This window comes from Castanea sativa, chromosome 11, assembly GCF_040712315.1.
Source record: "Castanea sativa cultivar Marrone di Chiusa Pesio chromosome 11, ASM4071231v1".
In the NCBI taxonomy this organism is placed as follows: Eukaryota; Viridiplantae; Streptophyta; class Magnoliopsida; order Fagales; family Fagaceae; genus Castanea; species Castanea sativa.
In genome coordinates, this window is record NC_134023.1 from 7,366,841 (window position 1) to 7,511,019 (window position 144,179).

General features: G+C 34.4%; 4 protein-coding genes across 4 annotated transcripts; 2 read left to right on the plus strand and 2 right to left on the minus strand.

Moving 5' to 3' along the window:
* Positions 1-10,961: 10,961 nt before the first annotated feature.
* On the minus strand, positions 10,962-16,604 carry LOC142617852 (protein SUPPRESSOR OF K(+) TRANSPORT GROWTH DEFECT 1-like). The gene is made up of 6 exons (XM_075790833.1): positions 16,012-16,604; positions 15,409-15,514; positions 14,465-14,663; positions 11,945-12,013; positions 11,537-11,861; positions 10,962-11,150 (listed from the first exon to the last, which is right to left on the minus strand). The coding sequence occupies exons 1-5, from the start codon at positions 16,304-16,306 to the stop codon at positions 11,748-11,750; spliced, it is 783 nt and encodes a 260-aa protein (XP_075646948.1). The 5' UTR covers positions 16,307-16,604; the 3' UTR covers positions 10,962-11,150; positions 11,537-11,747.
* Positions 16,605-36,942: 20,338 nt separating this feature from the next.
* Positions 36,943-48,275, plus strand: LOC142615974 (protein SUPPRESSOR OF K(+) TRANSPORT GROWTH DEFECT 1-like; the record flags this gene model as incomplete). Its single annotated transcript, XM_075788870.1, has 9 exons — positions 36,943-37,024; positions 37,902-38,267; positions 38,394-38,499; positions 40,852-41,050; positions 43,925-43,993; positions 44,094-44,168; positions 44,279-44,377; positions 44,451-44,606; positions 47,988-48,275. Coding segments are annotated over 9 exons (1,284 nt in total), but the record flags the coding sequence as incomplete, so codon positions are not given.
* An 11,229-nt stretch (positions 48,276-59,504) lies between these two features.
* On the plus strand, positions 59,505-60,000 carry LOC142615975 (uncharacterized). The gene is made up of 2 exons (XM_075788871.1): positions 59,505-59,823; positions 59,990-60,000. The coding sequence occupies exons 1-2, from the start codon at positions 59,505-59,507 to the stop codon at positions 59,998-60,000; spliced, it is 330 nt and encodes a 109-aa protein (XP_075644986.1).
* An 8,737-nt stretch (positions 60,001-68,737) lies between these two features.
* Positions 68,738-99,358, minus strand: LOC142617358 (guanine nucleotide exchange factor SPIKE 1-like). The gene is given in 31 exon segments (XM_075790184.1): positions 68,738-69,133; positions 69,322-69,875; positions 69,878-70,295; positions 70,495-70,680; positions 71,730-72,062; positions 72,135-72,482; positions 72,620-72,793; positions 73,016-73,159; positions 73,824-74,006; positions 75,618-75,728; positions 75,933-76,008; positions 77,147-77,277; positions 78,245-78,438; positions 79,474-79,600; positions 82,383-82,527; positions 84,117-84,154; positions 84,340-84,404; positions 84,407-84,446; positions 86,433-86,594; positions 87,129-87,198; positions 88,419-88,462; positions 88,613-88,804; positions 88,955-89,122; positions 93,146-93,457; positions 96,959-97,096; positions 97,224-97,321; positions 97,451-97,506; positions 97,732-97,835; positions 98,014-98,129; positions 98,671-98,833; positions 98,942-99,358. Coding segments are annotated over 31 exon segments (5,205 nt in total). The 5' UTR covers positions 99,002-99,358; the 3' UTR covers positions 68,738-68,878.
* Between the last annotated feature and the right edge of the window lie 44,821 nt (positions 99,359-144,179).

Below are 144,179 nucleotides of genomic sequence, written 5' to 3' on the forward strand. Positions count from 1 at the left end.
ACGCTACAAAACTTTTACTTTTTATAGTGTAAACAAACTACAACAGCAATGGGAGGGAAAAGGAAAGAACTGAAAAGAAGAAGAAGAAGAAGAAGGTAAACGTCAAGTTGCCAACAAAGACAGAGAGAGCAAGCGAGAGATACAATTGTATGAGGAAAAATGTTTCTGCAACTATGTGGGGGACTTGGTGGTGTGGCAGATTAATAAAACTTCTGACTTTTCAATTTTTCTACTGTTGTGGTACAAGTAAGCCTTAGATGTATTAGGATGAAAATTAGAATTTTTTTCCCTTTTATTTGTTAAGGTAATTGTTAAAATACCTATGTGTTCATTTTAAAGATGCTGAAGATTTAATTATTGTAATTTGTTGACATATGTATTGATGGCTTGTATTTTATTTTAATGAAAATTATGTTTATTTTTAGACTTTCTTTAAATATGTATATTATCAGGTATAAGGGGCCAAAATGATTAGGTTATTTAAAATATTCAAATTATTTAAAATATTTCCAAAATTTTCTTTTCTATTTTTTTTTCAAAAATTTTGTGAGGGCTAAAGGCCCCTTTGGTCATCTAATGGCTCTACACTGTCATGGATTCGAAATTGTGTGTGGTTATGTGAGCAAGTACTACAAGAGATAGCTTTAGATTTAAGGAAAAATCTATTGTAAAGTTGCCGTTCTAATTAGTGAATTTGTTGCCTTGAGGATATTTTAGGTTAAATCCTCCCATTTTTTCCCTTTAAACTGGATTATTTCATTGGTTTTCTTAGGTTATCATATTACTTGTCTTCTTTACTTTTCCGCCTTAAGTGATATGATTGTTAGTAATTACTTGGTTAATTAATTAGGTTAAACAATTTGAGTGTACAGGGATTCAAACAAACTTAACTTAACAGGTTTCTCATTGTGTGTGTACACACACACACACACACACACATATATATGATTTAGTATTTTAATTGGTTTTAAACTCCCTTATTTAGCTTGCTATGAGATAGAGTTGTTTTCCAAAAAAAATAAGCAATAATTTTTATGTTGACTAATGCTAGTTTTCCTTTGACTTTTTTTTTTACACTACCAAATACTGAAAAATATGGAAAACTATCTTTACATAAGGTTTTCCAAGAAAACAAGTAGTGTGTAATTGGATTTGGACTCTTTGATTTTTAGACCCAATAATTCACTTGGCAGTTGGCACAAAATTAAAAATTAAATAGGACACGTGACACAAAATAGATAATCCAATTAAAATCTAATTAGATTTTTTTTAAGCTTTGGCTATTTATATGTACTAATTGCTAACCCATGCGATGCATAGGAATAACTACTAAATGAGTTTGAAATGAGTTTTAGGAAAAAAAAATTGGAGTAGTAAGAAAAAATGCATAAAATTAAAAGAAAATGATATTGAAAGAAATAGGCCAAAATAGCAAATTAGCCATAAGTTCCAAACAATATAATTAACAGTTATTGATTACAAACTATATTTTTTACTAGCATCTCGAGTCTAAGAGACTCGATTTTGGGTCTATAAATCGAGTCTTTGAGGGTCGATTTTTATGGTCTGATGTGGCAGTCTACCTGGAAATCGAGTCTCTAACACTCGATTTACCAGCCTAAAAAAATCGAATCTAAGTCACCATCCGTTCCCTAAAATACACAACCACCAAAACCCACGTGTCCCACATCAAAATCCATCCACCAGAAGATCAAAATCCATCCACTAGGAAGATCACGACTGAGCATAACCCATCAAAAAAAAGAACCAACGCCTCCAAATCCACGATTGCCCAGATCCGCGGCTTGGGTCGCCCAAACCTGGGTCGCACGACCTGGGCGCGGCGACGATGGGTCTATGGCAGCTTGGCTTGTGCAGATCAGCGTGGAGGAGGAAGAAAGAAGCAATAGAGAGGTAGTGAGGAAGAAAGAAGCAGATGGAGAGCCAAACGTGAAACGCTGAAAAATAAGGAGAAAAGGAGAATAGATATAAGATATAAATCGAGTCTCTAAGACTCGATTTCCAACTAGACGCCACATGTGAAAAATATGCCACATCAAATGAAATTAGACCCAAAAATCGACTCTCAAATACTCGATTTATAGACCCAAAATCGAGTCTCTTAGACTTGAGATGCTAGTAAAAAATATAGTTTGTAATCAGTAACTGCTAATTATATTGTTTGGAACTTATGGCCAATTTGCTATTTTGGCCAAAGAAATAACACAAAGTTTCTATTGGCCGAAAATGTGCATACTGAATGAAAATGTGTCTATTGACTAAAAATGTATCTATTGAATAAAAAAGTGTCTATTGAATGAAATTGTACCTATTGATTGGAAATGTACTTTTTCAATGAAAATGTACCTATTGACCTAAAATGTGCCCATTAAAAAAAATAAAAAGTTACAACTATTCGATGTTTATAAGCAGTTATAAATATTATTAATTTTATTTTATAAGAAAGTATTTACATTCATAAATAGGATTGCAATCGGATTAGTGGCTATCAAAAAAATAATAGTAATAAACTGTGGAAGAAAAGAAGAAGAAAAAAATTCTAATTTTTGCTTTATCCTCGTTGGAAAACCTCTCTAACTTACTTTGGAGTTTACGGTGGGAAAGTCTTCTTATCCTCAATAAATTACACCACCGCTTTGCAGATGAATCTCCAACAAATTTGCATCTTGGCAAATAGGCAACATGCTGGCGCCAACCACATCACATTCTCATTCTCATAGATGAGTTTTTGACTCTCTTTCTCTCTCTCCTCTCTCAATTCTTTGGTCTGGTTTGCTATTTTATTTTTTTTCCTACTTTACTCTTTATCCCACCGTTCCAATATGCAAGATTTGAAGTCCACTATCCAAGTCCCAAAGCAAGATGTTTTTTTTACAGTTTTGAGATTACAATTTGCTTCAAGTGCCACACGTATGGTTTACACTTCAAGTTATCTTCAAAAGCAAAATCAAATTCTCTCAAGTTTGATCCTTTACTTGTTTTTTCTTATTTGTCATTAAATTAATAAATATATTATTAGTGTATACAATATAATACTATGATTATTGAAACTGATATTATTTTTAATGTATAATATAAATAAACTAATATAATATTTACTTTTTAGTCTATTAGGAATTTGGTTGTACCGTAGTCATTAACTCATTATATAGAAGAGTTAAAATTTAATTTTAAAATCTAGGTTTATAAGTAAGTTTAAAATTGTTGATTCATTCTTCAAAATAAAGAAAGATAGCACTGTTACTAATTTAACTATGGTACATAGTATAGATATATTACATATAAATTTTAATCATCTTATTATTTTTTGGCCCCAAAGTCAATTTTTGACTCCATCACTACAAGAAGGTGCCTATTGAATGTAACATTGTCTATTTATTGAAAAATGAAAAGGCACAACTTTTCAAGTTTTTTAAATGTATGGCAATTATTTATGTAACCACCTGGTACAATGAAGAGTGGTCAACAAAAAATCAAATATTTCACTTTTAAATTATATATAGATATAGATATAGATATAAATTAATTTATGTAGCCATGTGGTGCAATAAGAAGCGGTTAATAACAAGTCAGAAGGTATCTATTGATCAAAAAGGTGTCTATAGGCAGAAAAGGTGTATATTGAATGAAAATGTGCCATTAACCGAAATGGTACCTATTGAAAAATGAAAAATCACAACGGTTCGTGTTTTTAAATGTATACATGGCAATATTTTATGTAATCACGTGGTGCAATGAGGCGCAGTCAACAAAAAGTCAAATATTTCAGCTATTAGTTATTACTAGCGTTTAACCCGCGCAATGAGCGGGATCATTTTATGAATTAGAAAACAATCGACTTAATATATTATACTTATGTGATGGTAAAATATGGAAGGGGGTGGATGGTTAGTTGTTCAAATAATGATGCTATGTGCAGGTGTTCTTCTAAAAAACAGACATAACCTGGCATCAACACATGATCTAGAAAAAATGTTAATTGAAATCTCATAAGTTATAACTAATTGGTTCAAGGTTTTTTTAAGGGTTGTGGGTTCGAGAAAATGTAGTTATTGAAGTATGAAATAAGTAGAAAAGAAATTTGGCTATTAAAATCAATCTGTAAAGAAAAAAATTTGTTGCAAGTGTATAAGATAGTTAGTTATTAGTCCGTTTGTTTATTATTTTAAAATGCAATAATTAACCCAAAAAAATTCCATTATTCCATTTACAAAAAAATTGTTATTACTATACATTCTAAAGTATGCATGTTGAAATCTGGTTACGAACTAGATTTGCAAGATCAAGAAAGATTTTCCTTTTATATTAACAGTTGTCCCAACAACATTTATTTGAAACTTAAATATGAACAAAATAACATACTTCTTTGTAATAAGCTCTAGGGGAGGGAGGGAGAGAGAGACAGAGAGATCAACACTTTTTCTCTCTTGCTATTTTGCTTGAGAAAGGACCAAGAACATATAGAAAACATAGTGAAGGTAGTTGTCACAATTATGATTACAGTAGTTTTTGGTGAGTTTGACCAATGCCAAATTCTAGTTGGTTCATTAGTCCAATTGTGGGTCACATTTTTTTAGAGCTTCACATCAAGATTCCTAGAATTTCCTAATCAGTTGTAGATTTTTCATTAGTCACACTTCTGCATTTGTGAATAATAATACCTTCAAAAATAATTGAGCTAACTTTTACTTTGCTACAGTTTTTTCCCCAATTTAGTACCCAAAAAAATTCTCAACTAAATTAGAATACAACATGCAAAATCTATAAAAATCCAATACGACATCTAATATAGCCACTTGTAATAAGCACTCTGAAGAGCAAATATACAACAAAAGACCATTAAATTACATAACTCATCCTCATTAGGAATATACCTACTTCTCTTTATACACAAATGCAAATGCAAGTTCTGTAATAAATTGAAACAAACAAAAAAGATCAATGGCTAAAATATAAATTGACCTTCTTAAATTAGAAGGAAACTCCCACTCCTTTATTGTGATAACATACAAAGCCTAAGAGGCTTGAAAGAGCTGATATTGATTGACTTCATGTTTCAAATTGCAAAAATATTTGTAGATTTAGGGAGAGCTACCTCGGGAGAGCTTTAGGGAGGTGACCATTTTGGAAAGATAAGTTTCAGGGAAGGTAGCAGAGCTAAGCCAACAACAAAAGAAGAAATATCTAAGAAGAAGGCTGTCACCACCAAATTAAATGCACTGCACCAAATGAACTTGCCACATTTATGGAGAAATGACACCTGAACAGTGCCATCCCAACTCCCAGCTACTCACAAAGCTTCCAGGAGGTCCTGATGGGACAAGCATCCATATGATTTCCTACAAAATCAACAGATGGAAGGTTGAGATGTAGGAGTGAAGGACTATATAAGGAAATGACCACCATAAAAAATGGGGCATGTAATCTAGGAAGGAAGAAAAAAAGGAGAACACACTATATTCAAATAAGTTTGATTAAATATAAGAGCATCTCATCCTTGGACTTGACCGAGGAGCGTTATTTCTATCAATTTGTATTCTTCAGTCTTACTAGCATGAATCCTATTAATTATGGTCCATACTTAATTTGCTAGGAAGTTTTCTTGTAAACCCATTTTATAACAAATATATTGTTTTGGGTTTGTTGGGCTATCATCCACTATTCTTGGTGGGCTGAAGTTCAAATCACAGTCCTTATAGATGGCATAAATAATTGAATAGAATCTCATCTTAAGATTAACATATAAAACAAAAATGTTGTAGATTGTAGTTTTTTTTTTTTTTTTTTTGAGGAACAAAAGGGGTGGCTCACATGTGATAACATAGCCAACCACACCCCACAGGTATGTCGCCTGTGAGTACCACCAGCACATAATGGTGCAAAAGTAAATTAACCAATACACCAAAGTTTAGATTAGAATCAAATATTACATATTGATGATGTTACCTTCTTTTATTAGACATATAAAGACCAAACCAGGTAATTGTGCAAAATAATACAAATCGTTGAAGTAATCAGGTTGTGAGGAGTGGCATTTACACAATGGAGCCCTCTAGGATCTGCCTCTTTTCTTTGTACAGCTCACCAGTAGGTTTGAGTCTCACTTTAACAATGCTTGCTTTCAATTGTCAAAATCTTAACATGTAATAAGAATTCAATTAGAGCCATGCTCTTCATTCTACCGATAAAGCTCTTCTCACTTGCTTTTGTTTAAGCTGGATCTGATGAGCGTCATCACCCTCCAAAAATATTCATATCTTAGTGGTCTTACCTGATTTTTTTTTTTGTCAATTAAAAAATCATCCTGATAATCTTTCAAATAACAATAGATGAAGCTTTTAGCGAAATGAAAAAATAAAGAGATAACACTAGCTTAATCTAAGTGTATATGTGTGTGAAGCTCCCTCCTGTAGACTTAAACTCCAGCCCTTGCCTCCTACACCCCACAAGCATTTATTTTTGTGAAGTAACCACCGCACCAAGGGTGCGCAATGGTAGATAACAATCTTTTAATATACTACTATTCTAGTTGTTTGCGGTGTCGTATCTTTCTTCACATTACAATCTTGTTGATAGCATAAGTCATAGTTGGTCACACCATTGCCTTCATTGCATACTTGATTGGGTCTACTCTACTTAGTTTCTTCCAATATCTCAATTCACTCCAAACTTTATCTCTATTATCTATCATATTTATATATTTAATTTGGTATTTATAATTCAATTATTATAAACATGGTTTTGAAACCCGGTCCGGACCGTACGGTCCGACCTGGTTAACCGAGAACCGTCCCTTGAGATGATTCTTTTAACTCCAAAACCCATTATACACAACAAATATAGTAAACCGTTCGAACCACGGTTGAACCGCCTAGGTTGGAGAACCGTGGCCGGGGTCTCACGGGTCTCATAGGTCATTTTCTCTATTGAACTTTGTCTTATTTATCTCTCATCCTCACCACAAATCCGAGAATGCAGTCCAAAAACACACTAAGTCCACAAAATAAAAAGGAAATGAAAATCACAAACCTTATCTTTACCCCTTTTTCTACGTTTTCCAATTTTTTCTTCTTCTTCGTTCTTCACTTCTTCTACGTTTGTTCTTCTTTTGCTTCTTTGGCGTTTCCTTTCTTCTTCCGTCACTGGTGCCCAAAACCAAAAGCAATCAAGTCTAAGATTTTTTCTTTTCCAATAAAGCTGTCTGGAAGACACAACCCCTTCCCCATGAAAAAGTTGGACACGTGGCCACGCTTCAACCAATAATTTGCTTTTAAATTAATTTTTTTTTCATTTAATTGCACTTTTTATAGGACATTTAATTATTTTTTTTGAAGAGCGAAACACCCTCAAAATTCATTAGATAGAATTTGAATCAAAGTGCAATGCCTCCACAGCTGAGGGGAGGAGAATCTTCAATCCATACAACTTCATCTATGATATCTTTGGCATATCTAGCTAGAGCATGGGCCACAGTATTGGTGCTCCTTTTTACAAATGACACCTGCGACCAACGAAGTCTATTTATCATGCAAACCACGTCCTACAGAATGTGGCCCAACTGAGATGAAATTGCATTATTTATTGGTACTACAAACCCACATATTCGTGTATTAAATTCATGTACTGTTCTTCTCAAGAATCATTCATGTACTGTTATTGTAAATTAGGATTTATATTATAGATTAAATTTGTATAATATTACATAAATTTATAAAAAAGTGTAAAATACTATACATATTTGCATAAAATATATAATGTTGTAGACAATCATTTTGTTTATAATATAAATTTATTTTATCTTGATAGTATAATGTAAACTAATAATTTTTTTTTTAACAATTAATAATAATATTCCATTGATTTTTGAAACATCATAATGAAAGTTATGATATAAAAAAATACATTTGAATGATGGTCTTTATATTTATTTGAATTATTTTAGTTAGTTTTTCTATTTATACTAATTTATTATATCTATATTTTAAATAACTATTAAATTAATTATGACATCATCACGGTTCGACCTCGAAAACCTTGAACCTCTTCCTTCTCTGGTTCTTTGAACGGTCCGAATTTCAAAACCATAATTATAAATAATGGGTGAAGGGAGATTTGAACCCCAATTCTATTCATCAAGGACACTAATCAAGGAACAATGAGATGTTTTCTATTGTAAGGAGAAATGTAAGCATTCTCTCATCCCATTAGAAGTTGGGGGCCTTTTTACATCTTAAGTCCTAATGCCTTAAAGTTCATGTGCTTAATAATGAAAGGTAGCCAATTTTCTTGATTTAAACTTTTAGTATAATATTTTACTTTTAGGGTATTGTTCCCTTGTACCTGAGTTACTCCTCTTCTTTTTGACTGAAATTATTCCTTGCTTATCAGAGAAAGAGTATATAATCAGATTCCTTTCACTGTTTGATTTGCAGGGCATAATGTACTAGCATATTCATGCTTGGAATGAATCTTAGCCTATTTTTTTGGTTTCTAGCAATTGCCTTAAATAGTTTGAACCAAAATCATGGTCATTTCTCCTGTTCTCCTGTACTTTGTGGAATTTATTGTATTTTTTTTCCTCTAATTTATCCACTTATTTGTTCTTTTGTTGGGAGCTTACAAACTCGGACTTTCAGCTACAATGAGGGTGTGCTTCTTCTCACAATAAAAGTTTGAATGTTTGAAGCACAAAGTTTGTAGGGAATGACCACAAACTTTTACTAGATAGTTAATATGATTACATATTTTGAAAATTTGACCGTTGGATTGCATGTTCTTTATACTTTTAATATGCATGTCAAATTTCATTCAAATCAAATGTTATTTACTATTCAATTTATAAACTTATTTTTTATATATAGTTTAAGACTTCAAAAACATGAAAATTAAATATTTGATTACTGATAGGACAAAATTTAGCTATAAAATTGGTTATTGCCTTCAATAAAATAAATATTATTATATATTTTGAAAAGAATAAAGTTTCTCTTCAAATTAGTTTAGAGAGAAACTCTTCAACCTTATCATATTTCTCTTTTTTAGGTGTGAAATTTGAAAATCTAACAACTGAATTTCATGTTCCTTATGTTCTTAACATGTATATCAAATTTTGTTCAAATTGAATTTTATTTACTATTTGATTAATGAACTTATTTTTAATACACAATTTTAGATTACAAAAACTTAAAATTTTAACATTTGTTTGATGACATAGTAATTGATCTTTGATCTTCTTGAAATTTTGCAAACATGAAGGATATAATAAGAACATGCAATCCAACAGTTAGATTTTCAAATTTCACACTTAACATAAAAATATGTGATAAGTTTGAAGGGATTATCTCCAAACTTGTTTGGATAGAAATTTTATTCTTTTGAAAATCTAACTGTTAAATTGTATATTCTTTACACTTTTAATACATATATAAAATTTTGAGTCAATTGGATATTATTTACTATATGATTTATAAGTTTATATATTATGTATAAATTTAAACTACAAAAACTTGCAATTTAAACAGTTTATTGATGACATAATTATTGATCTTCAATTTTCTATAAATTTTGCAAACGTGGAGTATATAAGAAGATGTAATCTAATGATGGATTTGTCAAAATTCATCTCCAATAAAAGATATTGGGTAGGGTTGTAACCTAAGGGTACAACTAATTTTATAATTAAACTTTGTTCTTAATGATATAGCTATTGCACTTTAACATTTTTAAAATTTTGCTAGCATGAATGATATTATAAGAAAATGCAGTTTTAATAGTGGATTTATAAAAAATTCACATCCTATAAAAAGGAGATATAAAGGGAGTTTGTAGGCAAACTTTGTTCATGTTTGAAAATCTAATAAATGATTAGTATCTGTTTATGTAAAAGACATGTATACTCCTATCTCAATCATAACTTTCATCTGTCAGGATGGCATAGTGTTCAAAAATTGTAATTTTACACTGTAGCTACGCTAAAACTCTTAAGAATTTTTGTTGCTGAATTGATTAGTGTTACAGGTGGCAGGTGGTTCCTTAGGTCAACTAATTGGAAGCTGACTTGTAAGCCAGAATGGGAGCTACTTCAAAATTTTTTGTATCTTTTTATCATCTTCTTTATTCTCTTTTTAAATTTTGCCTCATCAAACCTGAAGGATGCCTCATCCTCCTCTTTTATGCTTACTTTTCGTTCCTAAATTTTATGATTCTTTCTTTCTTTCAATTTTGTTATCTTTTAAATTTCACCTCTTTGCTATTCTATGTGTCCCAAATTGTTAGACTCTATTATATTTAAAAATGTCCCAAAAGGAATTTTTTTTAAAAAAAATATTCAATAAATAAATGTCCAAACATACACTTCACCTTATTTAAAAAAAAAACTATTGATCTCTCACTAAAGTGTTTGTTTGGCATTAGTTTATAAGCTTAAGTTTTAGCTTTTATATACAACTTTTTAAAACATTATTTTTTTTCTACTTTTTCAAGGTATTAACATACTTTCAGCAAAATGCTAAATAAACTATTCACAAACAGACACTTAAGCTTTAAAAAATGTGTCCATCCTAAATTCCTAACTACTTTTTCATTTCTGTATTTATAGACTACCTATAATCCAATGACTCATTTCTATAACATTTTCTGGAACAATCCCATGGCATCACATGACATGGCAGATCATATTCACAACACGTAACTATGCCATCCCATATATAGTTTCTTATTTGTCAAAAGTCAGTAAAAGTTCAAATACATAAAAAGTTAAACACTTTTTTTGAAAAAAGAAAAAGAAAAAAAGAAGAAGCTAGTTTATTGCTTTTTTTTGGAGCTAGAAAGCTTCCAACCATACTGACAAATGCCTAACCCAGATCAATTCACAAAACACTAGCATATGGTTAACAAATACTTTTACACCCCCCCCCCCCCCCCAACAAAAAAAAAACCATAATTAGAAACACAATAGGAAGAAACTTCAGCAATAATGATATCTGCCTCTAAATTTTTCGCCCTAAACCGTCATTCCCAAACTGCTCTTTGAATTGCTTACACTCTTCAATACAAGCTTTACTTACAGTTGGCTTTTGCTTCTTAAGCACATTATCAAAATCTGCTTTTGTGGTGGGAGGTGGCTGGATCTGCAAGTCATCAATTCCCAGACACACGAATATGAAAATTCAAAGTGAACATAGGGGTCTACAAAAATACTACCACAAATACCGAACTTGAAAAAAAAAAAAAAAGAATCCGCCTATATTAATGGAAGAGAAAATCAACACCAAACATGAATCAATGCAATTGAATGAGACATGCTCTTTTTTATTTTTCTTTCCAGTACACTAATCCCCTCCCCTCTTTTGCGTTTTTCTTCAATCCTATTTTCCATAAATTAACTAACTACTAAAGTCAGGACAATCTACATATGTTCAAGAAATTTATTTATTAGTTACTAATACTCAACCATAAACATGATTTATTGGAATGATTTCATGGGTTGAACATCAGTTTCCTAGCTAATCCATACCTTTGAAGCTCCCAAATTTTCTTCAAGTGTCTTGATGGTAATCGTCTCAGCATTTTCGTCAGTAGGTTCGCAAGGGACCCACATGCCTTCAGGGATTTGTCTGAAGAATTTAGCCTTAAGAGTTGCACGAATAGGCTGATGTAGTGCATCTTTAACCTACAAGTATCTATCAGTTTTCAGCCATATAATCACTTTGAGGAATTGCTGACACCTAATGTAAAATTGATACGCAAATGGATATATCTGAACCAGAGAAACCATGTGTTTTGCTTGCTAAATCCTCAAAATCCTTTCGACTAAGGTCATGAGTTTTCCCAATATGCCACTGCTCAAATAATACAACAAGAGGATATTAAAATATTTTCAATACATGGCCGTAGGTTAGAAGGGTGGTATTTTTTTTCTCACCTCATCCAAATGATTAGGAGTATTTGTGGCTGCAAGAACCAGAACATTTTTCACATCGTTGGATACAGCCTGAAATGTAAGAAAATTTCTATTTCAATATTACATGTAGATAAGTGGAAGGAAACAATGCAAGATAATGCTATGGATTAACTATCTAATAAAACATAAAGTTATTATGAAATGCATTGCAAACTAGCCAGCTATTTTAAGGCCAACAAGGCTACAAGGAAATGGTTTGTCATTTTCTCCTCTATTAATTGTATGTTAATGATTCCTCTTTTTTTAATTAATTAATAGATATAATTAAAATCACAAATAATAGAACATAGTGCATGGGATGTATACAAGAATAAAAACAACAAAAAAAGCAATTATTTTGGGGTTGATTATGGATCTTCAACAAATAAACTAGAGTCGGATACATACATTCCTTTCTTCCATTATATTCTATTCGAAGTAATAATTTCTATCACTTCCTTAATTGATGTCATTTTTAACTACTTCTACTAATGTTATTTTTGGTCTTCCTCTACTATTTTTCTTACTAGTGAATTAACTCTCCTCTGAATATGATCAAACCATTTCAAGTGACTCTCTCTCATATTTTCATCGTTAGAAGCAAACTCAATCTTTAAGTGGATTTTTTTCATTTAAAATCCTATCCTTCTGTCTATTTTCACTTATCAATCTTAGCTATTGCATTTCAGTTAAACTCATTTTATAATTGTGTTTCTTCCCAACAACCCAACATTTAGTACCATAAAGGATAGTTGGTCTTATAGCAGTTTTATAAAAAATTTCCTTTTAATGTAATAAGCACTCTACGATCACAAAATACTTTTTATGCGCTTCTCCACTTCATCCATCCTACTATACATCGTCTTCAATCTCTCCACCTTTTATGAATTATTGATCCAAGATATTGGGAGCTCTTGTTCTTAACCATCTTTTGACTATCAAGTCTTACAACCCCTTCATCTAGCTCTATTTACACTTTTACTAAACTTGTATTCCTTGTACTCTGTTTTAGATTTACTTAATAAAAAAATTTCAGATTTTAGAGCATCTCCCCAAATTTCTATCTTGACATTAACTCCACTTCTAGTTTCATCTACTAAAACTATATTATTTGCAAAAAGCATACACTAAGGGACTTTCTCTGGATGCAGGATCTTTTAGAATTCAGCACTATACTAGATTTCTTGATGAGTTCTTGAAGGGTTCTTCATGTTTAAGGGTTTCAAGTTAGAAAAGAATGGATCTTTGATGGTTGTTTAGGGCTAAAAGCCTAAAACAGAGTTTTAAACAAAAAATAAAATAGATAAAACACTAGGCAATCACATCTACGTTTTCCTAAATAATCAAACTTATGTAAGAGGAGGCAATCACACCCTCAAGGCTTAAAATAAGCCGCACGAATTTTGTTAATCAATCACTATATGAATATTATTGAATACAATATAGCCTTATAAATAAACTATTCCTAGGATGACAAGTAATATTAATAACAAACCAAAAAGGATTTAATAACTTCTAAACCAAATAGGAAAGGACTCAAAACATAAAAGAAGACTCACGGGCCTCCAGGACAGCCAATTTCAAAAAAATTGGAAATTACTAAACTACTCTTATTTTATTAAAACTAAACCAGTAAGTTTTTAACCATAAAAACATAATACTAAGACTCAATAATAACTAAAACAACCTATGAAATTTGTGAAGAAAGTATGACATCGTAACTAGACCACAAATCTTGATTTTTTTGATATTTAATCTTGTATTCCATTAAACTCTTTCTTGTCCGCATCAGCCTTGCTTTTCCAAAACCTACCACATAACTTTTCCAGGGACCATATCATGTGCTTTCTCAAGAACAATAAAGACCATATGAAGATATTTACAAGCCTCTATATTTTTTCATTAGATGTCTAAGTAAGAAAATAACTTTCATCGTAGATTGTCCGGACATAATACCAAATTGATTCTCTAATGTTGTTGTTTCTTGTCATAACTTACATTCAATTATTCTCTTCCAAATGCTATAGTGTGACTCATAAGTTTAATTCCGTAGTAATTTATACAATTTTAAATATCTCCCTTGTTCTTGTAGATAGGTACCAAAGTACTTCTCCTCCACTTTTTCGGCATGCACAAGAGTAAAAATCAAAAAGAAAAACTAAAACCTAAAGTTCAAAAGAAACCACATCCTTCTTTGGACCACGTACATGATTTCAAGTTGCTTAAGCTTAAATACCTTAAAGTTAGGTTACCAATAACAAACATTTCAGTTTAAATTTTCCATCAAATCCCTCAATTCCATTTTAAGTATAAAAATGTTCAATAAGATGCCTTGCAACTCATATCATGAAATGTAAAAAATTCATACCCAACAGAATAGTAATAAACTGCAATAAGTTATTGACAAACTATTTGCTCCAATTAATCTAAGCATGTCAATTATATTATATAAAAATTTTTGGAAAAAATCACTCTAATCTATTTCCAGGGAAAACATATTACCTGCATGCGTACAAGAAATTCTGTTTTGATTCGTCGAGAGGCTTCATGCTCATTGTCATTACCTCGCGGGCCACATAAGGAATCAATTTCATCAATAAAAATAATGGCTGGAGCTTCATCACGAGCAGTTCGGAAAAGCTTTGAGACTTCCTTTTCACCTTCTCCCATCCATTTGGACACAATGTTTGATGCCGAAACACTGTGTATAGACAGTACACATGTAATTGTGTTGGCAACATTCCGTCTATATTGAATGATTACAGAGCAAACGCATCTACATCTATTGGAATTTTGTACACGAGTTGTAATAATGCACCCCAAAATAACTAATTGGAAGAAGTAGACAACAAAACAATCGCAGATGTGAATCAATTGAAGGATGAATTAAGAAATTCAACACATTCCAATAATGTGATAACTGCAATGAAAAAAGCATATGAAAGGACTCAAAGATCCAACCATATGAAGTAAGAAATTAAGCTGCGTCAACAATATAAAATATTAAGAACTCAAGGCTCCATTAAAAAAACAAAAAACAGAAAATCCTCGTGTCCACATTTGCTGAAACTCAAATATCTTACATTTCAACAAGAATACTTTTTGTCCATCATTTCAATTATTGGACATTGTATTTCGACTCTAGGCCTTTGATAGCAAGTAAGATCTATAGAAAATAGGTGAGAATAAGAATAGAATGTGATTGTGAATTGCTGCCTAAGTCACGAGTTAATTTGCATAGAAATTATGCAGGAAAACTGAAACATGGAGAAGAAAAGCCACATAGACTTCAAAATATACGAATCACAATTAAGTGCAATTAGCAATATGTACTACCTTTTAGAAGATGAAGATTAGTTCTTTCTTATCTTGCCATGCATAATTATCAGTTATTGTAATCCAGTTGCTTGCAATGTATTGGTACTGGTCAAAATATAAATATTTACCTAAAGAAAGTTGAGCGTGAGTCTGTTGCAATCGCATTAGCGACGTGGGTCTTCCCTGTCCCAGGTGGACCATATAGTAGTATAGCCCTCCATGGCTTTCGATTCCCTAAACAAAAGCTCATATGATCCTTTTTTCCAAGATGAAAAAAAATATAATACCCACATTACACCAAGGTGTTAGCACTTGTAAATTTTTGGGTAGTGTACACCATATAGTAATGCATTTGTAAACAAAAATCTCATCTCAAATTACCCTACCAAACCCTCCTAAATTTTTTAGAACTTTTAATGTGAATGTTCGTGGTCACCGTAATCCAGCCGTTCTTATTAGCATTGAAACTAAGAATGGTTGTACTTGTACACGTAATCTATTCCACATAGTTTTACACATGCCCTTTTTTTTTTTTTTTTGATGGGAGCACATGCCCATTTTTGAACAGAAATTTTGATCATGACTTCAAAGTTACGGTTTTAATTTAAAAATGAGGCGTGTGTAAAACTATAGATAACAGTTTGCGTGCAACAATTATTAACAACTAAGAATATCAAGATAAACTAACAAAAAGCAGAGATTAACAAAACCACAATGATGGAGGAGCTTACCAGTAAAAAAATGAGGAAACTTAATAGGCACTATGGCAGCTTCTTTCAATAATTCTTTGCAATCATCAAGTCCGCAAACATCACTCAACTTCACATCACTCAACTTCAAGGACGACTCTACAAGGCCTAGACCGACTTGTGCTTTATGAGATAAATAGGATTCTTTAACGTATTGACTTTCTCTTATCCATGTTGCCCTTTTATAATGGTTCACAAATTTCTGACAATACTTCTTCTTAATGTCCGGGTCCTTCTCATAGGAGAGATAAACGCCCGCGTCCTCTAACGCCTCCATATAACTTATTGCTGAAAATTGAAAATTAAAAACTGAAAACTGAAAACACTATAGCAAAATAATTTTAAAATGTGTGAATAGTACCGCAGGACCCATTTTTAATAAAAAAATTACTGAAAAGTGAAATTTGTGGGTTTGTGAACCGTGCATTCGTGCACTGTTCACAGAAGATTTAGTCAACACTTGCGGCTGAAGAAAAAAAAAAAAAAAAAAAAACTTAAAACGCAGACGCAGGAATAAGTTTATCCAAACGCCCTCTAAAGCTTATAAGCCTTTTCTTTTTTATTTGACTTATCCTGCTCCTTTGCCTTTTTCAGCTTCTCTTCAGCACGCTGTCTGCGCTGGATATTACTAGCCTCCATATCAAGCTCACTAGCCTTTTCTTTATTATTTAACCTATCCTGCTCCGTTGCTTTGTTCAGCTTCTTTACAGCATCCTGTTTGGGAACACTAGTCATCTACAACAGATATATATATATATACATGCATGAGCAATAAATCTAATCAGATTTCCCATTCATCTCTCTCATTTACATCTGCAGTCGGAGAACTCCAACGGCCGCGTGTTGTGGCCAGCAAGGGTGGTTTGGGTTTTTTGGTGATGGGACCAATTTTCAATTGTGATATAAGATGGTTTTTTTTTTTTTCAACTTTCCCAGCCAAAAAAAACGCGTTTTTAATCTGCAATAGATATCTGCATGAGCAATAAATCTAACCAGCGTGTCTGATTTCCCCTGACCTCTCTTTATTCCTCTAACGGGTGAGAGGGGATCGGAGGCCTGGGCCAACGAACCAATCATCACAATTTATATGGGTAGTAAATTATTTAAGACTCGTGATAAAATCGTATTTTGAATATACAATTTTACTTAAAATCATGTTTTACAAACATAATGTTAATGTAAAATGTTGAAGTGAAAGTTATTAAGTGCAATTATACCATTTAAATCAATTAAATCTTAAAATTTCAGTTTTTACTAAAATTGTGTTTTGAAAACAATAGTTCAAGCCAACCATGATTTTTACAATGAAGCTACTCTCCTAAATTATTCTCCCAAAGTGCTATTTTTAATAACAAAAAATAAAGTAATATTATTTTTGCAAAAAAGAGGTTTTGGGGGGAGAATTTTTTTTTTTAAAATCCTACTTCATTTTTTTTAAAAAAATCTTTTATAATATTTTTAAAGATATAGTCTATTACGAAAATAAGGGTCACGTTGGTAATGGTCACGTTTGGTTTGTTTATGATCTTGGAATTAAAATATGGAACTAATGATCTAGGAGGAGATAAATTAGATGATAAAAAAATTATGATCAGGATCACGCCTCAATCAAGCACTCAAACCCCGCAAAAGACCATCAACATAGCTCCAAAATATTAATCAGACCCAGTAACAGCTTTTTCCAAAGTCCATATTAATTATAATAATAATAATTTAAAAAATAAAAATAAAAAAGCTGATGATACCTGCAGAACGCTGTTTGTTTTTACTTCCAAAAGATCGCCGAGCTAAATCAAAGGTTCTGACAAAGATATTCTTTGTAGTTGTGGTATGAGGGTGAGATTGTTATAGTAATTTGGGTCGGTGGAATGTATTAGATGATTTCCAGCCCGGTCAACAATTTTTAGGCTTTAGGCGAAAATTTTAAAACGGGATATTTTTTACCGTTAAATATTAATTAAATAATATGTATTAAATTTTTTTTTTTTAATTTTTTTTTTTTGTGATGCAAAATTACTAATTAAGTTTTTGTATTTAAGTTCCTCTAATATTTTTCTTTAATTGATAATATAATTAATCCATTTAATCTTTCTTGTGACATAATAGACCTTAAATAAGATTTTATTAATTTTAATTTTTAGAAGTTTTTCATATCAAAATAAATATTTTCTAGTAGACAATTATAATGAGAAAATATTTATCGATAAATAAAACACAATTTATAATTAAAAATAATAATTTAATTAAAAATAAAATTTAAAGTATAGAACAATAGAACTTGGTTATTGTAATTTTTCTAAAACCGTGAGCACTTTAAAATTTAAATCTATAAAAATAAAAATTAATTTAATACATAATTTAATAAATTAGTGTCATTATAATATAAATGAATTAATATAATATACATCAAATTATTAATTGGTATAATAATTTATAATAATAAATTAAAAAATTAATTAAAAAAAAATGTGAGAAACCGTGTAAGACTATGGGCTGTACAGCCTGTACTCCTATAAACATAAAAAAGTGAAAACCCTCCACGACTCGTATCATCCATCCTATGGCTAAGTTTTAAAGAAAACACGTCTTATTAATTATCTTGGCAGAAAAGTGTCAGAGGGGCAAAAAAGCTATCATAGCAAAAGTCAAAAAACGTGTCCCATCCCATCAAATAATTGTGCAGTGAGAGTGTGAAACACATGTTTGTTTGGATCGTGTCCACGTTTTGGACGTTTGCGTTTCAGGCGTGAATTTTTTTTTTTAAACTAGCGCTTAATGGACTCTCAGTATATAAATAGTAGTTAATAGTAACTGCAAATTATTTTTTTATTATTTTTAATTTTCGACAAAATAAGTGATATATAAACGCACTTTATATTTAAGTTAAATAAATAGAAAGCTCAGAGTCTTCAGTTTCGGAACTGAAGAAAAATACCTCTGATGATTGGTACGTTAGAATCAACAAAGAAAAATTTCAAGCTAAACTAACTAAGTTTATGGAAAAAGATCCAAAATTAAGATGAAAATGAAGAAAAGAAAAGTAAGACGGTAAGAAAATAGACGGAGAGGCGGAGAATTATAATCTCTCGGTCTATTTTATAATCTCTAATTTAGCATATTTCAAGACAATTACGTTGTATGATTAATGAATTTGTTTGATATTAATTTTGATTTTAGCATATTTCAAGAATGAGTTAATAAATTTGTCTTCTAAAATTTAATTTTGTTAGCTAAAATTTGACTATTTTTATTTTTCCCTTTTTAATATTTTGCATTTTAGGATACTATAAGGCCTTTTTAATGCATTTTTTTAACCAATAAAAGTGCTTAAAATTTTTTTTAATTAAAATATGTAGATAAATATTATATATATATATAATTTTTTTTTTTTTACAAGTGGGGGCCTTCTTTTATTTGGAGGCCTAGGGGATTGCATCACCTATTGAGCCGACCCTGTCCAAAAGTAAGGGTATGTTCGGATACCGCTTATTGCTAAAAACTGAAAACTGAAATTACTGTAACAAAATATTTTTTAAATGTGTAAATAGTGCAGTGGGATTCATTTTTAATGAAAATTTTGCTAAAAAAAAAGTTTGTGAGTTTCGCAAACAGTGTACGCTATCCAAATCCTACCTAAAAGTTCATTTTGCATACTCTTTCAAAATTAGTTTCCACCTAAGTTTATGTTTGGTAACTGTTTTTTCTCCTTATTTTTTGTTTCCAAAAATAATTTTCTATTTTAGAGACTAAAAAATTTATTTGGCAGCCCAAAATGGGCTGAAAACAAAAACTGTTCTCAACACTCAAATTGCAAAGAAAATTGAAAACATGCAATAGGTTGCTTTCACTTTCAAATTTTCAAAAGCCAATGGAAACACGCATTTAATTTAATAAATCTGTCTCATTTAATGAGTTAGCATTAGGTTTCAAATCTTAGTAACAACATATTTTAGTATTTTCTATTTATTTCTTCAAAAAACTATCTTTTTAATTTCCAGTAACCAAACATGTTTTTCATCTAAAAAAATACAAGAAAATTTGTTTTTTCTTTATATTCCCAAAAACCAGGTTCTGAAAATAGAAAACAAAAAAAGGTTACCAAACATAACTTAACTCTCTGACTATATTTTTTTTCTCCATGTTATTTAAATATTAAAAAAGTTAATCAATGTCATAAGGGTATTAATTTGTAGAATATTTTTAAAAATATTTTATGAGAAAATAAGAAAACAATTTTTTTTTATAACTTCTTATATTTCCTTAAGAAAATCATATCAAAGATTTCTCAAATTAGTCTATTAATAAATGTCCTAAAAGCACCCACTAACAAGAGTCTTTAAATAATTATTTCTTCATTATTTATTTACGCTCCATTTGTTACAATGGAAAACCTAGTGTAAAGATAGTTTTCCTTGTTTTTCAGTGTTTGTTAGCATAAGAAAACATGAGTCAAAGGAAAACTATCTTTGGTCAATATAAAAAGTATGGCTTATTTTTAGAGATTGTTTTCCATTAAATTTTTTTGGAAAACAACTCTATCTCACAACAAGCTAAATAAGAGAAGTTAGGAGGTTGTTTTTCAACTTATTTAAAATTGCTACCAAACATTGGAAAATAAGATAGTTTCATAGAAAATGTTTTTACGAAAATAACTCATTTTCTAGAAAACATCATTGTTGAAACAAACAGAGCATTATTCTTACTTTAATCTTCCTACATTCAATTTTTTAATCTTTCTAACTTATATTTTATTTTGACTTCACCAATTTTTTATCTTTTCTTTTGCTAATAAATAGTAACTCTTCAAACTAAGAAACTGACTACTCATGGTCATTTTCATTTTTGCATTTTAGAGAGACCGTTGAAGTTGTATTAAGGATTTACTCTTTAAAATAAAGATAATTTTGGTTTTAGTTAAGCTATTGGATAGCGGGAGCTCTAGGAAATTTTTTGAGGATATTTATTAAATAACTTAAATTATAAAAAATATTACCACATACCTTTTTACAATGGTCATTCTACAAGTATAAATACTATTGGGATGTGGGGGGTAAGGGTTAGAGTTTAAGTCGCTAGGAGAGAGTTTCACATATATACTTAAATTAGGCTAAAGTAGAATTTCTTTCTTATATCAAAAAAGAGCTTTGATATATCAACATAAATAACATGAAAATATATAAGATTTTACAATTTCCTTATACTAACAAAATTAAAAAGCAAAAAGAATCTAATAGTAGATAAAGTAAGAACCGAGAATACTAATATGAGAATAATAAAATAAGAGAGATATGAAATGATGAGAGTGAGAGAGAGCAACGGATGATAACTACTATGAGTGCGAGTTACAATTATGAATGATTAGGAGTGTGTGTGTGTGTGTGTTTTTATTTTTATTTTTAAAAAAAGCTTGAAACAATGTGTAAAAAAATTCAACCTAAAAAAATGATGCATTAAACAATGAATTTTAGTTCAACAAATAAAATAAACCAAAAAAGAAGTCTGAAAACACAACAAAAAGTCACGATATTTTTACAATACCTTTATTTTTAGCTATGGCGGGTCCTAGTCTGATATTTTATTTTTTTATTTTAGAGTAATGTTACGTCCACAATATTTTCATAATAAATCTTAGGTGGTAAATTGCTACTGGTTTTAAATTGAGCTAACCACTTTTAACCGTGCATTTAAAAATAAAATAAAAAGCCAACTGAAGAAAATTGTACTTAAAACAATAAGTTTTGGCTTACTAAATTTGACTAAACAAAAAAAGAAACCTAGGAACACAACAAAATGTCACACAAAAAAAAAAAGTTTAGGAATATAACAAAATGTCACAACACTTTTATAATATTTTTTAATTTCCGACCATGGTAGGTCCCAATTTGATATTTTATTATTTAATTTTTACGTAAATTGTATTTTCACAACAAATCTTAGGTAAAAAATGATTACTGGTTTTAAAATTATGCATTAAAAAAAAACAAAAAGACAATACAAGAAAATTGTGCGTGAAACGTATAGTGAATTTTGGCTCACCCAATTAGACTATATATACTAAAAAAGAAGTCTAAGAATACAACAAAATATTAAAACATTTTCACAATACTTTTATTTTTAGGATTTGAATAGATATATTTTTATTTTATTTGAGAGAAATGCTATATCCATAACATTTTTAGAACAAATTATAAATGAAAAGTTGTTATTGGTTTTAAATTGAACCCACTACTGATATCACTTTTTTATCCTTCAAAAATACATTTCCACATAAAATTTGTTACAAAATTATTGTGAAAATGTTGTGAAAATAGTTTTTTTTTTTTAATCTATAAGGAACTGAAATCTTGTGATTGTTAAAATATTGTGATAAGAAGAAGATGTTATAACATTTTCATAATACATTTATTTTTAGTTGTGATTGGTTTTAGTCTCTTACTTTATTATTTTATTTTGACGTTTAAAAAATTGACACCTCAATAATGATAAAATTATTGTAAAAATTTGTTGCATTAGTGTAAGTGTGTATGCACATATAATATTTAAAAGCACAAGTAAAACCAGCATATTGTGAAAAAAAAAAAAAAAAAAAAAAGCCAATGAATAGTGCAAATTGTCAGTAATTGTAAAAATATTGTAACAATTTGTTAAGTCAATGTAACTAAATATACATACATACATATATATATATATATATATATATATATATATATATATATTTAAAAGAAAAGACCAAAACAGCACAACCAAAACTGGGCGTACTGTGGTTTGTGGGAAAAAAAAAAAAAAAAAAGCCTAATGAACAATGTTGTGAAAGTGTTGCGAAAAATGTTGCAGATGTAACACTTCTTTTTTCATAATACCTTTAGTTTTAGTTGTGGATGATTCTAGTATGATATTTTATTTTAACTTATAAGAAATTAACATATCAACAATTGCAAAAATATAGTGACAATTTATATGGTTAACTAACAATTTTATATATAAAATAAAAATAAAAAGAGTGGACAGGACAATATTATGCCGAAAAAAAAAAGAGCAGAGAAAAAAAAAAGAAAAAAAAAAAGAAAGCAGCAAAAAAAAAAAGAAAAGAAAAGAAAGCAGCAACAGTGCAGAGGTTGAAACCAAAGCACTGTAGCTACAGTCGCCCATTGAACAAACCAAATCGATACTGTAGGAGCATTGGTGAGCACTGTAACAACTATTCAAAATTTGAAATAAATAAATAAATACATAAAGAGACTCAATAAACCAAATGCATACTGTAGGAGCATTGGTGTTTTTTATATAACTAATAGATAATAAATACATTAGTAGTTAAACCCATACAATGTGCAGGTAAAGTTATCCGAATCATTATATTTGAGTTGGATTTTTTTTTTTGTTTGAGAAGGATATTTTAGTTGGAGTTGGTAACATTGTTTAGCTTACTTTTTGTGTTATATAATAAATATATTATAGTAAAAGTAATCTTTTCATTTTGTTTAGCTTACTTTTTCAAAAGTAGTTTTCAATTAACTTTTTGTTCCTTTTATCTCCATACGACCTTTCCTTATACGCTCTAATAAGGGGTCACGGACTCTTTTACTTTAGGATCACCTTTCTACATGCAATTATTTATCGAGACACGTTATGCATTTATTGTTGGTCTGACTGCTGGTCTAGCGATCCCTCTTAGCCGCCCCTAGAGTGTATCATATACATATATATATATATAAGGGGTCACGGACTCTTTTACTTTAGGATCACCTTTCTACATGCAATTATTTATCGAGACACGTTATGCATTTATTGTTGGTCCGACTGCTGGTCTAGCGATCCCTCTTAGCCGCCCCTAGAGTGTATCATATATATATATATATATATATATATATCATACCTGTTGAAATTACCTTTAATATAACTTTAAAAATTTACACATTTTTAAATTATTAAATTAAAATAGATCTAACAATTAAAAAAAATTCTCATTACTGTAAATATTTTTATTAAAATCTCATTAATTAGCTTCATATATTTCATTCTAAACTTGTCTCTCTCTCCATTTCTCTCTCTGTGATCCAACGGTATGAATCACAGATGCTTATCATGTGGGCGTGACTATGAGTCTATGAAGACAATAGGCTGCCCACATACACTTTAAGGTCACTTCTAGGAAACTTCACCACAATTTCCTTCTCCTCTCAGTGCAGTCAACCAAAGCTTGGGGTATGAATCACAGATGCTTATCATGTGGGCATGACTATGAGTCTATGAAGAAATTAGGCCGCCCACAAACACTTTAAGGTCACTTCCAAGAAACTTCACTACAATTTCCTTCTCCCTTCAGTGCAGTCAACCAAAGCTTGGGAAAACAAGCAGATTCCTTGCAATTCCTATAAAGTAATAAATAAACAAAGACAAAGAAAAGCAGGCCAGCCTGATCCACATTTTTTTTTCCTTGCGGCAACCCGTGAAGGTGGAGCAATGGTGGAGGAGACCGAGAGAGTATTGGATGTCAAACGTTTTTAGATTTAAAAATAAGTTTAAAATGTAATAAATAAGGACAATTAATAACATGTTAATAAAAAATATTTGTAATAATGTGGACTGTAATCGTGGCATGGGATGTAACAAAGACAATAATGTGGGTTATACTAGGTTCTGCGGATAATAGGCTGCCCATCTGTGTGTGTATATATATATATATATATATATATATATATGAGAAGCTGACCGATGCCTGCAGAACCTAGTACCAGCTTTTTCCACAGTCGGTCCAAATTAATTATAATAATAATAATAATTAATTAATTGAAAACACCGAGCTAAATCAAAGGTTCTGACAAAGATATTGTTTGTAATTGTGGTATGGGGTGGGATTTTTACAAGATTTTACTAATGAATGTGTCCTAAAGAGCCTACAATAGTATGATATTTTTGAAAAAATTGTTATTAAAAAATTTAAAAAAATTTGACACTTTTTTAATTCACGTTAAAAAATTTTCAAAAACGAATTTGTTAACCGAATTCATTTTTAAGAGTAAAAGTTCATTTCGCTTTTATATATATAGGGTCCGTTTGGATAGAGCTTATTGCTGAAAATTGAAAACTAAAAACTGAAAACACTGTAGCAAAATAATTTTTAAATGTGTGAATAGTACCGTGAGACCCATTTTTAATAAAAAAAATCTGTAAAGTGAAGTTTGTGAGTCCCATGAACATAGGCTGAGTTTGGATACGGATGAAAAAAGGGGCGTCTGCAACTTCAGCGTTTTTTTTTTTTTTTTTTTTTTTATCCTTCTGCTGCACGCGTTTCATAGGGGACAAGGCTACTGTTCATGTTACTGTGCATGAACAGTAGCCGATTTTGTTGACTTTCAGCACATTTGTGGGTCCCGTGTACTGTTCATGGGACCCACAAACTTCACTTTACAGATTTTTTTTATTAAAAATGGGTCCCACGGTACTATTCACACATTTAAAAATTATTTTGCTATAGTGTTTTTAGTTTTCAGTTTTCAGTTTTCAGCAATAAGCTCTATTCAAACGGACCCATAGAATGTGTTTGGATTCAACTGAAAAGGGGGCTGCGTTTTGCGTTTCAAGCCTTTTTTTTTTTTTTTCCAGCCGCAGATGTTGACCAAGTCTTTCGTGAACAGTGCATCCGTGCACTGTTCACGGAGCCACAAATTTCACTTTTCAGCCACTTTTTCATTAAAAATGGGTCTCGCGGTACTATTCACACATTTTAAAATTATTTTGCTACAGTATTTTCAGTTTTCAGTTTTCAATTTTCAGCAATAAATTCTATCCAAATAGACCCATATATAACTGAAATCTCTTAAACTTTCATAATTTTCTACATCAGTGTAATATATAAATAAAATTATTATTTTATTTAAATAAAATTATTTTTATTTAGTCTAAACTTAATAAGGAGTAAAACTCTATCTTTCTAACAATTCCAATTTAAACTTAAATTCATCATTTTTTTTATTATTTTTTAAGTAAAATTATTTTTGTTTAGCTCAAACTTAATAAAGAGTGAAACTTTATCTCTCTAACAAATCCAACTCAAACTCAAATTCATCATTTTTTAAATAAAATAATTTTTGGTTACTCCAAATTAAACAAGGAATGAAACTCTATCTCTTTAACAATTTTTCACGTCAACACAATATTTAAATAAAATCATTTTTGTTTAGTCCAAATTTAACAAAGAGTAAAACTTTATCTTTCTAATAAGTCCAACTTAAACTCAAATTCATCATTTTTTTTAATCATTTTTTAAATAAAATATTTTTTAGTTAGTCCAAATTTATCTATATGTGTATATATATATATATAACCGAAATCTCAGAAACTCCCACAATTTTTTACGTTAGCACAATATTTAAATAAAATTATTTTTGTCTAGTCCAAACTTATCAAGAAGTGAAACTCTATTTTTCTAACAAGTCCAACTTAAACTCAAATTCAGCATTTTTTTTATCAGTTTTTAAATAAAATATTTTTAAAAAGTAAGACTGTGGGCTGTACAGCCTGTACTCCTATAAACATAAAAAAGTAAAAACCCTCCGCTACTCGTATCATCCATCCTATGGCTAAGTTTTAAAGAAAACACACGTCTTATTAATTACCTTGGCAGAAAAGGGTCAGAGGGGCAAAAAAGCTATCATAGCAAAAGTAAAAAAACGTGTCCCATCCCATCAAATAATTGTGCAGTGAGAGTGTGAAACACATGTTTGTTTGGATCGTGTCCACATTTTGGACGTTTGCGTTTCAGGGGTGAATTTTTTTTTTTAAACTAGCGCTTAATGGACTCTCAGAGGGCGTTTGGATGCGGCTACAGTTTCTTCCTCTCTCTGCGTTCCAATTTCAAACTCACTAATCACTTTATTAAAGTTAAGTTTGATTTACTATTCTTTTTCCCCTTTTCTTTACTCATTAGCCGATTATAAAGCAGACAACTGGTCTGCATTGCTCCAATTTCCAAGAGAACGTGCACAACATTATAATATATATACATATATATTATTAAACTATTATAATATATATATATATAAATATTATAATATATATATTATTAAACTATTATACATCATATATCATGATTTTTAAACTATTATACATCATAATATAAAAAGAAAAATAGAAATATATCATGATTTTTTGGGCTAAGCAAAACAATTGATCATTATTTTTTTATAGTAATTGATTATTTGATTAGATTTTTCATATATTGAGATTTGTCTACTTTCTAGCAAATCTTTAATTTATTATTATTTTTTTATGAATGAATAATTTGTTATCCCCTTCTTTGTCACCCTTCTTTGATGAAAAAAATATATATATTATGGTTTTTTATGTGTTTTTTAATTAGTAATTTTCATACATAAACTATCAAACCCTACATCTGTTACTGTATATAATTTCGTTTAAAGTTTAGACCTGTTAAAATTTAAAACTTATTACTTTATGAGTTTGTGTACTTTTTTTTCCATATATTTCTCTTTTAAATAGTCATATATTTTTTAAATTGTTTCAATAACTTATTCTTTAATTATATATATTTTTTGGCATTTTGAAATTTTTAACATCTGAATTTGTGCTAGTTTTTGCAATATTTGAACATATTTAACAGATTTTAATGACTGTACCATGTATTATTCTTTTGAAGGTAATCAATTTTTCTTTTATATTTCTCTATTGTGTAATCATATAAATTTTTTTTTGTTTCAAAAATTTATAGGAATTATTCTTTAATATTTTTTGGCCTTTCAAAAGTTTTAACATTTGAATTATTCTTTTGATAGTAACACATCTTTCTCTTATATTTCTCTGTTGTGTAGTAACACATGCGCGTGCACACACATATATTATCTATAATTTGTAGGCGCTAAATCTTTTGATTCCTTTCAATAATTATAGCTATGGATTATTATTTTGAATGTAACTCATCTTTCTCTTAATTATATTTTTCTATTGTTTAGTCATATATATTTTGTTTTGTTTCAATAATTTCTAAGCCATGAATTATTTGATTTTTTAATATTTTTTGGTTTTTCAAAATTTTTAATATCTAAAATTTCATTATTGAAAATAACAAAATTTATGCAAACATTAAAATAAAAGTTAATGTTATATAAATATTAAAAATTTATAAATTAGAATAGTATTCTTGAATAGTAAAATATAAGAATTTTTTTTTCTCTTAATGTTTAAATGTGCATTTTTATACGGGAGTAGTTAATGTAAATTCGTGCAATATATTAAAATCTCTATGTTATTTTACAAAAATTTTTGTATGCCATTATACATTCAAACAATGAATTTTTTATCAAATTGTAACACAAATTAAAATCATACAATAGCGAATTGTGTAATGGTGTCTTTTTTTAATCAATTTAGGATTGTATAAAATTATTTTAGACTACCTCACAAATAGGTAGGTTTTTGTGAATAGCACTGATTAGTGACTAGTATTATAATATTTTTGTACTAACAAATTCCATCCTTTATAATAGTATTTCTTATTGAAATTTTTGTCTTGTCTCTTGGTTGTTTTTTCTTTCTTTTTTTGATGGATAAACCAAAGCCTATTGGGTTTTGGTTTAAGTATAAACTCACCTATAAAGATTCATAACATATTATATTGGTTTTTCTCAAACAGTTAAATTTATACAATATAAACATGTAAATAATATGTTTCTAAAAAAAATATAATAAAATATAATATTAAATATATTATATTAACGATAATCCTGAAAAGATACTGGTATCGAAATATTTTATTTTGTAACCTAAATTGAAACAATCTTCATTACGGTATTGGATCGTATATTGGTGAAGTTTTGGAATATTCTCTTACCGTAGCTGGGACCACCTATCACACAACGTTAAAAAGCATGGCTTTGTGGCTATTTCAGAGCAGATGACCTTCCCTTCACCTCCATCTCCAGAATCCAAATATTTCACCATGTTTGCCGCCACCACTACCAGCAGCGCATCACCACCACCACCCGGCCCACCATTTCCACCCCCCACTCTACCTCCACCCTTCCCCCCATTTTCTCCCCTTACTCCACCACCGCCAGCGCCAGCATTTGAGTTTCCTCCACTCTCACCTTTTCCGCCATTGCCCGATTTGCCGCCTTTCAGTGCATCACCACCACCACCACCCAAACCTCTGTCACCACCAGACAACACATGGCCACCACCAAGTCAACCACAACCACTATTCACGCCGGTCCTTCTGGTGTGTATCTTGGCTCTAACAATAATAACCACCATCGTCACAGTGAGAATTAACAATTCTCTACCAAACCGGCCAGTGGATACGCCGTTGCCTGTAAGTCCACAACTTAATCGGCCAACAGAGCTAGAGATGACGGCGTATAAGGGTCCTGGACTCGATCACATATCGACCAACATATATAGTGACCGGTGAAGATAATTTTTTTACAATCTGCTTGGATTTTTTATTTTTATTTTTCCCAGTTTTTACCATTTGGTCCAATCTGAATATCAGAGTATTTGGGCGTTAGAGGTTCTGTAATGTTTTTTTTTTTTTTTTTTTGGGGTGCTTGTATTTGACTATTTGGGTGAAATATTTCTTTACATGAGTGTTTGACAAGGTGCGGAGAAGTTGGACGGTCTTGTGTCGTAGGGTGGGTTCATAGACTTTCCCAGGAATTACTCTCGTATATGCAGTTTGGTTCGTTTAAGCGCTTACCTCAATTTAAAATTCTTTCATTAAACGGATGGAGATTGGAGAAGCCCTTGGCAAGCTGGAAGAAACAGTCTTTGTGTTTGTGGTAGGCTTACTTTTATTAAGAGTACATACTTATAAGTGTTCCGTTGGTAACAGAATCTTAATAACTTAATAAAACTGATGATGGGTTGTAATCATATAGTGGCCTAGTCAAAAATTCAATTCATCAAAACTTTTATAATATATATATATATATATATATATATATATATATAATATTAAAAAATTAACTTTAAAAATATTAATTGACATTCATAAAAAAAAAAATTGTAAAAAAAAAATTCCTACAAAATTTAATATAAACATAAGTTGTGATATTTTTTTTTAATACCTAATTTAATTTACTCAACAATCTTTGGTCCACATGATTTATTCATTAATTCCCAATTGTTTGAACTCATTATTATCAATCTCAATTAACTATAAGAATATGTTTTATATTATTAAATAAAGAAACAAAAACAACCAATTCATAATTATTAACAATCAAAATAAGAGATTAATCCAAATATTGAATGGATGTGTTTTAATTTTCTTAATATTAAATTTAATGCTACATCGTAGTTCCGTATTGAGACTAACATCTATTAACAGAATGACCAATTAGCAAACTTGAGAAACCAATAATATAATTTTACATTTTATTTTCCCTATGTCAGCATATGTTTCTTTAAAGTTGGAACTAGGGAAGTGCCTTTAACTCTTGTTTTTTTCTATGTCAACGAGGGAAGAGTAGGTTCACATAATCACAATACAAGTATCCATAAAAATCTCCACAATCCTTGCGCTCAAACATGTGACTTGCTTTTGGTGGGAGGTGCTTGCTAGTGTACCAAAAACACATAAGCTGTTTCAAGGACTTAAAACAATTCAAATATTCAACATAATTCATACTCTTAACAATCTTTACGACTATGGTCATAGGGATATATAGGTGTTACATTCAGATGAAACTAAGTTCTGTGCTAATGTATATCCTCCATTAGCTGGGTCTATAAACACGATAAGCTCGGAATGTCTCAGATAGAACTAATTTCAGTACTAATGAATAACTCCCATTGACTGGGTATTAGAGTCAAAGCATAATCAGATTATCTAAAATCATATATATCAAATCATAGTTCAAATAAAAATATATTTCATTCAAATACATACATAAAATCAAATATTTAGTAAATCAAATATATTTGAGATAATTCTTTTTTCTTTACTTTAAATCAATGCAACTAAAACAATTAAATAAAATTACAACAATTATAAACAATGTTCAATAGTTAAAATACGCAAAATAAAACCAATTAGGATGAGGTTACTTACCTCAGCTAGTTCACCACAAAAGAACTTCTCCCTAACACTTTCTCTAAAATCCTTAGATATCACCTAAACAATTTTAAAGCACCATTTACTCAATAACCAAATAATTTAAGAAAAACTTATAACGGTACCCGACTAGAAGAGACACTACTAAAAATATCCAAAAACTATCCATTGTTATCTCAAACCAAAATTTCACTCAATTATAATATTTTTCTTTTATATATACATATTTTTTTTTCAGCCACAACTAAAGCCCTAAAGATAAGACCATAGCTCCTGCTACTATGTAGGCACGTGGGCCATCTTCAAGTCCGTGTGCCCCTTTGTTTGTTTGTTTTGTCTTGTTTTTTTGTTTTTTTTGCCACCTGCCACCATTAATATCTTTTGAAATGATGACAACTCCTAGTACAAGCTAAGCACATGGCCATATCTATTATTATCTTTTGACATGATGACAACTCCTAGTACATGCTAAGCACATGGCCATACGGAAAAACAACAATTAGTCCTTTTGTTTTTTTTTTTTACACTATTATTTATGACTTGTCAAACTTCATTGACTTCCTATTCACCCCTACCAAAACTAATAAACAAAATATAATAATAAAAAGAAGATGAAGGCTACTTTGTTTCTTGTTTTTTTTGCCCTAGTCTATACTAACACACTCACATCATCAATAAGATGCTGCTGCTGCAATTTGCATCGACTTTCCTATTCACCAAAAGTACAAAATTTTAAGGCAAAAACTGTGTAGAACCGGACCTAATGACCATGCCTAACCTTGTACAAATTCATCTATACTTACAAACCGGACCCACCATGACCATGCCTAATTTTTTTGCAGATCAATCTACACTTAACGCAATAGTGGCATAGGAAAAGAATAATTATTATCTAAACATTACAGATACTAAAAATATAATTTAATCCCTTCTTAGCTCACATCATAAAATTCATTCAGTATTAAAATAGTTTCATTTTTGGCCAAAATACTCAAATAAAATATACTCTAGATCCAAATAAAGCTTAGACTTGACAAGAAAGAGATTCTCAGGCTCTTACTTCAATTTTGCAGTCAAACTTTCTCTACTTGAATTTTTTGGATAGTCTCCTCTCTCAAAATATCTGTCATTATACGTTGACTAAAATTAGACTGGCTTTTCTTTTTCTTTTTTTGCATGAAAATATTATTTAAAAAGGTTACCAATTATTGACCTACAATGATTGCGTGTCTTACTTCTCCCATGACCGCGCGTCACATTGAGTAATAAAAATATTACAAACTGTGATTTGATCTATGCCGTTATTGAGGAAAGACATTAAACAAAGAAAATGGAAAAACAAAGGTAATAAAAAGGGTGAACTTTTAAAATAATTGTTAATAAACTATAAATCATGTTAATGAGTAATAAATTATTTTAGCATTTTTCACTTAGTAATTAATTTTGAGCTATAAGACAGTAATACGTGTTGTGATCCTTACAGACAATGTTGATATCCTATAATAGTTTGTGCAACTATTAAATCTTTCTGTCTGAATGATTTTTGGGGTCCATTTTTAAATGTTAGCAATAGGACTCCACATAGAGCTTCTGACAATCAGCTTGTGGTTTTAATTGAGACCTCAAACAAGAAGTTCTCTGTGTCTTTTTTCACCTTGCAATCATAACTAACACCATATATATATATAGAGAGAGAGGTTAATCTAACACCATTTCTATAAGCCTTAAAGTGATTATTATACTAATGAATGTGTGTCCTAAAGAGCCTACAATAGTATAATATTTTTGAAAAAAAATTGATAGTTTTTCAATTCACGATAAATTTTTTTCAAAAACGGATTTGTTAATGTATGTGTTCCTAGGTTTTTTTTTTTGTTTAGTCAAATTTAGTAAGCCAAAACTCATTGTTTTAGGCACAATTTTCTTCAGTTGGCTTTTTATTTTATTTTTAAATGCACGGTTAAAAGTGATTAACTCAATTTAAAACTAGTAGCAATTTACCACCTAAGATTTATTATGAAAATATTATGGACGTAACATTACTCTAAAATAAAATAATAAAATATCAGACTAGGACCCACCATAGCTAAAAATAAAGATATTGTAAAAATATCGTGACTTTTTGTTGTGTTTTCAGACTTCTTTTTGGTTTATTTTATTTGTTGAACTAAAATTCATTGTTTAATGCATAACTTTTTTAGGTTGAATTTTTTTACACATTTTTTCAAAAATAAAAATAAAAACACACACACACACACACACTCCTAATCATTCATAATTGTAACTTGCACTCATAGTAGTTATCATCCGTTGCTCTCTCTCTCTCTCTCATCATTTCATATCGCTCTTATTTATTATTCTCGTATTAGTATTCTCAGTTCTTACTTTATCTACTATTAGATTCTTTTTGCTTTTTAATTTTGTTAGTATAAGGAAATTGTAAAATCTTACGTATTTTCATGTTATCTATTTATTTATGTTGATATATCAAAGTTCTTTTTTGATATAAGAGAGAAATTCTACTCTAGCCTAATTTAAGTGTATATGTGAAGCTCTCTCCTTGCGACTTAAACTCTGACCCTTACCCACCTCACATCTCACAAGTACTTATACTTGTAGAATGACTATTGTACAAAAGGTATGTAATAATATTTTGTTTAATTTAAGTTTTTTAATAAATATCCTAGAAAAATTTCCTAGAGCTCCCGCTATCCAATAGCTTAGCTAAAACCAAAATTATCTTTATTTTAAAGAGTAAATCCTTAATACAACTTCAACGGTCTCTCTAAAATGCAAAAATGAAAATGACCATGAGTAGTCGGTTTCTTAGTTTGAAGAGTTACTATTTATTAGCAAAAGAAAAGATAAAAAATTGGTGAAGTCAAAATAAAATATAGGTTAGAAAGATTAAAAAATTGAACGTAGGAAGATTAAAGTCAAAATAAATAAATAATGAAGAAATAATTATTTAAAGACGCTTGTTAGTGGATGCTTTTAGGACATTTATTAATAGACTAATTTAAGAAATTTTTGATATCATTTTCTTAAGGAAATATAAGAAGTTATAAAAAAAAAGTTGTTTTCTTCTTTTCTCATAAAATATTTTTAAAAATATTCTGCAAATTAATACTCTTAAGACATTGATTAACTTTTTTAATATTTAAATAACATGGAAAAAAAAAATATGGTCAGAGAGTTAAGTTATGTTTGGTAACCTTTTTTTGTTTTCTATTTTCAAAAACTGGTTTTTGAGAATATAAAGAAAAAACAAATTTTCTTGTCTTTTTTTTTTTAATGAAAAACATGTTTGGTTACTTGAAATTAAAAAAATAGTTTTTTGAATAAATAAATAGAAAATACTAAAATATGTTGTTACTAAGATTTGAAATTTAATGTTAACTCATTAAATGGGATAAATTCATTAAATTAAATGCATGTTTTCATTGGCTTTTGAAAATTAGAAAGTCAAAACAACCTATTGCATGTTTTCAATTTTCTTTGCAATTTGAGTGTTGAGAACAGTTTTTGTTTTCTATCCATTTTGGGTTGTCAAACAAATTTTTTAGTCTCTAAAATAGAAAATTGTTTTTTGAAACAAAAAATAAGGAGAAAAAACAGTTACCAAACATAAACTTAGGTGGAAACTAATTTTGAAAGAGTAAGCAAAATGAACTTTTAGGTAGAGTTTGGATAGCGTACACTGTTCGCAGAACCCACAAACCTTTTTTTGCAGCAAAATTTTCATTAAAAATGGATCCCACTGCACTATTTACATATTTAAAAATTATTTTGTTACAGTATTTTTAGTTTTCAGTTTTTAGTAATAAGCGGTATCCAAACAGACCCTTACTTTTGGACAGGGTCAGCTCAATAAGTGATGCAAATGATGCAATCGCTTAAGGCCCCCAAATAAAAGAAGGCCCCCATTTGTAAAAAAAAAAATTATATATATATATAATATTTATCTACTTATTTTAATTAAAAAATTTTTTAAGCACTTTTATTGGTTAAAAAAATGCATTAAAAAGACCCTATTGTATCCTAAAATGCAAAATATTAAAAAGGGAAAAACAAAAATAGTCAAATTTCAGCTAACAAAATTAAATTTTAGGAGACAAATTTATTAACTCATTCTTGAAATATGCTAAAATCAAAATTAATATCAAACAAATTCATTAATTATACAACATAATTATCTGGAAATATGCTAAAATAGAGATTATAAATTTCAAAAACAAAAGAAAAACCTCTCATCTCTCTATCTCTGTGCCTCTCCGTCTATTTTCTTACCGTCTTACTTTTCTTTTCTTCATTTTCATCTTGATTCTTGATCTTTTTTTATAAACTCAGTCAGTCAGTCTAGCTTGAAATTTTTCTTTGTTATTTCCACCGTACCAGTCACCAGAGGTATTCTTCTTCAGTTTTTCCCTCTTTGTCTTTGTCTTTCCGAAACTGAAGACTCTGAATCTTCTATTTATTTAACTTAAATATAAAGTGCGTTTAAATACCACTTATTTTGTTGAAAACTAAAAATAATAAAAAAATAATTTGTAATTACAATTAACTACTGTTTATATAATGAGAGTGCATTAAGCGCTAGTTTAAAAAAAAAAATCACGCCTGAAACGCAAACGTCTAAAACGTGGAACAAACATGTGTTTCACACTTTCACTGCACAATTGGTTGATGGGATGGGACACGTTTTTTGAATTTTGCTATGATAGCTTTTTTGCCCCTCTGACCCTTTTCTGCCAAGATAATTAATAAGACACGTGTTTTCTTTAAAACTTAGCCATAGGATAGATGATAGGAGTAGTAGAGGGTTTTTACTTTTTTATGTTTATAGGAGTACAGGCTGTACAGCCCACAGTCTTACATGGTTTCTCACTTTTTTTTTTTATTATTTATTTATTATTATAAATTATTATATTAATTAATAATTTGATGTCTATCATATCAATTCATTTATATTAAAATGACACTAATTTATTAAATTATGTATTAAATTAATTTTTATTTGTACAGGTTTAAAGTTTAAAGTGGTCACGGCTTTAGAAAAATTTCAATAACTAAGTTTTATTGTTCTATACTTTAAATTTTATTTTTAGTTAAATTATCATTTTTAATTATAAACTGTGTTTTATTTATTGATAAATATTTTCGCATTATAAATGTCTACTAGAAAATATTTATTCTGATATGAAAAACCTCTAAAAATTAAAATTAATAAAATCTTATTTAAGGTCTACTATGTCACAAAAAAGAGTAAATTGATTAGTTATATTATCAATTGAAAAAAAAAATTTGAAGAACTTAAATACAAAAACTTAATTAGTAATTTTGCATCTCAAAAAACCAAAAAAAGATTTTAAATAAAAAAAATTCAATATATATATATATATTATTTGATTAATATTTAATTGTAAAAAAGTCTCATTTAAAATTTTCGCCTAAAGCCTAAAAATTGTTAAGTGGGCTGCAAATCATCTAATACATTTCACCGACACAAATTACAATGAGTATCGGATATGTTTGGATAGAACTTATTGTTGAAAACTAAAAACTGAAAACACTGTAATAAAATAATTTTTAAATATATAAATAGTATTGTGATACTTATTTTTAATATTTTTTCCTGAAAAAGTGCTGGTAGATCTTATGAACAGTACTTGAAGAGTACCTCTGGTCTTCTGTACGGTAATTCCGTGTGTATGAACAGTATCAATTACTGTTCACGCGCTGGAAAAAAAAAAAAAAACCTGAAAACGCGTGGATCCAAACACATTCCACCGACACAATTTCTATAAGTATCATCTTTGTAACAATCTCACCCTCATACCACAATTACAAAGAATATCTTTGTCAGAACCTTTGATTTAGCTCGGCGATTTTTTGGAAGTAAAAGCAAACAGCATTCTGAAGGTATCATCAGCTTTTTTATTTTTTATTTTTTATTTTTAAATTATTATTATTATAATTAATTTGGACTTTGGAAATAGCTGTTACTGGGTCTGATTAATATTTTGGAGCTATGTTCATGGTCTTTAGCGGGCTTTGAGTGCTTGATTTAGGCGTGATCCTGATCATAATTTTTTTATTATCTAATTTATCTCCTCCAAGATCATTAGTTCCATATTTTTATTCCAAGATCATAAACAAACCAAACGTGACCATTAACAACGTGACCCTTATTTTCGTAATAGACTATATCTTTAAAAAATATTATAAAAGATTTTTTTAAAAAAATTAAGTAGGATTTAAAAAAAAAATTCTCCCCCCCAAAACCTCTTTTTTGCAAAAATAATATTACTTTATTTTTTGTTATTAAAAATAGCACTTTGGGTGAATAATTTAGGGGAATAGCTTCATTGTAAAAATCATGGTTGGCTTGGACTATTGTTTTCAAAACACAATTTTAGTAAAAACTGAAATTTTAAGATTTAATTGATTTAAATGGTATAATTGCACTTAATAACTTACACTTCAACATTTTGCATTGAAATTATGTTTGTAAAACATGATTTTAAGTAAAATTGTATATTCAAAATACGATTTTATCACGAGTCCTAAATAATTTACTAACCATATAAATTGTGATGATTGGTTCGTTGGCCCAGGCCTCCGATCCCCTCTCACCCGTTAGAGGAATAAAGGAAGGTCAGGGGAAATCAGACACGCTGGTTAGATTTATTGCTCATGCATATATCTATTGCAGATTAACTGTATAAGTGAACTAGTTGACATACATATCTCTGTGTGTTATAGATGGCTAACAATCTGCCCCGGCTCTTGGATGAAGCTAATAGGACTCTGCAACAGGCAGTTAATGAACATAACAAGGGCAAAAACAAGGGCAAAGATAAGAAGGCATTTGATTTTTATAAGGAGGCATTTGTGCAGTTAGATAATTATAGAAAGGAATTTGACGAGACATATCAGCCCCATTATAAAAACGCAGAAGAATTAGCAACAAAACTACCTTCTGGATCCTCTATAACTGCCACAGCACAATTATGGCGTTTCCCTACGGACTCGTCCCGGACGTCGAGTAATTTTGTGAAGTCGAGTAATGTAAAGTTTGATGATGTGGCTGGACTTCAGGATTGCAAACAGGTATTGATAGAAGCTGCCACGTGGCCTAAAAAGTTTCCTCAATTTTTTACTGGTAAGTTCCTTCTCCATCATTGTATTTAACTTTTGGGTTTTATGATCTCTGCTTTTAGTTAGTTTATCTTGATATTCTTAAGTTTCAATTCTAATAAGAATGGCTGGGTTTTGATCCTCTGTTTAGGGAATCGAAAACCATGGAGGTCTGTATTACTATTTGGTCCACCTGGATCAGGGAAGACCCTTCTAGCAAAGGCAATTGCAGGAGAAGCAGGCTTTCATTTCTCTAGGTAATATTTATATGGAACTTTATATGTTTACATTGAACTTACAATATAAACTTAACTTATGTTATGGACACATAAAAAGTGGAAATTGTTGTACATATTTATAAAAAGCGAAATATATTATACAATTTTTGCAAATGTATTACAACTTTTTGTGTGTTTACAATGTAAATTTACATTACAAGTTCAATGTAAACATATAACTTTTCTATTTATATTTTTAGCAAACCCAATGCCAGTACGTAGCAAACAAATGAATCACAACAACTGATGATGAAAGAATTATACATGGAAAGAGATAAAAGAGCTCATTTTCATCTTCTAGCAAGTGTTACACTTTGTCTAAAATTTCATAAAGGAATGGAAATGAATATAGTGGAAGGAAATGTTTTTAAATAAAAGGAAATGAATGGAAAATAATAGAATATAATGGAATTAAGTAATCTTGTTTGGATGTTTTAAAATAAATAAATATAAAGGAATGGAAGGTAACTAGGTAAGTAACTATATTTGGGAGTAATATAGAGAGTAATGAATGAAATCATTTTATGATGATATTACTATTAGACCCCTATTTTAAAATAAATGACTGAATATATAGGAGTATTTTGGATGTTTCACTTAAAATTTCATTAAACTTAATTTCATCCCCTTTGATTACTCCCAATTTTGGGGGAAACAAACATTGAGCTCTTGAGGGACTAGAGATGAATGAATGTTCTATCCATTTTATTATTTCCCACTTAAACTTCTAAATAAGAAAATGAATTTTCTATTCCTTTGAATAAAACTTCCGAACAAGGGAATGGAATGAATATTTTTTTTAAAATTCTTTTTATTCCATTCTCTCCTTCCAAATGAGGTGTAAATGGAAATACATGTTGTTGATTACACTTACCGATTCATTACTCACTCTTCCCAAAATATAACCAAACTATATCAAACTCCCCTTCATCTTTTCATCAATAGAAGCTACTCCTAATTTTAAATAGATTTCCTATTTCAAATTCTTTCTTTTTCTGTATTCCCGCTTATCCATCTTAATATTTTCATTTCTGCTATACTCATTTTATGGATATGTTGCTTCCTAATCGTCCAACATTCAGTACCATAAAGCATAGCTTGTTATATACTAGTCTTATAAAATTTTCCCTTTATCTTAATAGGTATTCTCCAATCACATAATACTCATGATGCACCTCTCCACTTCATCCATCCTACTCTTATCCTATAATTGACATCCTCTCAATCTCTCTATTTTTATGAATTATTAATCCAAGGTATCGAAAGTTCTCTCTCTTCAGTATCCGTTGAACATGAAGTCTTGTCGTCCCTTTGTTTATGTTTCTATTTTTATTGAACTTATATTCCATGTACTCCATTTTAGTTCTATTAAATGAAGGCCTTTAGATTTAGAGCACCTTGCAAAATTTCTAACTTTGCATTAACTCCACTTCTAGTTTCATCCTCTATACCTACATCATTTGCATAATCCATACACCAAGCGACTTCCTCTTGAATTGATTTAGTGAGCTCACCCCTCACTAGTGCAAAGATATATGGGTTTAATGTTGACCCTTAATGCAAACCTATAGTGATCACTTGTGAGTCCTTAACTTGTTTTACACACTAATTACAGCTTCGTCATACATATCCTTAAGTAACTTAATATAGTTTAGAGGAACTCTTTTCTTTGCCAATACCCACCTCATAACCTCTTTAGGAACCCTATTATATGTTTTCTCAAGATCAATGAAAACCATATGAAGATCTTCCTAGGTCTCTCTATTTTTTTTTATTAGACATCTATGTAAGTGAATAGCTTCCAAGGTAGATCATCCTAGCATAAACCAAATTGATTTTCTGATACTAATGCTTCATTCTTAACCTATGTTCAATCACTCTTTCCTAAAGTTTCACTCAAGTTTAATTTCATGGTACTTAATTTGTACAGTTTTGGATAAACCCTTGTTCTCATAAATAGTAATTAAAGCCTCCACTCTTTAGGCATTTTATTAACATAAACTCATAGGCTTAAGCCTTTTGGATCAAGTAGTGTCCCTATTATTATATTAACTACTCAATTAGAAACTCCCTAATGTGTTATCTCCCCAACAAGTGGAATTAGGGTCCAATGTGGGGTGTGACGAAGGTGGCTAGGTGTTCAGAGTCTTGATTCTTTGAACAACCGAACAATTTCTATCCTCCATTGGGTTATCTAGATTGCTTTACATTAAAAAGTTTATCAACAATTCATGTACAGATTTCCCATAGATGTAGATGTGTTTGCTTTACAATCATTTTATATAGATGGAATGTTGCCAACACATTTACATGTGTACTGTTTATACACAGTATTTCTCCATCAGCCATTGTGTCTAAATGGATGGGAGAGAGTGAACAGCATGTCAAAGATCTTTTTCAAGAGGCTCGTAAAAAACAACCCTCCATTATTTTTATTGACGAAATTGATTCCTTATGTGGCCCACGAGGTGAAAACAATGAGCATGAAGCATCTCGACGAATCAAATCAGAACTTCTTGTACATATGCAGGTATTTTGTTTTCCCTGGAAGTAAATTTGGAGTGATTTGCTCCAAGCTTCATTTATATATATATATATATATATATATATATATATATATATATATATTATAATTCACATGCTTAGATTAAGATTGGGGACAAGTAGTTTGTCAATAACTTATTTTAGTTTATTACTATTCTGTTCAGTAAGAATTTTTTACATTTCATGATATTAGTTGAAAGGCATCTTATTGAACATTTTTATACTTATAAAATGGAATTTGAGGGATATGATGAAAAGTTGAACCGAAATGTTTAGTATGGGTGGCCTAACTAAAGGTATTTAAGCTTAAGTAACTTCAAATCAATGTGGCCCAAAGAAAGGCTATTTTTTCTTTTGAATTTTAGGTTTTAATTTTTTTTTTGTTTTGCATTCTTGTATATATGTCTAATGAGTTGAGGAGAAGTACTTTAATAGCTATCTACAAGAACAATGAGGATGTTCAAAACTGAACAAATTACCGTAAAATTAAACTTATGAATCATGCTTTGAAACTTAAAAAAAAAAAAAATAGATTGAATATAGGTTAAGACATAAAATAACAATATTAGAAAATTAATTTGGTTTTGTGCTAGGACAATCTACCATGGAAGTTACTTTCTTACACAGACATCTAATGGAAAACTATAGAAGCTTGTAAAGATCTTCATACGGGTCTTTATTGACCTAGAGAAAACATATGATATGGTCTCTAGAGAGTTTATGCAGTGGGCTTTGGAGAAGAAAGGCGTTCCTCCAAGTATATTAAGTTGATTAAGTGTTTGATGGAGCTGTATAAGTGAAAGAATCACAAGTAAGATACTGTGACCTATCATTATATATTTGGAGAGACACTCTAGAATCTAAATGCTTTCGATTAAGTTGAACTAAAACATAATATATGCAATATAAGTTTAGTAAAATTATAAATATAGATGAAGGAGATATAAAATTCAATGATCAAGAGATACTAAAGATTAAGAGCTCTTGATATCTTGGATAAATAATTCACAAAGATATATTGAGAGATTGAAGATGATGTGAATTATAGGATAAGAGCATTGTGGATGAAGTGGAGAAACAAAAAAAAAAAAGATTATTTTGTGATAGTAGAATACTTTTAAAATTAAAGGAAAAGTTTTATAAGATTGTTATAAAACTAGATATGCTCTGTGGTACTAAATGATGGGTTGTTACGAAGCAATGTATTTGTAAAATAAGTATATCTGAAATGAGATGGTTAAAATGGATAAGTGGAAATAGAGGATTCGAAATGAAGAAATCCACAAAAAGATAAGGATGACCTTTATTGTTGAAAATGATGAGAGAGTCACTTGAGATGATTTGGTCATAGTAAGAGGAGAGCAACTAATGCACTCGTAGGAAAGGGTGAGGTCAATTCAAGTTGAAGGAAAGAAAAATAATAGAGGAAGACCAAAAATAACGTTAGTAGAAATAGTAAAAAATGACATCAATTAAGGAAGTGACAGAGAGTATGAGTTTGAATAAAATAAAATGGAGGAAAAAAATACATATAGCCGACCTTGATTAATCTGTTGAAGATCGATAGTTGGCCCCAAAACAATTAGGACTAAGGCCTTTTTATTGTTGTTGTTATTGTTATTGTATGCATCCTGTTAATTACCAATTATCCCAAAAGTTTAAACTATTAGAAAAATATAAATTTAATCATTTAACCATAATTCTAACACTTTCTGTAATTTATGGGTCAAAACTTCCCCTTAATAAGTGAGGACCCAATAAGTAGAAATTTAACATTTTAAATGAGAGGTAGAATGAAGATAGAGTTTGAATTCATGATCTCTTGCTCTGATATTATGTTAATTACTGATTGTCCAAAAAGTTTAAACTATTAGAAAATGATGAATTTAATCACTTAATCATAATTCTAACACGTATCTTGTACTAGAGTTTACATTATTTATGATTAAATTTATTAATTAATTTTTTTAAAAAAAGAATTATTAACATACAATAGATGAAAATATGACCAACCATTTCCTTGTTGGCCTTGATTCTTAAACAAAAAAAAAAAAAAAAAATTGTTGGCCTTAAAATTAATGGCAATGTAGTTTGCAATGCAGTTCATAATAACTTTATGTTTTATTAAATAGTTAGAGTTTGAATTAGGTAAGGATATGGTGTAAAATCAATGTTTTGCACTATCCAATAAGAGATTGCCACATAAGATTTTTACTTAAAATTTAATTCATCCAATCACTCCCTATTAACCTTTTAATAAACTCTCAATTTAGTTGGATTTTCAAATGGGTATTAGAAATTTTTTGAGTAAATAGTAATACTTATTAAAACATATAAAAATAGTAATAATAGTGTTTTAAACCGAGTTTATAATGCATTACATAACCAGAGTACAACTACAAAAAAACTTAACATTTGTAGTTGTATATTGAGTTTATAATCAGTGGACACTAGACGCACATAACTAATGTAGGAGAAACATTTTTATTTTTTTTAGCAAACAGTAATACTTATTAGAACACACATAAAAATAGTAATAATAGTGTTTTAAATCGGATTTATAATACATTACGTAACTAGAGTACAACTATAAGAGGGTCTAACCTTTGTAGTTGTATATTGAGGTTATAAACTACGGACACTAGACAAATATATGGTTTATAATGATTGTACTTATTCTCTAATATTTAATAAGATACTATGTCATATTGGGATTAATATTGAAGAGTGTAAAATATATTTTTACACTATATCCTTATAAAATTTAATCTCAAATATTTAATACATGACATTATCATGCGTTGTTTCCTTCTACTCTACATGTAATCTTGAAATGGAAATTTTCTTCAATACATTTCAGGGTGTATGCGATGGTGCGGAACGTGTTCTGATTCTAGCAGCCACAAATACTCCTTATGCTTTGGATAAGGTAAGTAAAAAATAAAATACTTCTAACCTACGGCCATAGATAGAAAAGATTTTATGATCTACGTTGCTTTAGGGTTGAGGCTAATGCAAAGTTAACGTAGGCCATACTGAGGCGTTTTGATTTGCGAATCTATATCCCTCTCCCAAATTTCGAGGCAAGGAAACGCATATTTAAGGTACTTCAGTTCTCGTAATGCAATGAATTTGGAGAATCAAAGCAACTCACTGTACTTAATGCTTTTGTAGTTTGTCTTGTTTAATATCCTCCAGTTTTTTATTTGAGCAGGTTCAGATTGGGGAAACTCCTAGTGAGATTGATAAAAATGGATTGCAGCGTTTAGCTAATTGGACAGCTGGGTTCTCTGGTTCAGATATATCCTCTTACGTAAGTGTCAATTTGACATTAGATGTCAGTATGTCTACAAAGTGATTATACGACTAAAAACTGTTACTTTCAGGTCAAAGATGCACTATATCGGCCTATTCGTACTCTTAGGAAAAAATCCTTCGTTAAAAGAAACAATGTGTGGGTCCCTTGCCATGGTGCTGATGATTCAGAAAAGAAACGAATCAAATCATTCGTTGCTATTGAGGAACTCAACGAAACTAAACAGGTACTAGCTAGGAAACTGATGTTCAAGACAAGAAATCATTCCAAAAAATCATGTTTTTGGCTGAATATTAATTAGTAACTTAATTATGGATAGAATTCTTGAAGATACGTAGACTGCCTTTACTTTAGTAGTTAGTAAATTTATGGGAAAAAGAGAATTCTTAGTTTACATTTATAGATACACAAAATGTGTGCATATAAGTCAATATAAGTTCGGAATTTTTTTTTTTTTTTTTTGTTGAGATAAGAGATAGAATATTATTTATTAAAAAGTATAAGAGGTACGGGCTACATACCAGCACCAGGGAAAGAAAGCTGTTAGAAATACTGAATTCAATAGTATTGTATTTCACCCTGAAAGAATATACATGAGTGCCTTTATATAGTAGGCATATGAGTGCAGTACAAGTAAATATGAGTGCTATACAAATAAACTAGTTTGGGCCTAAAGCCCACAACACTATACATGTTAACAGCTCCCCTCAAACTCAAGGTGGATGTGAGACCAACTTGAGGTTGTCAACCAAAGTACGAAGGCGTCTCTTAGGATGTGACTTGGTGAAGATATCTGCAAGTTGATCTGTAGAGGAGACTGAGATTAGCTTGAGAGCACCATGGACAAGATGATAACGGATAAAATGACAATCGATCTCGATGTGTTTAGTCCGTTCATGGAAAACATCATTGTGAGCAATATGAATGGCACTCTTGTTGTCACAATAAAGAGGAGTAGCAGAGGATGTAGACACACCTAAGTCTTTGAGAAGCCATCGTAGCCAAAGAAGCTCAGATGTGGTATCAGCAAGGGCACGATACTCTGCTTCAATACTAGAATAGGCCACATGAGTTTGTTTCTTACTTCGCCAAGAAATCAGAGAAAAACCAAGAAGAAAGCAATAACCAGTGGTGGACCTTCTGCCCAATCGGCATCAGAAAATACACGGAGAACAAGAGGAGACCGAGCAGAGTAGAAAAGACCATGGAAGAAAGTGCCCTTTTGGTACCGAAGAATGCGTAGAACAGCAGCATAGTAAGTCGATCGTGGAGCAGACAGATACTGGCTCACCTGGTGAACAGCATAGGAAATGTTTGGACGACTAACAGTAAGATAAACTAGGCTGCCAACTAAGCGTCTCCACGCGCCAGCCTGATCCTGCTAACGTCAGCCCTAGCCACATCAGCTGCCACGTCATTTGCCACGTCAGCCGGCCACGTCATCGCTGACGTCACCTTCCAGTGTGCTGCTGACGTCACCAACCACGTAATCCTTTTATGTTATTGTGTTCTATACTTTATGCTTTCGCTTCCGCATCCATAATAGCATATTTAATATGGTGTATCAATGCTAATATTTAACATGGTATCAGAGCTACCTTCCTATGGTCATGGTTTTCTGTCCTTACAGTGTATTAAGAGCAATCTTTGTCTTCCTTGGTATTTCTTCGCTGCGTTCATCCTCTTTGGTTTTCCACTACTGCTGTCAAAATTCTCCGGTATAGTCATGTCACCGTTAGAAGTCGCATCAATACTGCAAGACCATTGCCTTTCTCAAGCCACCGTTACAGAGCCAAACTTCATTCAAGGGATCTTTTCAACCTAATCAAATCTCAAGATTTCATCAAGTTTCCATCTTGAGTTTGAGAGGGGGTGTTAAAGATATATTAGCCCATTAGCATAAGCCCAAACCTAATTCTACTTTGTGTGCAAGCCAAGTTTCCTACTTGTACTAGAAGTCTATTAGTTTAGGGTTTAGTCTATTATATATACACATGTTATGGTTCATTGTAACACAAGATTTGTTCTACACTCTAATATATTATTAATGTAACCCTTTAGGGTTTCCTCCGTGGATGTAGGCCGTTAGGCTGAACCACGTAATCCTTTTGTGTTATTGTGTTATATACTTTATGCTTTTGCTTCCGCATTCATAATAGCATATTTAACATGGTGTATCAATGCTAACGTGGCTAGAGCTGACGTCAGCAGGATCAGGCTGGCGCGTGGAGGCGCGTGAGCAGGAGGTTCGGCGCGTGACCTTTAGTGCAGATACTTTGGGCGGCGCGTGAGGACACGTGGAGACTCCGATTACTGTGGGGTTTTCACGAACAGGTAGATTGGAGCAAGACGATCTTCGTGGTACCCTCGGAAAATTTTTCGGAGCAATATTCACGGCGATGCCGGAAAAGGCAATGGTCTTTGTAATGTTCGAACTCCTCAACGGCGACTGCTACAGGTTCAGAACCTGAGGACGATGTCTGGAAGACTCGAAGGTTCAACGGCGAAAGGCTGTGGCAGTTGTTGTGACAGCGGAAGCAGTATTAAGAATGGAGTTACACTAATAAAAACAAGACTGCGAAGAAAAGGTCAGAGCAGTGGCTCTGATACCATGTTAGAAATACTGAATTCAATAGTATTGTATTTCACCCTGAAAGAATATACATGAGTGCCTTTATATAGTAGGCATATGAGTGCAGTACAAGTAAATATGAGTGCTATACAAGTAAACTAGCTTGGGCCTAAAGCCCCCAACACTATACATGTTAACAAAAGCCATATGTAGAAAAGACAAACTACCCAGATATCACAGCGCCACAGGCTTACAATATGGAAAAAACCACGCTAGGGCACTGATAGAGAAAAAACTAAGACAAAAGACAAACGAAGCCGAAGTCCCACACACCACAATACAGAGCTTTCAAACCACAACACTACAATACAGAGTTTGCAAAAAACAACACCACAATACTCTGATACTCTGCCAGGAAACCGAGTGCCCCTTCCAGGATTACTTTAGGGTGTTGCTGAACATGTTCAAAGTAATATTTATTTCTAGCATTCCATAGCGCTGAGGATATTGTCACCCATCTATCCAACTCCATCTCTGGTTCTGGGAGCCGATCAACAAGCATCCAGAACAGAGCAAAGAATTCCCTAGCATCATTGGGACATTTCTGAATTTTACCTCTACGAATCGCCCATGCATTTCTTGCTAAAGGACACTCTCACACCGTGGGTCCGCCATAACTTTCCTCCGATGCAAGTTTTCTCTTGCTGGCAAAATATTGGAGCAAGCACGCTACACAAACATACGAACCTTGGGTGGAACTTTTAATGTCCAAAAGTCCTCATGTAAAATAGGACTGAAGAAAAACTCAAAAGAGGGCAGGGTGTTAGTATACTGGAAAGAAAAAGAAAAAAGACCGTGTGTCACTCAATTGCATTGATTCATGTTTGGTGTTGATTTTCTCTTCTATTAACATAGGCTGATTCTTTTTTTTCTTTTTCTTTTTTGTCAAGTTTGTTTGTAGTAGTATTTTAAGACCCCTATGTCCACTTTGAATTTTCATATTCATTCGTGTCTCTGGAAATTGATGACTTGCAGATCCAGGTACCAAAGATCACATTAGAGGATTTTGAAATAGTGCTTAAAAGACATAAGGCAACTGTAAAAGATGCTGAACTTGAACAGCTTGAGAAGTTCAACAAGGAGTTTGGGTTTTCCAGTGAAATGTAGAGACACGTTGGTGGTTGTTGTTTGTTGTTTGTTTTGTTTGTTTGTTTTTTTTTTTCTGAGTAACTGTTGTCCATATGCTTGTGTAATCTGAACTTATCTCGGTGAGTTACGTGTGTCAGTTTTGTTAATTAGAAGCTTTCCTACCCGTTTGCTTTTTGTCCTACTTTTTATATTACAAAAATGCAATAGAACTAGCTTTTCTTTAATAAATCTATTAACAATATAAAAACAGCCAATAGACTTAGAAATAGTTTTAGAAATAGTGATTTGGTTTGGTCATGTTTTTAGATTCATTCTAATGCTACTAAAAAACCTCAATTTCGTACTTATTCAAGGTATTTGGTCAATCTGGTGAGATGAATTTTTTTTTTCTTCTCAAGTACATCGATTTGTTTTTGTTTTATATTATATTATCTATATATAAAAAGAGCAAATGCCTTAAAGCTATAGTAGCTTCGCAACAATATTTTTGGTTTGTTCAATTTGTATTGTTTCACTAGCCCCTTTTTATTTTTTGAATGTGAAAACTACAATAGTTTTGCTACATTATTTTTGGTTTGTTTAATTTGCAATATTTCACAAAATAATAAAAAATATTAACATAACAAATTAGCACAATATTTTCACAATTGTTGAGGTGTTAATTTCTTATAGGTCAAAATAAAATATTATATTGGAACTAACCACAACCTAAAAATAAAGGTATTGTGAAAAAAAAAGTGTTATATTTACGACATTTTTCACAACGTAACAAATCATAGGTGGTAAATTGTTATTGGTTCTAATTTAAACTTGCTAATGAAATTACTTTTTTGCCCATTAATAACAACCTGTAACAATCTACTATTTATAATTTGTTATGAAAATATCGTGGACATAACATTTTTTTATGTGAAAATGTTAAGACATCTTGTTGTCGTCACAATATTTTCAAAATTACTGAGCTGTCAATTCTTTACAAGTCAAAATAAAATATAACAAAATTATAAAGGTATTTTGAAAATGTTGTGCCATTTTTGTGTTTCTAGAAATTTTTTGTTTGTTTAGTCAACTTTGTTGAGCCAAAATTCACTGTTTCACATACAATTTTTTTGGGTAGACTTTTTGTATTTTGTTTTTCTTTACGCACCATTTTATGTAAAAATACATAGTTTTACAACAAAAAAAAAAACTTAGGATAAAAACACTTTTCATCCTTTATGTTTGAGGTAGTTTACAATTCCTCCTTAAACTTTAGACTTAAGCAATTTTTCCTTTAATATTTTGAAAAAGAGCAAATATGTCATATTGTGATTCTCTCAATTAAACCCTAATGAAAACTTATGATTCTTAAAATATTTTATTGTATAATGTCTAAAATACTCCTACTAAATTTTAACATTGAAAAAATTTTCTTCACGTATTTTTAGTTTTAGATGATAGTAATGATTGGAAAGTTAGAATGATGATATAAGGTGTTTTATTTGTTATCTAAAGAACATTGATTTTCTAGGTTTAAACTTTCAAAACATATAATTATCTAATGGAAAATTCAATTACGCATGCCTTTTGTTATCTTTTTATTTATTTATTTTTTCTTTTCTTAGCAAAACTGAGTTGCTGATTGTTAAAAGATGATGATATTCGTTATCATTCTTAGAAGTTTTTATTGAGTGGATATATTGCCTTTAGCAAATAGGTACTTAAAAACTATTATCGTATAATAGATATTTATATGTTAAATAGAAAAACATATAATTATCAAATGGAAAATTCGATGACACATGCCTTTTGTTATCTTTTTGTTTATTTATTTTTTCTTTTCTTAGCAAAACTCAGTTGCTTATTGTTGAAAGATGATGATATTCGTTATCATTCTTAGAAGTTTTTATTGAGTGGATATATGTTAAATAGCTACCTTAACTTTGTGTGTGATCAAAATTCTTATGCTAAAATTATCAAAAGAAAATCTTATACAAATGATATTAACTTTTTATGACATAATTATCAAAATTCTTAAAATTAATGTCTCTTTTGATTAATGTAAATCTCTATGTACTTTAAAAATTAAATGATTTATATATTTGTTTTGTGATATAAATAAAATTTAGAATTGATCTTACTTATCACTCTTATTCCACGGCAAGCATGTGCCTTACATGTGCTACCCTAACTAGTATAAATAAATAAATAAACTAACTTTTACGTTTTTTACTCACCATGGGATTAACTACCATGTCATCTGATGTCATGTGATTGTTCCAGAAAAGGTTAGAGAAACAACTATTTTATATATATACTCGAAAGTGACCACCACATATCCTTGGCGCAATGACCACTCTATAAGTATAAGTACTTGTGAAGTGCAGGCCAAAGGTCAGGGTTTAAGTCTCCAAGAGGGAGTTTTATACACATATATACTTAGATTAGATTAGAATAAAATTTATATCTTGTAAAAAAAAGAAAAAAGAAAAAAGAAAAGAAGCAAAATCTTGTGACTACCAACTATAGAGTTTGCACAAGTGGCAAATTAATGTCAAGTAAGGCCACCCCAAAAAGTCAATTAAAAAAAGGTTTAATTTAACCAATCTAATGCCTTAAGGTTTACATCACACAAATAAATCCTATTTCAGAATAAGAAAAATGAACAAAGAAAGAGAATATTAGAAAAGAAAAGGAGGAAAAAGACAATCAATTCTTAAAATTGAATATATACCCAAACAACAAGCCGATTTTTCCCCTATTTAATAACTCAAGTGACATATTAGATTTCACAAGAAATCTGGAGAAATCAAATAACAGGTCTCAAGACCATTGGTTACAAATATCTAAAGCCCAAACTTTTCCATGTACATTAGGAGCTTCCAAATAACCCTGTTAGGTTCTAAGACTTTAGAAATTAGAACTTCAATATGTATTATGTTGGTAAACCATGATTAAAACATAGAGTCTAGGTTTAGGCTTGCTTAAAGCGTGGTTTTATGTAAAATTGGAATCGAGTGATTGCAAGATTTAGTGGTCAAAATATGCAAGGCTCGATCGATCGAAAATTAGACTCGATCTATCAAAACTAGTACAGATTTAATTTTCTTCAGAAACTCCAAATCAGCCCAAGCTCAAACGACGTGTAGGGTTAAGTGTTTTACTTCAAGTATAAAAGGAAAAACCCTAGCTATGTTTTAGAAGTCTGTGAAGAGTTGTGTGTTGAATCTTCTGTGAGATCTAGAGGTGTTTACCTCTATACACACACATAAAGTTGTCAAGATCAAGATTCACGTCAAGAACTTGACGATCTCTCCGGTTGCTGTATAAACAACTTTAAAAAAAGATCTGAAACCTTTGAGTGGAGTCTCAAAGTCACAAGTAGGAGAACTTATGGTTGGTGCAAATCAAAGAAAGAAGTACTTTGTGGACTTGGAGTTGTTACGTGGTCGGGATAGTAAGTTTTCTATACGAGGTAGCAATAGGATGTTAGTGGTCTAAGTTCTATTGTAAAAGCTTCAATTCTTTCATAGTGGATCTATTTTTACCTTGAGAATAGTTAGGTTAAATCCTCCCCAAGTTTTTTACCGGTTAGGTTTTCTTGAGTTATCATATCGTGGTGCTCTTTATATTTCCGCATTATTTGCATGCTATGATATTATTGTGTTAACCTAGATTTGAATAATTTATCTAAATAATCACTTGAATAAATAACTATGCTAATCTACTTGTGTTAAGGGGTCTAAAAACATACAAGTGGTATCAGAGTGGGTTAGCTCTTGTGTTTAGATCTTTTGATCTAAGAGTTGATCATTAACCCTTGTTGTCATGGAACATAGTCACTCTCTTATGATCCCTCCTCACTTTGATGAGAACAACTACTGAAAAGTAAGGATGAAAGCCTTCTTGAAATCTATTGATGAGAGAGTGTGGAATTCCATTGAATACGGATGGGAGCAACCAACTATTCCTTTTAGTGAGTGGTCAACATCTCAAAAAGAGGCAACTGATTTTAATAGCAAAGCCATGAATGCTATTTTTAATGCTGTTTCTATGGAGGAATTCAAGAGAATCTCAAATGTTGAGATTGCTCATATTGCATGGAATATTCTCCAAATTTTGCATGAAGGCGCAAATGCAGTTAATATTAATAAGTTGCAGTAATTAACAACTAGATTTGAAAGCATTAGAATGCCTGATGATGAGTGTTTTGATAAGTTCTTTGCTAAGCTTAATGATATTGTTAATTCTGCTGATAATTTGGGCGAAATTTATTATCAACCTAAGATTGTTAGGAAGATTTTTAGATCCTTAACTGAGGACTTTAGACCCAAAGTGACTGTCATTACTAAAAGCAAGGATGTAGACCCCATCCCTATTGATGAGCTTGTAGGATCTTTCCAGTCCTATGAGCTAGACCTACCCAAAATAAACAAATCCAAGGCTTTTAAGTCAGTTGATGATATTGATGGGAATGGATTTGATGATGAACTCTCTTCTACAGAGATTCCTTATCTTACCAAGAATTTTAGAAACTTTCTTAGGAACAACAACAGAAGGGCAAGAGGTAAAAACAATGAACCTACTAAAGTTAATAATGTTGATAAATCAAAAGAAGAAATTGGTCAAACCTCTAGTAATTCTCTAGGTCAACATTGTTTTGATTGTCAAAGTTATGGTCATGTGAAATCTGAATGTCCTACATTCTTGAGGTCAAAGGATAAAGTTATGGTTGTAACCCTTAGTGATGATGAAGTTTCTGATCAAGAGTCTGGTGGTGATGAAGATGGAAATTTCTTTGCTTTCACAGCAACTGCTGCAATTGATGAGAGTATTGTGGTTGAAGAGAACCCTTTTGATGGGGAACTCTCTGAGTGTGCTGATTTGCAAGAAACTTTTAATAAGCTATGCAAGGTTGCTGCAAAGTATGAAATGAGTGTAGACTTAGGTCTAAAGAAGATTTCCACTCTTGAACTTGAAAAGAAAATTTTTTTTGCTGGATTTGCTTGATGCTAATGAATTGGTTAACAAGGTGAAGACTGAAAACATGATATTGCTTGATAAAATTAAGAACCTAGAACTAGAATTATCTGTAGCTAGAGAATAAACAAATAGATCTGTTAGTTCTAAACTTGATCAAATTCTGAGTGTTCAGAAGTCTCCCTTAGACAAAATAGGTTTAGGTTTTGTTGATAGCATCTCTGTTCCTGAAACTCATTCCACAAATTTTGTTCCTTTGTCTGAGCCACTTGAGATTGAGGTTGTCAAACCAATAGAAGTTACTCCTGCTCTTAGGAAGATTAGGGTTGATCTTAAAGAGTCTACGCCTAAGAATCCTAACCTCCCTAAGGACAAGAAGCATGATAAACCTTTGTGGGTTTGCCATTTTTGTGGAAAGGCTGGGCACACTCACCCAAACTGCTTTAAGTTGCAAGCTGGAAAGCAAGCAAATAAACCAAAAGTATCTATACTTCAAGCACAAGATCTTATGGTACTTATTGGTGAATTGGTAAAGGCTTTAAACTTTATACCAATTCTAGAGTTGCTCATCATTCTAATATGAATAATAACTCCAAAACTAGAGCTGCATATAAGAAGTTTTGGATGCAAAAGGCTCAATCTAATTGAGTTTTTCTGACATGGTCCTTGTGCTTCATCTCAAAATCTTTTGTGACCATTCTTTTCTTGGAGTTTTTCTTTCTTTTTGCTTTTAGGATTTGCATTGCATTACATTCATGCATTTTATATTTGGTTGTTTTTGTTTGTTTCTTTTAAATAAATAAAAAAAGGGAAAATACAAAAAAAAAAAAATGGAAAGAGGGATGTGGAAGGATGTGTTTTGTATTACATATCTTGGATTTATAGTTAAGATTGGTCATATTATTTTTTATATAACATGCCTGTGTACCTTGTTTAGCTTGAATGAGCTTATTTTTCTGCACTTTGCTAGTTTTAGCTATGTAGTGCATGTTGTGTGGGAGTTGTTTATATCTTTTGATCACATGATCTTGATTTTGAAGTCACATGTTTTTTATTGTAAGGACTAAAAAATCCTAAGAGAAAGGCATAAATAACTATCTCACCATTGTTTACTAGCCAATCATGAACACCTTAGTGCATATCGTAAGATTTTGTGCTTAAGAAAATGTAGCACATGCACAAAAAGAAAATAAGGTGTAGCATTGGAATAAAAAAAAATATATAATAAAATAATAAAAATAGTGTGTACAGTATAAGGCTTAAAAAAAATTAATTACATGATTGCAAGCTTGTTTTCTAGGAAATGTGAGAGTTATATGATGTAACTTTTTAGGTGATATTCACTTTCAAACTTATGTGATGAATAATGTAAAAATGGTGATTGATTACTATTTACATATCACCTCACATGTATTTCATGTTGTTACTAGTTGCACACACTACACAAGTTATTCTTTGCTAAACTTAGTACATGAAATTGTGTGTGAATTTGGTTTGGCTATCCAAGATTATATGTTCTTTGATTTTAATACAAAATATGTTCATTGATTGAATTTTGGGGACAAAATTTGTCATAATCTTGTTTTTGGAAGATCTGGGTTGAAATCAAGTGTTTTTGAAAAACTTTTAAACTCATACTCATACATTTCATTCAAGAAATAAGTTGGTTTGAGTGTTTTTTGCATTAAACTTTTGTTGTTTTTCAAAAATTCAAATTTTTCAGATTTTCGATTGATCGAGTGTGTTCTTCGACAGATCGAAAATGCCTTAGTTTTTAAAGCTTGGATCTGCCTGGTTTGATTAATGCTTGATTGGTGCTTGATCAATTGAATCTGTGTTTCGATTGATCGAATCCAATTCTCAATCGATCGAAAATTTTAAAATTTCTGAGTAATAGCTTCTGCATGGCTCAATTGGTACCCGTTCAGTACTCAACCGAACAAATTTTGAAAGAAATCTTTTTAAAAAAAGCTTTTCACTCATGTGTTCTTCACTTTTCAAAAGCTTTTCTTATTCTTTTCCTTCTTTCTCTTCCTTGACCGATCCAATATAAGGCTCTTTTTCGTTTTCTTCCTCAAATTTGTCCGAGGTTTTTGTCTTCAAGCATTGGTAAGATCTTTATACCCTTTCCTTTTCAATTTAATTACATGTTTCATGCATTTTTCTTTGAAATTTTTGAAAAAAAGAAACTTGGGATTTTTTATTTTTCAGTTGTTTTTAACCATATTTGTTCTTTGGGTTTTTGTTCTTGGATGTTATAAACATGATTCCCATGCATTAATTTGATTAATTTGGTGGTTTGAGAACAATTTGAAATTCTAGGGTTTGGAATTTTGAGAAAATTAGGGATTTTGTTCAATTGGACTTAAATTGATGAAATTGGCTTGTGAAATTGATAAATTATATCATTATATGATGTTTCCTAACTAGTGTGATGACTAATTGATCAATTTGATTTGGTTTTGAAATTGGGTTTTTCAAAATTTGGGGTTTTTGGGTTAAAACTCTTTGTTCAAGTCAATTGTTGGTAAATGTTTAGAAATTGAACAAATTTTTATGCATTAGAGCATGCATAAAATGTGCATTCATTACATGCATCATATAGATTGTTATTTGTTGATGAATTTTGTGCTCTAACCCTCTCTAATACAATTTGCCCTTGGTTTTTGTTTTGTTTTTGTTTTCCTTTTCTTCTGTACTCTTAGAATCATGGTTAGGAAGACTAGAGCAAAGAAAACCTCTACCCCATCCTCTTCTGATTTCCAGAGCGATAGGTTTAGGTTTAGGAAAAACCAAGAAGATTATGAGAAGCTTAATGTGTTTAGACCGGTGTGGGCTGAGCGTAGGGTTATCCTAGATGAGGTAGATTTCGAGATTCATAGGAATTTTAAGTGTAGAGGTTAGTTACCTCTCTTAGATGTTGAGCATCCCCTTCCGACTGCTTTGATTAGAGTGTTCTATTTGAACATCTCTATCCACTTCGACGTTTCTAACATTCAGTTTGTGAAGAGTTAGAGGGATAATTCATCTCGGCCGCCTTTGGGAACGATTAATGTCATCCTCGCAGCTCCAGGCAGGACCAGTTCCTGTCCTACTAGGGTGATGTCCGTATCACACCTTCTCGCAGAGGAATCTGGCTCCAAGCCAAAGAGAATTAAAGGTGCTTCCCTACCTATCTTGGGCTTCTCGGACGAAGATAAAGTTGGGACCATCCACCGCATGATGATGCCCTGGTGGTTACTCTGAGGATAGGGAACTACAATGTAAAGAGGGTGATGGTCGATCAGGGCAGTGGTGCGGATATTATGTACCCTAATTTGTTTAAGGGGCTTAACCTGACGCTTGAAGATCTTACGGCTTACGATTCGCCATTAATAAGCTTCAAAAGGAAGGCAGTTGTTCCAAAGGGACAAATTCGCTTGCCGGTGCAGTCAGGTCCGGAAACAGTTGATGTAGATTTCATAGTGGGTGATGCTTATTCCCTATATACGGCCATCGTTGCAAGGCCTTGGCTGCATGCGTTGGGTGCTGTTTCCTTAACCTTGCATGTCAAAGTGAAGTTCCCGTCGGGAGGACGGATCAAAGAGATTCTCAGTAGCCAATCAATAGCAAGGCAGTGCATTTCGGCTGCGGTGCTACTCTAGACTGAACTGAAGTCCTCGACCTCAGCTGCGAGAGGCTTATAGCAATTAACGACTCTGGATGCGCCCGACGTGGTGACAACAGAGGAGGCAACGTGTGAAGAATTAGAGAGATTTGTTATTGATGATGACCCCGAAAGGTTTTTTCAGGTTGGGGTTCGGCTACCACATCAGGAGAAGGTGGAGTTGGTAAAGTTTCTGAAAAACAATATCAACGTGTTTGCATGGGATCCTTATGAGGCTCCGAGAGTTTATCCAAGTTTCATTTGTCATCATTTGAACGTTAATCCTGCCGTTACTCCCAAGAGACAACCACCTCGGCGTTCCTCTAAAGAGCATGCCGAGGCTGTCAAGGAAGAGGTGCTCAAGCTCAAAAGGGCTGGGGCTATTAAAGAAGTTTTCTACCCAGAATGGTTGGCACATACTGTTGTAGTAAAAAAGAAGAACGAGAACTGGAGAGTATGTGTGGACTTCACAGACCTGAACAAGGCTTGTCCCAAAGACTCATTTCCAATGCCTTGCATAGATCAGCTGGTGGATGCCACAGTTGGACATCCTCGGATGAGTTTTTTAGATGCCTTCCAAGGCTATCACCAAATACCTTTGGCGCTGGATGATCAGGAGAAAACCGCCTTCATTACTCCTACAGGAAATTATCACTATAAAGTGATGCCATTTGGTTTGAAAAATGCAGGGGCTACCTACCAAAGAATGATGACCAGAATGTTTGAGTCGCAGCTTGGAAAGACTATTGAGGTATATGTGGAAGATATGGTGGTAAAGAGCAAGACGGTACCTATGCATGTGAAAGATTTGGATGACACCTTTCAAACACTTAGAAAGCACAAGTTGCACCTTAATGCCTCTAATTGTTCTTTTGACGTGGGTTCTGGTAAGTTCCTAGGCTATATGGTGACTCACAGAGGGATAGAGGTGAATCTAGCGTAGGTCAGGGCCATCCTTGGCTTGCAACCACCTCGGAATCCGAAGGAAGTCTAGAAATTGACTGGGATGACTACTGCTCTCAGTAGGTTTATCTCTTGGTCCGCTGATAGGTGTAGACCCTTTTTCCAATTGCTGAATAAATGGAAAGGATTCCAATGGACCGAGAAGTGTGCTTTGACTTTTCAACAACTTAAAGACTGTCTTTCTCGGCCACCTATCATGTCTCGGCTAAAAGTTGATGAAGTCCTATTTGCATACATAGCTATAGCTATCCATGTTATCAGTTTGGTTCTAATACAAGACGACAGTGGGGTACAAAGACCGGTGTACTACATTAGCAAATCTCTGGGTGAAGCTGAGGTGCGTTATCTACCTCTGGAGAAGGCGATCCTGGCCGTAGTGCATGCTACGCGAAAGCTTCCATATTATTTCCAATCCCACACCATTGTGGTTCTAACTCAACTTCCTCTCAAGTCGGTGTTGGGAAGTGCTGATTACTCAGGGAGGATAGCCAAATGGGGAACTATTCTAGGATCCTTCAATATCAAGTATATGCCTTGCACCTTCGTGAAGGGCCAGGTCCTACCTGACTTGGTGGCAGAATTTGCCGAACCCTCGTTGGAAGAAACAGTAAAGGAGTTGCACATGGATGAAAAATCAGTTAGCATGATTATGTGCAAGGGGCTTCCGATGTGGAAAATATATGTTGACGGTGCAGTGAACCAGAAAGGATCGGGAATCGGGCTTGTTTTGGTCTCTCCTGAAGGAATTACCTTTGAAAAATTGCTGAGATTGGCGTTCTCGGCCACCAATAATGAGGCTAAGTATGAAGCTATATTGGTAGGTATGGACATGGTCTAGAAAATGGGGGAAAGGTCGATTCATATGTTCTCGGATTCTCAATTAGTCGTGGGCCAGGTTATGGAGACCATAGAGGCTAAGGATCCTAGAATCCAAGAATACCTAACCAAGGTTAAATGTTTACAATCCAAGTTTGATTCTTTCGTCCTAACATATGTTTCTAAAAGTGGAAACACCCATGTAAACTCATTGGCCACGTTGGCAACATCCTCGGCCAAAGGTTTGCCAAGGCTTATCCTCGTCGAAGATTTGCTGAGACCTACTTCAACAGCTGCAAGTGTCATACGTATTCATTAGGTAAGACTCGGACCTGCTGTGTGTACACCTTGAAGCGACAGAGGCACTTTTGGAAGAATTGCATGAGGGGATTTGTGGAAGTCATACTAGAGGAAGATCCTTAGCCCATAAAGCTTTGACCCAGGGGTATTGGTGGCCTAATATGTAGAGAGAGGCTCAGGACTACGCGAGAAAATGTGACCAATGCCAGAGATTTGCTCCCAACATCCATCAGCCTAGCAGTGTCCTTAATCCTTTGTCTAGTCCCTAGCCGTTTGCTCAATATGGGTTGGATATAGTTGGGCCTTTCCCAAGGGCTGTGGAAAATAAAAGGTGGCTACTTGTGGGAACTGATTATTTCACCAGGTGGGTTGAAACTGAGCCTCTGTCAAATATTAGGGATGTAGACGCCAAGAAGTTTGTTTGGAAGAACATTATCACTAGATTTGGAATACCTCACGCGTTTATTTCAAATAATGGTGTGCAGTTCGATAGTAAAGCTTTCAGAAAATATTGCGGTGACTTGGGCATCACAAATAGATACTTTTCTCCAGCTTATCCTCAGAGAAATGGGCAAGCCGAGACCATTAATAAAGTTATAGTCAGTGGACTCAAGAAGAGATTGGATGACGCAAAGGGTAGATGGGTAGAAGAGTTACCACACGTTTTGTGGACGTATCAAACTACACCGTGAAGATCTACAAGAGAAACACCCTTCTCCATGACTTATGGGGCTGAGGCAGTGATACTTGTGGAATTTGGGTTTCCGACAGCAAGGACAAGCTCTTTCGACCTAGACAATAACGATGGTTTGCTGGAGAAAAGCCTGGATCTGGTTGAGGAACGGCGAAAGGCCGCCATGATTCAACTGGCTTATTATCAGCAGAAGCTCAAGCGAGGATACGATACTCATGTGAAACTAAGGCCGCTTGCACCTAGGGATTTAGTTTTGGGGAAAGTCATGGGTACTTACAAGAATCCAGCGTGGGGAAAGTTAGCACCTACCTGGGAGGGACCGTATCGAATCACTTCTGTTGCAGGTATAGGGTCATATCGTTTAGCTGATCTAGATGAAAAAAATTGTACAACGCCCTTGGAATGTAAATAACCTACGAAGGTATTAGTATTAATGAAAGATACTTTTGTCATGATTGTTCAAATACCATTATGTTGTATTGCGATCTATTTGTTACGAATATCAAACAGAAACTTGGTAATGTATGGTCCTCGGACCGCATACCTTGTGGAAATTGATATCTTATTTAAATGTTAAACAGAACCTTAGTTACGTCGAGTCCTCAGACCTTCTACTTTGGGGAAATTAACATTGCGATCTATTTGTTACAAATATCAAACAGAAACTTGGTAATGTATGGTCCTCGGACCACGTACCATGTGGAAATTGATATCTTATCTAAATGTTAAACAGAACTTTAGTTACGTTGAGTTCTTGGACCTTCTATTTTAGGGAAATTAACATTGCGATCTATTTGTTACAAATATCAAACAGAAACTTGGTAATGTATGGTCCTTGGACCATGTACCTTGTGGAAATTGATATCTTATTTAAATGTTAAACAGAACCTTAATTACGTCGGGTCCTCGGACCTTCTACTTTGGAGAAATTAACATTGTGATCTATTTGTTACGAATATCAAATAGAAACTTGTTAATGTATGGTCCTCGGACCACGTACCTTGTGAAAATTGATATCTTATCTAAATGTTAAACAAAACCTTAGTTACGTCGGGTCCTCGGACCTTCTACTTTGGGGAAATTAACATTGCAATCTATCTGTTACAAATATCAAACAGAAACTTGGTAATGTATGGTCCTCGGATCACATACCTTGTGGAAATTGACATCTTATTTAAATGTTAAACAGAACCTTAGTTACGCCGGGTCCTCGGACCTTCTACTTTAGAAAAATTAACATTGCGATCTATTTGTTACAAATATCAAATAGAAACTGGGTAATGTATGGTCCTCGGACCACGTCTCTAAGCATCAAACAGAAACCACGTCTTGTGGTTACATGTTTCATAGAAGTTTCTGTCCGGTGGTTACATGTTTCATGGAAATTGACTTATTGATAAACTGTGATAAGATTGATGGTTTGCTTTTATATCCTGAACTAAATATAAAGTTAAATCTTAGACTGTATGTTGTTGTACTTTATTTATTACAATCCATGCATATACTTGACATTAAGGTAAAGCGAATTAGTATTTTACTATTGGAGATTGAAAATCAGTTAAGGAACGACCCTTCAAGTTTCTCATTAATCTTTGTCAAGAAATACATTGGAAATGAAACTTTGAAGTAAAAAGCCCTAATACCAAAAAATTTAATACATGAAGAAAGTGGGGTCCTATCTGGCCTATGCTTTAAGTCTTGGTGGGGGGATCCTACTTGGACTTGCTGGCAGCTTCTTTGGTCTTGTCCTCCTCCTCTGTTTGTTTAAGCTCTGACTCGAATGAGGTCTGGACTTGTTTCCCTTTTTCCTTTGCCACTGGTGGAGGAACGTTTGGTTCGGCATCCTTGCTTGGACGCTTCTCGGCTTCGCCACCTCGGTCCTTCTCTTTCTTAGAACCAGCAAGTTCTTTAGGATGTGGAATGAGCTCTGGAATGACGGATGGCTGTGTTGGAGGCACTATCTCGGGGGTCGGCATGGCAGGAGGAAGCTCTTTGAATACTTGGATGTCCCGAGGAATCCAATTGTTCTCGGATTTCCTCAATTCTGAGGTCGAGGGAACTCCCGCCACGTTCAGAGCTTCTGCCCATACTTGTTGGCAGTATTCCTTACATAGCTCTGCCAGCTCTTCTGTCAAGCGATCTTCTATTGTTTCAACCCCTTCATTGAAAGCAGCCTTCTTGGCAGCCTCCATGTTTTCCTTAAGGGTACAAGCCTCTTCCCTCACTCAAGCAAGCTATTTATTCAAGCCAAAGATTTCTTCCTGAGCTTTAGACAAGTCCTCGTCTCTCTAGCGTAGGAGTTTTCGCTGCCCCTCCACCTGTGTTTTGATCGTTTTGAGGCTAACATCAGCACCGTTTCTCTCCCTTTTTTCGTCTACCAACTTCTTGGTTAGATCCTCATTCTCCACTAGGGCTTAGCCTAAGGCCTTCTCGGTCTCAAGTCTGACCTGCAGTTCGGCTGTAGCCCTTTTTCGAGAATCTTCCACCCATCTTTCTGCAGCAAAGACTTCTTGAACGGTCTGCATTGAAATATTAAACAAATGCATTCTTAGTGAAGCAAATTCAAGGTTCATACACGCGAACGTACGATAAAAGGTAATGAAAGCAGTAAGATGGAAGTAACTAAAGGACACTTACCAAAGCCAAGTCCCTTTTCAAGGAGAGAAAGAGATATGGCTGAGTCATCTTATCTAGAGCCTCCATATCCTTCGGCAAGAGGAGAGGCTACTCTAGTGCGTATACCAGGTGGTGAGCATGTCCTTGCTAGAACACCCTAATGCTGGACTAGCAGGAAATAGGGGCCCCATCTAGTTTTAGCTCAGGAGACCAATTAGCATGTGCTCGGTGTACCTCGGTCAGGTCACGGTTGTCCCCACTTTCTACCGAGGAGGCACGCAGTTTACTTTTGCCTGCTTTCTGTTGTTGTTTAAGTTTCTTCTGTCTCTCCACCTCTGCATCCTCAACTTCGTTCTTCCTCTTCCTCTTAGGATCCGAGGTGTGAATCTTAGGATCAATGGGAGGAGGAGGTGGTGGCGCAATGGGAGGGGGCTGTGATCCAACCGCGTCCTTTCTGGAAGCCTGTGTGCCCCTCCTAGACATAAGCTTTCTAAGGGTAGCCATGTCGTCTTCCTCTGAACTAGAGTCAGGCTGTGCTATTATCAAACCCTTTATGCCAAAGGTTTTTGCAGGCACGTTTTCTTAGTCTGAGAGGATGATGAGGTGATCCTCTTGAGGTCTCTCAGCTTCTTCAAGCCGAAACTAATCAATTTCCTCGTCGAGCGATCATTGCAAAGATGTTGGTTCTTCTCGGATGGCTGTTGTCTGAGAATATGCTGAGAGAGGAATTGCTGCGATGGGGCGAGAATATAAGATAATGGAAGGGTCGTCTGGAAGTTCGTGGGCAGAGAGGAAGCCTGGTCTTGAAATATCTATCCTTTTACGTCTTTGGTCACCCGCCGTGATCGCGTTGCCAATTTCTTGGAAGTCATCTGATAGAGGGTCGTATCCTAATATAAGATGGGCCGCCCTCACTTGCAAATCTTTGCTTACAAACATCTCGGATCGTAGAACACGATTGAGGTCTGCAACGCTGCAAAGACTTAGACGCGGCCGTACGTGTTGTTTATCTACAAAAACATCCGAGGAGACGAGCATGGTTAGATCAACAATAAAGATTAAAGAAAGGTGTAATAATATACAATGTAACCAAAATGGTGAAGTTAATTGGACTAACTCCTATAGAGTCACACCTGGGTCTCCCCATTGGACTGGGCAATGAGGACCGTCAGACCAGTTTCCCGAGGCGATAAGATAGTCGTCTTTCATGCCTTTGTTGGATTTAAGAAGACAGGATATGAGCCTAACAATGCTAGATCTGGATTTAAGGTAATATCCTACGCCTTTAAGTTTATGGCACTCGTACATGTAAACGACGTCGTGCCATGTGAGGTTCAGACCCATTTGTTCGTTTAAAGCGTCGACACAACCTAAGACTCTAAAAACATTTGGTGTGCATTGATCTGGGCATAACCTATGGTTACGTAGGTATTCACTAGTTACATTTTTCATGGGAAGGGTCATCCCACCTTCTAAGAACGCGATGATGGGGATGATAACTTCTTCCTCTATTCTAGCGTTACCTATGGCTTCTACAGGGCAATATATTAAGCCTACGTCTTGGGGAATATGATATTTGGCCCGAAAACCCTCCATACCGGCATCGACGTCTACTAAACACTTAAATTTACCCATTTGATGGGGGGTGTGAATGTATGTTTGGAGGGGGAAAGGGGTGTAGTTAGTAGCCGAGGACAATAGCCGAGGAGAAATGAATAGAGAAGATTGAGAACTTACGGGAAATAGTTAGATGATTCTTCATGAGCTTCTTGAGAGGAAAAAGAATGAGTAAATCTTAGATTTGATTGTTTTCTGAGAGGATGGATGGAGATTCAGTTTCCTAGGTGTTTTGGCGTGTAGGAAGCAGCCTCAAATCAAAATTATCCCGCCCAAATGTTTTAGAAGAGACCGGGACCATTGGATGCGTATCTCACCGTTGAATGTGGGGAACAGGATGTAACCTGCAGTCATTAATGCGAGAGTTCCGAGTTTCGAAGCGACAAGGGCGGTTTAAAAGAAGTGAAAGGACACTTACGTGTGGCGGTTCGCGAAATGTGTGGAGGTTGTGCTTTTGGTTCAAAACTCCATTTCTCTCCTCGGATGGGGGAAAAACGAAGTTTTGAGGGCTATTGTGGGGGGGGGGGGGGTAAAGTGATTAAAATATATATTTGGGTTTTGGGCCTGACTTGGTAGAGAAAAGCCTATTCAAGCATAGCCTTTGGGGCCCACAAACCAGTTCATGATATATGGGTTGGAGGAGCTATCCGAGGAGATACTTCTCCTTGGATTGGTCAAGTAAAGGTCATAGAACATGCCAAGGGGTTTAGAGAAAGAATTCTGGAGGATGTGTTAGGTAAAGGCATGATCCCCACGGTTATATGAGAGAAAAACGTATGATAAATATTAAAGGGAAAAAAGCTGCTACCACCACATTAAAGACCCTGCACCTACCTCTTTAGCCGCATTAATGGAGAAATGACCTCTGAACAGTGAGGTTCAGCCTTTCAGTTGGTATTTGAAGACTTCAGGAAGGTGCCGGATGAGACAAGTATCTAAGGGGAAGGTCTGTGGTACACATGGAAAGAAAAACGAAGAAGAAGATGGATATAAAAAAGCAAGAGAGGCACCAAAGAGAGGGGGAGGCAATACAAGTGGTCCTGGGTTTACGTCCGAGGAGAGCTTCTTGGTGATTTTTATCAATTGAATGCGTGATCAGCGACAATCTAGTTTGTTTACTTTCTGCCCAACATCCACAATCTAGATTTTAAGCCCATACTCTACAAATTTTATTGTTTAAGGCTCTTTGGGCTTGAGTCCGTCCAGTGTTTGAACCTGGTACAAATTGTCCACCTACAAGTACTATACAAAATTTCTTAAAATAGTTTATTAATAAATGTCCTAAAAGCACCCATTGTGAGGGCCTTTTTGTATTGTTGAGCCTTAACCCCTTTTGCAGCACGGTGACCTGTTAATCTGGAGTAAGAGAGTTGAGATTGGCCTTGTTAGGTTTGCGCTTCAAGCCAGCTTGTGCACAAGTCAGGCTTACCCAATGTAAATGCATCCTGATGTGAGTGTTGTGAGCTGCACACAAGATGTGGTCACAACAGGAGTAACTGTTACAAATATCACAGCAGGAATATACTACAGCAGGATAACTAATAATGAAAAAACGTGCTAAATAAAGCTAACACCGTGAACAAAATTAACAGCGCTTGAGCAAAGTAAGCAAGCTTGTTTCTCAAAAATAATAATAATAATTCACCATACACGCATGGCTAGAGATCAATGTCAGGTTAAAGAGAGGATTATAATTTTTAAAATAGCAAAATTTGATTTTCCAATTAATACGATCACACAGCTCAACCAGTGAGGATTATTAATTTCCTTGGAAGCGTTTGTGGAAACTAAAAATCCCTTCATTGCCAGTTTGCTAGAGGCTAGAGTGGTGTGGTTCGGCGCACACCCCTGGATACACGCCATGTTGCTACCCAATTGTTGAAGAGATCTATGGGCTTCAAATAAAAAAACTAGTCAAGCAAATACAAAGACCCGCAAATGGATGTGAAGCCCCAAAAATTGGTGCAAAAAGCTGTAAATGAAAAGGCCCATATAAGAGGCTACAATAGAGCCGAAAGGAACTCATAAATGGGTGTAAAGGTCCACAAAGTGCTTAATTTCCAAAAGCATTAACCACAGGGTGGAAACATTTACAATTTTACCGAAAAGGGATGCAAATTACAAAATACCTATTTTATTCCTAACCGGACTTATTTTGGACCTTAATTTAAGTTTAATGAAAAAATATCTACCTCTAAATTCTTCAGAAATAGTTTCTTTAAATGAAAAAAGTATCAACACACAAGCCAAGACTCGTGTGTACATATATATATATATATATATATATATATATATATATATATATATATATATATATATATGAGTTTAGGGCATCCTCTGAAGCATTTGTTGTTAAAGATGATAATCCATATTATTCCTATGATCACTCTTTTTGAGCATAACTCAGTTGCAACTCCATCCTTAGTTGAAGACTGGTTTCCTATTTCAACTCTATAATTGCAAAAGATGATACTGTTGGCACATATCGATGAAATTGCTAAAGCCACTTCTTATATCACTATTGTCGGCACATTCCAACCAAGCTGTTGAAGGCCTACTGTGAATAGAAAAAAAAGTCAAATTTACATTTAACAATTTACTATTCACTATTCCATTAGTGTCTAATTTTGTCTATAAAAAAGCTACTTCCCTTCGGTTGTAATTAGAACTCAATTTTCTAAGTTTTTATATTCTCCATAGATTCCCCTTACCTTCCCAGTTTTAAATCTTCTAACCTCCGTCCATTCCTACTTGGGAAAACTTGCTTCTACCTATATTTGTTGTAAGTGTTTATTTAAATAATTTGTGATGTCCTACTATGTCTAGTATCAAGATGTTTTCATCTTTAAGGTTATGCTTCGCAATGATAGTCTAAAACCCTATTGGAAAGAAAAGTTCATTGATGGTCTACCTCATCTTTTTGCTCATAAGGTATAAGAATAATTAATGAGTACAACTGGTATAATTAATTATGAAATATTGATGACATCCTTCTCTACTCAGTCTATTGATGAACATTGAAAACATTTGTATTCGTTTCTTGATTTTATTAAACACAATGGTCTCGTTATTTTTGCTAAGATAATCAAGCTATTTCAAACAAAAATTAGTTTCCTTGGTTATGAGAAGGACAAATCCGTCCTAGAGATGGAGCCATCCCATTTGCTGATCAATTTTCTGATATTATCACAAATAAAACACAAATATATATATATATATATATATATATATATATATATATATATATATATATATATGTATGTATGTATATCCACAATCGATTGTTGTTGGTAGTATACCACTACAATCAATGTTTTTCCCTAATGAAAATTAAACGATATTCATACATCTAATTCTACTCTAAAGTATTAAAACAAATAAAATACAAAATTGCAAATCATTGATGATGAAAATGATAAGGGTGCGTTTGGTACATTGAATAGGAATTACGACAAGAATTGTAATATTTATTACTAGTAATAAAGTCTGTTATAATGTAATAACTAAACATATTCATTAGTTTAATTGTGAGTTATAACTTTAGATTGAAACTTTACATTTATTTTAGGAAATATCTTACATATACAATTATATGAGTCCAAATCTTCTGTCTCACTTTTCCTGCTCCATTCTATACTCCACCAATAAAAACTTGCCGCGTATTCATCTAATTAATTAAATACTATCATTATTGACTTATTAATGCTACGATTATTAATTAATAATAGTATTTAATTAATTAGGTGAACATGTAACAAGTTTTTATTGGTAGAGTATAGAGTAGAGCAGGAAAAGTGGGACAGAAGATTTGGACTCCAATTATATTTCTTTAAAATGAGTAATTTTTAGGTACTCCTAGAGTACGGAAAATGGTGCTCCCTCTTCTCACATTCATAGTGGGGTCCACTCATTAAATTTATGGTGAACCCCACCATGAATGTGAGAGGAGAGAACACAATTTCTCCGTGTTTCGGAAGCACCTAAAAATTTTCTCTTTAAAATTTGTTATTTTTAAATTTAAGAGAGAGATGTATTTTTTTTTATTTTTTATTGTTAGATGTATATGGAAAGTTTGTTTATTTGGAAATATATTAAGTTTTGAATTATTACACTTACTAAAAAATAGCTAATACAACCTTTTAAAGATGAATAGTTATTTCTCATTTTGAAAAATAGTTATTCATAAAGAATGACTATTCCTTGTAATAAAAACATAACCAAACTAAAGAATAACTAAATCATATGAATAACTATTATATTACAGCACCTATTACAGTCTACCAAACATGCCCTAAGAGTATCAACATAGCTATGCCATCTCCTGAACAAAAAGTGTATTAACTTACCCACAAACTCAAATCCCGTGATCAAAGAGGACGTGAAGTTTTGAACAAAGTAGCAACCTAAAGAGTTTGAAAAATAATCTAAGTCTTTCCGAGCGATGCTTTGCTGCCACGGCCCAGTGATGCATCATCAAGTGACGCAGTATAATCAAAAATAGATTCAAGAGGAAGGTTTACTCAGTACGACAAAAATAACGATGGAAGATGCAGTGTGCGAGATAAAATTGCACATAAATAGTAATATAGAGAAATATATAATTGCAACAACTTTTGCACTTCAATTTTTTATTATAAGATTTCTTTGTTTACTCAATCCTCCAAACTATGATATCAGCAAAAATTAGGGCTGCAATTTTAGAGCTTGTTTGGATAGCATGAAAATTGAGTGATATCACTCGGTTTTCATGATCCATCATCCAAAACAAGTGGATCCCACATATGACAAAACGAGTGGATCCCCCAAAAATGTTTGGCTTGGTTTTGGATGATTGTTTCCATTACTCAAAAACTCAAAATTTTGAGTTTAGATGATGGAAACTGAAAACACAATTTTGGTGTTTTCAGAGTTTTGAGTTATGAGTTTAGTGGCAATTTGGTTAATGACAATTTTTGAGTTATGAGTTTACTATCCCACCAAATGGGAATTTTCAGTAGAGAGAGAGAGAGAGAGAGAGAGTAGCAATTTTCGTTTTCTGAACATCACCTACTAAAGTTAGCATACACATATTTGTACATCATTGAAAATAATAATAATAATAGAATAAGAAAACAAATAATATGGACACATCAAGCAGAACCACAAACAAATAATGCTACAATATTGTCAAAGCTCTGAGAGAATGGCAGGGATGTAATGAGATAACTCGGCAGTGAGGGACTGAAATCCATTCACAAGCTGTGTGTGGAATTCCTGGTCTTCTTCTCCAATCAATCTGAAGTGCACCCGAATGGCCCGCTTGCAAACAGCCATGAATTCAAGGAGTGCAGCAATGAGTTGCTGCAATTCCTGTGAACGCAACCTCGTGGCAGGCTCACCAGACAGGAAGGCCGTACACACACTTAGGACTCCACTGTTCACCTGCACATGTAGTTGGCCAAGAGCAATTAGAAAATAATAAGCAATGCCATAAGTTTGGTTACAGCGCATTGTCAAAAAGAATGGGCAAAAGGTAATTCTACTTGCTCAGAATCTGGAAGTCAGCAATATAAATTGCTAAAACTGACAATACAGAAAACAGAAATTAAAAGCCAAACTTAACAACTTACTTGAACAGCAACACTGCCTTGAAGAATTCTCTGTAGACTCTGGAGACGAGGGAGTTGATCACCTTCAGAACTGCGAGGCTCTTCAAGCTCATTTCGTAGTGCAGCTGTCCGAGTTTCAATCATTCCAATTGCATTTTCTACTGGGGAGAACTCAAGAGATTCAGATTTAATTACCAAGAGCCTATTCACAAGGGCAGGGAAGGAGCCCTCAGTCTGAAGCACACTTCGCCTCTTCCATTGGTCTTCCAATCCACCCTGGGTCTTGCCATTTTTTGTAAATGGGGTATCAAACAAAAAGCGGTCAAACACACGTGCACGGACACTTCCAGTGGAAAGTGAAAAGATCCTTTCCCTTCTACTTCCCAAATCTTCATCCTCCATTACTGCATCAACAGCAGTTATCTGCAGGTAGCAGACTCCAGGCTGTAATTCATCTGCCTTCACTTGTCTCGAATCTGGAATAATGTGTAAAGTGTGATTGCCGTCCATCCTAGACTCATATATATGACTAAGTTTCTCCATTATGTCACCTAGCCGAACATCACGGGGCTCCGGTATACATACTCCTTTCTATCAAGCTTCCCAAATCTATCACCATAGAATCCCACCCGATAGTATGTGGCATCAGTGAATGGAATTGGGCTTGATTCCTGCTCAAGAATTGATTCATAGATACTAGTGAGTAATGTGTGACATTTAGCCAGCTGCCCATATGCCCTCCTGCTTTTATAAACTGGAATTACAAGCTCAAGAATGCTGGCACAGAAGGGATAGAGCTCAGCTTGAGAGAAAAGCTTATTAGCAAGCTGAAGGTACTTCACTGCAGAATCAACTGTGAGCTTTGAAGCACCATATCCCTCTACCTCAGCTGCAGAAGCCTCTGATGTGATCTCATTGCTCACCATTGGGCAAATTTTACGAAGAGCAGTTACATGATCCTTGCTCCAAACACCATCATTTCTAGCCACAAGGGCCTGCAGTAAATTTAATTAGACATATGAGCAAAAGGCAGTTATATTTAAGCAACAGTAAGCAAATCATGAAGTCAATTTTACAGCTCTGCACTGTACAAGGTGAGAAAATGCGGAAATAGTTAGGCAGATTTTGTAAGGTCAACTTTCCATTTAAGGACTGAGGGTGGTTGAACCACAAGCCCCAATAACAGTTTACTACCTGCATCACAACACCAGCAACAGCCACAGGACACTGGGCAGCTTCAGCCCAAGACTGCATTTCCTGATGTGCATCACATAAATGTAGCAACCACAATATGTGAAGATCTGGGACAGGCGCAAATGCCATTGCAAGTTTGTAGAAACTTTCAGCAGCTGCATATCTATCCATAGTCATCACAGATCCCTGTGGGAGAAGGGGGAAAATGATAGTATTATTTTTGCTAGTTCAATAACTAACATTTACTCATCAGGACAAGAAAGTAGGAGGAAGTAATGACCACATTCAAAATTGGAAAAATTCCTTCAATCCCATTTGTCAAATTTGCGCAAACTTCCTTCAGAGTAATGGTATCAAAGATATGTCTGTGTATGAAGCTCCTCTCTCTCTTATCAACCCAATATCCCACAGCACCCACTCCATGGCAGTTGTCAAATATAATTGTATTTGTAATAATAACTTACCTCATGTTTCAAAAGCACTCTATCAAACATCCACATAAATTTGACTAAAAGCTATTGGGTTGGCACTGCAAAGACCCTACCTTGACCTTAACCCTATTCCCAAAATCTATATCTGCCACTTGCCCAAATAAAATCCCATCCCTGTGCCAATGGAATAGAAAATCAGGCCACCTCTTTAAATTGATCCATCGCCATTCCAGCATACCTGGCACAGGCCTACTTTAAGGTGGGAAGTGCGGGGTAAGGAGTGGCGAGGGAAGGGGCTCCCTATCAGTTTATAGAAAGGATTTTTAAGAATATTTAAGTTTGTTTCAAGTACATGTAAACTGTCAAAGTTACTAGTACTTCTAGGAAATGTGTCCTTTTAAGTGTCCAACTTTACATGTGTCTGTTGGTTACTTTAACTTTGATGAAAGAAGACATAACTCTGCCAAAGCAAAAATACTTATACTATAACCTACTGATAAAATTACAAACCCAGATAAAGTAATATATGGAAATAAGCAGCTCTGTGAGACTTATCTCCCACCATAAATTAGAAGCAATGTTATGTGTCCACACAAGATGTGCCAGTTACAATGAAAGCAAGAATGTAAAACAGAAGTTTAAAAAAGATGTCAGTCTTGTCTTGGGATGTGAGGTATCAACCCTAACCCTGATTAGTGCAACATTCCCATCCTAACAGGATCAGGGCATAGTGTTTGTTAATTGAGTAATTATTCTGACTGTTTCTCAAACTCAAAGCTGATGCAAATATTGCTAAAAACTTACCAATAGTGCATGCTCCAAGCTTCCATCAAGGGCAAGAAGAAGACTGTCAGAGAGATATTTCACCTCTGACCAGGACCACCTGTTCTCTTCCGATCTTTCTGGAATTGTTACCAGAGCACTATCAGAAAGTCCACACTCCCTCAATAGGTTGGAGCTTTTAGCTTCATCTGACATTTCCTCCAAAGATTTTCTAAGCCGTCGTGCTTCACCACTCTCCTCTAGCGTTCCGTCAGGCTTCATCTGAGTCACTTGCACATCAGACATCAGCTCCGATAATGTGATAATCAGCATGACCCTTAACCTTGCTGTCTGCATGAAGCAATAGAAGGAACTCTGCAAAACATATAAATGAAATAATGTAAGTTAAGAACAAAAGCAGCAATCTATGAACTTCAAAGGGCATACCTTCACAAGTATCTGGAGCCCAATAACAGCCCTTTTCCTGACGCTTTCATTTCGGAAAACTGCAAGTCGAAGTAGATGGAAAGTCACTTGCTTTAAGAAACGATCATTTTCCCTTGCCATTAGAGTTCCTCCATGAAGATCAAAGACATTGTTGAAGACAGGAAACAAAGCTTTCCAGAAAGACACAGGTTGATTTCGGGAAAAGAAGCTCATTAATATGGCTGTGATACAATCAAGTTTTCCATAGTCAGTAGAGATGCTATGGGAGGCGGCCATCATGGAAAATTTCTCTGTTATTTCCAAAACCTGGAGATTGACAGAAGCACTCAAGTTTTCTTCCCAAAGCTCCTGAAGTGAATGTGAAACTATCAGTGGCCTAAAATAGCTACAATAAATGTAAAACAAAAATAATAGTAATTTCTTGGAGTAAATGGTGCTATTGCAGCAATCAAACAAGCAATCGATTTTTCTATCCAAAACTGTACCAATTTTTGTCTCAATATGGGGTGCAAAGATTCTCGAAGTGCTTGCGCGGAAGCTCCAATCCTAGAAGACTGTGCCTGAGCCAGAGCTTCTCTCAAGGAATATGGCTGACTAGGGGAGCTTAATTGGGAATTCACTCTCTGCCATAAATAACCATTTTCAGGTGTTCCCTGAGGCTGCATTAGAGTTTCAAGGCGTATTGAGGATACAATGAATATGTTCTATATCATAAATATAAATAAATTGCACAAAGAATAACCAAGAAACTACTGACCGGTGAAGGTAAATATTCAATGGATGTAAAGTCAACATTACAATCAATGAATGAATAACAAAAGGCAAATAATAGACAAAACACCGAAACATTGATTTTCAGAATAACAGTAAAATTAACTTACTCTGACTTCTTGTCTTGATGCCTCAGATAGATAATTGTTAACTGCAGGAGAAAGTCTATCAGAGTACTTGGGGGAAGCAGGCCCATCCCCAACTGGGCTGCGAGAACTACAGCCCATGAGCATGCCATCAGCAGGTTTTCTATGCTGTAAAAGTATATAGTCAACAATTAGTTTTAAGGGTAATGTAATTAGAGCAGGAGCCAGAACAACAAAATGTGATACAAAATGCAACTTCAATAAGGACTCATACAAAAACATATATCAACTGTGAAGGGCCCAAAAAAAAAAAAAAAAGAGCTTCAAAAATATTTTGTACATGAGAGAGACAATAAAGTACATAATTTCCAAAAGCATTACCACAGGGTGGAAACAGTTACGATTTTACCAAAAAGGGATTCAAAATACCTGTAATATGTGGACTTCTTTGAGACCCAAAATTTAAGCTTAATGAAAAGCATCTACCCTCTAACTTCTTCAAGATAAGTTTTTAAAATTGGAAAAAGTAGCAACACACAAGCCAGAAGGAATATATATATATACACACCACTACAATTTGTTGGAAGTAACTCTATTATCTTCAATGTTTTGCCTTAATGAAATCAGACAATATTCATTCTTCTAATTTAACTTTAAAGTCTTAAAACAAATGAAATATAGACTTAAATATAAAATTAAAAATCAATGATGATGAAAATGATAAGAGTATCAATGTTGCTATTCGATCACCAAAACAAGAAGTAAAATTAACTGACAGACAAACTCAAATCACGTCATCAAAGAGAAAGTAAAGTTTGAACAAAGTAGCAACCTCAAAAAGAACTAAGCATTCCTCCAAGAGTTTAAAAAATAATCTAGTCCGAGCGATGCTTTGTTGCCACGCTTTTACAAGTGATTCATCATCAAGATTGCGCACAATTTGCAAAATAACAATTAAAACTTCACGCTTTTCAACGGCATTTAGGTTGTAAAAGACAGGCATTTCATCTAGGATCTGCATAGACCACGGGATCAATAATTAACAAAATTTAATAGGAAGCATCACAATCCAAAGTTTATAACATGAATAATATAATGTAATGGAACCACCTTAACCAACCCATGACATTAAAAAATATAACCAAGTCTTAGTCCAAAATTTTGGAGTCGGCCATGGATCCTTAACAAATTAATTAGGGTCGGCCACATGTATTCTTTTCTGTCATTTTATTTCATCCAAAATTATACTCTTTGGTCCCTCCCTAATTGACAAGTAATTTTTTACCACTTGTACTGTTATTTTTTTATTAGTACTTCTAATATTGTTATTTGAAGTCTTTCTCTTATCTTTTTTTCATTCCCTCAACTTAAATCAACTTAATCACTCTCCTCTGCACAAGACTAAACAATTTCAAGCATCTCTCCCTCATCATCAATAAAGCAATCCCTATCTTTAAACTCCTATTTTTAAATGAATTTTCTCATTTTGAATCTTATTGTTATTTGTATTTCCACTAATCAATCTTAACATTCTCATTGCAACCACTCATTTTATAAACATGTTGTTTCTTAACAACCCAACCTTGGTACCAAAGTGCAGAGCTAGTCTTATAACAGTCTTAAAAAGATTTTCTTTTAACTTAATATGTATTTACGATCACACAACAATCTTGATGCATTTAACAATATAAATTTTAAAGAACGTTGGGTGAATCAAGATATTTAGCAAACTTGGAAGTCATGCCATACATACTATAGGCTAGCAAATCAATATATTTAGCAAATTTGGGAGTCATTGCATGGTTACATGGGTTAATTTGTAGAGTTTATCCCTATGCCATTGTAGTAATGAGATAGAACCCTATTTTTATTTGCAGGTTCCAATAAGCTTGCTGATAACGTTCCTGTACTCACTAGTGTATTGCATCTTCAGACATCACTCTTCAAGGGAATGAAAGGGATGTCAACTGTTTTCCTTTTCCTTCGTCCTTTGACTCTGGATTCATGTGACTTGAGGTCTTAATTATTAGGCATTTCTTGTCATTTTATTTTAAATAAAGTTTCCTAATGCCTATATATATAAAAATAAAAAATAAAATAAAAACATTCCAGGCTGATCTCCTCATCTTGATTCTGCAAGCATGTGCTGACACTATAGACTATTTAATTCTGTTCATAACTTATCTCAACATGCTTTAACTGACTTGTGCTCAGCTACAATTAAATTAGATTAATTCTACAAAAGCAAGTACCCAAAATTGTTTCATTTTTGCAATAAATGCATAGTCTAAGACCATGAATTGATACACATAATTTTGCATTGGCATTATTACTTATAATTTAATATTTTCATATGGGTGGTGAAAAGAGATTGATTTTAAGGTGAGAAAATCTACAGCTTTGATAAAGAGCTTTGAGGTGTTTTTTATTTTCATATATGCAAATATATTTCCTATACCAAAACAAAGAGAAACCTTAATATTCCCAGCTAGTGGCACAATCACAACTGCATAATTTACCTTAAAAACTTAGTGAATGCAAGCTGAGATTTTGAATGGGAATATATTCAATAGAAATAAAAAAGAAATGAATAAATAAACTGCTTCAAAAATTTAACAATATGCACCTGTCCAATAAGTGGAAAATATAACTGTGCAATATATAGCTTATCTTCAGGCTTTTGGTATCGAGCATCAAACTCATGCTTGCACAAGAGGACTACTAATATTCTAGCCGCCTACACACAAGAAAGCAAGTATTACAACAAAATAATAATAAGTGCATGTTTTCCACAATAGTATACAGTACATAGCTAAAAATGAATAACAGTCACATTTATGCAAATTGTGCAGGACACAAATACATCTACCCTCTCAAACGATACATACATATATATCAAATGAAATTAAGTTCAATGCAAGAAATCTGAATTAAGACTTACCTTTGCCCGCAGAGATAAATCGTCATGATCCCAAGTAAGGAAAATCTCCTGTATCAAGACAGATGAAAGGTAGTTCCTACGACATGAACATGCATTTAAGTCAAGCACACATCACAGACCACCTGAAGTAGCTGAGCCAAATAGATTGAAATCATAAAAAGTAATGAAAATAAAGATTTTTTTTTTTTTTTAAAAAGGAAAAGAAAATTGTGAAGACATTCCATTCTTCTCAGAAGCATAAGCATGCCAACTGTAAACACTAAAGGTGATGTATCGTTAGCTATCCCATAAAATCTAACACAAATTGTAATTCAAAATGGAAGAGTCACACCTTTTGGAAATGTATTATAAAGGAACAGTATTCTGGATATTGCATGGGAATACATCTATCAGTAATGCAACAGTCAAGTTTTTCCAACCTTCATTGTAACAATAAATGGAATTTAAAAAAATATATAATTAATTAATTTTCAACATCTATGAGAAGGATAGCAACACATCTGAGAAATAATTAACATACATGTGAAATCACAACAACTATAATTAATTTCTAGCTTCTGTACAAAATACAGCATTATACTCCCTCCAACATATTTTGTTAAACCTTCGTTCCTTAATAGGATGTCTGCAAACATGTCCATTTTCTGCAAAGGCGTAAACTATTTCATGGCCTTTTCTATATTACCCTTCCTTTTTGAAATAAAATACAATAATAATAGATGAACTCAATAAGTATATAAACAATGAACTCAATAAGTCAATAAAAAGAAAATGTATAAAAACAATGAACTCAAAAAGTCAAATGCCCTCATTTTAATACTAAAATTTAATCTTGTCAAATTTTGGAGCTTATTAGCATTACAAATATGCTTATTGCCAAACAACTCTAGATGTTCTAGTATGATCAAACCAAAGGCTCCAACTAGCAGTGGCATAGTGTGGTTTCAGCGATTTTGGAGAAAAGCAGCAGGCATCCTTGGATGGATCAATTAAATGAGCAGAATATCATCAATTCCAATGTCAAAGTTTGGTTTGATATTATTTTACAGAAATTATATGCTTACAGAGAACACTATACCACAAAACAATATCAAATAAGCAAGTTACACAGAAATTTGAGCTACTTTGAGGTGCTAAATTCACCTAGAATTCCACTGTTATCTCTATAAAAAGTGAAGAAGTACCAAAGAAGAAGTGTCACATTGATGAATTACCTATCTGAAGGGTCTCTCCCAGGCATTTCTACAAAAAGGTCATGATCACATATAATCTGCAAAAATGTAAGCTTGCAGTCATGCAGAACCATTTGGCACACCCCAGAAAACTTGTCAAGGTACAAGGAAACCTGCAACATACAGAAGAAACTGTGTAAAGAGTATATAGAAAAAGGGCAACAACAAAGTCCACCACTTTCAGGCCAATAAAGCCCTACTGCTTTAGTACGGCTGTACAAATCAGACTTTGCATTCCCCCACAACTAAGGTATGTTTCTTTATCAATGTTAATAAGTTGGTGTCATTTGTTAACTCAAAGGTCATCATGCTTACTGGTCTTCACCTCATCCTAGTAGCTAGCAGAGAGAAAAATAGAGAAATATACAAACAGAAAACCCAAAACAAAACAAAATAAAGAGGATTGATAAGGCTCAAACATTCAATTAAACATCCCAAACGCTAATCATCAGCCATATAAGCACACTCTCATAAATAAATTCCAGTTGCCTCTATTCAAACAATGTCTTATACAGTAGCAATTTGGAATTCAGCCACAATTTAAATACAGCAACCAAAACCACCAAGTAAAATATGGAGGTGAAATAATGCCAGCACCAGCAAAACAAAGTATTTTGCAGTGCAATTCACACTAAATTGTAACAATGAGTAATACAAGGAACATATCCAGTGGTGTCATTTGACCCAAGCTACAATGTCTGTATTGCATCAACTTTTAGAACAAGACTGCTGGTGCATTCCTTAAGCATGGTAATCCATTTTATGAGAAGTTTGTGACTCTCTCCCTCTATCTCTCTCTCTCTCTCTCTCTCTCTCTCTCTCCCCCCCCATTTATTACAGAAAAGTGGATGATAAGTTGGCATTGCTTAAATTCTCCCAAAGTTACTCTTTTATCTAATTCTAATTTTCTAAATGATGAACAAGACCACTGAGTATTTTTTTTATACATTACCATGTTTATCATCAAAAAGAGTTCTCAAAGCACATTCAACATTCTTGGTCTACAGTAGATTCAAAAGGATCAATCGTAAATTCTTACAAATACATGTGTGCAACATTAAAATACAGCAGAAAGCATACCAATTCAAAAACTTGGCGAGGTTCAATGATGGACAAAAGATCATAACAAAAGAAGGCCAAACTGCTATTCAAACGTTTTGCCAAGCTCAACCCCTTCTTACAGCGCTCATGCACTTCTGTTAGAAGGCAATCATACAACTGCATTATGCATCTAAAGACACCTTCTTTCAATTGCATCGGAGGGATATCTTCATCTGTACCAAAAAGAAAATAATATTATTAAAATAAAATAAAATAAAACTCACTCAAAAATTAAACCAGATTATAAGCTGATTAGAAATGTGATGCTATGATTTGATGGCAGCGACATGGAATTAAATTGTATGATCAACAAAGAATTTTAAATGAAAGCAACTATATATATAACAAAAGAAGAAATGGCATCCTAACATAGTTCAGTACTAAAATCTATCAAAAAAAAGTGCAGCAAATAGAATGGCAAAAATAACATTTTTTTAACACCAATCAAAGATATGTGACTCTAAGCAGCAGAAAAGGATCTAAATTGTTATTGATATTTACTAAAAACACCATATGGTACCATCACTACTACATGATTCACTTGAAGTTTAGACTATAGACAACATCCAGTAAGCAAGGATGAGCAAGTCAAACCAATTTTTAAAGGAAATATCACTCCTTTGGACATGGAAACTGCTGCCCAAAAACCAGAGAATATGCTTGTTGCCATGATAGATGAATCATTCCAAAATTTATTCATGCTTTATATAATATTAATGAGCTCAAATTTAACAAGCAAAATATTATTCAACATACATCTTTAGATTGAAAGCATATCCTACCAAAGGCCACAAAATAAATTTCTTTCCTTACATGTTAAATTACAATTTTTACATCTAATTTCTTGGATTTTGGACATATATGCAACTTAGCTAGATAATATTTATGATGAAAGAGGCACAAAGATGTGGGAAAATCCCTTCAACCTAAAAAATCCAATTCCTCATTAAAAAATGAGGGACACATCCGATGCACAAGCTAGCTTTCACTTGGGAAGCTAAACTATATATTAAGCTTGGTAACCATGCACCTAAGTAGTATTATTAAGCTTTCCAATAATTTAAGCTTAACGAACAGCCTTCTCTCCTACCAAATAACTTCTTAGTAATTCAACATCTACTAAAAATATAAATGCAGAAATAACATGGATATTAGCAAAAGCCATCTTAGGAGATGGCATGAATAAGATTCAGGGAATTCAAAAATACCTGTGGGAAGGTTATGATAGAAAAGACGAGTCTTCTCCAATGCCATTGACTTGACAATTAGCTCAAGGAAAAACCAAGCCATAGCCAAAACATCATCATATACTGGTCCAACACGGTAGCCTTTAGCCTGCACAATAAGTTAATACTGTTTAAGAAATGAAAAACAAACAGATATATAAGCAGAAAACACCTTTTTTTTTTATAGTAACAAGATTATATAAATCTGGAAAAGAGAGTCACCCAAGTATACAAGAAATGTACTGGGGTAGACAATCAATTACAAAAATTGCATAATCTAATAAATCAACATTAGAAAATAAAGAAATGTTTTTGTCTTTGAGTTGTTGACCTCTTGTACACTCCCTGTGTACTAGGGTGATCCTATTTTGATATCAATATAACTTATTACTTATCAAAAAAAAATAATAATAAATAAAGAAATGTTCCTCATGGCTGTCAGAAAAATCAATTATATATTGGCACAAACAGGATAGCAAAATCAGGATTTCGGTTTGAATTAATAGGATGACATTGAAAAACAGTTATATAATTAATTTATGTAAATATATTTGGATTGACATCTTCACCAAAACTAATTTCTCTATTTCCGCTTCTATTCTATCTATCATTTTTCAATATTAATTAAGGATTAGTGTAGAAGTTTTGTAAGTAATTGGCTTAAGAGTGATGGGAGATTGGGAACAGAATATAGAAGTTTGTTTGGCTCTGTTCACTGGAAATAGCTCTCTGTAGTAATATTAATAAGAAGTTTTTGTCCAAATGCATCCAATGTATCTAAATGCCATGACCTTACCCTCCACCCAATCTTATACATAGGGAGGAGGTATCATTTGAACTAGATTGCATTGGCTGTTTGGCTGAAATTTTAAATCTTGAGATTTACTGGTTTTTGAGAATTTGAATTCACAATAGTAGACTTTACGGTGTTTAAGCATGCTTAGAATTTGAATTCATGTTGCACTTTCATTATGCTATATCTAAAAATACACTTTAAATGATGAAAATAATCTTTTAAATTGTTCACTTTGTACTTTTTAAAGTCATAAATTAATACTTTGAAAATTATGTGTAATTTTCTTATACCCTCAATGATCAAAAAAATCATATTTTTGTTAAATTACTCAAATATTTTGTATAAAGTTCAAATTAATAAGTCTCATAGCAGTGATGTGAGAATTGAGATTTCTTTGGTAAAATGTCAGAGTTGAAATTCTCACATTTCATGAGTACTGTAATTCTTAAGTTCGTCAAAGGAACAACCAAACTATCACAAATTCTCAGAAATTACAGTTTTCCAACTTGAAATCCTACATCAAGCACATACCCTAAAAAAATTGATGAAAAACATGTTTGAGAATGTATTTTTGGTCATTTATTCTTGAAAACAAAATGGTGATAAAGTGTTTTGCGTTCAACAATGGGGTTCTTCACTGGGATTTACACTTTATTCAGGCCATACAATGGGAATTGAAGTCCTTGATGACTTTCATGGATACCATTCATGGTTTTAGATTTAGGGAGATTGAGGAGGATAAGATGTGCTAGAAACCTGATAAGAAAAGGCTTCAAGTTTGGTTCTCTTCTGGATACAGCTGCAATCACCAGTGAGCATCCTTCCCCTTGGAAAATCATATGGAAATCAAAAGCCCCTCTGAGAGTAGCCTTCTTTGCATGGACTGTAGCTTTGGGGGTAGATTTTTTTACTATTGACAACTTAGGGAAGAGAAAGGTAAGGATTAAAAATTGTGCTATATGTGTAAATGCAATGGTGAATCTGTTGATCACCTTCTGCTCAATTGCCTTATTGCTTCAGATTTGTGGTCGATGATTTTGGTTTTATTTGGACTTTCATGGGTGATGCCAAAATCTGTAGTTGAGCTCTTAGCTTGTTGGCAAGGTCGTTTTGGTTGTCATCGAAATGGTCATATTTGGATGGTTATCCCCCATTGCTTGAAGTGGTGTATTTGGAGGGAAAGAAATAGTGGGAGTTTTGAAGACATTGAAAGTTATTTGCCTAACCTTAAGTTGTTCATTTTTAGAACATTATTGAATTGGCTGACAGCCATAAGGAACTTTTCTTTATTTTCTACTGTTGATTTATTAGATTTATGCAATTTTTGTAACTAATTGTCTACCCCAGTATATTTCCTGTATACCTTGGTGACTTTTTTTTCTGATTTATATAATCTTATTACTTATAAAAATTAAAATTAAAATAAAATATAAAACTGAAAGCAATAAAAATAGCATGTCTCCAAACTTTCTTGACGTTGTATTTTAAAAACCAAATAGGGCCTAGCATTTCAGAGCTGTTTAATGATTTTCTGGAAGGTTTTATTTTAAACAGCAACCAATGAATGAATTTTAAAAATTTATCAGGATAAGATTGTGATCCATATTGCATTTAAAATACAAGCTTAGGTTTTTATGGCTGTTTGTTGATTTGATGTCAATGTTCACACGTTCAGATTTCTTGGAAGATGCTCATAGACAAAGAAGAGGGAAAAACAAAGATGATTAAAACAATCAACTGAACCATTTGATATTAATGTTTCCATTTCCAAGCTGACAAAAACAATATACTGAAATGAATCTATTTTTTCTTGGTCAAAAGCAGATACCAGGACCAATTTGCAAAAGTGGCATGCTAATTACCATTGCATGTAATTTACATACTACACTTGCATGCTAAATCACTCCCGTCAATATAACATTCAGGACATACACTCAATGGCGGTTTACAGAGAATTGTATGTTGTCACTTTTGTTTTTTCTCGGTCCGATGCGCTTCTTCTATACATTGCACTTAATAGTTACAAGTTCTGAAGTAAATTACCTCACTAGAACTAGCATCGAAGATTAAAGCGTGAGTAGTGAGATAGAATTACCTTACTTCAGGCCAAGCTACCCCAGACAGTTGACAAACCAGGATATACTGGTGCTTGACGACCCCCAAAGTCATCAAAAGTATAATCAACATAGTTAACTAGAAAATGATTTCGTTCAGCATCATCAGCCGACTCCTGTTGCACCCTACCAAAAAAGAAAATATTACACTATTAAATGCTAAATTGGAAATGCAATCGTAGAACTACAGGAAAAAAGAGAGCAAAAGAGAAGGTGGGGGGCTGTTAGTTTTTTTTTTTTTTTGGAAAGTGAGAAAGTAGTATATTCACAAGGCTAATTTATGCATGAAAAGCACAAAGCAAACCACAAAATTACAAAGAAAAGAAATAAATAAAGAACAGGAAAAACAAGAAAGAAAATTAATTACAAAAGAGGAGAGAACAAAGGAACGAAGGGAGAGATTCACTAGATGTGAGTCCCCAAACCCGAGACCAGTCAAATAGAGATCCACTAAAAGAAGAACACAACTGATCTCTGGAGCTGTCCAAGTCCTCAAAAATTCGCCGATTACGCTCCTTCCAAAGACACCACAATAAACACAACAGAACTAAATTCTAAATATTGGACGAGTGCTTCCTCAACCAATTCCACCAACCAAAAAGTAGACCTGTAACCGTTCTAGGTAAGCCCCACAAAAACCCAAAAGATTGAAAAACAAAAATCTACAACTAATGAGCCTTCTCACAATGAAGCAGTAAATGATCCACAATCTCTACACAACAACGACACATAATGCACCAATCAACAAAATCAAAACCCCTAAGGCTCAGATTATCACCTGTAAGAATCTTATTCCACGCTAAAGTTCAAACAAAGTCCAAATAAAGAAGGAGACACACCAGGGAGCCTTAACTTTCCAAATACCTTTCCAAGGAAAGACAATGGAAGAAGAACAGCTTGTCATCATACATACGAATGTCAAAATCCCCATTAGTCTTCAACTTCATCTCATCCGGTCACCATTATCTGTTAAAGGAATATTGGATTCCAAGATACAATTAAAATCCTCCCAAGTATCCGACTCCCAATCATTAAGATCCCGAAGGAAATGAACATTCCAACTTCTCCTTTCCTCCACTCCCAACCTTAACAAAGAAAACTCAACAGAGGCCTCCCTATAAGTGGCAATACCATACAATCTCGGGAAAGCCAATTGAAGGGGTTGATCCCCACACCACACATCTTGCCAAAATTTCACTCTACTCCCCACCCCAACAGCAAAGTGAGTGTTTTTGCTAAAATCTGCCTAGCCCATGTAGATACCTCTCCATAAACCACACCCAAGAACGCCCCTACCCAACCTAGAAGTCCATCCCCGCCCCTCTCTTCCCCAAACCTCCTCGCTACCACCCTCCTCTAAAGCCATGTCTCCTCATTCCCAAACTACCATAGCCATTTACCCAGTAAGGCTTTATTGAAAGTAGTTATTTTCCTTATACCTAACCCACCATTGGCAATAGGCGCGCACACTTTGTCCTATCCTACCAAGTGAGTCTTATGCAAACTAGTCAAATAAAAAAAAATTAAAAAAAAAAAGACGAAGAATAGGTGATTGCACACAGCACTCAAAAGCCCTTCATATCTTTGTTAGCATGGAAGTATTTACATATTAAGTGTTTGCATGGATATACAAATATGCATCATAGTGGCAAAGACCTCAAATTTCGGTATAGGTGTGTATGGTACATAAGTCTGACCATAACTGAAATACATACCGAGTTACAATATTAACCATGGCTCTGAAGGCCGCAACCTGAAAGAAAATTAAAAAGAAAATGAGATGGCAACATAGAGCAAAGAACCCAAGAGAATATCAAGGTGACACTCAAGTGAAGAAATCAAGGAAATTATGAAAACCGACACAAGAAAATATGAACATTAAATTCACAAGCACGAAACAGAGACAATAAAAAGCACTAGTAGAAGTTTCCTGAATACCTGTAGGGTTTCTCCACCATTGCCAATGAGATGGAGAAGCATATTCAAAATTGGGTGAAGAAATGAAGCAAAGCTGTGGAATCAACATTCTTCAAACTGTTAATGGCCTGCACAGAAATCAGTACATATTGAAGTCAAGCCATTCAATAAAGCTGGTCAACCTCTATTATATATAGACTAAGAAGCCTGGACATGGACACAGGGCATGGGTATGAAACTGACACTAACACTGACACAAACAGAAATTTTTGAAAAACTAAAACATGATATGGCAAAGGCATGGAATAAGTAATTGATTAACATATTTTTAGGTATATTTTAAGTTTGTTATAATTTTTTTAATATTAAGAATTAAGTTCTAATAAGAAATAAAGGAATGCATCAAATATACAGGGCATGTCACAGGAATATCACAAACAAGCTCTAATGTTACAATGCTCAATAGAAATTGATAAGTTTGAAAGGGGAAAAAATCTTGACGTTGCCATCCGTTCAAACAAAGTTCTGAAAAGCTGCAGTTTCAGATCAAAAATATCCTGTTCACACCCAACCTTTTTTTGTCTTTTTTCCTGTTCCCAGTAATCGTGTAAATTACTACTATGGCAAAAAATTTAGGTATTAAGTACAATACATAGGTGTTGTACCTCCAGTTTACCATTGAAAACACACATGGCACACACGAGTACAGTACATAAGGTGGGGTACCTCCGGTTACCATTGAAAAATTGCCACATGTTGCACACACAAGGCATGCTTACAGCTTGCAACCAACTTTACTTTTCCATATAATGTTCTCTCTCTTCCTTGGTCATGATGAAAGAACAAAATCCCCATTTTGTTCCTCTGTTACTATCAAACCTCAATCTCACTCCCACTGGAAATACCACTGAATCTAATTTCAAAATTGATCCCGGCATCAGCTCTAAGGGCTCATTACAGTAGATGGCATTGTCATCCAAAGCCTTCACAGCTTTTGCAGCATCACCATGCATATTGATGGCAGACTCTTTACTACTGTTCAAAATGAGAAACGGACTGTCAATGAGTTTGGATAAGCACTGATCTAACTGTTTTGAGCGCCGATGAGTGCAGATCGAGAGAGAGAGATTACATTGAGGATAAAACAAGCTATAGACTGTGGACAAATTTAAAAAAAAAAAAAAAAAAATTTCTAGATGCACAGCAGACACGCAGGCAGCCGTGTCCCCAACATGTCCAAAAGAAACATACCTGGGTTGTTGCCATGTAGGAGCTTCCTTGTTTCTACACAGTATTTGTATATCTGTTTCTATACTATAGAAGCTGGGTAGCCTGTCACACAATGGCACAACCACCCATGCCAGACCCAAGCTGCTGATCATATACTACATCTAAGTGACTCAGACTTGGATCCCAACCACTAATCACACTCTGATGATTCCTGTCTCCTTTAAACTCAAGGACACATACCTATCAAAAAATAACTCAAGGACACAGAGGCATGGCCCTATAGAACAGATCATGTAAGGCCGTAAGTCTCTAGATAGCAACAGTATTTTTGATTGTATCCTAGCCCAGCGGCAGGGTCAGCAAGGTCTATCCATTGCGAGCTTCGATGCTGCCCATTAGGTTTTTCACAGACATTTTGGGACCTGCTTGAGAACTGAACAGTCCAAACTAGCCCTTCACTGCATCTTTTCAATGATAGGGTCAGCATCAGGCAGGCAGCCGTATTTTGAATACCATCCCAATAAAACCTTAAACTGATATAGTAGAGTACTAGCCTAGACTTACAAAGACACATATCCAGGTAGTTTTCTACCTCATTTGGTTTTAACATTAATTGGAGAAGCAGGAAAAACCCCAAAAAAAAAAAAAACCAATAAGGAAAACATATGGCACAATAGTACACGACTCTTCAAGACGTTGTATTTATGTTGTTGGGAAAAGGAATTTCCTTCAGGAACAAAGAGGTATAAGAAATACATAAGAAAATGACTAGATTATAAAGTTTAAAAGGGGGGAGTTTTTGAAAAAGAATGAAACATATGACCATGATGATAAACAAAAAGCCTAAAATACTGAAAAGATTAAAGCATAAATTCAAACAATACCTCCAGAAGTTCAGAACCCCAAGGTGGGCTCGTTTGCAGCGTGTGTCTGTCATATTCAAGAAAAAAGTCTCTAATGCGCTCATTGATGGGGTATAAAGATGAACAAAGTTTTAAACGCAGTTTAAAGACATTTTTTCCATCTTCCAAATAATCCAGCCTCTCCTAAAAAAAAATGAAGATAAAAGGCAATGTCAGGTCAGAAAACCAAATATCTAAATGCTGAATCACTGTGGAGTTATAAGTTCAAGATAATAATTATAAATAATACAAATGATTCGATAACAGGAATAATTTTTTGCTTATGTAAACCCACTGCCAAACAAAAACAACAAAATTAGAATTAAAATTATAAAAAAATAAAATAAAATAAAAAAAGAAAAAACCAAAGAGATGCCTTTTGTTCATCCATGCACGTGAAAGCCAACAAGTAACTGAGAAATTTAGCACTCTAATAAACAAGAATGAAATCAGTATAGAACTTTGTGAGTGCGTGTGTGTGTGTGAGAGAGAGAGAGAGAGAAAAACTTGACAGTCAGGTGTTTACTATGTAATCATTACCTAGCCTAAGATTGATTGCACCCAAAGTATGAGCTAAAACAAAGAGAAAAAAAAATGCGGGAAAACAGATGAATGTTTAATTTAACAAGCAAAATGTTTGATATAAGTGCACAGAAGAAAAGGTTCTATGGAACATACCCTTCCCGTGTCCTGGAGGTAATGTGGAACCAACCCCTTCATAATTGGCAAAGAAATTTCAGATCGCAACCTGAGCAGAACCATATCCATTATAGCTTCTAGATATCAATTGACCAGTAATTACTAATTACACTAGTACTAAATTTATAATTGTGAAACAAAGGATAAAAATGGTCATAAAATCAGAAAAATTGCATTATTTAGTCCGTTTCTACAACTCAAAAATTAACAGGAAAGAATGCTTACAAAGCATGGATCTGTTTATAATCACATACTTGATGAAATTTTAACATCAAATACAATTCAAAGAAAGGAAACCAATCCTAAGGGAAAGGATCCAGTTGAGAAAATCACAATTTATTGGTTCACTGGCAAGCAAGCCAGCAGCATCTTTTTTAAGTGATCCCACAGCTTACATTCTCACTTCTCAGGAAGGTTGAGTTTACTGTATTAGGAAGCCCCCTTTCATTAGACAAGAATGTGACATGTACTCCCTTAAAGATGTCACAGGAGGATTTTGAATTCAGTTCATTATTCTTGACTTGACATCTAATTCTCTCTGTTTCTCTTTTACCCAGCTCAAACAATAGTAAATCGGAGCATAGAGCCATACACAATAGTCAATTGCTAACAAGCATACAAAACCTCTTTTTTCTAAATGCATTCCCTATGCATTTTCCTGGTCATTAATCTCTAACAAATATATCTGATTCCAGGGTAGAAACAATTAATTCAACTGCTATCAAGTCTACAGGTATTTGCCATTAATTGTTCTTTAGGTGGTGTTTGGATCACATCCACGTTTGGGACGTTTTGCGTTTCAAACTTTTTTCTTTTTTCTTTTTTTAAACCAGCGCCTATTAATGAACAGTGCAAATAGGCAAATGAACAGTATTTTGGTGTGAACAGTAATCCAGAAATTATTTTTTTTATTGTTTTCAGTATTCAGCAAAATAAGCGGTATCCAATCGCACCCTTAGATAATTATGGCGTGGTAGTTCATGAAGCATAGACAGACAAGATATGGCCAATGAAATCATTTTTAGCCACCAGAAAGGCAGAGACTACATGTGGCTACCCAATAATTCCAAGGCTATGCCCAAAATTAGACAAAGATAAGCAGCTGCCACAATCAAAAGTAGATATAAACATGAGACAATTAATGTAAGTGTCTGTTTAATGAATTACTAAAGAATCAGCAGCCATATGGAAAAAACAAAAGACAAGATGGACTCTTCTAGCTACTAGGACAAACAAGGAGAAAGATCAGATTTCAAGGAAAATACATACTGAGCATGTGTCGATAACGGAAGTGATGCATATCCAACAACCACCTGGAAAACACATGGACCAAATGATCATTTCAATGAAGTAAATATGACAAAACTGAAGAAGCCTCAAAACACAAGCCATATAATAAAAAAAATCAAGATATGACAAAATAAAGCAGTAGTCTGAAATACAAAAACACAAACAGAACTCACTGGCTTTGGAGCTTCTAGTTTTGTCTGAAGATCAATATGGAAGAATGTGAATAAAAGGTGATGTGTTGGTGTCCAGATAGCAGGGAGGGCAATTTTAACCTCGTCATGGTAAGAAGGCACTCTAGCCCCAACAGCAACTTGCGTGTTAACCCACTTCTGGAGTGACGTACCTAGCTCCCTCGGATACATTGCCTAGTCAAATTAGTCATGCATGTAAACAATATGACATTTAGAAAGCATACTGCTTTGACTTATCACACAGAGGGACCTATCAAAAAAAACTTATCACACAAAGGGGGAATAAGCGTACTGCTGTGAATATATAACAATTGACAGATTTACCTCTAAAGGCTGTCTACGAATATCAGCATCATCCTCTCTCAGCTCAACCCGTATGAACAAATTTCTCTTCCGACTTAAACTAACCGTCAAGGGATATACATACAGACAATGAAAAAGCTGCAGGAAAGGTTCATTTCTCATCGTTGTGCGGAAGTCGAAAGCTTGGAACTGCAAGTTAATCATATAGTTATTTTGGAAAGTTATATGCACAAAAAGAACATTAACTGGACACACTATTAAATATCAACTGCTATCTGCATGTTACAATTTTCAGAATACATATAGCGTTACAAGGATATATAACATTCATTCAAGAACAATGAGCCAACTGAAGCACATTGTTTGAGAGGGTCCACTGAATTAGGGTATATTCAATTTGCATACAGTTCAAAAATGTGGACCCTCTTATCTATTCCCCTAAACATTATTCATGAAGGGATGGTTAAAATTGATGTACATGGATAAAGAACTGACACTCCTCATACTATAAATGAAAATTCATGGGACCTTAAATCCAATCATTTCTCAAAGAAAATAAAAACCAAAACTGCATTATAGCCATAAGATCTTAACACTATTGACAAAACATTGATTGGGTATAGAAAATTCAATGCTACGGTGTGCTGCTATACACTTCCCAACCCTCCAACTTTACAAATTTTGTAAGACCCATTTGGGGCCACAATCCACCATTGATCTTATATTGACTAAATCTTATAGACTGATACTCATTAAGTGATTAAATTATTAACTAACATTAGTAATTAGTCATAGGTCATGACTACCGGATATTCAAGAAAGGATATTGCATTAAAGTACTCATATCTAGCTAATCCACAAAATAAAAAGTACTTGACTTGCAATTTTAAGTGGCTCATATAAATTTTATATGAATTATGTAAAAAAAATTATTTCAATTTATATGATTATTTCATTACTTGATTTTTTTTGTAGACAGGGTTTAAACCTCAGATCTCTTATTTCAAATTTATCCAAAAAAAAAATATTTTAAGTGCGCTTTACTTCAATCAAGTGCTCGCTTGCGCTTTGCACCTAAGTTCCAAAAGGCCTTTCCGCTTTAAGTGCTCCCCCACACTTTACCAACACTGGACCAAGAGCCCAACTCCATTTTGATTACACTACACTAACTAGTTCAAAAAATCTAAATAATAAGAAGTGACATGAAATATAATACTCTAAACAAAGTGCCTAACAAGATAGGATCACAATTCAGACCCTAGAAGGTTGGTCATCTATTTAGGCATAAAAAAGGACTATATTGATAATAAAGAGACTACTATTATCAAAATCCACCAAGATACCAAAAGAAAAATATGTGAGGCATAAAGCTATTTTGTTCTAGACAAATGATTGTATAATTACTATAATAAATAAATATCAACCCTTGCTTCAATTAGAACGCTCGTTCTTTGATCATTCACTACTCACTCATCTTTGTATGTTATTTTCAATTTCTAGTCATAGACTTCAATATCCCAAGCAGCAATTAGATGAGAGTAAAAATTGCAAATTAGCTCACCCCATTTCAGCTTTAAATGCATCTGCAGCCTGTGCCTCCATTACAATACAATGGATCCATATAATTTTTTTTACATATAGAGTATGCTTATATTCTTTGTTTTTTATATAGGCAAACACCACACATGCACCCATAAAGGATAGAACCCATAGTCTCACCCTCCAGCCCTTGTTTACAATGGGACCAGATACAATTTGGTTCAAAGACTATTGGCTTTGTTTTCCAAAAAAGAAATTGAAAAATCAATGATACATAGATCCACCAAACACCAGATAGAAGAAGACAAACAAATATTTTAATACAAGATGGAGTAATAGGTTGAGAACAACTGCATTCACCCATATTTATAAGCGCGCATGCAGGGAGACTGAACCATAAAAAATAAGTTAAAAATAAATAGGAAAACTGATGCATGCATCAAAACCACAAAAACCTTCACGGTGTATTCATGGCATTTCAATCATGATGAAACAGCTGTGAATTTTCAGATGGACTCACTCAATAAAACCAAATGGACAGGATCCTAGTTTGTACAAGGGCATTATACTTACATCATCAACGCTGAAATCAGCATTTCCATGCAAATTTGATCCATTTCCAGAAATTTCTTTCCCATCATATAAATTCCACTTTGAGTTACTACTCTGAGGCCCATCAGACAAGCCCACTAAGGATTCATTCATCATATATTGATGGTAGACTAAGTCATGTCTGGCTCTTAGCCTCTCACTCTTTTTTGATTGGTAAGTAACACACATCCTATGGATCTTGAACTCACAACCTTACCCTCCATTCCATTATTGGGGGAAGAGAAAGTGTTGTTTGAGCTAGAGCTAGAGCTTATTGGCACCTAGCCTACCACTTTCCTCATCTATGCAATAATTTGAAACTTAGCTACTAAGGTGCCTTCCTCTGGCTTTTGGCTAGCACCAAATGCAGAATTTAGCAACTAAAACTTTCAATGGCAATATATTGGTTAGGAGGAAGAAGATGATGATGAAAAGTATCCCTTATGCATTCTCTGGAATTTTAAAAAGAAAAGAAATAATAATGGATGATTATCACATTCAAGTGATACACTTATCCTCTCAGGGAGCAAGATAGTGCAGAGCACCAACTTTTTTGAGAAAGGGGTATAGGAACTTTCCTTGGAGATCAATTTGGCAAGCCAAAGTCCCTGGGCGGTATTCTTTGCTTGGACAGCTACAAAAGGAAAAATTCTAACAACTGATAAGTTTGGATTGGTGTTGCATGTGTAAAGAAAATGGGGATTCACCAAATCATACTTGTCTTGATTGTGAGGTAGCACTTGTTTCTCTTCTCTATTTACACCCCATGTACATGTGTATGCCCCTTTTGCACCCTTTAATCAAAGTTCTTATTTTCTGGTCAAAAGAAAAAAAGATAATATTTTACCTATCCAGAGAAATAGTCTGCAAAAATCAAGCTATTATAGCAGGTCCAGAACTTAGTTCCATTATGCTTGATGTGGACTATTTGGCGTGAACACAATCAGCATACATCAAGGATGCAGAAGTACAGGGACTCAGTTCTAAGAGATGTTTACTGGTTCTTAGTTCGATTTGCCTCACACTTGGGGGGTTCACTAATAGTACTATTGTGGAGTTCATAGATTTGTTGCCTTTTTTCACATAATTTTTATTTTTGTAATTCTTTGGGCTTCTTTGTGTCCATTGTTCATGAAGTAGTCTTTTTTCAATAAATTGATTATTAACTATCCAAACAAGAGAGAGAGAGAGAGAGGGAGAGAGAAACCGGTTTTTTTTCAGTGGGCTCACCCATGGCAGGTTACATGTTGGCAAGCTTCTTGGCCTAAGTACAAATGATATCTGGAAAATTACAATGGATCTGGAGAATCTATTTTTCAAGACTCCAGTATCAGCAAATCTAAAGAATGAAGCTCAGAAGAACAACATGCAGGAACACTCGCATATCTGGTTCTGCCCAGGCTTTTACTTAATAACCTTGCTTCCACTCACCACTAGTGAACTAGTGAGCACATCCCTATCATTTCCCATATATTCTAGAGTAATCTTTTAGGAGGTGCGATTTTACATATTCCAGCCATATCCTTCTCATATATTTGAACTTAAGTCGTTCCTAATCAGTAGTTAAGGTTGAACAAATCAAGTATCAAAGCATAGCTGTGAATTCCACCTGATTCCTTAGTGATAACATAAGATGCCTAACGGCAAATCAAGGACAAAACTAAATAGAGACCCAAACTTTATGTAATATATCAACGAGAATAATAAAAAGACAGCTAACCAACATGCATCATCACTGTTTGAAAAAAGAAAAAGAATATGGCAAAGTGGCGATTGGAGTTACGGGAGGCAAAGTACATAAAAAATTAATAGCAGGCTATAAATCTTAGGGAAGCTGTACATAGACAGTCAGAATAGGAGGTGGACATAAAGTTCACAATGATTTAAGCAAGTGAATGACACCAAAAATTTTGCCAATGCATCATGGGGGACGATCAATCAAAGGCCAAGTAGTTTAAATCAATTCATTAGCATATAATAATGTTAGCAATAATTTCATGTATTATTTCTAACCACCATAGACAGGAACCTTAAAAACCTACAAGAATGAGGCCTCAAAAATACAAATAAATCTCTTCCTACCTGAAGCGAGTCCTCAGTATAGCTTTCTTTAACTTTACTCAAGTTTGAAATTTCAACAATGACAGAGCTTCCACTTGAATAACCCAGCTTTCCATCTAATGTGATCTTTGTACTGGGCTCAAACACACCCTCATGGGAACTTGAGCCCGATACACTAGGAGCAAGAGGGCTGCTGGGGGAAGCAGACCCTCCAGTAGCTGCACCAATGCTGTTATCAAATAACGAAACCATAGCCCAGGCAAAGGATTCTCTGAAAGGCATGATTTGAGACCACACCTGCAGTTTCTGCCTTTCTCTCTCAGACAAATGCCCCTGTTCAGATAGGATAATGCAATGAATTTACAAAAACATAATAGTTCAATCAAGCAATCAATGAAAAGAATAAATTTGTATCAGATTATTGAAAGTAAGGATAAGAAAAATGCCATCAACAATACACACACACACAGAATTTTGCAAAGTCATTTCAAATAATTCTCAGAGAAGTGTATTCAAGGTGTCATGACATCCAGAACTGAAAAGAGTGATGATCAATACAAATGCCAAGACCAGGTTGAAACCCAGCAGGTCATGGGGAGACCAAAGCCACCCTATGGTGGCACAAGTACAGAAATGAGTATTGGTACTATACAGATACGGGTGGATCAAGGCTTGCATTTCGTCTGTCCGTTTCTCTGTCCTAGTAAATGGGTCCCCTGAAGGTTTTTTTGGTAGCTCCCGTGGGTTGAGACAAGGGGATCCCCTATCTCCGTTATTGTTCCTTTTGATAATGGAGGTTTTAAGTAGACTTTTGAAGAAGACAGAGGAGTGTAATCTTATTCGGGGATTTCAGGTGGGAGCTGTGAACTCTGCTGGGGTGAGTATTTCCCATCTTTTATTTGCGGATGACACCATCATATTTTGTGAGGCCTCAAGGGAGCAGCTACTGTCAATTAGGATGGTGTTGTCTTGTTTTCAGGCGTTTACGGGTTTGAAGGTCAATGTTGGGAAAAGCGAGATTGTCCCCATTGGGGAGGTGAATAATCTAGATGCTTTGGCTAATGTGCTTCAGTTTGCCTATGAAATATTTGGGGATGCCTTTGGGATCTTCTTTTAAGTCTCCCTTGATCTGGAATCCTATTTTGGAAAAGATAGAGAAGAGGCTCTCTGGGTGGAAGCGTCTCTATTTATCTAAGGGTGGTAGGCTCATGTTATTAAAGAGTACTCTCTCAAGTCTCCCGACATACTTTCTATCTCTCTTTACTATTCCTAAAGCAGTGGCGACTAGATTGGAAAGTATTCAGAGGAATTTCCTTTGGGGGTCTTCTGAGGGAGGTTTTAAATATCCTTTGGTGGCTTGGGATAAGGTGTGTTTACCCGTTGAGATGGGTGGATTGGGGTTAAGAAAGGTGGTGTCGTTTAATCAAGCTTTATTAGGGAAGTGGCTGTGGAGATATGGCCATGAAGATACCCACCTGTGGCGTCGGGTTATCTCTTCAAAATATGGCGAGGATCAAAGGGGGTGGAGGACTAGAGACTGCAGGAGGTCCCATGGGTGCGGCCTTTGGAGAAGCATTAACGAAGGTTGGGAGGACTTTTCTAAGCATCTTTCTTTTGTAGTGGGGCAAGGAACTCGTATTCGTTTTTGGCATGATAGGTGGATTGGTGACGATACCCTAAAAGTTCTCTATCCTGAGCTCTATGTGTGTTCAGCGGTCAAGGATGCCTGTATCTCTGAGGTTTTGTGGATTCCAGAATGGGGTAATGTTAGAGTATGGAATTTAACGTTTTATAGAGCGTTTGAAGATTGGGAGTTGGCTGCTTCGTATTCTCTACTCCGGCTTATCCAATCCCGCATTCCACAGGGTAGTAGGAGAGATACCCTTTACTGGCGACTTAAAGGGGATGGTATGTTTGACACTCGGTCTTACTACCTTGCGATCCGAGGTGCTTCGAATTCTTGGCTTCCTTGGAAGGGGGTTTGGAAACCGAAGATCCCCAAGCGCGTGGCTTTCTTTCTGTGGTCTGCTGCTCATGGTCGGATCCTCACCTTGGACAACCTTATGCTTAAGAGTCGGCCTTTGGTTAATAGGTGTTGCTTATGCTGCAAGGATGGGGAGTCGGTTAACCATCTTCTTTTGCATTGTCCTGTTACCCATTCTCTTTGGTCTTGTATGCTTCAGACCTTTGGGATTCTTTGGGTTATGCCAGGGTCGGTGGCGGAGTTGATTCCTTGTTGGCATCAGTGGCATGGAAAGGATAAGTCGGACATATGGAATTTGGTTCCAGGGTGCTTAATGTGGATTGTGTGGTTGGAACGAAATCGTCGTTCCTTTGAAGACAAAGAGAAGACCTTGGTTGAGTTGAATCTATTATGCCAGCGTAGTCTCTTAGAGTGGTCTCGTTGTATTGGGTTTTCTAATTGCTCTTCTCTCGCTGAGTTTTTGCCTTCCCTTAACTTTGTTTCCTAGTAGATTTTTCTTATTGTTCATCATCATGAACTCCTTGTATGATTTTCTTTCCTATATTTATAAAAGCTTCCGGATTACTTATCAAAAAAAAAAGATACGGGTACGGGGATACAACATTTCTTTAAAAACTTAGGATACGATTCGTAGGGGATACAGCAATTATTTAATTAATTAATTTTTTTTAGGTATATTTAAATAATTTTGGACGATTTTTGTTTATTTTTGGTTTTAAAATTAAGCAACAATAACATGTTTGAAAAAATATCTAAAATTAATCTAAAAGGAAAATTTAAAATTAATTAATAAACATAAACACTATTTTAAAAAATAATAAATTTAAAACTATATACAAGATTTTTTAGGAAAAAAGAATATATAAAAACATGATAAAAATTATATATAAGACTGTAACATAATAAAAAGAATATTAGGCTTATGCTTTAAAATGTTTGTTTATATTCAATTTTCAATATCCATTGAGTGCCGAGATGATGATGGTGCTGTCTTTTATGGGAAAAAGAAAAGAAATAAATAAATGTACTCTTTGGGAATAATTGACAGCTGGACTTTTTATTATAGTTGTATTTGTTGGGAATACACATAATACTATTTGAGCCAAGGCACATAAAACAAAAACAAGAAAAAGTTGAGCATAAGGAGAAAGACAAAGAAGGAGATGAAAAAAACGAATGAGGAGAAAGACGAAGAAGCAGGAGTGGGGAGACGACAAGGGGATGGGAACCAGGACCTGCAGTGACCTGTGACAACCTCCAGTGACCTGTGGCAGTACTTATTTCTACCCAAATCTCTTCCATTTTTTCCCTTTTCTTTCTTCTCCCGTGTCCAGGATGTAGCCCACCATATTGTGAACGTATCTGGGCTGTACCCGGAATAAAAAAACCTTTTTTTTTTTTTTTTGCTTTGATACGCTCTGGCTACATTTGTACCCGAATCCAACCCGTATCCATATCCGATACATATTGGAAACGGGTAAGACGCCAAAACTCGCGTATCCATGCTTCCTAGAAGCCAGCACTGGCACAGTTGGTGGTAACTCTAGCCCCAACTTCATAACCACATCAATGACCAAGAATTCTAACAAAGGTTAACAAAATTAAGCAATTTGTTAAATACAGACATGGCATTGATTTCTCAAGATGTCAACAGAACCAAAATTGAAAACAAGAAAAAAGTGACAGAGAATGGACATTTTCCATTTAAAGGAGAGAGAAGAAAGAAGAAAAAGGCACACCACGAATGTCGCCGACTGATAATCCACACAAATATCAAATTTCAGTTCATTATGAAACAAGTTGAGGGCAACTAGTAAGAAAGGAAAAGTTAAAGATTTCTTTGGATATACCGATTCTTTACGTGAATAAACAGAAGATGTAACTCCGCCTTCTTCAGTGGCATGCCTTTCTAACTGGATTAAAAGACAAACTGATGCTGATGGAGCATCCAAATAGAAGATTCCTCGTGGTTCATAAGAAAGTTTTTCCTGGAAATGGTGTCAATGAAAAAACATTTCCTTGGTCATAGTGTAAGCAATTCTTAACTCTATTTGCTAAAATAAAAGGATACAGAAAATTTTGGACAAATTAGTGCTAGATCGGTTTTACACTTACATCCAGCATTTCAGTTGGTAACACACGAAAATGGAAATCCTCAGACAACTTGTCTCTTCTCTCCTTATTATATAAGCAAATCGTACCATAGAATGGCTCTACAAGAGAGAGAATCAAAATTCAGAAATCTTAAGATGGCTTAAACCACCAAATCAACTACAGTAACATAACAATGAAATGATGAAGCAACTATCAGAGGACTGCAGTACCAAGAGCAAAAAACTCACCTAATAATCCCACTTGAAATGATAGGGACTGAACCTTGACAGAGATCTTCAATCCACTAAGGCCATCCAAAAATGAAACAAAAAAAGAGAAACAGAGAGTTAATCAGGAGAAGAAAACATACTTATAATAAAAACTTCAAGAGCAGAAACGCAGATTCTACTCCATAATAAGACTTTGAAACTGCGCCCTTTTCAATAAAAACACAACAACCAAGCCTTAGTCCTAAATAAAATTTTCATACTCCTATGGCTGGGAGAAGAAAAAAAAGTGGGGGGCATACTGTGAAAGAGGAGCTTCTGAAATCCTTTGACCAAATATCATCGACCTCTCATTTTCCCAATCAAACGCTGGTTCATACGCAGGGAGGGGAGACGGGCCAAAATGCTGCAAATTAATCAATTAAAAAAAATTTTAAATGAAACCCTGGAAAATTTACGAGATATAAAAAAAATAAAAACTAGAGTAGCATGCATTTTAGCAAATTCCTAAAACACATGAGAAAATAAAAACATCAGTGCTACATATGTTCTTAATAAAACAAAGAGAGACAAATGAGTACGACCTTTGGAACAGACACATCAGAGGTCGCCTCAGTAAATTGCCTTCCTGAGGTACTCGGAAGGTCATCATCAGTAGTATCTTCCGCCTTTGTTCGCCTTGCATTAGCAAGACGCATTTCTGCAAATGTTTCAAAACAATTTCTCAAAACACTTGGCACAAATTTCACACAAACATATAATAATTTCCTCTTAACCATTCGCCTTTTTCAAACCGCTCAGATTACTTGCACAATAAGCAACATCTTAAATTAAAAATACACTTTCATTTTAGTCCATCAACTTTTATCAATTGTCAATTTAATCCACTAAGTTTAAAAACTTGTCATTTCAATCCACTTATTTTTCAAATTTTTCATTTTAGTCCATCAATTTTGATCATTTGCGTCCGCCAAGTTTAAAAATTAGCATTTTTTCTAGTTTAAATTGAAAGTGTGAAACAAAGTTAATGGACTAAAATGACAAGTGATTAAAATTATAAAATGTAAAGTGAAATTTTCACCTTTTTTTTTTACCAATCTATTTATGTCAATAAATATCTTACACACACTTCCTTTAACTGTTGATTTTTTTTTTAACTTTTTACTATAACATTCATTTCAATAAAAATCTCACACAAAAATTCAATATCATAAATTTAAAAATAAAATAAAATAAAATACCAGTCTCAATGTCAGTATCGGGGCCTTCATAAATCTGGTTAGAAAACGACGGCGTTCCAATGGTGTCGTAGTGACCATACTTGTTGTCGTCTTTAACCCAATCCGCCGAGTAGCATTGTACCAGTTCGTTCAGATGCGGCCACTGCTCCAAATTCTCATCGAACTTCAACACAACAAAACAAAAACAAAAAAAACTAATTAATTAAATTAAACTAATTTTCCCCTTTTTGTGTGTGGAAATGGAAATGCCATTGGAATGAGATGAAATTACCTTGTTGTGCCACTTGGTGGTGGCCGGAGTGGAGTCGCGGCGGTGCCGGAGCTGGAGCATTGTTTGGGTCAGATCTAGGGTTTAGTTTTAGAGCTCAGAGTGGAAAAAAAAAAAAAAATCAAATGGTTTTTGGGTATTCGGGAATGGAAATGAGGAGAGGTTGAAGTTTGGGGAAGGGGAGTAGTAGTGTAATGTGGGGGTAGTGGAAGTAGTTGGATTTGTTTTTGTGTAAAGTAAAAGAAGTTTGCGTATTTGGTAGATCTAAAAGCAAAGTCTAAGCTAACAAGAATTATAATATGGAAGAGTCAGAAAGAGCGAGAGAGGGGAGGGAGAGAGAGAAAGAGAGAGAGTGTGTGTGTTTGTTGTACAGAAGTCAAAATAGAGTGCAAAGAGAGCAAACGCCAGAGTGGAGAGAGAAAGGTAGGGCACTAGAGTAGTAGTAGTAGTAGTGGTGGTTGGGGTGGGGTGTCTTTCTTTCCTTTTCTTCTGTATTGGACCTCTGGTGACCTGGCATATTACTGTATCTTTTTCTTTTTTTTTTCTTTGGCTAAATTCTATTTTTGTCCTATTTTAGGAGAAGTGCTACTGCCTTTATAATATTTTTATAATATTTTTTAAGGGTTAGATTATTACAGATTTTTAATTTGAATCAAATATTGAAATAACTTTCTTGCCCACGATTACTAGTGGATAACAATCAGCCACCTAAAATTTTATTATGAAAGTGTTAGTAAAAAATATTGTCAACATAGCATGCTCATATTTTAAGGTCATTGTTAATTTAATTCATATATTTTGATAATATTTAATTTGATCTCGGATAATTGAATAAAAGATCTGGGGTTCAGTCTCCTCCTATATAAAAAATTGATTAGTGTCTCAATTTGATGATAAAGAGTTATTATTAGAAGCGAACGTCATAATTTGAAACTAAAAAAAAAAAATTATCCAAATTGACTATTATCCAAATGTAAGAACAAAATTAACAATAACCTTAAAAGGTAAGGACCAAATATCCAAACTTTGGCTTTTGGTTATTTTGCTTCTAAGAAAAGAAAAGAAAAGCCAGATTTTGCTTTTGGGCTGTGGTATTGCCTTTTTTAGAAGAGTTATTAAAATTTAAAATTTTGCTTTTTGTTTCTTATCTAGTAGTAATAGACAATCTTCTAAGAAAAAAGTAGTGATAGACAAATAGTATATACAAACTTCTAAGAAAAGCTAGGGCTTTCGTTTTTGGGTATTGAGAAGAAAAAAACAATTGTTCTAAGATCATATCATTTACAGCAATTTATTGAAGTGGTCGACTTAACTATAAATAGTTAACAATTATTTTCATATAAACTCATCATTTTTTCTCTACCACTCTTAATCGGCCACATTATATTGAAGAACTAGAATTAGTATTGTTAATGGGTGAGTGCATGTTTGGGCCAACTTATTTATTGTTGTTTTTTATTTATGTGAGACAAAAAGTGATTTTGGCAACCAAGCCAGTTGAAAAAACTCACCACTCCCTAGATGAGTGATGTCAATCAGCTTGTTGATCGAAAAAACTGTTCAAGCTAACTATTGATTTAGGCTGCGTTTGTTTCGGCAGTAAATGGTTTCCGGGTGTAAAATGATTTCAGCTGAAAACATTTTCAGGAAAAGAAAATATTTTTAGGTGTTTGGTAACATTTGAAAAAATACTTTGAAAAATATTTTCAGGTGTTTGGTTGTCATCTTGAAAATATTATAGAAAATACATTTTGTATTTGTTGCTCACATTTTCTCACATTTTCTCAACTTCCAAACAAATATCATTTCCTGATCTAGAACAACAAAACCCAAAAAAAAAAACTTATCAAATTTTCTCAATGAAGCACAACAAAACCCAAAAATAAAAAAAAGCTCATCATCAAAAACCAAATCCAGTCAGAGAGAACGAAGACAGAGAGAGAGAGAGAGAGAGAGAGAGAGAGAGAGAGGCGACTGGCGATGGCGAAGGGGAGATCGCGCCGGCGCGGTGCGGCGATGGCGAAGGCGAGATCGCGCGGCGCGGCGACTGGCGATGGCGAAGGCGAGATCGCGCGGCCCGGCGATGGCGATGGCGAAGGGGAGATCGCGCCTATAAAATCAAATCATCAATTTTATAAGTTAACAAACAAATCGCAAAAGATATCCAATTTTAAAATCAAACGATTATAAACCAAGCATTCAATTAATTAAGATAAATCCAAAATTATGAGAAAAACATAATTATATTGAAGTCATATTAAGACTCTTATCCTAGCCAATTGGAACGAAGCAAGAACAATTTAAATCATTAAAGAATGACTATTGTGGAAAAAATTAAATTACATAAATAATACTGATAATCTTAACCCTTATTGAAAATTTAACTACTCAAGTTTGTTAAAATAAATCACAAAATAAAATATTAAGAATTAAACTAGACAAATAATATAGAAAAAGAAATAGTCACAATACAGCCCTAGCCCTTCCTTTTTTTTCTTCTGTTTTTTTCCCCCTGGTTCACGTACAAACTGACCTAGGGACTTATATAAGAAAAGAGCCGCTTGACACACTATGCAATAATCCTAATACAAGTAGAACAAGGATAGACAAATAATATAGAAAAAGAATTAGTCACAATACAGCCCTAGCCCTTCCTTTTTTTCTTTTTTTTCTTTTTTTCCCCTGGTTCACGTACAAACTGACCTAGGGACTTATATATGTAAAGAGCCGCTTGACACACTATGCAATGATCCTAATTCAAGTAGAACAAGGAATTCATATTTCCAAGCCACGCACATGCAAGGATTCCTTGCTTTAAACGCTGACTTTTTTTTTTTTTTTGGCAGGTCCCATTGCTTGATTTTAGGAGTTTCTTTCCTTGCAAACTTCATCCATGTTGAATTGAATCTTGGGCTTTTTCTTATTTTTCTTTCTTTTTTTTTGGTCTTCTCTTGAATTTACGCCTGGGCTGGATGTTTACTTTGGGCTGAATCTATACTCCATGCTTCACACGTGGGTCTTGACTTAGCTTGAAAATTGACCAAGCCTCATTTTGTATGTAAATCCTTTATTACCTATAAACAAAGACGACTTATAATCAGTTACAAAATAGCATAAAAGTACTTTTTTATAAATTTTTTGTGCACATCGATCTTCCATGTCATGTGATGCCATGGGACTGTTCCAGAAAATGTTAAGAGAAACAATAACTAACATATATGAATCATTGGATTATAGGAAGTCTGTAAATACAGATATGAAAAGGTATTTAGGATGGAAACATTTTTGGTGACTCAAAATGAATAACGAAAGGCAACACCATTGAGAAAAAGAGAGGAAAAAAAACAGATTCCATATATCTTAATGCCACCTATATCCATGTATTCAGTGTCCAAATGACAGGTAACGAATCCCTAAAATGCACGCCTTAGAATACTAGAAATAGTATTTGTTCTTAATTTTCCTCTCAGGATCTTTTTCATGTTACTTGTAAGCTATATTCCCAAGTTCATGATGGGAGAAAACACCATGATGATATATAATTAATCAGAAATAAAACACAAACAACTGGATAGGACCACCAAAACTAACGGTAACTCATTCTTTTCTTTTCTTTTCTTTTTTCTGTTTTTATATGCTGAAAGGAATTTTTATCATCATCCGTTTACAAAATCGTGTGACTACCAACAATAGAATTTGCACCAGTGGTAAAATTATCTCAAGTAAGGCAACCACGAAAAGTCAATTAAAGAAAAGGTTTTACCATTCTAATCCCTTCACGTTTACAACACACACACACACACATATATTATACACGCACGCATAATTCTTTTATATCTCTTGCCATATATAATTCTTTCATCATCAATTATTGTAATCCAATTGCTTGCTATGTGTTTATGTGTTGTATGGGTGGCAAAGTAAAACCCAAACCCTTTTGCCCATCCAAACTCACCCACTCTAATTGAACACAAACCCTTCCAATAATTAGTTGGGTTAAATGGGCATCAACCCAATTGGGTTTTAACTAAAAACCCATTGAAAAGCCCATTTAACCCAAAAACAATATACCCAAATTCAACCAAATCCTTCCCATAAAAAAAATTAAAAAATTATAAATAAATAAATAAAAACCAACCCCCATACGTTTTAATGTTTCGCGAGGGTTTTCATTTTCTCTCATTTTCTCGGCCTCCAATCACGTTTTAGTCGAAAACCCAACAATTTCAGCATCTTCAAAACTTTGGAGATTCCTCAAATTTTTGTCATTTCTCTCAGATCTGTTTTCCCTTTTGTCTATTCACCACTTTGCACTGTTTGGTCTTTGAGAAAGTTTAATCTCCATCAAATCCAGGAAAACAAGAAACCAAACCATAAATCAACCCAAGAAATAAACCCATAAACGCAGTAACCAATCCATCTCCAGCAAACCCATAAATTTCACATGATCAAATTCCTATTCCTTGATTTCCTTTTCAACCTCAATCTTAGATGTGCAAAATCAAATGGCAACACAAGCCATCGATCCCACTCCCGAATCACATCAAACACTCGTTCCTCTCGTACTCTATGAACCACATGAACTCAAGCCCAGTCTCCCAGAACCCCACGCTCGTCGACACCACCACAACCACCATAAACCTCCTTCACCACCGCTTCCTCCTTCTCTAAACCCTCAATCTCCATGGTGCATCTACGCCTTCTCCGAGCTCTAATCCGAGAAAAAACCCTCGACCTCAAGCATTTTAGTGAGCCCAGGGTCGTTTCAAATCCGGTTAGAAGGTCAAGGTCATGAACCCTGTTGCATCCAATGATTGTCGTAGCAACAAGGATCTAGCCGTTTGATCTAAACCTACCTCTTCTGATGGATGAAGATTTCGGCATCAGTGATGATCTTCAAGCCAAAGCAGAACCACCTAATCACCACCGGCCGCATCTCAGCCCCTCTCTTTCTCTCTAAACCCAGATCATACTCTCTCTCTCTCTCTCTCTCTCTCTCAAGTCTCAACCCAAATACAAATATCCGATTTTAAGATTTAAAAAATTAATTTAATTAAATTTAAAAAAAATTATAAATTCAGATTTTTTTTAAAAAAAATTTCTAACATTGCTTTTTTTTAAAAATTAAAATGTTGATGTGTCATTTAAAAAATGCAAACTAAAATATTTTGGTACTTTGGTCATTTTCACTTTAAGGGCATTTTGAGAATTTTGATAATTGGGTAATTGGGTGGATTGGGTTTTACCCATTATAATTGGGTTGGGTTGGGTTGGGTTTGGGTTAGAAGCAATTAGTTAAATGGGTTTTAATGGGTGAATGAGTTTTATATACCCAACCCAATTATGCCACCTCAAACCCACCTATTTGACACCCCTAATTGTAGAAGAAGCAAAATCAACTTTCTTTAGGTAATATATATGTATATATTTTTACCAAAACCAATAAGCAAAATCAACTTTCTTTAGGTAATATATATGTATATATTTTTACCAAAACCAATACCAACACATTAGGGATGTCAAATGGGTGGGTTTGGAGTGGGCATAATTGGGTTGGGTATATAAAACTCATTCACCCATTAAAACTCATTTATTTAACTAATTGCTTCTAACTCAAACCCAAACCCAAACCCAACCCAATTATAATGGGTAAACCCCAATCCACCCAATTACCCAATTACCCAATTATCAAAATTATCAAAATGCCCTTAAAGTGAAAATGACCAAAGTACCAAAATATTTTACTTTGCGTTTTCTAAATGACACATCAACATTTTAATTTTAATTTTTTTTAAACCCAAGTCAAAAAATTAAAAATAAAATTCTAAATTTATAATTTTTTTAAAAATTTAATTAAATTATTTTTTTAAATCTTAAATCAAATATTTGTATCTAGTTTGAGACTTGAGAGAGAGAGAGAGAGAGAGGGGCTGAGATGCGGCTAGCGGCGATCAGGTGGTTCGACTTTGGCTTCAACTTCTCTTTGAGTGGTTCGGCTTTGGCTTGAAGATCATCACTGATGCCGAAATCTTCATCCATCAGAGGAGGTAGGTTTAGATCAAACGGCTAGACCCTTATTGCTACGACAATCATTGGATGCAACAAGGTTCATGATCTTAACCCTTGTGACCAGATTTGAAACGACCTTGGGCTCACTAAAATGCTTGAGGTCGAGGGTTTTTTCTGGGATCAGAGCTCGGAGAAGGCGTAGATGCACCATGGAGATTGAGGGTTCAGAGGAGGAAGAAGCGGTGGTGAAGGAGGTTTATGGTGGTTGTGGTGGTGTCGACGAGCGTGGGGTTCTGGGAGACTGGGCTTGAGTTCATGTGGTTCATAGAGTACGAGAGGAACGAGTGTTTGATGTGATTTGGGAGTGGGATCGATGGCTTGTGTTGCCATTTGATTTTGCACATCTAGAATGGAGGTTGAAGAGGAAATTAAGGAATAGGAATTTGATCATGTGAAATTTATGGGTTTGCTGGAGATGGATTGGTTACTGTGTTTATGGGTTTATTTATTGGGTTGATTTATGGTTTGGTTTCTTGTTTTCTTGGATTTGATGGAGATTAAACTTTCTCAGAGACCAAACAGTGCAAAGTGGTGAATAGAAAGAAAGGAAAAAAGATCTAAGAGAAATGAAAAAAATCAGAGGAATCTTCGAAGCTTTGAAGATGCTGAAGCTATTGGGTTTCCAACTAAAACGTGATTGGAGGCCGAGAAAATGGGGGAAAATGAAAACCCTCGTGAAACACTGAAATTTCTAGGGGCTTTTTTTTTTTTATGGGAAGGGCTAGGTTGAATTTGGGTATATTGTTTTTGGGTTAAATGGGCTTCAATGGGTTTTTAGTTAAAACCCAATAATCACTGGGTCTAATTGGGTTGATGCCCATTTAACCCCACTAATAATTGGGTGGATTTGGGTTCAATTAGAGTGGGTGGGTTTAGGCAGACAAATGGGTTTGGCTTACTTTGCCACCGTTATCTGCAATTGCCTTTACTCGAAGGTTCTTCCTTGTTGCAGGAGGACCATATAGTAATACCGCCCTCCATAGTTTTTGATTCCCTAAACAAATGAACAAATTATTGTTTTTTTCCAAAACAACTATATAATATCAACGTTAGTGGTCACCATAAGTCCAGCCATTGTTATTAACATTTAAACTTGTAGATGCTCATTTTTTAGAACCCTAGCAAGAGGAAAAGCCCAAAGACATCGGCAGAAGAGAGTGGGATGGAAATAACATTAAGCCCAAGTGGCATGAATAATGGATCATGGGTCCATAAAGCAAACAAATGGATCCTGAAGAAGAAAATAGGCCTAAAAAGGCCCGGAAGAGAGAAATAGCAAACCCATGGGCAGTATGGATGTAGAAAAGTGAGAATGGACCACGGTTGTCACAGCAGGCCCAAAGCAATGTAAGTAAAGAGAGTAAAGGGCAATGGAGAATCCATGAGCCCCAAGGATGAAGTATGAAGCACTTAGGTCAAGGAAGCCCGAGGAGTTAGTAAAAGTCCATGGGAAGCATAGAATTGGAAAGGGCCGAGGATGCCCCAAGAAAGTAAACGGGCTAAGGATGCCCAAAGGAAAGTAGACGGGACGAGGGAGCCTGCAAGTAGTAAAGGGCCCAATGAGTTTATTGGGCCTTCAAAGAATGAATAAACAAAAAAGCCCGAAAAGGCCCAGCAACCTTGGGCCAAGCAAACTTCACAACAGGCATTATACAATGATGTGGCAGGAAGCAAATAACAAGGTTGAGAATGAAGCACAGAACAGCACACAACCGGGCAAGGCCTAACCCCTAAAGAAGCAAGCCATAAATGAGAAGTCAGGGAAAGTAGCACATACCATAAAAGGTCAAAGATGAACGGCAGACTGGGCAGATGGACCTTCAGACCGCGGCAGACACATGAGCAGTGGGCAAAATTTGAACGAGCATGGAGGTAAGGCACGCGCATGGCCCATACATCACCAGCCTGTACCCAGCCAATATAGGAAGTGGTGAGGTCATGGGTTAGAGGTAAGAGGGCATGGTCTGGCGGTGGGAAGGGAGAAAACCTCATTTTCGTGTTTCCAACTCAAGCACTTTTGGAGGCAACGTCTTGCTGGGATGACATACCACCCAAAAGAGGCAAAACTGAGTTGGAACCACTAGGTGCATGCCATGAGGGATGGAGAGAAAGAGAGTATTTACACCGTGGTAGGTAAGAATGCCACAGCAAGGAAGCAAACAAAAGAGCCTTCTTTGTCTAGTGAGGTGGAGTGGCGTAGACAACGCAGGTAAGTGGCGTTGGTTGGGTGACTAGCCAGTTAATAATGGTCGGCAAGGACACCCGCACCAAACAAAAACGGTTGAGGGCTAAAATGGCAAAAGCCAAACATAGCTGGCATTATATAAGGAGCCTTTGCTGTGCACGACAAAGGGGGGAGGAGCAACCTCTAGGGGAGAAGCAACCTCTAGGGGGGATAATCGCAAGAATTAAAAAAAATAAAAAGAGAAAGACAGTAAGACTAAAAATCAAGGGAAAAGAGAGAAAGAATTAGAGAGAAGAGAAAGAAGAGTAAGAACGAAGAAAAAGAAAGAAAAGAACTAAGGAATAGAGAGAGGATTAAAGAAAGACAGAGAGAACAGAGTGGTAGGCATGCACTAAATGGGTCGATCTCCCTCTCCCTCTCCAAACCATGTTCTCTAGTAACGGAGAAGGACGTCCTGAACACAAGTCATTCAAGCCCGCCCTTTCAAAGCAGTTAATTTCTCCGTCAGAGAGGTTAATCGCGTTAAATAGGTGATTCCCCTTCTTGACTTAGACTTGGCAACGTAGCTTATGCGGCAGACTGACATTTGTTTCTTTTAACAAGCTTACTGTTGTTCATTCAATACCTACCCTTTTGTTATTATTTCATAAAGCAGGAATTCCTTATCATAGCCCATTATTCACTTTTGTCTGAATCGTAAAGGAATTTTCATTATTGTCTTTATTGTATCTGTCTGTCGTAGTTAATGTTACAGTTCTGCATGTCATGGGCATGTGATTAAAGCCTGATTAACAGGGGCATCGTTTGTACCCAAGCAAGACCAAGGAAGGTTGCTCTTGGACCAGTCCAGCTCCCTAATCCAGAAATCTTTGGGCCTAGTGTAACAGCAGGCGGCCCGGCCCAACATTTGCAAAACAAGCCCACACATTTAAATTGGCGACTCCACTGGGGAGTTGGGAAACAGACAGGGATAGAGATCCTCGCAAACAAATGCCTCCAAAATCTAGGACAATGCGTAATATGAGCGTTGTCCCCTCGCAGGCTGAGTCAAGGCCAACAACGCCCCATCAGCCCAACCAGGCAGAAAACATCAACGAATTGGGGGCTGAACCCCAACCACAGGCAAGGAATCCCACTGACAGTATCAATGCTTTTTTTGAAGTGCTACAAGCATTGCACACTCACAACAGCAGATGATGGAGGAAATCCGTCAGTTAAAGACAGCAAAGATCAAGGAAAAAGGAAGTCAGCATGCCCCAGAGCATGCAGCTAACAAAGAGGGGACGCCAGTCAGAGGCGCTCTGTAGACTGAAGGACAACGCTACATCACCATGGCTGAGGTGGTAACTCTCTTAAAGTAGGAGAAGGCCAGAGCACCTAAGGAAAAATTCTATGCATGGAGACCCCCTTATCCCTTAAGAGTGCTTAGCAATCCATACCCTGAAAGGTATGAGCCACGCACTTTTGCGCAATACAACGGTAGGAAGGGTAGTGTTGTCGAGCACGTGAGCAAATTCATCGATACTCTTGGCCCTTATGCGGCAGACGAGGACTTATGTCTGCGGGAGTTTTCCAAATCACTATGCGACCATGCTTACACTTGGTACATAGGCCTAAAATCAGGATCAATCCCAACCTGGGATGACATGGTGGATATATTTTGCACTAAGTACTTCCACGAAGAGGAAACAGTGACGCTTGCTACTTTGTAAGCTACCAAGCAGAGAAACGGAGAAGATTTAATGGAGTACATCAAGAGATTCAGAGACATAGCACTTGATTGCTATGACCATTGCAAGGAAAAGATGTTGGTAGAGATGTGTATGATGAATATGATCAGAGAATTCAGAGAGCTAGAAAGATCGCTCAATTAGTGAGACTGAGTTCCGATAAAAGGAACGCCCCGTAGGCCATGGCGGCATCCACTAGCGGAAGGAAAAGAAAAATAGAAGGGAGGGAGTACGATATTCCTTTACCAATACCATGCACCCCTAAAGAGCTGGATGTGCTCTTGGACAGGTGGATAACATATGGAGTTTTTAAGCCCAATCAAGTTGCTAGGGAGCCCACAGAAGAGAAGCGAAGGAACCCACGCTTCTGCAGCTTGCACAATTATGTGCAACATCCTACTATAGGATGTTGGGCGCTCCGCAAACTGGTGCACTGCAGGATCAAAGAAGGGACCCTGGAGTTGACGCAGCAAGAAGTTTAGAGGAACCCACTCCCAAACCACAAAAGGAAGGGCGTGACGATGGTGGTAATCTGTGCGGACCCAGGGGAAGACGAGGAGGAGAATCCAATCCTGCCTGCCTCAATAATCACCACCTTACAGAAGAGCTCTAAGTTCAAAAATATGTTTGACCAACTAGGCCTTACAGCGAAAGAACGGAAGATAGCTACAGAGGCCATCATAAGCATTGCTTCCGGGGCAAGAGTAGAATGTTTGTTAGCAGAAGTTGCAGATGATAGAGCTCTCTTACAAGAATCAACTGAAATCATCTTCAGTGATGAGGATATGGAAGTGGGATGCCCTAACCATAGGAGGCCCCTTTACTTTGCCACATCTATAAATCAGATCTCCATCAAAAGAGCCTTGGTGGATACCGGCGCCTCAATAAACTTGGTATCGTTAAGCACCTTGCAGGCAGCAGGAATCTTAGAAAGAAAAATCCAAGGGTGCCCAATGGAAGTAACTAGGTTCGGAGGAAGCGATGAATATACCGCCGGCCACATTCAACTATGGTTAAAGGTGGGCCTATAACCTCTTTAGCCCAGTTCCATGTGGTAAAGACAGAGGTTTCATACCATGTGCTCTTAGGGAGGCCGTGGCTGCACAAGCACCGGCTGGTACCATCCACTTACCACCAGTGTGTGAAAGGGAAGTTAAATGGCAAGATGATACGTATAGCGGCAAACCCATCACCATTTGAGTAGGCGGAGGCTCATTTAGTTGAGACCATGTTTTATGACCAATGGGCACCATTTAGGGAAAGCTTAGTATCAAAACCAAGAGGCACCTTTGTCCCTAGGTGGGAAGACGTTTGAGGTGACCTAGAACCTGATCTAAGAGAATTACTCTCTCAGAAGAAGAAGAGAAAACAAATACCTACTATAGAACCAGGCGACACGCCATAATGCATCAAGGTCCGAGGACCCGATGGCAGGATTGTGTATAAACTATGAAGGTGCGTTGGGCCCATGAGTGAAACACAAGCGGGCCCCAGACAAGAATGGTAGCACAAAAGCTTGGTGTGTTGCATAGCTCAAGAAGGCTCAGAAGAAAGGAACCATGGAGAAAGAGATGAGGAGGTTACAAAAGATAAGGATGTACAGGTTACAGCAGAAAAGAAGATCGAGGAAGTCAACTTGGGATCCAACTCACAGGAACCAAGGCCTATCTCAATCAGTTCAAAGTTGTCAGAAAAGGAAAAATCGGAGTTCATACTACTGTTGAAGGAATACAAAGACATCTTTGCGTGGGATTACAGTGAAATGTCAGGATTGGATCCTGGGCTAGTAGTGCATACGCTGAATGTGGACCTAGAGGCTAGGCCAGTTGCCCAACCTGCCAAAACTTTCCAAGCTGAAATATAAGAACAAATAGTCAAGGAGGTATAGAAGCTGTTGGCCGTAGGATTCATTAGACCCATTCAACTTCCACGTTGGCTATCCAACATAGTGCTAGTGAAGAAGAAGAATTGGTAGATAAGGTGTTGCGTAGATTTCAGAAATCTCAATAGGGTCTGCCCAAAAGATGAATTCCCACTGCCAAACATGGACTTACTAATAGATTCTGCAGCGGGAAGTGCCATGTTTTCCTTCATGGACAGATTCAGTGGATACAATCAGATCAGAATGGTGCCAAGGGATGCAGAAAAGACTGCTTTCGAAACACCTATAGGCAACTTTTACTATATAGTAATGCCATTTGGGTTAAAGAACGCAAGTGCAACTTATCAAAGGACAATGACGACTATATTCCATGACATGATGCATCAAGAATTAGAAGACTATATGGATGACATAGTGGTGAGTCAAAGAAGTGGGAAGAACACATTCAAGTGTTGAGGAGGGTATTCAAAAGGTGTAGAACTTTCAAGCTTAGAATGAACCCCCTCAAATGCACATTCAGAGTATCTTCAGGGAAATTCTTGGGTTTTCCAATCCACAGCAGAGGAATAGACATAGACCTAGCCAAGGCTACAGCCATAGCCACTATGAAGCCTCCAGCCACAGTGAAAGAGTTGAAAAGTTTTTAGGGAAGGTCTCATATATCCGAAGATTCATCCCCAGACAAGCATCCATCATCTCTACTTTCAGGAAATTGCTAAAAAAGGGAGCAAAACTTTGAATGGGGGGAGGTACAGCAGGCAACCTTTAAAAGACTACAGTAGATTATGATAAACCTCCCTACCGTGCAAGCTCCAGTTTGCAGGAAGCCACTGCTATTATACTTAGCTACCAACCAATACGCTGTGGGCACACTGATTGCTTAGGAGGATGGAGATGGTGTGGAATAGCCAGTTTATTACATCAACCGAGCTCTAAAAGACACAGAAACTCGCTACCCCGGGGCAGAAAAGGCATGCTTGGCTATCATGTATGCCTTGCAGAGGTTACACCATCAAAGCCTTATTGCAACAGCCAATTCTCTCCGGCAGAATATCCCACTAGTTACGCAATTGTCACAGTACAACCAGAAGGCAGGAACACCCAAAGCGATAAAGAGCCAAGCTATAGTAGATCTATTGGCACAATTCCCAAGAGAAGAAGAATTCCCGCTCGATGATGAAGTCCCAGGAGAAGTAGCTACGACAAAAGAAGTCAAAGAACGATGGTTAATGAAATTTGATGGGTCTTCTACTACCCAATCAGGGGGAGTGGGAGTAGTTCTGTATCACGAAGAAAATGAGGCTATAGCACTATCATTCAAATTGGAATTCTCCTATTCAAATAACACAGCTGAATATGAAGCCTACCTAACTGGGTTAGCCACGACCCTTGAAATGGGGGTCAAACACTTGAAAGTGATAAGGGACTCGAACCTAGTGGCCTACCAGACCAAAGGAAGCTTCTCTTTAAAGGAACCCAGCCTAGCCCCTTACTGGGAAATGGCCCAGAAGATGGAGGAAAGGTTTTCGACCTTTGAAATAGAGCACATGCCAAGAAGCGAAAATCGGTTCGTAGATGCGCTGGCTGCGTTAGACTCACAAATAGTATTTGAAGGAAATAGTGCCAAGATAGAGGTCAGTAAGAGGAAAGAATCTATTATTCGAAATACTGAAGGAAAAGTTCCGGGAGGAACAATGTGAAGAGGATTGGCAGAATCCCATAAGGGAGGTTTTGATGAAAGGAGGTGAGCCTGCAGAGTTAAAGGTACTAAAAGATTATACTCTGGTAGGAGGAGAACTGTAACGCAGGATACTAGGAGGGGTCCTATCTAGATGTGTGGGGCAAGAAGAGGCCTAGAGAAAGTTGAAGGAGGTACACGACAAGGTCTACGGATCCTGCAAAGAGATCAACCTTTACCGTAGACTCCAAAGGGTAGGCTTTTGCTAGCCGCGCATGGGAAAAGACGCGGACCAAGTCCAAGTCCAAGTCTAATGTGAGACCTGCCAGCTTGCGGCTGATAGAGAAGAAAGTTATGCTGTGTTCGTCAGCAAGGATTGGAGAAAGCCATTCACCCAGTACTTAGCAGAAGGTATCCTGTCACAAAAACACAGTGAACGATACAAGCTTAAAAGGCTAGCAACACATTACTTTCTGCAAAACGGAGTCCTCTTCAAAAAAGGGTATGATGGAGACCCACTACGCTGTTTGGGTCCCGAGGAAGAGAAAAATATGATAAAGGAGGTACACGCGGGACAATGTGGAGAGCACTAAGGAAAGAAGAAGTATACGGATGTTTGCTACAGATGGGCTACTACTGGCCTGCCATTAAAAGGGACATGACAGAATTTGTAAAAAGATATCACAGCCGCCATATATAGGCCAACTTGATTCACACCCACCCGCAACAATTGCACCATATGGTTACTCCATGGCTATTCCATACCTAGGGGCTTAATCTGGTGGGGCCAGTTAACCAACCATCGCATGGATACATATGGATCCTAGTGGCTACAGAATACTTTACCAAGTAGGCAGAGGCAATGTCACTTCACAAAGCCACAGGAGGAGCGGTGGCAAACTTCATCAAGGAAAATATAATAGTAAGGTTCGGGGTGCCCCATAGAATCATCAATGACAATGGCACGCTGTTTGTCAACAGTGATGTAAGGAGGATGTTGCAATTCTACCAAGTTAAACACCATTGATCATCACCCTACTATCCGTAAGGAAATGGGCAAGCAGAGGCGACAAACAAAATTCTCATAAAGATCATCAGTAAAATGAGTCATGAGTATACAAGAGGATGAGCAACGCATTTTCCAAACGCCCTTTGGGCCTACAGAAACTCGTCAAAGTCAGCCATAGGATTTTCACCATTCTCCTTGGTCTACAAAACAGAAGTGATAAGCCCAGTAGAAATAATGACCCCTTCCCTACGGGTTAAGCAAATGAAAGAAAAAAGAAAAAGAGAAAGAGGTCTTTACGACAGAAAGATATGAGGACTTAGAAGGTCTTGATGAGAAGAGAGAAGAAGCTCAGGAACGCAACCGCAGATATAGATGAAGGATGACAGAAGCTTACGGTAGGATGACCAAAGAAAGGTATTCGCAGAAGGGCAACTCATGTCAAAAGTGGCAGATTATGTCAAGAAAGGCATGGCAAGACCGTCAAAGTTTGCACCGAAATGGGAAGGACCCTTTGTGATAAGAGAGGCACATCCCACTGGGTATTAACGCTTAACCCAGACGGATGGCAAGGACTTAATGGGCCCCATCAATGGGAAGTAGCTAAAATGCTATTATGTGTAGAAGGAAGAAGAACGAGAGGTCAAGAAATCACCCTTTTTTCCTTTTGAAGAGTCTTATGATTCCCTTTTGTTTTCTCTTGTTTTCTCTTATCTTTTAAGTGACTATGTCACAAAAACAAGGAATTGTAACATGCTTTCATGAAATATGCAATGGAAAGATATGAAGCGTTATAAAACATCCCATGTCATAATAGTAGCAAGAAAAGAAAGCAGTAGCATTTTATAGTTACAAAATCCAAATTGTGACAAACCCGCTAAATAAGTGCTAAAAAGAGAGAGAGAGAGGAAGGAAACATAAAAGGTACTAAGTAGAAAAGGAAATGGAATCACATCAGCTAAGTCTAGAGATAAGAGTCTGGTCACCAAAACAGCCAGAACCACCAATGCTAGAAACGAGGCGCACACGACGACTCTCCAAGTCTGCCACCTCCTTCTTCAGGACCTCGAGGCGTGTGTCAATGGCATCAATGGCAGGTTGAACCTTCCTCATAAAAAAGGCACGAGCAATCTCACGGAGATGGTCCAAGATGAACTCTACAACAAACCCTACACTGACAAGCTCCTGAATCACTGCTCTCTATTGCAGGATCCTCTTAGTTGAAACAATGTCAACAAAGTTATGCTTAATGTCATTCATCACACTCCCTAGCAACTTTAGAAAATGCTCCCTAGTAGAACGACCATACCGGAATTCTCGCATAAAATCACCGCGGCTACTGTAAATTGCCACGAGATGGGAAGCACAATCCTCAGGTTTCCTAAAGCCATGGAAGTTGACATAGGGAGGCTCGAAACCCCAGAAATCTGTAGGATCGAGGTTGTTAACCTCGTGCTGGTCGAAGTTGGTGAAGAAGGCTTCGGTCTCACTCACCAGATTCGGCGCTGCGGCAGAATTGCTACCCACCTTAAACTGAGAGGGAATAGTGGGAAGCGAACCTAGCAGAAGCTGTAAGAAGTGGAATAAGAATATGCAAGACAAGCAAATTGAAACACGCAGCAAATGAAGGATGAAGAGAAGAGGAAAAGAGGAACTCACTAGGGCCTTCTAGAGTGAGGGCTGTAGGAGCGGCAAAAACAGGTGCTACAGGTGCGGCTGAGGAAGTAACTTTAGGCATATCTTTGTCTGCTGCAACTTCTAGCTCTTCAGAGATCTCTGCAATAAGAAGGAATGGACATGCAAAACAATGGGAGACCACAGCAGGAAGATTGTAACTGATATATATAAAGAAGAGATAGCAAAAGAAAAAGGGGAAAGGAAATTTGGCAACACATATCGATACGTACCCATGAATTCAACTCCGTGCCCAGAACTTTCTTCTTCTTCTTCTTCAGACTCGGAAACCCTCTTTTTCTTTGCAGGTTCCTCATTAGAGTCCTCAAGAACATCCTCAGACTTTTCTCCCAGCCCGCGAGGTAATCGCCAGCGTGCCAGTACCACCCTTTCTCCTCCTCGACCCACTCGAATATGGCAGAACGACTTTGTTTCCTAACATAAGCTCGCATGGATGTAGAGGGTAAAAGCAAGTGGGGATTGGCAGAGACAACCGCGCCAAGCCCATCAGGAGGGATGAGGGAAAATCCACGACTACCCAATAACTCTTTCTCAAAAGAAGTCATCACTGCCTGCCAGTACCTATGCATAGTAGCAGTGCAAATACCTTCCCTCTGAGAGCCTAGAATAGTAACTGCGATGAAGTGTCGACTCCAAAACTCAAAATCAGTACGCCACAGGAAAGGTCGGACAGAAGTGGGAGACTCCGCAAGAAAAGAGATGTCATTAAAAATGTCCTGATCCAATCCAAATTGCCTCCTCACCTGGTTAGCAGGATAATGTACAAACCTGACGCCTTCATCAGCCAAATAAGGTAACCACCCAGCATTGGTGGCTGCCAAATATGTTATACCCCTTTCCTCAAAGCTTGTCAATGGGGTAGTAGTGCCAACAACATCAACAAATGTACCCATAATAGAATCCATACACGTATAACCTACACCTAAATTCCTATATGCCCTCCAAGAAAACACAACTCCCTTATCAAAGAATTCAATGATAGGATGCTCAATCGATTTAAAATCGGCCCAACGAAAAGCCAAAGGAAAATCGGAATCAAACTTGCCACAGAAGTCTGTGATAACCTTCGAACACGAACTATACTTCTTTTTGGCAAATCGAACGAGCTTACATTTTGCCAAATGCTTGGCAAAATGTTCATACAACACGTGCTGCAAGATGGTACTGTGAACAGAAGTAGTGATCAAGTGACAAGAACCTGCCTAACTCTCGTCACTCCGCAAGATGTCTAATTGGAGATACAAGTGTCCTAGGAACATGGGTGCTAGCGGCAAGCTCACACCAGCAGAAATCTTGATGGCCAATCGAAAGTACAGAGGCTTCACAGCATAATAGGGGTGGGAACCAAAAACAAACTTACATAGCCAGAATGTGACAAAAGCCGCACGGCTAGCAGCAACAGAAAGCTGTGAAGGAGAGCCAATCCAGAATGACAACTTGGCGTTACCACTCATCCTTTTCTTCAATTCGGCCTCTATGGCCTCTTCCTCCAGAGAAAGCTCAAGGGTGGCAGGATCAACATCGCCAAGGATGGGCAGAAGCAATTGATTTGCCACGTCCTCTAAGGTTACAGTGATCTCACCGCTAGAGAGAAAGAAGGAGTGGGTGGTGGTGCACCATCGACGGACTAAATGGCGGAGATTAAATAAGTCCCTGAAATTGGCCAAACGACGGGATAGGACGATGGCCTTCAATACACCGGCCCACTAAAGTAAACCCATAAAGCCTATATCGAATAACTCTTTGTCTACCCACTCTTTCCAACCCAAGGCACCGCCGAACCCAAATTCAAAATGGATGGGTACAGGGAGTGAAATGCCTTGGTGAATAGAGAGATCGAAAATCAAAGAGCCAATGGAGCCCAAGAAACATCGGGGTTGCGCCGGTAAAAGGCGAGCCACACACTGCCCAACAGCGATGGTGCATAATCGCCGGGAACCTTAGGGAAATGGTCGTGAACATCATACCAAGGATCTATGAGGGGGCACACTTGCTGTTAGGGTCGCACTGTTCTACTTCTCGTCGAAATGGTCCGACTCAGAATAGGCGACCTCTTCGCCTACCTCACGCGAAGCAGAAGCATCAACAACCTCTTTCCCCTTATAGCGGGAAGAGGTTTAACCTTTTGCTGGTGTCATGATGTGTCGGTTGATCAGGGAGGATGATTTGTGGTGATTGGGAAGAAGGACACAAAAAAGAAAGGAGAGGAGAAAGGGTGTTTGTGTCAGAAATCTGAAGGGATTCGGTATTAAATAGCCATGCCATGGGGAAGGGTGTGAAGGGATGCGATGGGTCAGTCAACGGATAAGGGAAGAAGTTAATGAAGCGGAGTTTGTGTTTCAGAATAACTGCTAAACTAGGAAATTTAAACAGACAACACTGTTCACGGCAGGAAACGAAAAAAAAAAAAAAGTGTGTATGAGTTGGGTCCACTTTTTTTAAAAAGCCTGCGAAGGAAAAGAAGAAAAAAAAATGGAAGGGATAGGAAAGTCTTTATTCACATATGAACTACAGAAGCACTTCATATGTTCAAGGGGCTAAATGTAGATGCTCATTTTTTAGAAGGCCAGCAGGAGGAAAAGCCCAAAGACATGGGCAGAAGAGAGTGGGATGGAAATATCATTAAGCACAAGTGGTAAGAATAATGGATCATGGGTCCATAAAGCAAATAAATGGACCCTGAAGAAGAAAATGGGCATAAGTAGGCCCGAAAGAGAGAAATAGCAAACTCATGAGCAGTATGGATGTAGAAAAGTGAGAATGGGTCATGGCTGTCACAGTAGGCCCAAAGCAATGTAAGTAAAGAGAGTAAAGGGTAATGGAGAATCCATGAGTTCCAAGGATGAAGTATGAAGTACTTGGGTCAGGGCAGCTCGAGGAGTTAAGCCCATAAGAAGCATAGAATTGGAAAAGGCAGAGGATGCCCCAAGTAAGTAAACGGGCCAAGGATGCCTAAAGGAAAGTAGGCGGGACGAGGGAGCCTACAAGTAGTAAAGGGCCCAATGAGTTTATTGAGCCTTCAAAGAATGAATAAATAAAAAAGCCCGAAAAGGCCCAGCAGCCCTGGGCCAAGCAAACTTCACAGCAAGCATTATACAATGATGTAGCAGGAAGCAAATAACAAGGCTGAGAATAAAGCACAGAACAACATACAACCGGGTAAGGCCCAGCCCCTAAAGAAGCAAGCCATAATGAGAAGTCAGGGAAAGCAGCCCACGCCATAAGAAGTCAAAGATGAACAGCAGACTGGGCAGATGGACCTTCAGACAGCGGCAAACACATGAGCAGCGGGTAGAATTTGAACAAGCATGGACGTAAGGCACGTGCAAGGCCCAGACATCACCAGCTTGTACCCAGCCAATACAGGAAAGGTGAGGTCATGGGTCAGAAGTAAGAGGGCATGGTCTGGCGGTGGGAGGGAGAAAAACTCATTTTCGTGTTTCCTACTCAAGCACTTTTGGAGGCAACGTCCTGCTGGGATGACATACCACCCAAAAGAGGCAAAGCTGAGTTGGTGCCACTAAGTCCTTCTTTGTCTAGTGAGGTGGAGTGGCGCGGCTAGTGCAGATGAGTGGCGCTGACTAGGTGACTAGCCAGTCAGTAATGGTCAGCAAGGACACCCGCACTAGACAAAAACGGTTGAGGGCTAAAATGGTAAAAACCAAGCACAGCTAGCATTATATAAGGAGCCTTTACTGTGCACGGCAAAGGGGGGGGGGAGGAGCAACCTCTAGGGGGGATAATCGCAAGAATGAAAAAAAAAAAAAAAAAAAAAAAAAAAAAAAAAAAAAAAAAAAAAAGAAGGAAAGACAGTAAGAGTAAAAATCAAGGGAAAAGAGTGAAAGAATTAGAGAGAAGAGAAAGAAGAGTAAGAATGAAGAAAAAGAAAGGAAAGAACTAAGGAATAGAGAGATGAGTAAAGAAAGACAGAGAGAACAGAGTGGTAGGCATGCACCAAATGGGTCAATCTCCCTCTCCCTCTCCAATTCATGTTCTCTGATAATGGAGAAGGACCTCACTAAACACAAGTCATTCAGGCCCACCCCTTCAAAGCAGTTAATTTCTCCGTCAGAGAGGTTTATCACGTTGAAGAGGTGATTCCCCTTCTTGACTTAGACTTGGCAATGTAGCTTATGCAGCAGATTGATATTTGTTTCTTTTAACAAGCTTATTGTTGTTAATTCAACACCTACCCTTTTGTTATTATTTCATAAAGTGAGCATTCCTTATCAAAGCCCATTATTCACTTCTGTTTGAATCGTAAAGGAATTTTCATTATTGTCTTTATTGTATCTACCTGCCATAGTTAATGTAACAGTTCTGCTTGCCATGGGCATGTGATTAAAGCATGATTAACAGAGGCATCGTTTATGCACAAGCCGGACCAAGGAGGGTTGCTCTTAGACTGGTCCCAGCTCCCTAATCCAAAAAATTTTAGGCCTAGTGTAGTAGCAAGCGGCCCGATCCAACATTTGTAAAATAGGCCCACACAAAACTAAGAATATCCAGTTATAAAAAAAAGAAACTAATGGTCCGTTTGGATACAGCTGAAAACTGAAAACTAAAAAACACTGTAGTAAAATAATTTTTTAATATGTGAAAAACACTGTTCATGCCTAAAATCATTGTTCATTGGCCTAAAATCACTGTTCATGGCCAATGAATAGTGACAGGTGTATGCCCAGCAAAAAAAAGGGGGGGGCTGAAACGCAGACCCACGTGTTTCAGCCCAATCCAAACCCATCCTAAGAATATCCGAATAAACTATCTAAAAGCAGAGATTAGAAAACCCAAAAGTCAAATACAATGATAGTTGGTGGAGGAGGAACTTACTAGTAAAAAATTATGGATACTTTTTAGGCCATATGGTAGCTTCTATCAAAACCTCTTTGCAAGTCTCAAGTCCGCCCACATCATTCAACTTCAGGAACAAGCCCGTAAGGCGACGCCCGAATTCTGCTGTACGCAGGACCGGCCCTAGACATTTTTAGGCCTTAGGCAAGAATTAAAATTGGGCCTTTTTATATTTATGTATTCATTAAATTAATATTTATTTAATATTTTTATTATAATATATTTTATTTAAAATCTATTTTTCTTGCATTTTGAGATGCAAACTGACTAATTAAATTTTTGTATTCAAGTTCTTCTAACATCTCTTTTTCATTTTGTTCCAACTCTGTTTGCTGAATTTCTTGTTCATTTGTGATATTTTCATCTAAATTTTGCGTTGTATTTTGTTTATTACTAATAATAAATTTATTCATTGATCATTTTTGAGACTCAATTAATGTTACTTCTCTTCTTCTTTATTTAAGTTTTTCATATCCAAATGCATATTTTCTAGTAGAAATTTCAAATAAACCAATATTTAAAAATAAAATAAACACTATCTGTAATATATTTATAATAACTGAAAAAAAAAAAAACTTTCAAGTGCAAAGTAATAAAACCTGATGTATATAAGAAAAAAGTACTATTGTAGTTCTAGCTTTACTGAACAATAACAAGAATCTAGCAATCTCAAGTTCTCAACCTGCACAAATATAAAAATGCATGATTAAGTGTGCATTTGAGAGCGTAGGAAAAATTAAAAGTATTTCACTATTCAACTTATTTTTGCTGCTATTCATCATGAATCTCATGGGCCTCACTGCACTTTCTGGCATTATTCATGAGCCCCACTGTACTATTTCAACTAACTTTTACTTTTATTTATAGTACTTTTAACAATAATTTTTCTATTTTAACAAAATAAATAGTATTCAAATCCACCTTAAAAACTCAAAAATTTAAAGCCCTGATAAAAGTACAACTCCACCTACAACCCAGCCAAAAATTGAAAGCCCATCCAAAACCGATCCTATCACCTAAAAAAAAAAAGGATGTAAAAGACAAAACTCTTAGACGACCCACGACCCCAGTCGAAGATAAGACATAATAGATATAAGACTCTAGTCCACCCACAGCCACAAGTCTTATTAGATAATACTAAGCCTCCATCCACAAAACCAGTAAACCACGGCACCATTTGGATTCTAGGTTTGCAAAGTGCAGAGTAGAGGAAAAGTCATATAGTCTATACTTAGAAAGCATACAGTGGAGACGGATCACTAATTAGAAAGAAGGAAGCATGAGCCACCAACAAAAGATTTAAAAGTAAAACCAGTGTAGAGAAAGAAAGAGAGAGGCAGAGAGCAAGAGCTGAGAAACAGAGGTGGAGAGCAAGAGGGAGAAGAATGACAGAGACAGAGAGTAAGAGCTGAGAGACAGAGGTGGAGAGCAAGAGAGAGAAGGTATGAGTAAATTTTAGGGATCGGAGTAGCAATGTTTTCAAGAATGTTCCAAATTTTTTGTTCTTTAATCACAAGGACATATTAGATTTTTTAGAAGTTTTATTTGAAACTAAATTTTTTTTTCTACTACCTGTTATTTTTCAAATTTTTGGGGCCCTCTTTTCACTTGGACCTTAGGCAATGGCCTAATTGGCCTAGTGGAAGGGCCAGCCCTGGCTGTACCAGTTATAGAGGATTCACGAACTTTTATAATGGGAAAGAAATTTCTTCTCAAAACTGCTCAAAATGCCTTCAAATAAAGTTCATAAGACTCTTGTTTATCTTCGTCGTTACTGTTTTCATTTGCCTTAACTGCCTTAGGCAGTTTGCAATGAAACTATTCTCTTAAATTATTCTCCTAAAGGCCAAAGCGCTATTTTTAATAATAAATAATAAAAATAATACTATTTTTTGCCAAAAAAAAGGTTTGGGGATTTTTTTTTTTTTTTTTAAGGAAAAAATCCTTTACATTATATTTAAAGATACAGTCTATGAAAATAAGTTTGGCCCTAAAAAAAAATTCTTAGCTACGCCATGTGACATTGGTAATGATCATATTTGTTATGTTTATGATCTTAGAATAAAAGTATGGAACTAACGGTGCTCGTAAGAGGAGATAAATTAGATAATAATAAAATTATGATCAACATCACACCTAAATCAAGCGCTCAAAGTCCACTAAAGACCATGAGCATAGCTCAAAATATTAAACAGACCCACCTGCCAGCTTTTTGCAACGTGAGTCCAAATTAGTTATTATAATAATAATAATTAAAATTTTTTTAAAAGGGTGATGACCTGTATAACGCTATTTGTTTTTACTTCCAAAAAAGCGCACTAAAGACGAGTAATTTTTAGGTACTCCCGGAGCACGGAGAATGGTGCTCTCTCCTCTCACATTCATGGTGGGACCCGTTCATTAAATGCATGGTGGGGCCTACCATGAATGTGAGAGGAGGGAGCACCATTTCTCTATGCTCCGGGACTACTTAAGAATTTTCCCACTAAAGACCATCAACATAGCTCAAAAATATTAAATAGACCTACCTACTAGCTTTTTGCAAAGTGAGTCCAAATTAGTTATTATAAAAATAATAATTAAAAAAAGGTAATGACCTGCGTAACACTATTTGTTTTTACTTTCAAAAAAGCGCACTAGAGACCATGAACATAGCTCAAAAAGAGTTCAAATCTTCTGTCTCACTTTTTCTGCTCCACTCTATACTCTACCAATAAAAACTTGCTACGTGTTCACCTAATTAATTAAATACTATCATTATTGACTTATTAATGCTACCGTTATTAATTAATAGTAGTATTTAATTAATTAGGTGAACACGTGACAAATTTTTATTGGTGGAGTATAGAGTGGAGCAGAAAAAGTGGGACAGAAAATTTGGACTCGCTCAAAAATATTAAATAGACCTACCTACTAGCTTTTTGCAAAGTGAGTCCAAATTAGTTATTATAATAATAATAATTAAAAATTTTAAAAAAAGGTAATGACCTGCGTAACACTATTTGTTTTTACTTCCAAAAAAGCGCAATGCTAAATCAAATTTTTTTTATAAAAATATTGTTTATAAGAAAAAATTTAAGTACAGTATTTAAGTGTTATTTTATAGATTTATCTTTTAAAATTCAGCCATGTGACTACTTAACTTAAAATACACATCCGTTCTATGAAAAAAAAGCCGCATGACTGAATTTTAAGAAGGATGTCAAAGAAATAGCACCTATGAATTCATCATACCTTTCCTTTGAAACCTGAGCAATCTGATCAATGCTACAACTAGCTTGATGTAGTCTAACCTAGTTTCTTAATTTGAGTCCAAATTGATCATGCTGTCATAGTAAACCATTCTAAGTTCTTTTACTTCTACATAATCCAAGATACTAGTTCGTTGAAGTTCGAAAAGCAAGTGGAGTTGCGAAAATCCCAAGAGTTAAGGCATTCCACACATCATCTAACATAGGATAGGACCAAAGAGCACGAAGTGGAGCTTCTAGGGCCGAGTTAGATCAGTCACAACATGGACTATCAATCACAATCCTGTGAACTAGGTTAGCTTTGCTTGGCATAGAATTTCTGCAAGCTTTCCAGATTCTTCACCTTGTTCGGAGAATGTAAGCCATATATTCTTCCAAAGTCTAGTATCATGTGTATGAGGATACACTCTATGGTCAAGCTCTGTCTCCATACTAAGAAAACGATAGCCGGACTTAAAAGAGTAATTCCCATCCTATGCTAGATGCCTAAAGAGAGAATCTGTTGTTGTATGGTAGGCTAAGGGTGTTTTCTTGATAGTTTTGGCCTCCTATGGAACAAAGATATCATCAATCATACCTGTGTTCTATTGTCTCATAGACGGAGCAATTAACAAGTCGACTGTAGCCTCCTACAAAGATTCCACAATAAGGGAAGACACCATAGTAGGATGCTTAACTAGCAACCAAAGATGTTTCCAAATTTTCACCAACTTGCCATCACCAATCTACCAACAAGCACCCCATTCGATGACATCCCTACCTTTTAATATATTTTTCCAAGAATAAGAGCCCCTCTTTGAATCTTTAGCCTTCATTATTGAGCCATTTGGGAAAAATCTTGCCTTAAAGACTCTATAAAACAAAGAGTCCCTATTATGTAAAATCCTCCAAGCTTGTTTAGCCAACAAAGAATCATTAAAAAGGGCTAAATCTCTAAAACCCATACCACTCACCATTTTAAATTTTGTCATCTCATCCCATTTGAACCAATGAATTTTTCTCCTATCACAACATTGTCTCCACCAAAACTTTTTAATTAGGAAAGGAAGTTTGAAGTAACCAATGGCATGTGCTCGAATAGCTTGAATGAAAGCTTTAAGCAAGACCTCCTGCCCTGCTTGAGATAACAACTTGCCCTCCCAACCTTGTAGCTTCCTCCAAACTCTCTCCTTAATATAGTTGAAGTTTGCTTTCTTCCCCTTATCCATCAGAGATGGAAGACGGAAATATTTTTCATATTTTTCAATCTACTAGACCTGTTAAATACCTTTCATAATTTTTCTTGTAGTCTTTGGAGTAGAATTGCTAAAGAAGATGACAGTATTATTTCAATTCACTTTCTGGCCAGAGGCACCCTCCTAAGTAGATAACATATCCAGGATTTAGTCACACTCTTTAATTCTAAGGCCCAAAAAAAAAAGGTTATCATCTGCGAAGAACAGTTGTGTTAGTCTTGGTCCCCTTTTGCATAGAGAAAACTTTTGTTAGGTTCCAAAAGTTTAGAACAATTGGCAAATCATGAACACAAAGTTGTCTAAATAGATTCCTAACTCTATAGATTTTATTAGAAAATGCTCAAGATACTGCAAGCCTAAATACAAAAATATGCAAGCTGCAGAAAAGAAAAATTCAATTTCTAAAGAGTTCAACCGATCGAAAAACAAGTTCGATTGATCAAAAATCGCAGACATGAAATTTCTGCAAAATTCTATTTCACCCTAAACTCTACTTTAGATTTAGGTTTTAAGTGAAACACTTCTAGTATATAAAGGAAATCCTAAGACACGTTTTAGAGAGATTTTGAGAGAGAGCAGAAAGCATCTTGTGCCTCCTATTGTAGATCTAGGGTTTTTGTACCCAAAGCTCTCTTAATTCTTCTATCATCTTATTCCTTGAAGAAACTCAAGATCCAATGTTGTAGAAGTTGTTGCCATAACAAGATCAACTACTATTAATGATCTAAACTTTTGAGTGGGATCTCAAAGTCACAAACGTGGGTGTTTGTGTGTTGCAAATTCAAGATAGAAGAGTCCATGGATTCGGAGCTGCACATTGTTGTGTGGGTAAGTTTTACAAGAGGTAGCTTTAGATTTTAGGGAGAAAATCTATTGTAGACTTCCATTCTATCATAGTGAATTTGTTTACCTTGAGGATAGTTAGGTTAAATCCTCCCCAGGTTTTTTACCTTTAAACTGGATTGTTTCATGGGTTTGACTAGGTAATCATATTGTTGTCTTCTTTAATTTTTCTATATTGCATGATATGATATTTTGCTATTTAACCTAGATCTTATAATTAACCTAAGTAACTACTTGGCTAATTCACCAGGGTTAAACAATCTATTTTAAGGGGTCTAAACAAACAAACAACTTTAGTCTCACCTCTTCTAGCTACTTGTTTAATGATCCAATGCAAACTTTCAATAAACAAGAGAAAAAGAAAATGGCACAATGGATCTCCTTGTATTATTCCCCTTGATGGATGAATTAAACCTTTGGGCTCTCCATTAACAAGGATTGAATAAGTAACTGTTTTCAAACAAAAGATATTGAGATTAATCCAATGGTCACTAAAACCTATTCTCCTCATAAGATTCTCAAGAAAAACTCACTCGACTCTATCATAGGCCTTACTCATATCTAGCTTAAGTGTCATACAACCAGATTTGCTTGAATTGTGAGTCTTCATGCAATGCAAAGTCTCAAAAATAGCAAGAATGTTATAAAAAATAAGACGGTCTTTTGCAAAAGTCAAATGGTGCTCTATGATGACCCTTGGTAAGACCTTCTTTAATCCGTAAGCTAACACTTTTGAAAAAAATCTTATACAGTGTGGGCACAAGTGCCCCCACCATGTTGGGCAGTAGTGGTTTCCTCATAAGAAGGTTCCCCTCGGTGAACCAAGCGGAGGGCGTAAATGTAGTTATCACCTAGATTAGGTCTAGAAACCATCTATATAGCTTTCTTGTGAAAGGACTAATCTTTACGAGAGCACTTTTCTAGAGTTTAGATATGGGGATGGGAAAGTGTTCGGCACCCAACCCCTCCCGACCTGTGGGTCGGCCTCCACTCATTGTGTTCCAAATACTAATCTTATAAAAGAGTCTCCTAACATATTATTCTAAACACACACACACACACACACACACACACTCTAATATCCATCTAGAGAATTTAACATGGCATATCATCCCCAAACCCTAAACATTCATTTATCATGGCATTTGAATGTATATTCCAAGGGTAGGAAGCATGTCACAAGGCAGTAGCATCAACAAGTCAATAATCAAGAATTATCACATGCATATTCATCATGACAAACACGTCCAATCACTCAAGCATGGCATCCTCATATCCAATCATGCCATCATTCAAAAGATGCATATTCATATTCATATACATGACTTACCTTACTGCATCACAGCACCTATGCGTCAATGCATGTTCATGTTCTATGCATGTTCATGTCATTATCGAAGTACAAACCCCAATCAATCATCTAATAATCCAAGAATGTGAAACATGTTATTCTAGCAATCCTAATGCTAAATATGTAAAAACTAGGCTAATAAGAACCTAAACATGTGATTTAAAATAGATAAGAATCAAAGAAACCTAAATTGCATACACATACTACAAGTATTTGTACCCATGCACGAAGCATACACATGCATACACGCCAAAAACACAAACCCACACAACACAAATAATTTAAAACAAGAAATCTAGCAAACTATCATCTTAATTAACATAAACACTAAACAAGCTAAACTAAAGACAGAGTAAATAAAGCAATAAAACACAAAAGAAAGCAAACAAAAAACAAGAAAATGAATAGATGAAGTTTGAACCTTTACCTCAACACTAGAACTCTTTAGAGTTTTGATTTGGTCGTTCCCCTTAGTCAATCTAATCAAGAACAAAACCAAGAAGGTTAGTATGCTTAAAACTCGAAGATTAAGACCAAAATAGGTCCTAACCAAGTAAAATTTTACTTAAGGATGTTTTAGTATAAAAACTCCCTCTTTGATTTACTGGTTTCTAGTGAATTCGGCAAATATTGTGTATATTTGGTAAAAAAAAGCCTTTGGGACTTTTTATTGTGATCATAGAGGGGTGTAGGGGCAGTTCCCAAATAATGTGGGATTCATTCTAAATGAATTTATGTCTAAAAACTTTCCTTACAAGTATTATGAAACCCTAAATTCGTGTGCATACTCAAGGCATGCATGCACATGCTCCGTGTATGCGTGTGTGTATGTGTACACATGTTTAGGGTTTTCTCTGCATATTTTCTTTACCAAATCATCCTTCAAGTCAAAGTTTTACAAGATTGGGCCCTAAATCAACATTGGGCCTCCGAGTGATGTCATCGTTAGGGAACGGGAGCTTGAGTCATAAAGGGTACAAAATAAGGTGTCTTCATAAAGGACATTATACAAACTGATGGGGCTATATTCATGAACATGATCGGGATTTTTGTTTTAGGTATAAGAGTAATGAAAGTTCGGTTCACAAGATGAGGAATGATACCTGTGTTCAGCCATGAGAGAACAGATTGAGTAACATCTTCGTCCAAAAATTGCCAAAAGTGTTGATAGAAGAAAGGTGGCATTCCATCTAAGCTAGGAGCTTTGAGTGAGACCATTTTTTTTAAAGCAGTTGCCATCGCACACTTCTGAAATTTTGGGGGTGGGAGTGATATAAATGATACCTATAGCAACTTGTGTCAGTGGCATATATTTGAGTATCATATATTCATCCAATTTCCAAAGCAAAAGTTATTTTTTTTTCCTTTTGTTTGCTTGCTTTTTCAAAAAACCTTCTATCCGACTCCCTATTTTCTCAATCCTATTTCAATATTATTTCTTTATTCTTACTTTAATCTTCCTTGGTTCTTTTTTATAATCTTTCTCCATTCCCAAAAGAATAGAGGAAATAAAAACAAATATTTTTTTTGACTTCAACAATTTTTTTATCTTGAAAATTTCTTTTGTTAATGAACAGTGACTCTACAAACTAAGAGAGTGACTATTCATGAACAAAAAACATTTTGCATTTTTGAAAGGCAGTTACAGTTTTATTTTAAGAGCATTTATATTAGCCTCTCCAATTTAATATTTTAGCAATTTTTTTTCTAACCCCAACCAAAGTAAGTGTGCATTAGTCTCACTAAGTTAACAAAAGTTTTAACGATGCACAATATCATCGCTACTTGTAGTGAGGCACTGACCATCGCTACATTAAAAATAAATATTTTTTATTTAATTCTAGACTCTCTCTCTCTCTCTCTCTCTCTCCTCTGTGTGTGTGTGTGTGGGGGGGGGGGATCAATGATGGTGCGATCTAGTTTGGTTGTAGTGTAATGGTGTTTTTGGTGGGTGCGGTGATATGGATTGATGATGGTGTGATATGGTTTGTCTCTCTTCTCCTCTCTCATCGTCAGACAATCAATATAAAGCATGACATTAGACTCATGTATATATTTTCTTTTATTAAATTCTATATAGATTTTTATTTTTATTTTTAATTTGAGATAGAAATCTCATTCTAGCCTAATCTGAATGTATATGTGTGTGAAACTCTCGTGGAGACTTGAACCTCGATTCTTGCTCCCTATCTTCCCAGAACTTACACTTGTAGAAAGACTATCATGCGATGGGTACGCAATGATGTATATCATGTTAATAAATATATGCCACATATAAATATAATAATATTGACTATGTTTAGCAGTATTAACCTATATAATATTTAGCATGAAACCATAGGATTTCTAATCCATTAAATAAATTCTATAATTATAGATAGAATCAATGTGATAATAGATATATTAGATAGTACAATTACTAATTCTTAGAGAAAACTTACACTGTGTTATATGTCACACAAATAGCCTTTGGGTTTGAAAGACACAATGAAAACAACTACCTTTTATAAATTGGACAGAGCTTGAATTTGGACAGAGTTCTATGTTGATCACGTATTATGAAATTAAAGAAATAATTAGTAAGACACGGAAATATGAAGATGAATATGAACTTCTCAAGTGGTCATCAACACTTGTTTTCTTTTTAAAAAAAAAAGTGACATCCACACTTTTCAATTGATACGAGTATATAAGTTTGATATATAGCACTTGAGTACAATATATATATAAAAGATTTTGCTAATGTGTGTCTTAAAAGCACACAATAATTAATATTTTTGAAAAAAAAATTAGAAATTAAAAAAGTATTGAAAACTTTTTTATTTTTCAAGAAAATTTTATCAAAAATAAATACTTTAATGTGTGCTATAACCAAACCCATATATATATATATATATATATATATATATATATGGAGAATCGAGTACAATTGATATAAACTGCTTGATACAGTATATTATCCCAAATATAAAGATGCTTGAAGTTGATTGGAAGGAAGGTGCCTTCATTGTCAAGTCAATAGAAGATTGGCTAGATGAGAGACAATTAATTGCCGAACAGGGCAATTGATATTATAATAAGAATTTTTTTTTTTTTTGCATGAAAATATTGTTAAAAAAGTTTACTAAATATTGACCTACAATAATCGCGTCTCTCATGTCTCCTGTGACCATACGCAAAATTGTGTGATAAAAACTTTGACTTGATCCATATGCCATTTTTAAGAAAGGACATTGAACAAGGTAAATGAAAAAAAAAAAAAAAAAAACAAAATACAAAAGTATAATAACAAATATTCTTAAGATAATTGTTAATAAATTATTTATAAATTATAAATCATAATAACCGGTAAATCATTTAAAAAAATTTAACACTATTTTTAGAAAAATATAAAAAGTTATTAAAAACAATTATTTTTACTTTTTTATACAAAGTTTTTAAAGATATATTCTAAATTAATATTCTTAGAATTTCTTTTAACTTTTTTCATAAATTATTTTTAAAAAAATTGATACTAAAAAATATAAAAAAATTGTTAAAAAATTAATTATTTTTATTTTCACATAAAAATTTTAAAAATAATTTTAAAATCTGTATTAATTAACTTTTCTCAAAAAGAAACTAAAAAATAAATAAAATAAGAATTCTTTTGGAGCAGAGACGGTAAATCAACGGTCATGTCTCCTTAAAAGCCTCTTTCCATAGCCCCCAAATTATAGACTGCCTACAACTCCCACCAATACCATCCACTTCCACATGTACAGCTATCCGCAAGGCACCTAGTGTTATTTTTTTATTGGCTGAATTGAAGGTAACAGTAGTTCTTGCTGAATGAGAATTCCTAGATAGCATCCACTTTTTGCAGTGCGGCACCAGCGGCGGATCTAAAATATTTTTTAAAGGGGATGTTTAGAAAATTAAATTGAACAAAATTTAATAAAACGAAAATTTAAATATATTTAGATATTGACAAAAAAAAAAGTTACAAATACATAAAATGTTACAATATTCTTCTATGAGTTTTTATATTTTGAAATCATTACATGATAATTCATTATCGATCGTTATTATTTAATGTCAATGTAGGTAGATGTGGTCATTTTATTTTATTAAATTTGTATAATATTTTTATTTTTATGCAATTGTCACTATCTATTCATCATTGTTTTTATAAAAATATTTTAAACTAAATGGAAAACTCATCCTACTTACATTGTATGAATTATTGACTAACACAACCACATACATCCATACATCAATAATACACCAAGTGTTTACTTAACTAATCAAATACTTGAATCTCTCTCATGAATCTCATCTCATCTTGATATCTCTGATTCTAAAAGTAAAAATTGAGTATTTATTAGTTGTGCGTATGTGTCTAATATGTGCATTATTATTATTATTATTATTATTATTATTATTATTATTATTATTTTGTTATAAAGTAATTTGTGTGAATTTTGATGTGTGTGAATGTGTGCATATATATTGTAAACATAATATAACTCAATATAATTTAATAATTAGGGAATACAGAGAGTTTGATACATGTATGTGTATTGTTATCATGTTATAATAATTTTTTATTATAAAGTTAGTGATTTGAGGAAAAAAAATAAAGTTAATATGTGATCAAGTGTGTAAGATTTAAGCCACGGTATGCAAAAATATTTTCAATGATAGATTAAATAAGTAAAAAAAATATTATGTATTTGTTTAATAAAAAGTCAGGGGCTTCATTTGAACCCCCTGAAATACATTTAGTGCCGCCCATGTGTGGCATAGGTAATAAAACACGTGGCTCAATGTGAAGGGATATAGTTTATGTATTTGTTTACAGGTCCTTTTAATGAGTGCTCTTAAGGTATTTGTTAATATATCATTTAAAGAAGTTTTAATACCTATTTCATGGAAAAAAAAATTAGTTACTTTTTTATTCAATTCTAGACTCTCTCTCTCTCTTCGTATGGTGGGTGAGGTAATGGATTAACGATGGTGTGATCTGGTCTGGTGGTTGTGTAGTGGTGTTTTTGGTGAGTGCAGCGATGGATTGATGATGGTGTGATTTGTCTCTCTTCTCCTCTCTCTCATCATCAGACAATCAATATAAGGCATGACATTAGACACATGAATTTATATTCTTTTATTAAATTGTATATAATTTTCTATTTTTAAATCTGAGATAGAAATCTTATTCTAGCCTAATTTAAATGTATATGTGTGTAAAGCTCTCTCGTGGAGATTTGAACACCGACTTTTTTCTCATACCTTACAAGAACTTACACTCGTAGAGAGACTATCGTGCAAAGGATATGCGATGATGTATATCATGTTAATAGACATATGCCACATATAAATATAATAATATTGACTATGTTTAGTAATATTACCCTATATAATATTTAGCATGAAATCATGATTTTTTATCCCGTAAATAAATTCTATAATTTTAGATAGAATCAATGTGATAATAGATAAATTAGATAGTACAATTACTAATTCTTAGAGAGAACTTACACTGTTATATGTCACACAAATAACCTTTGGGTTTGAAAGACACAATGAAAACAACTACCTTTTATAAATTGGACAGAGCTTGAATTTGGACAAAGTTTTATGTTGATCACGTATTATGAAATAAAAGAAATAATTAGTAAGACACGGAAATATGAAGATGAATATGAACTTCTCAAGTGGTTATCAACGCTTTTTTTATAAAAAAAAAAAAAAAAGAAAAAGAAAAAAGTGGTCATCCACCCTTTTCAATTGATACAGGGATATAAGTTTGATATGTAGCACTTGAGTACAAGTGATATATATATATATATATATATATATATATATATATATATTGAGAATCGAGTGTACTTGATATAAAGTTATAAAGTGTTTGATACAATATATTATCCCAAATATAAAGATGCTTGAAGTTGATTGGAAGAAGGGTGCTTTCATTGCTAAGCCGAATAGAAGATTGGCTAGATGAGAGGCAATTGATTGCCCAACAAGACAAATGATGGCGCCCATTGGCATTGTAATATATTTTTTCTTTTTGCATGAAATCATTATTAAAAAAGGTTACCAATATTAGTTGCGTCTCTCTCTTCTCCCAATCATACGTCACATTACCACACGTCACATTGGGTAATAAAAACTGTGATTTGATCTATTCAATTATGAAAAATTCTGGTACCACACCATTGGCCACAACTTGCTACATGGGCAAGTTGTGGCCAATGGTGTGGCACCAAAAGTGCTCTTCAATTATTGATGAAAGACATTGAATAAAGAAAATGAAAAAAACAAAACTAGTACTTTTAAGATAATTGTTAATGGCCAAAGACTTTGTAACTAAATTGACATTTTTTCATATATAAAATGCTTGGAGGTCTAGAGGAAAATGATTCGAGTTGCAGAATTAACGGTATATTGTAAATTTTTTTTTTTAAAAAAAAGATAATTTTAATGATATGTTAACAGTAAGGTGCCACTTAAGCAATTTAAGAGAATATAGTCAATATTGTTAATTTTTTAAGTTTCATTTATCATTTCAGTACTATTTTTAATCGCCTCATAAATTTATACAAGTTCTTTATTAGATGGACATCACAATAAATCATTCTTATCCGGCATTATAACATTTTCCAATTGTTAATAGAGTTTCATATTTTATTTATGGCATATGTTACTAAACCATGTTAAGAAAAAAAAAATTATGGGAAAACAAAAAAGTGATTAACTTTTTAAATTTTTATTAATTTTTCATAAAAAATTTGTAAAATGAATAATTAATTTGTGCCTTAGAGGCATACATTAAATAGTTTTTTAAAAAAACTATTACTTTTACTTTTTTTTTCCATAAAAATTTTATAAAAATATATTCTAAACTAATGTTTTTAAAACTTTTATTAAGTGCGTTTGACTCTAACTTAAAAAGTCAGTTTATTTTACTATTTAACTTATTTTTGCTACTATTTATGGACTACATTACATTTTTTGATATTATTCTTGGATCTCATTGTACTATTTTAGCTCATTTTTACCTTTATTTACAATAATTTCAAAAAAATAAGCGGATCCTAAACAAAAACCTAACTTTAAAAAATCATCAAAAAATAATTATTTTTATTTTTAAGTCTGGTACATTAGTTAACTTTTCCCAAAAAGCAACCAAAAAATAAATAAAATAAGATTTCTTCTGTAGCAGAGACATGAAATCTTTTTTTTTTTTTTTTTCGATGAAGACAAGAAATCTATATTAATGTCTCATTAAAAGCCCATTTCCATAGTCCCCAAATTATAGACCGCCTACAATGTCCCATAGTCCACTTCCACATGTATAGCTATCCAGAGGGCATAATTAGTATTTTTTTTATGGGTTATGCTAACTGGCACCATAAGTGCCCGTTAACAACAAATATGGTGGCAGCTTTTAAAGTTTTGAAGTAACTTTTAACAATTTTTTGGTAATTTTTTTTATCTTTTTTGATAATTCTTTTTTCTTTTATTTAAATAAGGCCTAAAAGATTATCAAAAGAAAAAAAAATCACCAAAAAATTATCTAAAATTACTCCAAAACTTGAAAAGCCACCACAATATTTGTTGTTAACGGGCATCTTATAGTGCCCATTAACCCAACCCTTTTTTTATTTGGCTGAATTGAAGGTAACAACAGTGCTTGCTGAACGAGAATTCTTAAATAGCAATCACTTCTTGTAGGTGCAGCACAGGTAATAAAACCCGTGGCTGAACGGGGAGGGATATATTATATGTATTTGGTGCTCTTAGTACTTTTTTTTTTTTTTAATTGAAAAGTGGTCTGATTTCATTGACCAAGAAAAGGAGTACAAAGTGGGATACAAGTTTCACAAGGAAGTAGATTAGCTACAGTCAGCTTGTTAAAATTTAAAACTTATTACTTTATGGGTTTATGTACTTTTTTTTTTTTTTCTTTTGAATAGTCATGTATTTTTTGAATTGTTTCAATAATTTATTCTTTAATTATATATCTTTTTTGAAATTTTGAAATTTTTAATATTTGAATTTGTATTAGTTCTTGCAATATTTGAACATGTTTAAGAGATTTCAATAACTATACCATGTATTATTCTTTTAAAGGTAATCAATTTTTCTTTTATATTTCTCTATTGTGTAATCATATAAATTTTGTTTTGTTTCAAAAATTTATAGGAATTATTCTTTAATATTTTTTAGCCTTTCAAAAGTTTTAATATCTGAATTATTCTTTTAATAGTAACACATCTTTCTCTTATATATCTCTGTTGTATAGTCACACACACACACATATATATTATCTATAATTTGTGGGCGCTAAATCTTTTGATTCCTTTCAATAGTTATAGCCATGGATTATTCTTTTGAATGTAACTCATCTTTCTCTTATATTTTTCTATTATTTAGTCATATATATTTTGTTTTGTTTCAATAATTTCTAAGCCATGAATTATCTGATTATTTTAATATTTTTTGGTTTTTCAGAATTTTTAATATCTAAAATTTCATCATTGAAAATAAAAGTTAATATATAAAATTTATAAATTAGAATAGTATTCCTGAATACGAATTTACTTTATGTGAGTAAAATATAGGATATATTTTTTTCTCTTAATGTTTAAATGTGCATTTTTATACAGTATTCCTGAGTAGTTAATGTAAATTCGTGCAATATATTAAAATCTCTATGTTATTTTACAATTTTTTTTGTACGCCATTACATGTTTAAGTAATGACTTTCTTATCAAATTGTAACATAAATTAAAATTATACAAGAGCAAATCGTGCAATAATGTAGTTTTTTAATCAATTTAGAATTTTATAAAATTATTTTAATTTATCTCACAAATAGGTAGGTTCCTGTGAATAGCACGGATTAGCGACTAGTATTATAATATTTTTATACTAACAAATTCCATCCATTATAATAGTATTTCTTATTCAAATTTTTGTCTTGTCTTTTGGTTGTTTTTTTCTTTCTTTTTTGATGGATAAACTAAAGCCTATTGGGTTTTGGTTTAAGTATAAACTCACCTATAAAGATTCATAACATATTATACTGACTTTTCTCAAACAATTAAATTTATATAATATAAACATGTAAATAATATGTTTCTAAAAAACATATAATAATATATATTATTAAATTTATTATATTAACAATAATTCTGAAACGGTATATAATATAAATCGATATCGAAATATTTTATTTTCTAACCCAAATTCAAACAATCTCCGTTATGGTATTGGATGGTATATTGGTGAAGTTTTGGAATGGGCAAAACATTCTCTAACCGTAGCTGGGACCACCTACTACACAACGTTAAAGAGCATGGCTTTGTGGCTACTTCAGAGCAGATGACCTTCACCTTCACCTTCACCTCCATATCCAAAATCCAAATATTTCACCATGTTTGCCACCACCACCACCCTGCCCACCATTTCCACCCCCCACTCTGCCTCCACCCTTCCCCCCATTTTCCCCCCTTACTCCACCACCACCAGCGCCAGCATCTGGGTTTCCTCCACTCTCACCTTTTCCGCCATTGCGGCCTTTCAGTGCATCACCACCACCACCACCACCACCCCCACCCAAACCTCTGTCACCACCAGACAACACATGGCCACCACCAAGTCAACCACAACCACTACTCACGCCGATCCTTCTGGTGTGTATCTTGGCTCTAACAATAATAACCACCATCGTCACAATGAGAATTTACAATTCTCTACGAAACCCTTCTCAGGGAGTGGCTGAGCAGACAGAACGCAACTCGAATCAAGGACAGACTGAGGAAGATTTAGACAGTATACCGGACGCAATTAGTGAAGGTAATATTTTGCCTCAACATGCAGCATATAAGGGTGCCGGACTTGATCACATATTGACCACCATATATAGTGACTGGTGAAGGTAATTTTTTCCCTATCTGGATCTTTTTTTTTTCACAGTTTTTACCGTTTGGTGTGATCTGAGTATCAGAGTATTTGAGTGTTAAGAGTTTCTGTAACGGTTTTCTTTTTTCTTTTTCTTTTTCTTTTTTTTGGGGGGGGGGGGGGGGGTGAATTTAGTTTTGGAGTGCTTTTATTTGACTATTTGGGTGAAATGTTTCTTTATATTGATGTTTGACGAGGTGTGGATAAGTTAGATGGTCTTTTATGTCGTAAAGTGGGTTGTATCTTTCCCAGAAATTACTATTGTGTATGCAGTTAGGTTCTTTTAAGCTTACCTCAATTTAAAATTCTTTCATTAAACGGATGGAGCTTGGAGAAGCCCTTGGCAAGCTGGAAGAAACAGTCTTTGTGTTTGTGGTAGGCTTACTTTCATTAAGAGTACATACTTATAAGTATTCCGTTGGTAATAGAATGTTAATAACTTAATAAAACTGATGGGTTTTAATCATATAGTGGCCTAGTCAAAATTTAAATTCATCAAAACTTTTATATAATATATATATATATATATATATATATATATATATATATATATTAAAAAATTAGCTTTAAAAATATTAATTGACATTCATAACAAAATAAATAAATGATTGTAAAAAAAAATTCCTACAAAATCTAATATAAACATAAGTTGTAATATATATTTTTAATACCTAATTCAATTTACTCAACAATCTTTGGTCCACATGATTTATTCATTAATTCCCAATTATTTGAACTCATTATTATCAATCTCAATTAACTATATGAATATGTTTTATATCATTAAATAAAGAAACAAAAACAACCCATTCATAATTATCAACAATCAAAGTAAGAGATTAATCCAAATATTGAATGGATGTGTTTTAATTTTCTTAATATTAAATTTAATGCTACATCATAGTTCAATATTGAGACTAACATCTATTAACAAAATGACCAATTAGCAAACTTTAGAGACTAATAGTGTTTAGTTAGCAGACTTTAGAGACCAATAATATAGTTTTACCTTTTGTTTCTTTTCTATGTCAAGGCATCTGTTTCTTTAAAATTGGAACCACAGAATTGCCTTTTAACTTTTTTTCTATGTCAATGAGGGAAAAGTAGGTTCACATAATCACAATACAAGTATCCATAAAAATCTCCGCAATTCTTGCGCTTAAACACGTGACCTATTGCTTTTGGTAGAAGATGCTTGCCATTGTACCAAGGTCAAACCTCTAATGATGATAAAACTTATAATAGACTATACTTACTCGTCTGTTTCCTATTGTACTTTGACAAATCAAATTAACTTTTGGTGCTAGAGACTGCCAAGAAAGGTTTTTAACGCATTAATTGTACTATAAACCTTTTGGTGTAGTAAATTCCAGTACGTAAACCAAAAATGCTAGTGAAGCTGCAACTCCATGGCGCTGATATTGCCAAAAAGATCATCTCAATGCCAATTTCGATTGATGCTGGTTTTACTGATGAAACCATTTGACCTTACACAACTAAATAAGTAGTAAGACACGGAAATATGTAAATAAATATGAACTTCTCAACTAAAGAACAAAGAAAGCATATAAATTTATCTCAGGTGGTCATCCCCACTTTTCAATTGATACGAGGATATATGTTTGATATATAACACTTGAGTACGAGTGATATATATATATATATATATATATATATATATATATATGGAATCGAGTACAATTGATATAAACTGCTTGATACAATATATTACCCCAAATATAAAGATGTTTGACAAGAGGGGTGCTTTCATTGTTAAGCCGATGAATGGCCACTCCAGGAATTTTTTTTAGGAAAGTCACTAAGAAATTTAAATACCACAATGTTTTTCTTGGTATCATTTTAGAAAAAAAATGAAATTAGATATTGTTTTTATTGAATAAGTTGAACGATTTACAAATTTTATGTTTTTGTTTTATAGTAGGCTTTTTGTTTAATAATTTTTTCACTTCTTGTTATTTGGTCTTGCCTTGTTTTTGTTTAGTTTATGTTTGTTGTTATTTGAGCTAATATTTATTGTTGTTATTTAAGTTTTAAGAAAAAAAAAAGGGGGGGGGGATTAAGAATTATGTTTTGAGGCAGAATTAATTTTGGAGTAATGTTATGTCCACAACATTTTTACAATAAATCTTATACAAAAAGTTGTTATTAGTGGGTAAAAAAATAATATTAGTATTTTGCCTAAATTAGAATCAATAAAGTTTACTACATTAGATTTATTGTAAAAAAATATTGTGAATGTAGTAGCACTACTTTTATTTTTGTTGAATCCAAATTTTTGTACTTTTCAAGTCAGGTTGTTCATAATTTTTATTTGGGTGGTCACAATAAGTTAATTTAGCATATAATTTTTTTTTTGACAAATATATATATATATATATATATATATATATATATATAATTTGCATGTAGAGCCGCCACTGAAGTCCATGGAAGATTGGCAAGATGAAAGGCGATTTTTTTTTTTTTTTTTTTTTGGAGAAAAGATGGCACCCATGATATTATAATAATTTTTTTTATTTTTTACATGAAAATATCATTTAAAAAGGTTACCAATTATTGACCTACAACGATTGTGTCTCTTACTTCTCCCATGACCATGCGTCACATTACCACACGTCACATTGAGTGATAAAAACTGTGATTTGATCTATGCCATTATTGACGAAAGACATTAAACAAAGAAAATGGAAAAACAAAGGTAATAGGGGTGTTTTTAAAATAATTGTTAATAAATTATAAATCATGTTAATGAGTTAGAAATTATTTTAGCAATTTTCACTTAGTAATTAATTTTGAGCTACAAGACAGTAATACTTGTAAAGATCCTTACGGACAATTTTGATATCCTATAATTGTTTGTGCAACTATTAAATCTTTCTGTCTGAATGATTTTTGGAGTCCATTTTAAAACATTAGCAATAGGACTCCACATAGAGCTTCTGACAATCAGCTTGTGGTTTTAATTGAGAGCTCAAACAAGGAGTTCTCTATCCCTGTCTTTTTTCACCTTGCAATCATAACTAACACCAGGGTAAGTTACAGGCTAAGGCCGGTTGGGGCCATGTGCGGAAAATAAACATAAAGGCCGACTGAGGCCATGATATTACAAATATGAAATAGTGCCATCTGATTACAATGCTAAGGGTTGTAAAGAGGAGGCAAAGCTGAGAAAGATAAACTCTTGGCTGGAAGAGGAGGGAATTTTGGAGTTGCTGATGTTTCTCCTAAAATTGGACCTGCCTCAGAATGGAGGAATGGCTTCCTTAAATAGGCTGGAAGAGGCCTTGGATGCTGCTAGATGATTGCTGAAAATCCGGAGGGTAAATTGCTTTTACTGAGGTGAAAGTTAATTCCACCGAAAGCAACAGTATCTCTTGATGATTGTGTCTGTGAACAGTAAAACTTTCACTGTTCATGCTACAGTGATTTGTCCCCTTTCTTTTTCGGATTCGGTCACTGTTGAAATAGTAACCTGTCGGGGAATCTGCTGGGTGCGGGTACTGTTCATGATGCGGGTACTGTTCATATCAGTGGCTGGTGCTGATTTTGAATAGTAACCGGACTGGGGTTTTTATCCTGAGTTGCTTTGTCAGGATGTTTTAGTCAGTATCAGGAGCATCTGATGGATATCCATCATAAGGATCCCATGGGGAATCGTTATCACAATCGTGCTCGTGATATCTGGCATAGGTGTTGCAGAGTCCATAGTAGAGAAGTGGTTCATGGACAGGCTTTTTCCCTGTAAGAAATTCTCTGGGACTATCAGGACCAAGTTTCTTCAAATTTCTAATGGCGGAGTCATATGGTCGTCTCCCAAAAACATAGATCCTGTTTGTGGAGCTTATAAAATGGTAGTCCTTCCAAAGCTCTTGGCTGACATCGATGATTTGGTTGTTGAAATAATTCCTCCAGCGCTCTGCTAGAGCATTAGGGTATTTGTATGAGATATATGTGTCTCCTTCATACCATGGGCCCTGATAAGAGAAACCATTAATGAGGACAAGGTGCTTTGAGGGATGAACTTCCATCCAATTGTTTTTGTCCCATTCTGGTAGAGTACTCCAACATCTGATAGAAACAAAGGGGCTGTTGACTTGCCTAACGGCATTTTGGATGATCTCAGGAAGCTGGCTAATTTGGTCATGACTTGTGAGTTTGATAAGTCTAATAAAACCGGACTCAAACATCTGGGAGAGCCAATCCGGATCTCTTTCTTCTTCATCTGACCCATCTTCATAATTGACCAAAAGTCCTGGGAAGGGATGCTTATTTTCATATACTCTGGAGCTGCTTCCAAAGTATTCTTCCCATGCAGCTTGTACTAGAATGTTATCCATATCATCCGAATCATCTGGATTAGGAATAGTAGTTGTAACTAGCATTTTGAAATGCTCATACCAGAGATTCCGACTTTCGTTCATGGCCTTGCTTCTCAGAATACGAGTTTGTAAATCTGATGGCAAGTTGGCAACGGCACTTCTTAGAGTTGCTCTAGTCTTAAGACTAAGTTTAGCATAATCAGTGCTCATGATAGTCATTTTGTCTATTGAATGGACATCCTCTCTGCCAGAGAGTTGACTAGTTAAGATTTCATTTCTTGCTTCAAGGTTTACTAGATGGATTTCTAGTGCTCTGAGGGTTTTTAGGAATAGGTCTTGGTTATTTCTGGTGTAGGCAAAGTGAAGGTTATCAAGGAGACATTTAATGGAGTAGGGTAGGTCTGTGTATGTTCCATTATTGAACTGTAAAGCCCTGGATAAAACTTCCTGTAAAACAATAGCCATATCACCATTGGAATATGTCACCGTTGGAAGGACAAATTCCTGAAGGGATGTTGCTCCTCTATGGCTTGTAGAGGATGCGCCTTCATGCTTTACAAAAGACTGTCCCGCTGGTAGTCTTTTGTCTTGAGGATAGTCCCTTGCGGGTGCTTTCCCCTTGCCCTTCTTCTCAGCTGAAGAAGTCATCTCCCACTTACTAGTGGTATTAAGTATTGCTTTCTCTTTGTCCTGCGAAGAAAGGTTTGGACTTTTTGAGATTTTCAAATAATTGCAAAAAATCCTTTTTCTTTTAAAATTGATGGATGTAGAGATGCCAATATTTTTATGATGAATGCATGATAACAATTGATTGGAGTCAAAAGGATGATCAATTGTTTTGGTTGGATCAAGTTGCTTGGCTTGATTATGAGATGGAAGGATGGTGATAGTACTGAGAGTTTTTGATATAGAAGCTTTCTGGAGGGAGCAAACCTCCCAAGGTTCTGGGCTTCTCATAAATTCGAATTTGACAGACTGACCAAAAGGATGGGCTGTGATTCCTTCAGTATCTGTGATGAAAGGATATAATAAACACAAGAAAGGGTTTCCTAGGATGACTCTATCAGTCATGTTCTTGACAAGGACAAATTTTGTCATAAAGGATATGCCGCCTTGGCAAACCTCAGCTTGTGGGATATTGAAATCAATTTGCATTCTCCCGCCACTTGCGGAAGTTAATCTCTCCTTAGACCTTTTAAAGTATTTGGAGGGAATGATACCTTCTTGAATGCAGTTAAGATCAGCGCCTGAATCAATTAAAGCTATGACCTCAAATTCAAAATCTTTGCTGATGACAATCCTGACTTTGGAATGCCATTTATGGAAGTTAATCCTACTGATGGTGTCTACGAACAATTCTTTGCTAGGTTCTTGGATAAAATCAGCTGTAGGGTTAACTGTTTGATCAACTTCTTCATCTGAGGGACTTTCCTCATTGCTTTGGTGAGAAGTATTTTCCAAGAGTTGGATTCTACGATTAAGGAGATCATAATCGACCCTAAGAATGGTTAAATCTTGCTTTAGGATTTTGACTTTTGATTTGGTTTCCTTAATCTCTCTCTGAAGGTCGTTGACTGTAACTTCCTTCTTGGACTGGGTAAACCTATTGTAAATTTGCTCTATATATATATATATAAAGGTTAATCTAACACCATTTCTATAAGCCTAAGAGTGATTATTATACTAAAAGACTTTATATCACATTGGACCATAAATCTCAAACTAGTAAACTCCACCAATATAAATTCATATATATGTATGTATGTATGTATGTATGTATTTGTGTGTGAATAAAAGCTGGAAATTCTTTTGTTATTTAACAATAAGGATTAGTATTGTTAACTTGCCATTGGATATCTATTTGACTGATTCTCTGTTTGGAGCTCCTTTGTTAATTTTTTTTTTTAAACAAAATGTTACATGATAAAATGCTCGAACTACATGATAATCGATTAATCGAACATCAGCAATTTGATTCTTTTTGGTTAGTAAAATGCAATCACATTTCCATTGTAGTTTATTAGGCTTCGTATTTGTTTTAGGCACTGGAGAATCTGGTATTTCTTCTAATACTCCATTATTTTGGTTTTGTTACGTAGATGGACAACAACAAAAATCAAAGCAGCAACGCAGATTTATCCATCCTTACTATCGGGGCTATACTATTGGATGGTAGTGGTTTTAGACTAGTACGGGAATATATTATGGAATATTGTTTTAAGTGTTTTGGATGATTATGTATTAAAACTTGGATGGTGTAGTATGTGATAGCAAAATGGAAATTATAATGTTGGAATTTTAGCTGTATAGTCTATTTTCAGCTAATTCTATTCTACTCTTCTTCCTTTCCCTCTCCTTCCCTCTTCCCTCAATTCAAATGGGCCCTAAGGTTTTTTTTCATCCCCCTTTGTTTATTTAATAGTTGTATATTGTATGAGTGTTTTGAGTCTTAGCTGGGAATCATAAATGGGTTTGACAATGATAGTTGTGGAATTTGAACTGTGTTGCTTTCTCCCAACTAGCTGAAGCTGGATGAAACCCTGTTTATCAACTTGATTTGCATTCACGAGTTTTTTTCTTTAGCTTATGTTTTAGCGTGCTACTATAGATAAAGATGTGTAACGTTTTATGATTTGTTCCAACAAAAAATTGTTTATTGCTTTCTAGTAAACAATAACAGCCTTGAGTGCAATGTGTGAGATACCTTATTCAATATCTCATGTACTTGAGCATTCCTTGCATACTAAAGATCTCCGACCACCACACACCCTTGGTGCGATGGTCACTCCACAGGTATAAATGCTTGTGGAGTGTGGGGGGCAAGGGCCGGGGTTCAAGTCTCCAGGAGGGAGATTCACACACATTTATACTTAGATTGGGCTATAATAGAAATTCTATCTTGTATCAACAAAAAAAAAAAAAAAAAAGATCTCCATGTACATTTGCATCTTATAAGCAGTTACTAGTAAATTCCTCTGTGATTAACCATTAAAACCAACAATGGGCTGTTGTGGAGCTCAAACAAATGTTGAGTCTTTTTTGTTGCTAAGCTAATGTGTCATGCCCCAAACCCAACTTAAAGCTAGGCACATGACAACAATCACATACTTATAAAGTTTACACTCTACAGTGTGAAAGACCTTTTTAACAACTAAAGAATTATCTTCA

Bases quoted from the DNA above. Each gene is read 5' to 3' on its own strand.
- LOC142617852 (XM_075790833.1), bottom strand. From the start codon at position 16,306: ATGGAGGCGTTAGAGGACGCGGGCGTTTATCTCTCCTATGAGAAGGAC. The intron at 15,515-16,011 runs GTAAGCTCCTCC...GCTTTTGTTTAG, and splicing joins GTTTCCTCATTTTTTTACTG to GGAATCGAAAGCCATGGAGG. The intron at 11,862-11,944 runs GTGAGAAAAAAA...TTATTTGAGCAG, and splicing joins CTCCTAATCATTTGGATGAG to TGGCATATTGGGAAAACTCA.
- LOC142615975 (XM_075788871.1), top strand. From the start codon at position 59,505: ATGACTTATGGGGCTGAGGCAGTGATACTTGTGGAATTTGGGTTTCCG.